Source organism: Stegostoma tigrinum, chromosome 10 (assembly GCF_030684315.1).
Source record: "Stegostoma tigrinum isolate sSteTig4 chromosome 10, sSteTig4.hap1, whole genome shotgun sequence".
Taxonomy (NCBI): Eukaryota; Metazoa; Chordata; class Chondrichthyes; order Orectolobiformes; family Stegostomatidae; genus Stegostoma; species Stegostoma tigrinum.
The window spans coordinates 60,976,173-61,085,815 of NC_081363.1; the positions used below are offsets into that span (position 1 = coordinate 60,976,173).

The 109,643-nt window shown below is 41.4% G+C and overlaps 1 protein-coding gene across 6 annotated transcripts; it reads left to right on the plus strand.

Annotated features, from left to right (window-relative positions):
* The first annotated feature begins 8,772 nt into the window (after nt 1-8,772).
* On the plus strand, nt 8,773-99,929 carry hectd1 (HECT domain containing 1). Of its 6 annotated transcripts, none has more exons than XM_048537448.2 (42): nt 8,775-9,066; nt 9,685-9,949; nt 37,594-37,828; nt 38,455-38,682; nt 40,792-41,076; nt 41,724-41,994; nt 42,085-42,161; nt 42,371-42,469; nt 44,457-44,571; nt 48,904-49,078; nt 51,860-51,998; nt 53,521-53,691; nt 55,907-56,129; nt 57,386-57,649; nt 59,295-59,371; nt 60,404-60,538; nt 62,044-62,190; nt 62,275-62,369; nt 62,449-62,554; nt 63,061-63,195; nt 63,917-64,056; nt 64,778-65,101; nt 67,794-67,960; nt 70,147-70,323; nt 80,440-81,282; nt 82,546-82,767; nt 87,052-87,185; nt 87,391-87,547; nt 87,852-88,074; nt 90,105-90,162; nt 90,394-90,576; nt 90,844-91,057; nt 91,169-91,254; nt 91,504-91,631; nt 91,898-92,099; nt 94,324-94,461; nt 94,629-95,236; nt 96,872-96,950; nt 97,298-97,391; nt 97,840-97,990; nt 98,620-98,764; nt 98,945-99,929. In XM_048537448.2, the coding sequence occupies exons 2-42, from the start codon at nt 9,810-9,812 to the stop codon at nt 99,080-99,082; spliced, it is 7,728 nt and encodes a 2,575-aa protein (XP_048393405.1). In that variant the 5' UTR covers nt 8,775-9,066; nt 9,685-9,809; the 3' UTR covers nt 99,083-99,929. The 6 variants fall into 6 exon arrangements, with proteins under 6 accessions (XP_048393408.1, XP_048393405.1, XP_048393402.1 ...); XM_048537445.2 differs by having other exon boundaries at nt 8,775-9,056; XM_048537450.2 differs by having other exon boundaries at nt 8,775-9,056; nt 80,581-81,282.
* The last annotated feature ends 9,714 nt before the right edge of the window (nt 99,930-109,643 follow it).

Sequence of the window (109,643 nt, forward strand, 5' to 3'; positions counted from 1 at the left end):
GCTCTGGAAATGATTCTGAGTTTTTTTTTATAGATCTTCAAAATGTAACTAACACCCATCTGCCACTAGATTGAAACCCAAACTATAAATAAATTATATGAATGTGAATCACACACCTTTCATCATACCTCAAACAAATACACTTACTTTCTTTTGTTCAAAGTATTATTCCAGCCAGCTGTGACATTTCCCCTAATTCCCTCCAATTTTGTCAGGATTCCTTGATGCCGCACCAACTCAAAGGCAATCACTCTCACTTCACCTCTGAAATTCGGTTCCCCTGACCATGTTCAGACCAAAGCTGTATCGTAAGAATCTGAGTAGCCCTGATGAAATTTGATTTGATTTGATTGTCGTGTATATTCAAGTGCATAAGTACAGGAGTACAGTGAAAAGTGTATAATGTTGTCCCACACAGTGCCATCTCAGATACAGAATCTTAAGAGCAAAGTTAGGAGTTAAACCATGCAGTAATTATAGTAAAGCAGAAAACATACAAAATAAGGTTACAAGTTACAAATTGCATACCTTTCTGATGAAGGGTCTAGGCCCAGAACGTCAGCCTTCCTGCACTTATGATGCGACTTGGTTGCTGTGTTCATCCAGCTCTACACATTGTTATCTTAAATTGCAGACCTTCTTAGTGTGAGGTAGAAAATACATAAATAAAGACAGACGTTTGAAACATTACAGTCTTCATTAAAGGCTTAGCTTCGGTGGGACCACGCTTCAAGGGATCACGTCGAGACCGGAAGTCCACCATGAGGCCACGTCAGACTAAAACACTGTCATGTTCACCTGAAAGACTGCCATGCTTGGCCGAGAGTCTGCTACACCAAGCTGAGAGTCCTCTGCACTGGGCCGAAAATTCACCTTGCTGGGCTGGGGGGGGCGGGGCACGAGACCAAGCCAGGAGGCCGCCACGCCAGGCTATGAGGTCACCTGCTGGTTACGTGCTGAGTCCAAGCCTAAAAGTCAGAGGCTAGAAGTTTGTGCCTGGGAGAAGAAGAGAGAGGAAGGAAAAAAAAATTACACGAAAGAATAGGAAGTTGATGAGCTCCATCTAGAGCACCCCACTCCCACCATCAAAACTGAGCATCAGTGAGCAGGTTATTGCTGAGGAAATGCTACTTCTGAACACTGTTGATGACTCCTTCCATTACTTTTCTGATGATTAGTAATTGGCCTAATCAGATTTATCTTGCTTGTTGCAAACAAGATATAACTGGGCCATTTTGCCCATGTTCTGGAATGTGCAAATTTATAATTGCACGTTAACAGCTCAGTGAAGTGTACAATGAGGTCTGGAGCACAAGTTTTCAGAATTATTACTGGAATGTTAGATCATAAGACATTTGAGTAGAAGTAGGTTATTTGACCCATTAAGATCCATTCAGCCCACGTTGTCAGAGCCCATGTTGTCAGAGCTGTTGCAGAATCCAGTGCCCTCCACCATTTCATGATATCACATGGTATGAAATGAATTGCCTCAAATTATTATTTTATGAATACGCTTCCTTAGTGAAGTCTTTATGATGAGATTGAATTTTTTTTAGTGTGCATGACTAGATCTATGATAGCCTGTTCCCTAACTGATTCCGTAATGTTCATGATAAATTAGTGAGTTTACGTGATGAGGGAATAGTTTATGTTGAGCAGATTTGTTAAAAGGAGACTCCAAACTGCTTCATGTTTCCAGGCAATGACTAAACATCAACTCACAACTAGCAGCTGTGTCTGTGTGTTTAAACATCACACTGCCAACATACATCAACCACCATCCCCCCAACCCACTCCCAAGTGATGATTAGTAATCTTTGGATTTTGGGAATTTGGAAGTAATGAAAATGTCTCAATTTCAAAACATTCAGTATGCCAGCCAGGATCATGGCGAAGTCAAAGATAATGTTTCAGATTTTTTCAATGTATGCAATTGCAATTGCAGGGCAATGATACTTGAAGCAATCAACAACCTCCAATGTCACGTTGACCATGCTAAGAGAAATTGAGAAAATTCCAAACTATGAAATGTGCCTTCCTAATGCTGGCAGTCAAATCAAACTCTTTACTGGCACTAGAGAGTGCAATAACTCAGAAACCCCAATTGGAAAGGAACAGCATTGTTGAACACCAAAATAGAGCCACTACTTGTGGCATACATAGGCTACTCCCAACCTGAGACAGACAGTTCTACAGACCTGTCTCCATGTATGTTTTTTCTTTTTTTCTATCTGGGAGAGATATCATACATAAGCAAACAGCTTTCGCCCCACCCAAATCACCAAGGTTGTTTTTGTTTTAAACTATCAACCACAATCAAGGATCACCTGTGTAGTCAACTGGATATTGACATAGTTTGCGTTGTCATAATGAGCTAACAATCAATAGTGAGGATGGGGGTGTGGGTCTGTTTTATATTTTTACTTCTTTTTAAATCCAGAAGTATTATCAAACACAACTGAACAGCTTTTCCACCACCAAATCACTGATTTTTTGGTGTTTAAACATTAACCACCATCAGCAATCACTCATTCAGCCAATTAGAGGTTTACATGAAAATCCCACAATGAGCAATGCAAACCTTAAAAAATGGGTGGATGGGTGTTGGTAAGGTATGGTTCTGCTTTTTTCAACTTCGGTTTTTTTTGTATTATTTGCATATTTTGAAATATCGTATTTAATCCCGTGTCTAAATATTTCTACTCAATTTGTTCAAAGATGTTATTACACACCTCTGGAATGGGTGGGTCTTGAATCTTAGCCTCCTGGGTCAAATGTAGGGATACTACCTCTGTACCTCACGAGCCCACCAAAGAAGGGCATGAACAATGGGTCCTCGAATTCCAGAGCTGAGGTTCTACAAACTGAGCTACCATTTTTTACCTACTTTTCTAACCGAAGTGTTCAGAAATGTTATTACACACCTCTGGAACAGATGGGACTTGCTGAAAGGTAGGAATACTACCATGACACCATAAAAACCCTTGCATGGGTTGGCTGTTTTTATTTTTTCTACACAGGACAGTTATATGCAACTGAGTGACTTTCCCTTCAGAAAAATCACAATGACTTTTTTCCTTTTTTTAAAAACTAATAACAACCACCAGTAAAAACACCTTTAGCCAACTGAGTACTTACATGCAAATCCCATTATGGGCAATGCAAACCATCAATGGTGAGGGGGGCTGAGGAGAGCAGTAAGGGACTAAATCAAAATGACACTTGGGTTGGTGGAGTTGTGGACAGTGTGGAGGGCTGTTGCAGATTGCGACGGGACATTGACAGGATGCAGAGCTGGGCAAAGAAGTGGCAGATGGAATTCAAGACAGAAAAATGTGAAGTGATTCATTTTGGAAAGTTGAATTTGAATGCAGAATACAAGGTTAATGGCAGTGTAGAGGAACAGGGAAATCTTAGGGTCCACGTCCATAGATCCCTCAAAGCTGCCACCCCAGTTGACAGAGTATTAAGAAGGTGTATGGTGTGTTGGCTTTCATTGGCAGGGGTATTGAGAATAAGACGTTAGGTGAGGTTTTGCGCAGCTTTATAAAACCCTGGTTAGATCACACTTGGAATATTGTGTTCACTTTTGATTAGAGAGGGTGCAGTGGAGATTTACCAGGATGCAGGAGGGTAGGTGTTATGAAGAAAGGTTGAGGGAGCTAGGACTTTTCTCATTAGACCAATGAAGGATGAGAGGTGACTTGATATAGATGTACAAGATGATGAGAGACATAGATAGAGTGGATAGCTAGACACTTCTTCCCAGAGTGGAAATTACTATTACAAGGGGCATAATTTTAAGGTGATTGGAGGAAGGTATAGGGGAGATATCAGAGGTGGGTTATTTTCACTGTGAATGGTGGGTGTGTGGAATGTACTGCTGGCAGATACATTAGGGACATTTAACTGACCTTGGATAGGCATTTGGCTGATTGTAAAATATAGGGTATGCAGGGTAGTTTGATCTTAGAGTAGGTCGGCACAACACATGAGCCAAAAAGCCTGTACTGTGCTGTACTGTTCTATGTTCTAAAATGAAATTGGAGGATGAGATAAATCACTTTATTGCCCTTGGTGCCCATGTCTCTCTAAAGGCATCAAGAGCTTTGATGGACACCACATACTCCTTCTCCAATGATATTCAGACATGAATGTAACTGTGGAAGAGGGGCCTGCTTTTTTTTTCTTTTTTCACTCAACAACAGCCCCTCCTCCGTTGGTAAGGTGTTTATTTATTTAAAATTGATGATGGAGAAGCTGATTTAGTGAAGAAACTGTCAACAAGTTCTCTTTCAATGCATGCTTTTGAATTTCAGGATTGTCTCAATCACTGCAGATATGTCTGTCATCTTTAAAAGCTTGAAGTTTTTTTATTATAATCGTTTGGAGTTCAACACAGCTAGATATTTTTCTGAATATTCAGCAGTGAGTTCTGTTAACAAATTTGTGGGCAAAAAGACATATTTCCAGTAAATTAAAGGAAAAATATGACTGTCAGGCAAGGCTGGGATTCTTTTCAGTGTCTCCTTTGAGTGATGGGGTTGAAATATTGGTTGCAAAAATGTCTGGCTGTTGGTGAACAGAGAAGAGCGTGTGGCCTGCCCTTCCAGGGTCTGCTTTATTAATTTTTAAAATTTAACCTATTTTTCTAATCATCCTGTTCAGAGATGTCATTACATGCCTCTGGAGCAGGTGGGAGTTCAACCTGAGCCTCCTGGCTGAAAGGTAGTGATACTACCATTACAAAACAGCTCTCTGCAAACTGTCGCAGCATAACCTGAACCTGCAATCTTCTGCCAATACCCTGGTTAATACTGAAGTCAGACATCTTATTCACTAGACTGAGCAACTACCTTAAATAAATGCTGAAATGGGAGAATGCAAGAATGAGACAGACCGATAGACTTACTGAAACAGTGAGGTTCAGGCAATGACTTTCAGCTGGGTCAGTCGTTGCCTGTTACCGAGGGAACTTGTACTCAACAAGCTCCGATAGGAGATTAATTACTGATTCCCCACCGACCTTTTGGGAATTATCATAAAGATTTTGAGTATTTGCTGCTGCAGATATTCCTCAATATGGAAAGATAGTAACACTGTTGGTGCAGAGTAACTGTCTGATGATGGCTTGGTGCATCTTTGTCTTGGAACTCAGACGAACAAGGCTGTAAAGAGACAGTTTCTGTGAATATCCTGAAGGCATACTCCAGGAGCAAAGTGAGGAATGAATATGCCAAGGACTGTCGGTGCCAGAACACCAACTGCACTATGTATTGATGTTGTTCTGTTATGTAGTTGATCTTACCCATTGTATTGTCATGGTTGAGATCACATTGAACAATTTTGGATGGCAGCTTGAATGGACTGTCTCTGTCCACGTGGCTGAATGCATTTATAAGATCAATGAAGGCAATGCACAATGGTCTCCTTTGTTATTGTGTTGCTATTGCAGTTGCTGGACTGAGAAGTTCATGACAACTGTCGAAATTCCAGTTCTGAAAAATACTAGGATTTGAGGTAAATGGATTCAGCAGGAACTACTGTCTGTCAAGGGCAACAATAGCCAAATACTTTGCTCAAGATGTTGAACAAGAAGCTGCCATGCAAATTTTTGCAATTCTGCTGTTGCCCCATTTCTGCAGCAGAGGCAAGAGAAGTTATCACAGTTGCTGCAAGAGTACCAGTTTCTCATATTTTATGAGTTCATATGGTACACTATCAGTACTTGCAACTTTGCCCATGGCAAATGAATTAATGTTCAGTATATTATGGAAAAAATTATACATTGAATATTAACTCCACTTTCCCTAAGGGCCACCAGTGAACTGGATGGGGTTTTCCTGACAACCAGCAATGAATTCATGGTCATCACTGGACTCTTAATTTCAGTTCTGTTCTTAATTGAACTCAAATTCTATCATCTGTCATGGTGGGATTCAAATGCAGATCCCTGGAACATTACCTGGGTCTCTGAATTAACAGTTCAGTGATAATACCACTAGGGCATTACATCCCCTAATTGGGCTCCAACAAGCATGACCATCTTCCTGTGTGCTACGTATGATCCCAACCAGTGCAGAATATTTCTCCTGATTCCCATTGACTTTAAATTTGATGTCACACTCAAGCAAACACTGCCTTGATTTTATCCCCTCCTTAGTTCAGTTCTTTTGCCCATGTTTGGACCAAGGCTGCAATGAAGGCAGCAGCTGAGGAGTCCTGGTGAACCACAAAATAATAATGTGAGCAGGTTACTGCAGTGTAAATGCTGCTTGATAACACTGTTGCAAACCTTTCCATTATTTTGGTGATAATTGAAAGATGGTTGATGGCGTGGCAACTGGCCAGATTGGATTTGTACGGCTTTTTGTGGACAGGTCATATTTGGACAGTTTTCCACATTGTCAGCTAGATGCCAGTGTACAGCTACACTGAACGGCTAAACTACAGATGTGGTTAGTTCTGGAGGTTAAGTCTCCAGTTCCAATGCTGGAATATTGACAGGGCAGTTAGATGTCAGACTTCTATCAGTTAGCACTTTCCTAGTGTTGCTTTCCATATTTTGAGAGTGCATATCGTTGATGGAATGTTTCATTTTATTTTGGTGTTCATTGTGGAAATGCTGGTGAATGCGTGTTGTGTTGAGGAACTGTTGGTTTTTACATGGTGGGCAAAATGTTTGATCTTGATACAAAGGCAACATTTCTGCTTTGAAGAAAAGCTTCAAGGGTTCCATCCACTGGGTCACACCAGAATGTCTCCAGGACGCTGTACCCTGGATGTCTCCTGGCAACATTATGGTATGGCTTGTTCTGAAAGGTGTTGAAAAGCTTGTGACAGTGGTGAAGCTTAATTTGTTTCTGTCTGTTTTCATATACCTTTCAGAGACAGCAGGGCCATGTCTTATGGTCTGCATCCCCTCTTGCACTGAAATCCCCAGTGGATGAAGATATCCTGACTTGGGGATTCTTCTGACAGTGTCTCGCTCCTCACAGAACTTGTCTTTCACCTCTGTCATGGAGCACAGATGCCCATGAAGTTAACAGACCCTGCTTGAGTTCAGAAGCGGATGCGGAGAATATATTTTGAACTAACTGGAGTGAGTTCCATCACCAAAATTAATAATTACCTAACAACAAAACCTACACCAGACGCATAAACCTGCTCTGAACTCTTCCCTATCAGATGAATATGTTTTTCTTTCAGTGATCCACTCTTTGTGAATATGGTGTCTTGGAGGGAAGCTGTGTTGATATTCTGTCCAAGTTCCACATGAATCACTGTTGTCTTCTGCATTTTATCATCAGCTGCAAGTTGTCTGTTGGCACTTGGTTCTGACATTCAAGCCTACTAACAGAATAGTTTGTGTCTTTTTTCTTTTCATGTTTTTCACTTGTTTGCCTGGTATGATAGATTCCACTTGCTTGTTGAGCAAGAGCTATTAGACGTAAGCCCCCTTTGAAGCAGATGGACCTGTGGCAAGTCAGCAGCTCATTATTTGGGAACTGCCCAACTTGAAGTGAACGGTGCTTTTCTTAGCAGCATAGAATGCACCTTCTGACCTCAGCTGACAGCTAGAGCTTTCTATGGCAATGAAATTGGCCTTATCACTTGTAACTGGTGTTTCCAATGTTATGTTAATATTCCACGGAGCACTGGAGACATCCTCTTCTGCACAAAACGTACGAAGACCCAGAGCAGCCCAAAGATCCGGGTTCAACTCCTTAGTTGATTCTAAAGGAATACAGAGCGTATTGTTTGATACTCGTTTGGTTGCGGGAGTAACTGGAAAATGACCAACGTAGTATCACTCTGTCTTTGGCTGTACTAGATTTTAAATAATGTTTTGCTCCCTTTGCCTTAACCTCTCCTGTGGTATTTAAAAGGTTGCAGGGTTATTCACCCATTGCTGGAATTTGATTCACAAATACCAATACCAAATACCACTGGGTTAATGCTCAACTTTTTCTCAACGTTTTCTCAAGATAACTGTTTACGAATAACCAACAGTATGATTTAGGAAATGGGTGGAGGGGTGAATGTTGGCTGGGCATTCCTACACCACTTTGAAAAAGTGCCCTTGTACGTATTTTATTCAGCTAAATAGCATCTGAAAAGCTCATGAAAAACAGTACATGTTTTAGAGTCGTATATAAGCCATGTCTTTCTAAGGCTGAGTCAAAAGAGATACCTTGAAAGGAACAAGTCATCGCAAGATAACAAAGTGTGAAGCTGGATGAACACAGCAGGCCCAGCAGCTTCTCAGGAGCACAAAAGCTGACGTTTCGGGCCTGGACCCTTCATCAGAGAAAATGCTTGGCCTCACCTGAGACATTTCTCAAGTATTGTCACGCCTGCACTGTAGGAAGTATGGCAGCTAATTTGCACACAGCAAATCTGCACAAAAACAGCAATGACAACGGTCAGATGATATGATTTTGTGGTGTTCGTTGTGAGATAAACGCCTCTCTCGATCTACCTCGAAATGATGAGAAGCGATCCGTTCATTTGTGCGTCCGTCGTCGAAACTCACCTTAACGGCAGATGAAACTGTCCTTCTGCCAACAGGCCCGCAGAGAAACCCTCCGAGAACACCACACCACTCCACAGCCTCAAATGAAAAACATGTTTTGTTTTTCACGGCTCCAGCGACGAAATTAATTCAACGGTCACAAGGTGTTTTTTTTTAAAAAAGACTCACCCATCATGTATTTCGAAAGGAGGTGAAATGTGGTTGTTTGTTTTATATCTAATTTCTCCAAGATTAAACATAACCACACGGAGAGACGTACAAGGTTTGACGTTTGTGAGAGGCCGCGGCGTTTCAGTGTCGCTCCCTAGGTAAAGGGGAGGAACGGACACTCCTACTCCTCCTCCTCCTCCCTCTGCATTCGGTGCCTGGAGCTCCGGTTTCGGTCCCACGACCAGGAGGTGCTCTCGGCCCCTTGTTCTTGAACACTTCGGCCAGCCTGGCGGCGGCGGCGGGGGAGAGGAGAGTGAGGGGAAAGGATATGATGCCGCGGTGTCTCTCGAGCCGCCGATAGCCAGAGCCGGTGAGTGGAGGTACATTGCCGCCGTCGTCGAGAACGGGACGAGGAGTCGCTTTCGGGGCCAGCCGGCTTTGATGACGCTAGGCCTTACGGTCAGAATCCAGGCGCTAGCCCAGGGGAAGTCGGCCGCAACGGACTGCTCTGTCTTACCCTGTTCCTTTCCCCCGCCCCCCCCCAATCATCATCATCATCATCATCATCATCTCCGGGTCAGGCCGAGTCTCTTTGTGTGTCCGCCCGGGCGGTAGGCTGAAGCGAGGCCCAGGCCTCTCCGGTTTAAGTGGGCCTCGTCGGCCACGGTCACTACCTTCGAGCGCCCCGCCCCGGGGTTGACCGGACCGGGCAGCCTGGGGCCTGCGTCTCTGTCCCCGTGAGGCGGCTGTTGAGTCTCATCGGCCTGGGCCTGGACAATACTGATCCGCCAGCTTTAGGCCGAATATGTTTAAATGGCGGCTCCTGAGCGGGCAAGTGCGTTAGTTTCGGGTGGAAATCGCTTGCCCAAACTTTCTCAGGTTATTTATTTCATGGAAGGTCGAGGGGATGGTTTAGAGTGGGGGAATTGATGATGAACTGAAATAACATGCACAAAAAAGAATCCGTTAACGTGTACTTTCTTTTATTTTTTGGCTAGATTCTTTCGGACCAGTTGTGGAAAACACGGTGATCTCTCTTCCCAGGGACTTTCCCACCAGCCTCCCAGTTTTAGGAGGACATTAGTGGGGATAACTGTCAGGGATTTAAGAGGTCTATCTCATCATGGCCGATGTGGATCCCGATACCTTGTTGGAATGGCTACAAATGGGCCAGGGAGACGAGAGGGACATGCAGCTTATAGCCTTGGAGCAGCTGTGCATGTTACTTCTCATGTCCGATAATGTGGATCGTTGTTTTGAAACGTAAGTTTTCTTTTAATTTTGTCGTCGGTCGTTTTCTGTTGACTTGACTTTTGCCGGATCCCAACTTCGATTGGGGCTGTTTTTTTTAATATTTGCTCTTAATTTCAAGAATTGTGCGTTGGTAGTTATTTTAATCGTATCTCTAAGTGACGCATTAGAAGGGAGAACAAGGTTATGAAGTACCCAGGGATTTCACAATGTTTCAGATCTGCGTTCCGATGGCTTCAACAAAGTTTATATTTTACGAACACAACCGCAGAGATATTGTGCGTGCTCTGCAGAGCAAGTGGCTGCCCAAGGGAAATGGATGTGATTACACGCCGAATTGCTTTTAGGTTGGGAACAGCAATGAGTTATGTGACATACTTAATACCTTGGAAGACAGGAGTTCTTGTGGTATTAAACATTGTTAGAAACATGGGCTGTGTTTTTAAGGGTCACTTCTGATATTGATTCAATCAGAAAGTTTGGAAATATGGATTTCCTGACAGTTGATATGCATAACCTCTTCTGGCTAGATTCAGATCCATCGCTGTTAAAATGGCAACGATATTCATTCACCTTAATAGTCGTAGTCATACAACACAGAATCAGACCCTTTGGTCCAACTGCTCCACGCCAACCAGATATCCCAATCTGACCTAGTCTCATTGGCCAGCATTTGGCCCATATCCCTCTAAATCCTTTGTACTCAAACACCCATCCAGCTATTTAAATGTTGCAATTGTACCCATCTCCTCCACTTCCTTTGGCTACCCTATGCATGAGAAAGTTGCCCCTTGGGAGCTTTTAAAATCTTTTCTGCCCTCACCTTGAATGTGTTCCCTCTCATTTTGGACTCTCATAGGAAAAAGATTTTGGCTGTTCGCCCTATACGTGCTCCTCATGACGTCATAAACCTCGATAAGGTCAACCCTCAGGCTCTGACTTGAAGGAATTGCTGAGGATCACAAAGGCTTGGAGGGCACTCTTGGTCCTGAATCTCTGATTGCATTTTGTTGAAAGAAGAAATAAAAAAACATAGTTGACTTTGTTCCATCAATCTACCTGTCACAGATGAACCTGTCCATGACAGGCTTAGTATGAGTGGCCATCACACAATCCTCTGGGAGATCAATTTCCATCTTAATACTGAGGAAACTCCCCATATGCTGTATGACACGAGTACCAAGCTAAATGGGGTAGAGTCTTTAGAGGTTTGGTGCCTGAAAATAAAATAGTAAGCAAACACTCTCGGCCATTGATAGCAACAGAACTATCTACCGGAAACTATAAAACTGAAAAGTCATAAGAAATAAGAACAGAAGTTGGATGGTTTGGCTCCTCAAGCCTGCTCTGCCATTCAGCAGGATGATAGCTGATTCGGCATTTCTCATATCCACTTTCCTGCCCTTTCCTCATAACTCTCAATTCCTCTACTGATTTATCTCCGCATTAAGTACATGCACAATGACTTTGCGCCCACAGCTGCCTGTAGCAAGCAGTTCCAAAGGCTGTCAACCCTCTGAAAGAAGAAATTCCTCCATCTCTGAATTTTAAATGGACACCCCTTTATTCAGAGACAATGCCGTCGGGTTCCAGATTGTCCCATGTGGGAAACATCCTTTCATTATTTACTCTGTCAACCCCCTTTAGAATCCTCAGAGATAGTAACAACTGCCAGTGCTGGAGTTAGAGATAACCGTGTGGAGCTGGAGGAACACAGCAAGCCAAGCAGCGTCGGAAGAGGAGGAAAAGAAGGGTCCTGACCAGAAACATCAACTATGCCTACTTCTCTGCTGCCTGGCCTCCTGTGTTCTTCCAGCTCCACAGTGTTATCCCTTCAGAATCCAATATGTTTCATTGAGATCCCACTCTCATTCTTTTAAACTCTAGTGAGTAGAAACATAGCCTATTTAACCTTTGCCCATGAGACTTAACCTTTTGTAAGGTATGATGACAGATATCTTCTGGAAGTCCAAATACAACACATGTACTGGTTTCCCTCTATCCTCTCGAGTTGAGATTTTCTCAAACGTCTAATAAAATTAGTTAGATATGATTTCCCTTTTGAAGTGATGCTGACCCTGCCTGGTTAAACTCTGATTTTCCAGTGTGCTGCTGTTATTTTGAAAAATTAATACTGATACACCAACGGTCTCTGTAGCTGCTACTTTTAGGATCCTAGGATGCAAACCATCAAGGCCAGGGTACTCATCTGCCTTTAGCATTGTTAGCTTTTCCATTACTACTACTCTGGTGATGGCGATGATAGTGAATTCCTCCCCTGTATTCTTTTGCATTAATGGGTTGTCTGTGGTATTTTCCACTGTGAAGAGTGATGTAGAATATCAGTTTAACTCTTCTGTCATTTCCTTATTCCTCAACTATTTCACCAGCTTCATTTCCTAAGGGGTCCTTGACCTGACTCTCTGTCTCCTTTTTACATATTTAAATAAGTTCATGTCAACTTTTGGATGTTTGCTAGTTTGCCCACCCGTTTTGTTTTCTCTATTATGTTTTTAGCTTTTTTTTTTGGTGTTTAGCATATCCCTCACAAAGCATTGCTATTAAGTTACTTAATAGGAACAGAAGATGGAAAGTTTAAGTTTTTTTTTCAAAAAGGCTAACCTGGTGGAGCAACAACTCAAGATTACAAGCATGCTAAACAGCAGAAGCTATTTACAGAGCCAAGTGATCCCAAACAATCCCACTGCTGTATCCACTTGCAATTGGTGGGCAACAGTTAGAGATTAACCATTGAAGCCTCCACTTACCTCTTCCAATAGCAAAGCTTAGCACATTGGTATGAAAAACAAAGCTGAAGTATTTGCAATGATCACCATGAAGACAAAAAACAAAAACAGAACTAATAAGTGTGAAGTTTCTCTGTAAACTAAACAGCTATGGAGAGAGATCACGAGAAAGGAAAATGGAGGCATGTGAAGCAAAAACAAATTTGCTGGGCCGTTGCTTAGATAATGATACCCACTGTGGGACAGAAAGAGGAGTGTACAAGTACTTAAGTGAATAGGTTCAAAGGGCAGAAATAAATGGTAAGAAGACTAAATTTAATGGCTCTTAAATGCATGTCGTCATTGGAAGAAAATAAATTAACAGGACAAATAGAGGCTAATGAGTAACACTTCAGTCATTACAGAGAGGCGGTTACACAAGGATCAAAGCTGGGAACCAAATATTCAGGTGTATGTCAATGTTCAAAGGCAAGGCTGGTGTGATAGTTTTTAATGAGATAGGATAAGTTTGATAGCAAGAAATTATCTTGGATGAAATGATGAAGAATCCATTTGAGTTGAGATAAGAAACAACCAGGGAGAAAGGCAATGGTGGGAGTAATCCACAGGCCCCGTATACTCTGTAGGACAGAGAAGACTCGGGAGATAAGGGCATGTAGAAAAGGCCTTTATGGGTGCTTTTAATCTTCTCAACTGGACGAATCAAACTGACATAAATACCTATAAGGAAGAATTCATACAGTTTATTCAGGATAGTTTCTGGAAAAAAAAGTTCTGGATTCTTCCAAAAATCAGGTTGCTTTGTATTTGGCAATGTGCAGTGAGGCTGTTTTAATAAATGATCTGAGTTAAAGATCCTCGAGAGAACAGTGACCAAAACAGTGCATTATTTGCCATTCTGTTTGAGAGTGAGAAACTTAGGTCAAGAAACAATTGCACTAAATTTAAATGAGGTAATTAAATATGGATGAGGGCAGAATTAGCAGTAGTGGACTGGGAAATGAGTTCTGTAAAAGGCCCAGAAGAAGATTACAAATGTAAAGCCCTTATTCACAAAGGGAGGGAGACAAGCAAACAAGAAACTTTCGGCCAGTTAGCTTCACATCTGTCATTGAGAAATTGTTAAAGTCTGTTAGAGTAGGTTAATAGGCAGTTGCTTCGGAATCCCTGTGGCACAATTACTTGCAATATGCATTAATAACTTGGATGTGGGAAGCGAATGTGCTATCATCAAGCTTGTGGATGACAAAAATGAGTGGGAAGGCAAGCAGTGAGGATAACTGAGTCTGCAAGGGGATATAGACACAACTTAAGTAAGCAAGCAGGAACTTGGCTGCTGGAATATGGAAATGTGTGAGATTATGCACTTTGGCAAGAAGAGTAGAAGAGCTGCATATTCAAATGGAGAGACAGCAGAATACAGCAAAAAAAATTTGAGGATTCTTGTGCATGAATCGCAAAATGCTAGGCTCTAAGCTCAGGGAACAGGGAAGATAAATGGGTTGTTGGCCTTTATTTCAAAGGGAATCAAATCTAAAAATAAAGGCCTTGCAAAAACTATACGTACTGTCATCAGACCACAGCTGGCAAACTGATTTTGGACCACTGCATCGAAGATCTCGAAGAGTCACTGGATCTGAAACCTTAATTCTCCACAGATGCTGCCAGACCTGCTGAGTTTTTCCAGTAATTTCTGATTTTAAGCATCCGCAGTTGTTAGGTTTTTTTGGACCTGGGATCGAGTTGCCTTCTGTTTTTTTTTTGCCGCTGCAAGATTTCAAATGAGGTGTTTTTATTCCAAGTGCAATTATTGGGGTATACTTTTAGCTGAAGTAAGCACCAATTATATCTCATGACTGTTCCTCTTGCTTTTTTTTTTGCTTATTTGAATCTAGACTTTTCCTTCCTCAGTTAAAAATCAGTGCCTTCCTTTGCTGTTCTTTCAGATGTTTTGTGGCTATAACATATATTTGGTCGGGACGCACAATTGCGCGACCCAATCCCTAAAAACTGCACCGGGGTGCTATTGTCGCCGAGGAACGTGAAATCAGGCGATTAGTTCATCATAAATGTTATCTGCGAAATAGAGGGGCACAGATCGATTCGGGGCTTTTATTTGACATCATTTCAACCACATGCACCGCGCATATACATATCATAACATTTGAGACTTCCCGCCATTGTTATTGTGATCAGGTCACCCATCGATATTCTGGAGATGCCTAACCTCTGGAGGATATTGGCACTTTTATCATAGATGAGACCACGGCATGATATTATCACCGGAGTTTGCTTTATCGTCGAGATACTGTGGCCAGTCGCTGTCAAATACCTGAGTGTTGCAGCTACCACTTCGTCACTACCATACTTCTCAATCTTCATCTTCCATGTTTCGTCCAATCGTGATTCCAGTGGCACCGCGACATCACAGATATAGGCAGTCTCACCCTCAATCATGATGATATCTGGTTTGCAGAACGAGACTCTCAATGGTATTCGCGGCTCAACCATCACCTCAACCTCCTTTAACTGTCGCATCTGTCGCACTAGTTGTTTCACTACACGATTATGTCGTGCACAGCGCGCATCATGTGTGATCTCACAGCTCTGCAATATATGATGGAGAGTTTCCGGACTGCCACAGTTCCCCCGACATTTACAGTCACCCAGACCACGAGCTCCTCGAGATCCTTGGACTTTCGTCGAAAGCGACCCTGTTCTCAATTGGGTAGCTCTTATAAAGAGTCTCGGGAACATTCTCTCATTATTCAGTAGCCATCTGTGCGACACCTGATCTACCCTCATGCCCTGTAGTATCTTACAATCCGCGTGGGACACCAGACGTCTCTTCCATTCTTCCTTAACTTCTTCCACTGTAGAAACCTCCACTCCTCCAACCCTACCAGATTTAGTCATTTCTCTACATACTGATTGGAAAGATCCCAGTGTCACCAACGCCCGGATCCAGGGTATATCCTTGGCCAAGAGACGTTCCAGTCGCCTCCCCTTCTCAATCGGGATTATAGCTGAGAAAGAAGGAATCCCGAGCCCACCATCTCTTAAGGTAGAATGTATAAATCCAATGGGGGCATCTTTCGGGAGACGAAGCCAGGTCCTGATTGACTGTCTGATCTGTTGATCTAAAGCCTTCAAGGTATTTCGATGGGCCTCACCCAATGTTAGGGTATATTTCATCTTCGGTATTAAATAAGAACGGACAATTTCCACCCGTTGTTGTGGTTTCAAGGGGGCCCGAGTAACCTCCTGAAGCATATCACTAAGGATCTTCTTATGCGGTATTGGTGCTCGTCCCTTCCAGTTTAACTGGATTCCAAGATATTTGATCTGGTCAGTTGGACCCATCGCTGGAATCTCCATGCCCTGTACCCTGATATTCATCCCTCTAACGGCTACCTTCTTGTTGTTCTTAGAACCAACGATTGAGAGAATTCTCGATTTTTCCGGATTAATCATCATTCCGGCCATATCCAAAGATGTCGATAGCTTGGATAGTTTCTCCCGCAAACGCTGTTCATTCTCAGCCATCACCATCAGGTCATCCGCATAGGCAACCACATCCACTTTTTCTCCCGCAAATTGATAACCTATACTGCGGTCGGCTAATTCAATCACCTCATCCATTGCCATAATAAATAGCAACGGAGATAACGGATGCCCTTGCCTCACCCCTCTACCAGCTCGAATCATAGAGCTACCTAATAGGGCTTCTGCACCCTCCTAGCCACTCTTCAATAAAGTCACCAGTGGGGGAGGTGCCCCGAATCCCGCCGCCGATCTGAAAATCGTATCATGGGCGACCAGATCAAATGCTTTCGAAAGATCGACGAAAGCACAAGATAAGTTGTCAAATCTTGCCCGAGCCTCACGTAATACAGCCGTTACCAATTGTGTAGCTTCAAATGTTCCGTCCGTTCTTAATAAGCCGAATTGAAACGATGGCAAATTCAGACAGTTCATCCATCTCTCAGCCAGGATCTTATGAAGCACCCGGAGCACCACCGACGTCACATTTATCGGTCTCAAATTTGAGGGGTGATTGATTTTTCCCTCTGACTTCAGGACCAATGTTATTCGGGATGCACGGAGCCTCTTCGGGACATATTCCAGAGCCATAATGATGTTAAAATATGCAGCCCACACATTCACGTCTGCTGCTGCCATCTGCTCGGCTGATATCCTATCAACACCTGGTGCTGTACCCTTAGAAGCCGTTATGGCTTTCCTCACATCCTCTCCTTCACATGGAGCGACTAAATCCTATTGTTCTTCCAGGATTTTCCGAATCGGTCTGTCATCCTTTTTCGGCTCGCGTGACAAGAGACCCTCCCAATATTGTAATGTATCTTCGGGCCAACCCTTATCGGCAGCGACCATGTCCCGCCACTCCCCACGGAGGATGGTCTTAACAATATCTCCCCTCCGTTTTGTCCAGTGAGCTTGGACATGAGCATACTCCTTCCGTCGTCGCTGCTTAGCATTAAGTCGTTGCTTACTTCCTGCTGTTACCCGAACTTTAGATGATACCCATTTCGCCTGCATGTTCTCATCGGCATGTTCATCCAATATTTTCCTTGCCTCTGTCAGCGAGCACTCGCCTCGGATGATCCGCTCAACCAATCGCCGTGGTACAAGGCATCCAAACGTCTCCACGTGAACATCTCGTAGCTGTTGGCTAGCCGCTTCAAATAAACAATTACGCCAACCCTCACACGTTACCAAAGGATGTTCTTCTTGAGATTCCGTGCGGGCCTCTCGAGTCTCACCTCTTTCCGGGGTTATACCAGGTGTCGTCACCGTTAGATGTTGCTCTCGTTTCGTTGTATCCCGTTCTCGAACGGTGGGCTCCGGGTCCTGTGTCAACATGGTGGTTACTCTATGATCCTGGGGTTCTGTTACCTTCGATTTCTCACCCGATATTGTTACGGGGGTCTGTCCTCCCTCTGTTGTGTGCGAAGACACTTCCAATATCGGGCTTCGTTCTTCCAATTCCAGCCAACCAATGGATCTCAATCTAGCGCGCACCGCCTCTGACGACCGTCCTAATTGCTCAGCCAAAGCTTGATAGACCACCTTTTTATCCATACCAGGCCTCCAATGGGTGGCAGTATAATCTCTTATCCGCTCATCCTCATATGCCTCCCATCTCCTCTTAACCACTTTCATAGCCTCCAACTTCTTTTGGTTGTCTACTTCTGCATGTTGTCGTCGCTGATGCTGGGATAGTCCGATCTTTGTGCCAAAAGCAGCTTGACATATTTCACACTTCCAGATTGGCACGGCTCTAGACTCACCCTCTGCAAAATGTATTCTCCTATGTCCATTGAGTCCAGATCTCGATCTGTACTCCTTTCCGCAATGTTCACAGATAAACATCGCAGTTCCTCTTTGACTGCTGTGTGCCGAAGCAGTGGCCTCGGGCTTATCTATGTCTTGATGTGACGTAGCACAGCAGTAGAACGTCTTGGGGGGCTATCCCCCCCAGACGTGGTCGGTCGGCACTTGGTCAGGCAGAGCCTGCTTCCAGGGGAACCACGAGGAGGTGGCCGACCTGTAACTAGATGTTATAGTTACTCCCGCCGGGAATTCCCAACATCCTAAGCTTATTATCTATTATTTTCCTTGTGCCCCAAGGTGCCTTGTGACATTTCTTTCACATTAGAACATGGTACAGTACAGCATAGGAACAGACCCTTTGGCCCATGTCTGTGCTATTCATGATAACATTTTAAACTAATTCTACCTATCTGCAAATGATCTATATACCGTGTTCCCCGCCTGTAATTAAGTTCACTGTTTCATTTAAAGTGTTGATTTGGCAGTTTTCAAAGTTTTAACCTGTGTTGTTTCACTGTTCTAGAGCTTTGTGAAAATCATGGGGGGCATGGATATGGTTACTGGACAAGGTCTTTTCCCCAGAATAAGGGAGTCTAAAACCAGAGGGCATGGGTTTAAGTTGAGGGAGAAGGTTTAAACGGGACCTGAGGGGTAATTTTTTCACGCAGAGGATGGTGCACATGTGGAATGAGGTGCCGCAGGAAGTAGTTGAGGCTGGTACAGTTACAACATTTAAAAGACATGTGAGATACAGGCTGCTAGACTAGGTGGGATTGAGGTTCACAAGGAAGAGGTATTACAAATCCTTCAGAGAGTGAAGATAGATATGTCCCCTGGGCCAGATGGGATTTATCCTAGGATCCTCTGGGAAGCCAGGGAGGAGATTGCTGAGCCTTTGGCATTGATCTTTAACTCGTCATTGTCTACAGAAATAGTGTCAGACGACTGGAGGATAGTGCATGTGGTTCCCCTGTTCAAGGAGGGGAGTAGAGACAACCCTGGTAATTATAGACCAGTGAGCCTTACCTCAGTTGTTGGTAAAGTGTTGGAAAAGGTTATACGGGATAGGATTTATAATCATCTAGAAAAGAATACATTGATTAGGGATAGTCAGCATGGTTTTGTGAAGGGAAGTTCGTGCCTCACAAACCTTATTGAGTTCTTTGAGAAGGTGACCAAACAGGTAGATGAATGTAAACCGGTCGATGTGGTGTCTATGGATTTCAGCAAGGCGTTCGATAAGGTTCCCCACAATAGGCTATTGTACAAAATGCGGAGGAATGGAATTGTGGGAGATATAGCAGTTTGGATCGGAAATTGGCTTGCTGAAAGAAGCCAGAGGGTGGTAGTTGATGGGAAATGTTCATCCTGGAGACCAGTTACTAGTGGTGTACCGCAAGGGTCGGTGTTGGGTCCACTGTTGTTTGTCATTTTTATAAATGACCTGGATGAGGGCGTAGAAGGATGGGTTAGTAAATTTGCAGACGACACTAAGGTCGGTGGAGTTGTGGATAGTGATGAAGGATGCTGTAGGTTGCAGGGAGACAGATAAGCTGCAGAGCTGGGCTGAGAGGTGGCAAATGGAGTTTAATGCAGACAAGTGAGAGGTGATGCACTTTGGTAGGAGTAACCAGAAGGCAAAGTACAGGGCTAATGGTAAGATTCTTAGTAGCGTAGATGAGCAGAGAGATCTCGGTGTCCATGTACACAGATCCTTGAAAGTTGCCACCCAGGTTGACAGGGCTGTTAAGAAGACGTACAGTGTTTTAGCTTTTATTAGAGGGATCGAGTTCCAGAACCAAGAGTTTATGGTGATGCTGTACAAATCTCTGGTGCAGCCGCACTTGGAGTATTGTGTACAGTTCTGGTCACCGCACCATAAGAAGGATGTGGAAGCTTTGGAAAGGGTGCAGAGGAGATTTACTAGGATGTTGCCTGGTATGGAGGGAAGGCCTTACGAGGAAAGGTTGAGGGACTTGAGGCTGTTTTCATTAGAGAGAAGAAGGTTGAGAGGTGACTTAATTGAAACATATAAAATAATCAGAGGGTTAGATAGGGTGGATTGGGAGAGCCTTTTTCCTAGGATGGTGACGGCAAGCATGAGGGGGCATAGCTTTAGATTGAGGGGTGAAAGATATGGGACAGATGTCAGAGGTAGTTTCTTTACACAGAGTAGTAAGGGAATGGAACGCTTTGCCTGCAATGGGAGTAGATTCGCTAACTTTGGGTCCATTTAAGTCATCATTGGATAAGCATATGGACGTACATAGAATAGTGTAGGTTAGATGGGCTTGAGATCGGTGTGACAGGTCGGCACAACATCAAGGGCCGCAGGGCCTGTACTGTGCTGTTATGTTCTATGTTCTTAATCTCCGTTTTGGGGACCTGGATTCAAATCCTGTCACAGCAGGTAGTGGAATTTGAATTCAATAAAAAATTTGGAATTAACAGTCAGAAAATGACTATGAAACTGTATTGTCAGAAAAAAAAACGTGGTTCACTAATATTCTTTAGTGAAGGAAACTGCCATTCTTACCTGGTGTTGGCTATGTGTGACTCTGGGCCTACTGCAAAGTGGTTGACTCTTAACAGCCTTCTGAATGGGCAATAAATGCTGGCCTGACCATGATTGAATTTTTAAAAAATTAGTGTTAAAACTTCCATAAATTCCCCCATTCAAAACCCCTCCTCCTTTTTTGGTCACAAAGTACCCAATCTTAACAGGATTGAGAATTCACTGCAGTGCTGTCAGGATGAGTCAACAGTAAATTTTAATGATGCGTTGACCAGTTTTGAATTGTTTAGGTCTTGTTTTGCTAACAGTAAAAGAACAATGAAAACCAGATGGGTGACATTACTGTGGCCTAACTTGTTTTCTGAAGCTGTGATATGTTTGCCTTGCGTATTTGTCTCTTTGTTTAGCCTCACCTCAAAACAGATGGATGATTTCATCGCAAGGCTGCCAGAATTTTACCAGAGCTGACTGCAGTGAATTTTCTTTTTTGAGTTGTAGAGTTGTACAGCACGGAAATAGAACTTGTCTGGCCCCATCAGGATTTTGTTTCTGTGAGATCCACACCGCCTCCCCCCCACCCCCGCCGCCAAATTATTCTAAATTCCAGCGAATACATGCCCAGTTGATCCCACCTTTCTTTATATGTCACTCCTTCAACCCTGGAAATTAGTCTGATGAATCTTTGCTAGACCTCCTCAATAGCAAATATGTCATTCCTCAAATGTGGAGACCAAAGCTGCACGCAGTACTCAAGGTGTGGCCTCACCCAGGCCTCGCAGCAAGACGTCCTTACTCTGATACTCAAATCCTCCTACTGTGAAGGCCAGCATGCCATTAGCTTTCCTCACCACCTAGTGCACCTGTATGTCAACCGTTAGTGACTGTTCCACCATGACACTCGGGTCTCATTGCACCTTACCTTTTTCTAAACTGCCACCATTAAGATAACAATCTGCCCTCCTGTTTTTGCGACCAAACTGGGTAACTTCACATTTATCCATATTATATTCCCAAGTATTCGCCCACACAGCCAGTCTGCCCAAGTCACCTTGCAGCTTCTTAGCTTCCTCCTTACACCACATACACTGCCACCCAACTGTGTCATCTGCAGATTTGGAATATTGCTTTCTGTTCTTTTGTCCAAATCATTAATGTATACTGTGAACAGCTGAGGTCCCAGGATTGAGTACTGCAGTACCCCACTTGTCACTGCCTGCCAATCTGACAAGAGCCTGTTTATTTGAACTATCTGTTTCCTGTCTGCCAAGTAGTTCTCTGTCCATGTTCACATGTGTTGCCATACAGAATCAGAGTTCACAGGTCAACTGACTTTTTCACTATAAGTTGTTCCTCCCTCTTGAAAGCTGATAGTCTTCCATCTGTCCTGATGAACGTGAGATAAAAAGACTTGGATAGTATGTTTGTTTATTTTTCCAGCAATGTTTAGTCGTGTACTACCAGAATATTATTTGTGAATTTCTAATCCTTTGGGACCACTGGAATTTAGGAAGGCATTACCACTGCATCCACTGTCTTTGAAGCTATCTTCTTTTAGAATCCAAGGAAAGGGGCCATGATGTGCAGGGGATTGGTTGGATTTTTAGTGCCTTCGGTTTCTCCAGTAGATTTTTTATGATATTAACTTGACTTGTGTTCCTCAGCTTTTTGACCATGGTTGCCTTCTATATCTGGTAAGTAATTTGTGTCTTTTACTGTAAAGTGGCAGAAAATATTTCTTCAGTATCTGTGCCATCCCCCTAGATTTTGCCTGTTTCTGCCTCCATGATCGTTTCTTTTAAATATAATCGTAAAAGCGTTTGTGACTTATTTTTAATATTTCTGTCAAGTGGGATACTGCATGAAGCTTTGATGGCTGATTTGCCTCTTGGGCATAGATCATTGTAATTGGGTCTTTTCCTTTTGTTGCCTGGTTTTTTTTCACACACATTTTCCAGCAGAGGTTAGCAGGTTGTAATTGAGGCTGAAACCTTGATGTTTTTCTTCTCTTCTTTCCTCATGGATAATGATCGGGTTAATAATGATACTCATTGAAATTACTGAGCGGAGCACAAATCAGAACTACCTGTTTTATTTAAACTGCAATCTACTGTATTTTTGTTTCTATTCATTTGTGAGATGTGGGCATTGCTGGCTGGCAAACATTTCATGCCCACCCCTTGTTGCCCTTGAGAAGGTGGTGGTGAGCTGCTGCCTTGAACCGCTGCACTCCCCCTGCTGTGCGTTGACCCACAATGCTATTAGGGAGGAAATTCCAGGATTTTCACCCAGTGATAGTGAAGGAACGGCGATATATTTCCAAGCCAGGATGGTGAGTGACTTGGAGGGGAACTTGAAGGTGATTGTGTTTCCATGTGTCTGCTGCCCTTGTCCTTCTAGGTGGAAGTGGTCTTGGGTTTGGAAGGTGCTGTCTGAGGATTTTGGAATTTCTGCAGTGCATCTTGTAGATAGTACACACTGCTGCTACATGCGTTGGTAGTGGAGGGAGTGCTTATAGATGCAGCGCCAATCAAGTGGGTTGCTTTTTCCTGGGTGGTGTCAAGCTTCTTGAGTGTTGTTGGGGCTGCACTCATCCAGACAAGTGGGGAGAATTCTATCGTGCTCTTGACTTGTGCCTTGTGGACGGTGGACAGGCTTTGGGTGTCAGGATGGATGTTAGTCATGACAGTATTCCTTGCTTTTGGCTTGCTTTTTTAGCCACTCTATTGTGATGAGTGTAGTTGAGTTTTTGTTCAATGATAAACCCCAGGATGTTAATAGTGGGCGATTTGCTGATGGTAGCACCGTTGAATTTCTAGGGGTGGAGGTTAGATTGTCTCTGATTGAGCATGGTCATAGCCTGGCATTTGTGTGCCGTGAATGTTACTTGCCACTTGTCAGCCCTAGCCCGGATATTGTCCAGATCTTATTTCATGTGAACATGGACTGCTTCAGTATCTGAGGAGTCATGAATGGTGCTGAACATAGTGCAATCATCAGCAAACATCCCCACTTCTGAACTTATGATGGAGGGAAGGTCATTGAAGGAGTTGAAGATGGTTGGGCCTAGGAAACTACCCTGAGGAACTCCTGCAGCGATGTCTTGGAGCTGAAATGATCATCTTGCTATGTGTCAAGTATGACTTCAATCAGCAGAGTGTTTTCCCCCTGATATCCATTGACTCCAATTTTGTTGGCGTTCCTTGATACCATAGTCAGTCGCCTGCAGCCTTGATGTCAAAGGCTGTCATTCTCACCTCTGGAATTCAGCTGTTTTGTCCATGTTTGAACCAAATTTGTAACAAGGTCAGGAGCTGAGTGGCCCTGGCGGAACCTGATCTGGGTGTCACTGAGCTGGTGCTGCTTGACAGCACTGTTGAATCCTTCGATCACTTGACTGATGATTGAGAGTAGACTGATGGGGCAGTAATTGACCAGGTTGGATTTGCTGTGCTTTTTGTATACAGGACATATTTGGGCAAATTTTCACATTGTCGCATAGCTACCAGTGTGGTTACTGTACTGGAACAGCCTGGCTAGGGGATTGGCAAGTTCTGGAGCACAAGTCTTTAGTACTATTGCTGGAATCCTGTCAGGGCCGGTAGCCTTTGCAGTATCCAGTGTCTCTGACCGTTTCTTGTTATAACATTGAGTGATTCGAATTGGCTGAAGCCTGGTATCTGTAATGCTGGGGACCACTGGAGGGGGCTGAGATGGATCATCCACTCAGCACTTGTGGCTGAAGATTGCTGCGAAGGCTTCAGCCTTATCTTTTGCACTGATGTGCTGGGTGCTTCCATCATTGAGGATAGGGATACTTGTGGAGCCTCCTCCTCCAGTGAATATTTTAATTTTTCACCACCATTCATGACTGGATGTGGCAGGACTGCAGAACTTAGATCTGCTCCATTGGTTGTGGGATTGCTTAGTTCTCTGTATCACTTGCTGCTTTTGCTGTTTGGCATGCAAGTAGTCCTGTTTAGCTTCACCAGGTTGATACCTCTTCTTCATGTATGCCTGGTGCTGCTCCTGGCATACTGTCCTGCACTCTTCATTGAACCAGGGTTGATCCCCGGGCTTGATAGTAATGGTTGAGTTGGGGATATGCCAGGCCTTGAGGTTACAGATTGTGCTGGAGTACAATTCTGCTGTTGATGGCCTGCAGCACCTCATGGGCGCCCAGTCTTGAGTTACTGGATCTATTATTGTCATGTTAATAACTCCAATTTTGTGTATATGTTGCTGTGTCCAGACTGTGCTACTTCCACAGTATCAGCAAATATAGTTTTAATTTCACATCAACCTATTCATTTAAGATGCTGGTCCTACATTGTTTTTCATGAAGCTCTGTCGGCCATCAGCGAATCAAAGTATCATATGAACAATATAGTGCAGTAGTTTGTTTTCAGTGTAAATGTATTAGATTTGGAAATATGCTTTCTTTATGTGTTACGTTTTAAAACTTAATTTCAGCTGCATTGTATAAATTTGCTCTGCAGTGTAATATTAACATAAACAGCAATAAGATGTTAGCTTTATAGGCTTGCACCATGTTGTCAAGTCACTTGGTCAAAGGTCCTGTGGAATAGACTTTAAGACAAGCTCCTTCTGGCTGCTTGTCTGGAAAGATTTTGCATCTCTCTGTTTTGAGTAGAAACCTCCCTGACCCAATGTGATATATATGAATGTCCGAAGAAGAACCAGTTTGCTATGGATCCCTTTTAATTGTGTTACCGTAAATATTTCTTACATTTGTATGTTCAGTGAAGTTGTTATTGCCTGCCTTTGCAATAACGTCATAAACCAACCAAATAACCTGTATTTGTATCATGTATTTCACATCCTCATGATATCTCATTATTTCACAATTATCTATTACTGAATACTGTTATGGAGGGAATTGAAGCAGCCATTTTTCATGCACCAGTTTCATGGACAACAAATGACAAGCTAATTAATTTTGGAGGTGCTGGCTGAGGAGTTGAAATAGCCCTAGAAATTGGAAGAGTGCCTACCTAACTGTTCAAGTTAATGAACTCGTTTACATCTCCTTGAACATATGGATAGAGCCCAAGTTTGTTGTTTCATGGGGAATACAATATCTTCAACAGTATAGTGTTGCATTTATGGGTCAACATAAATTATTTTTGCTTGAAATTATGAATTGGAGCCTTAACCCAGGATCTTCTCGCTCTGAGGTGTTTTTGAGCCAATCTGAGATGTCAGTGCAATAAATCTAACAAAGTACAAAGCATCAAATCTGCTTAGTTGTCATAGTCAAGGAAATTGACAAGTGTGTGTTTCTATGCTTCTTCCGAGTTTAAATGGTGATTAATCTCCAGTTGAATTGTGATCAACCATAAATTGAAAACTGTTCCCAGCTAATTGGAGTGGCTGAGCAGTGACTCTGCTGCCCACCCATAATGTGTGCTATAATTGGAGAGTCCTAAACCAGCTATTTGTTATCCCACAGCTTTCATTGCATTCTGAATCTGTTGAGTGAGTTTTGGCTTTTAGGATAATTTAGTTACTGTAACTTGAGCTCCTTCTGTTAAATTGATTCTTTCTAGTTAGGTTTGTCTGATGAATGCACAATTGATAGATTTGAAACAGTAAATTTGCACCTTTCCCAGAAAACTAACTTGCAAATTCTTTAGCCATTCTTCTATTTAAAGTTAGTATTCGAATTTCTATCAAACAACACTTGACTTGCAACACTTGACTGGATTCTAGAACATTATTTGAGGGCATCTTTGTGACTTTTGCTTATGCAGGCTCTTTGCTTTGGCAATATAATTCTCTCTAGTTGCCAGTTGTAATCCCGTTGTTGGAGATGGGTAATGAGGATTGTAGGAATAAAAGATCACATACTTCAACAAATTGCACATGCTGTCCAAAGACAAAATCAGAAAAGTTTGCTTCCAGTTCTCCAGTTGGATTGAATTTTAATATTTTTTTGCCCACTCCCAAATCCCTTCCTTCCCTGCATCTTTCCCCAGCTCTAAAATTCTTGAAGAGCATTTAAAATATATTTGGACAGGTACATCAATTGAAAAGCTTTAGAGGGATATAGGTCAAATGCAAGCAAGTCAGACTAGTGAAACTTTGTCAGCATGGACGAGTTGAACCAAAAGGTCTGTTTCCATGCTCTGTGACTGTGATTGTTATTGAAGAATTGAAATTTTATGATATGGTATGGTGCCATTCGTTAAAATAGAAGAGGAGAACGTTCAGGCCTTTCAGCCTCCTCAGCCATTTAATATAATTGTGGATGATCTGATTTTTAACCTCCCCTGCGTACCTACCTACTCCTGATAACCTTTCATTTCACTGACAAAAATCTATACGCCTCTACCTTTTAAGTAAAGGTTAAAACTCTCTGTTTCCACAGCCTTTTTTTTTTAGGAAGACAGTTCCAAAGATTCATGATGCTCTGAGAATGAAAAAGTGAAGGCCTTATCTCTGTTTTAAATAGGCAACTCCTTATTTCTAAACGATGACTCATATTTCTAGTTTTCTCAAAGGACACATCCACTCCCGTCTACTCTGCCAAGCACACTCGGGATCTACTGTACGCTGGAGGAGATACAAGCCCAATCTGTTCTTTTCTTCAAAGGCAGCCTGCTCATTCCAGATATTAGTTTGGTCAGTCTTCTATGATCTGTGTGACTTTGACTTGACTCTAACTGCTTCCAACACACACACACATCCTTAAATATGGTGACCAATTTTGTACGCTATATTACAGGCGCAGTCTCATAAGTGCCCCGTTATGCTGAAGCATAATCTTGCTGCTTTTGTGATCAGTTCCTCACGCAACAAATTATAACATTCTATTTACTTTGCTAATTAGACACACAGCACGGAAACAGACCCTTTGGTCCAACCAGTCCACGCCGACCGTGATCCTAAATTAAACTATTCCCATTGCTTGTGCTTGATCCATATCCCTCCAAACATTTCTTCTTCATGTATTTATGTAAATGTCTTTTAAATGTTGTAACTGTACCCCACATTTATCACTTACTGTGGAAGTTCATTACACACGCACACGCAATTTTAAAAAATTGCTCCCGTGTCTTTCTAAGATCTGTATTCGTACCTTAAAAATATGCCCTTTAGTCTTGAAGTCTCCACCCCAGGGAAAAGACACCTGGCATTCACCTTATCCATACCCTCCATGATTTTATAAACCTGTGTAACGCCACCTCCTCAACCTCCTACACTCCGGTGAAGAAAGTCCCAACCTATCTAGCGCCTCCTTTATAACTGAAACCCATCATTCCTGGCAACATTGTGATAAATCTTTTCTGAATCCTCTCCAGCTTCATGATATCCTTCCTATAACAACAACCAGAAGTGGACACAGTACTCCAGAAGATCTTGTTCAGCGATAATGGGAACTGCAGATGCTGGAGAATCCAAGATAATAAAATGTGAGGCTGGATGAACACAGCAGGCCAAGCAGCATCTCAGGAGCACAAAAGCTGACGTTTCGGGCCTAGACCCTTCATCAGAGAGGGGGATGGGGCGAGGGTTCTGGAATAAATAGGGAGAGAGGGGGAGGCGGACCGAAGATGGAGAGTAAAGAAGATAGGTGGAGAGAGTATAGGTGGGGAGGTAGGGAGGGGATAGGTCAGTCCAGGGAAGACGGACAGGTCAAGGAGGTGGGATGAGGTTAGTAGGTAGGAGATGGGGGTGCGGCTTGGGGTGGCAGGAAGGGATGGGTGAGAGGAAGAACAGGTTAGGGAGGCAGAGACAGGTTGGACTGGTTTTGGGATGCAGTGGGTGGAGGGGAAGAGCTGGGCTGGTTGTGTGGTGCAGTGGGGGGAGGGGACGAACTGGGCTGGTTTAGGGATGCGGTGGGGGAAGGGGAGATTTTGAAACTGGTGAAGTCAACATTGATACCATTAGGCTGCAGGGTTCCCAGGCGGAACATGAGTTGCTGTACCTGCAACCTTCGGGTGGCATCATTGTGGCACTGCAGGAGGCCCATGATGGACATGTCATCAAGAGAATGGGAGGGGGAGTGGAAATGGTTTGCGACTGGGAGGTGCAGTTGTTTGTTGCGAACTGAGCGGAGGTGTTCTGCAAAGCGGTCCCCAAGCCTCCGCTTGGTTTCCCCAATGTAGAGGAAGCCACACCGGGTGCAGTGGATGCAGTATACCACATTGGCAGATGTGCAGGTTAACCTCTGCTTAATGTGGAATGTCATCTTGGGGCCTCGGATAGGGGTGAGGGAGGAGGTGTGGGGGCAAGTGGGGGCAAGGCCCCCACACCTCCTCCCTCACCCCTATCCCAGGCCCCAAGATGACATTCCACATTAAGCAGAGGTTAACCTGCACATCTGCCAATGTGGTATACTGCATCCACTGCACCCGGTGTGGCTTCCTCTACATTGGGGAAACCAAGCGGAGGCTTGGGGACCGCTTTGCAGAACACCTCCGCTCAGTTCGCAACAAACAACTGCACCTCCCAGTCGCAAACCATTTCCACTCCCCCTCCCATTCTCTTGATGACATGTCCATCATGGGCCTCCTGCAGTGCCACAATGATGCCACCCGAAGGTTGCAGGTACAGCAACTCATGTTCCGCCTGGGAACCCTGCAGCGTAATGGTATCAATGTTGACTTCACCAGTTTCAAAATCTCCCCTTCCCCCACCGCATCCCTAAACCAGCCCAGTTCGTCCCCTCCCCCCACTGCACCACACAACCAGCCCAGCTCTTCCCCTCCACCCACTGCATCCCAAAACCAGTCCAACCTGTCTCTGCCTCCCTAACCTGTTCTTCCTCTCACCCATCCCTTCCTGCCACCCCAAGCCGCACCCCCATCTCCTACCTACTAACCTCATCCCACCTCCTTGACCTGTCCGTCTTCCCTGGACTGACCTATCCCCTCCCTACCTCCCCACCTATACTCTCTCCACCTATCTTCTTTACTCTCCATCTTCGGTCCGCCTCCCCCTCTCTCCCTATTTATTCCAGAACCCTCGCCCCATCCCCCTCTCTGATGAAGGGTCTAGGCCCGAAACGTCAGCTTTTGTGCTCCTGAGATGCTGCTTGGCCTGCTGTGTTCATTCAGCCTCACATTTTAAGATCTTGTTCAGCGTCTTCGACAGCCTCAATACAATGTCCCAACTTCAACTACAAAGGTGTGAGCAACGAACGCAAGCACACTAATTGCCTTAACCACTCTATCTATATGGGAAACAGGCTTCAAAGAATTATGCACCTGAACCCCGAGGCCTTTGTTTTGCGATGCTACTGAAGGCCCTGCCACTAATTCTATGAGTTCTGCCTTCGTTTGTCTTATTTTAATGCAATGCCTCGCATTTATCCAAACTAAACTCCTATGTGCTGCTTTTCAGTCCATTGACCCAATTAATTGAAATCTGTGTAATCTTAGTGACCTTAACTCTGCATTGTACACCAATGTTCATTTCAGCCTCAAACTTATTAACCATGCGTTTTATATTCTCATATAAATCATTTGTATAAATGACAAACAGAAGTGGACCCAGCACTGATCCCTGTGGAACACTACTGGTAACAGGCCTGCAGTCCAAACAACAACCTTCTATCATCATTCCCCATCTCCTGCTGTCAGGCCAGTTTCATATCCAGTTGGCAAGCTTGCCCTGAAGCCCTCGTGAACTCACTGTACTAATTAGTCTCCAATGTGGAACCTTGTTAAAGGCTTTACTAAAGTCTAAGTAAACAATGTCTACCACTCTTCCCTCATCAGTCTTGATTGTTACTACCTAAAAATTCAAGTCACGTTTGTGAGACAGTTTCCTGTGTACAAAATCATGCCATCCCTAATCATTCCTTGCCTCTTCAAATGCATGTAAATCCTAAATTTCAGATCTACCCACCATCGAAGTCACTCTCAGATCTATAGTTCCCAGGCTTCTCCTTGCGTCCCTTTTTAGAGGTGCAACATTAGCCACTCTCCACTTATCTAGCACATCACATCGTTATCGATGACATAAATACTTCTGCAAGAGGCCCTGAAATTTCCCCTCTGACTTCCCACAACATCCCAGGATACACTAGATCAGGCCCTACAGATTTATCCACTTTTATATTTTCTCAGATCTCTAGCACTACTGTTTCTATAATGTGAACTGTTTTCACAACATCATTATTTATTTCCCTGAGTTCTTTAGCCTCCACTTCTTTTTCAACAGTAAAATCTGATGCACAGTATCCATTTAATAGCTCTCTCCACCCCTGAGGTTCAACACAAAGGTGACCTCTTTGGTCTTTGAGGGTCTCTGCTCTCTCACTAGTTGCAGTCTTGCTCTTAATATATTTTTAGAAACTCTTTGGGTTATCCTTAACATTAACTGCCAAGACTGTTGTTTTGTCCTTTTTTTTTTGCCTTACTGACCTCCTCTTAAGAATGTCCCTATACTCTTTATGCTGTTCAGGAGATTCATTTGAACCCGGTTGTTTGTATCTATTAGGTACTTTTTTTTGCTCTTGACTAGAACCTTTCTCTTTAGTTATCCATTGTTCTGTAATCCTACCAGCCTTACCTTTCACTCTGACAGGAACATAATGACTTGTTATACCTGCAGACTAATGTTTTATGATTCATCTGCTAGGACATCTGGATTCTCCCTGTCTCTGAGCTGTGCAATTTCTCCCTATTTAGATAATGCTCTCCTTTATTCTTCCTGTCAAAATGGACAATTTCACGTTTTGTACATCATACTCCATTTGTCACATTCTTGTCTGCACAATTGACCTATTTATATATTCCATGTGTCTGCTTAATACCTTATTTCCAACCATCCTGGTGTCATCAGCAAATTTTGTAATCATGCCTTTTGTCGCTTCGTCCAAGGCATTTATGTAAAATCTATACAGCTGAGGTCTCAGCCCTTATCTGTGTGGCAGTGCATCACTAGTTATATCTTTTCAACCTGAAAAAGATCAGTTTGGCTCCTGTCTCCTTCCTCTTAGCCAGCCAATTTTGTTTTATCAATGTGCTGCACCCTAAACCACAAATTTTCACTTTCCACAATAACCTTTTGGTACAAGATTTTTATCAAATGTCTTCTGGAAATCTTAAGTATACCAGAAACAGGTGAGTGGATTCTTCCTGTTCATTTGATTTAGGTTCTTCAATTTTGTACCTCAACTAAATTTCCCTTCAGTTTCCTCTGTTCAAAACAAAATAACCCGAGCCTTTTCAATCTTTTGTCATAGCTAAAAATTTCCATTTATACAACAATTCCTCCATCTACCCCCTCGGGCAATCACATCCGTCCTTTAATATGTCTGGGCATTGTAAGCAGTACTCCAGCTGCATCTTAACTTGATTTGTTACAAATCCAGCACAACCTCTTTGCTTGTGTCTTGGCTAATTAAGTAAATATCCCACATGCTTTCTTCAAGTACTCTTTATCTAGATCTCTGCTGCTATCTTCAGGGATCTTTCTACATGCACTTCAAAGTTCCTTTGTCAGAATGTATAGAGGAACATGCTACCACTTGTTTATACTCTCTTGTTCTTCCCCAAATGCACTACCATCACAATTCATGATTTGAACTCTATTTGACACTATATTTTTATCATCCTTTATGAGTTCATGAAAACTCCCCAGCGTCTTCACCTTGATAATGCTGTTAATTATGCAGCCATCTTTGAAAGGAAGTCAACGTCACCATTTCTGATGAAGGGTCTAGGCCCGAAACATCAACTTTTGTGCTCCTGAGATGCTGCTTGGCCTGCTGTGTTCATCAAGCTCCACAATTCGTTATCTCTATCATCCTAGATGATGACTGGTGGTGAGTTTAACTTGAAGGTTACAATGTTTTGGGTGAGAGGTGAAGTTGATGAGGCAGAGCCTTCGTGGTGACTTCATTTGGTACAAGAATTGAACCTCCGCTGTTTATTTGTTAGCGTGTAAAGGCCATACTTCTTGCATTCAACTCTGAATCGTTGATATATACCATGAGGCGAAAGCGTCCCTGTGTTCCTCTGGAAATGCCTCCCAAAAACTCGCATTGATCGTTGTCCGTTTGTTTCCTGCTACTGAGCCTACTTTTGCATTCAACTTGGTGCATTTGCTTTGATATTGTGGGTCTTGTCTGCCAGAACCTTTTCAATATCTGTGCTAAAAATCTATGTTTATTCATCAAATGCACTACCCCAATCACCGTCTCTCTTTGTCATTTCACCACCTCAAAGAACACATGCTTGAAAAAAAGTTTTTGAATTCTGGCCTATGTACCCCCAAGTCTTTTGCCGCACCTTTGTACTAACGGATATGTCTAACCTGTATGTGACCTAGTTGAAAACATACTGATTTGATTAAACTTTTAGTCATTGCTTTTGAATCTGTCACTTCTTTTGGTTTGATTATGTCACTGTGAAGTGCATGGGCATATTTCTGTCTTGAAGTGGAGAGAGGGCTCTCCTGTAAACATTAACTCTGTTGTTCTCTCTCTCTCTCGCGCAGTCTCCTCCTCCTCCCACCCCCCCCCCCGCCCCCCATGTACACTGTTAGACCTGCTGATACCAGCTGCTTTTATTGACTTTGTGTCCATGCTCCTGCTTTTCGATTACTGTATAAAATTGTATATTGTGGTCCAGATGTAGACTCGCATCATTCTACCTAAACTATTTAGAGTGGAGTAAAAACAAATTGATCAAAAAAAACTTCTCCGCTCTGAAAGCACCTGTTTGTGGAGTGGGGGGTGTGAGAGAGAGAAGTGTTTAAAGTTTTTTTGTATTGAGTATGTCCCTTTCAAAAGGTTGACTCAGATGCTGCCAGAGCTGTTGAATATTGACAGCAATGCTATTCTTATGCCAGATTTCCAGCATTTGTAATATTTTGCCATTATTTTTGTTGTGGTCTCATAGGCATGACGAAGTGTAGCATTCCATGCTTTACCACATGTGCTGTGTTTGGTTGATCAAATGAAGTTCTGTGTCCTAGGTATGATGTCACTTTGCATATTTGAAGTATATTGTCATCAGCATGATCTGGGCCTGTAAAGAGGACTTTGTGCATTTCCTCTGGGCATTAATGTTCACAAAAATGAGTCAGTTGTAAGAGCATGTGTATTTTGTTGGTGTGATTGTTGTGGGGAGGGCGAGGGAAATTTTAAACTTTTTTTGGGAACATAAGATTTATCTCTTTCCAAGACTGGTTGAGAACTTTAAAGGCCTGTTCACTGTTCTCAAAGCAGAAATGTTAAGTTCTTGTTAGGATGTGCCGATTTTTTTTTTTCAGTTATTGATTATACTTGGCTCAGATTGCAGACTAAAGGCAATTAAATGATGTCGATTATACCATGCCTTTAAGGCATGTTGGATCCCTCTTCTTTTTGAAGAGAGTGAATAGCAATTAAAACAAAACTGATTTCTACAACTTGTTTCATTATTCTGATGTCACTAAGTCACTTGCTATAAAAATACTTGCATTTTTTGATATCTTCCAAATGCACATTAGTGTTCTTGTTCACTAATGTGGAAAGTTACAATACTTTGTCTTAGTTGATAGGATAGAGAAATGTAATCTCTTTTTGATTTTATTTTTCATGATTTGTTTTAATCAAATCAGAAATGAAACAAAGGAGGAATTTCTTTCCACCTATTTCCCCTCCAGCCACGTTTTGTACAAAGGGGAAATGTCACTGTCACTTTCCATGCCTGTAGTTATTTTAGAAACCTGTTGTATGGTGCCAACTAGCAAGAGTTGCCGTTCTCCAAAGTAGGCACAGGGTTCTGATTGTGACATACTGTTGACCCTGCATATGATCTTTAAGTTGAGTATTTGTGGCTGAGGAAGGGTCACTGGACCAGAAATGTTAACTCTGATTTTATTTTTTCTTCATAGACGCTGTCAGACCTTCTGAGCATTTCCAGCAACTTCTGTTTTTGTCCCTCAATTCTTTCTGAAGTGTCAAACTATAAAATTATTCTGGGAAAGAGTGGGCTATGATCTCAGTCTGCACTATGATTTCTTCCTGCTTTCCGCTTCGGTGTTTTCCCGTCTCTCTTTTTTCTTGACGACATTGCTGTATTCTAGCTGTGACCTGGTTCCACAAGTATTGTTTCATTGGTGCTTTGTCAGATTTCTGTTTTTCATGGGTTAGATGAGACAGTAACTGCAGGATGTTTAATGAACCTTGAAGATGAAAATCCCATTTGTAGTTAATGACTAGGACTTGTCATTTAACTTTTGGAGTTTTTGTTTTTCAGCCATGCAACCAAATGGTTCCTAAACATGTTAGAGTTCCACAGCTGAGATCAATTAACAGCATCACTGTGACCCTCCTAATTTTCATTGCCAGTATTTAACCACTAGTTTACACTCTTTTTTTTTTGATATTGTCTGTATCCCTCTGACCTCAAAATAGTGAACTGAGGGGAAGCTGGTGGTGTAAGACAATGTCCCTCGGCTTGTGATCCAGAACCCAAGGCAAATGTTCTAATTAGGGGCTGAGATAACACAGTAGTCATGTACTGCTGCGCCAAAAGGCCTGGGTTCAAGACCCACCTGCTCTGGACATGTCATGACAACATTATGGATATTTTAAAATCAATCTATTCAGAAATGATGTCTGATCAAGTATCATATGTTGCAAAGACAACTTTTGAGGTTTATTTGTCCTGTGGTCTAAATTTGAGGTTCAGTTTCTGCTTCACAGGTTTGTAGAGTTTTCAGTTTGTATGGTACTCTATTTGTATAGAGAAGTGATTCACTGAAGACCTTAGGTAAATTTGTTGAAGTTAAAATTTAGACTCACAAGCCTGAATACTTTAAGGCCTCATTTAACAACATTTCACCTTCAGTGTCAGTGAGAGAAATGAAATGAAACCAACTTGTGCAGAGACAAACAAATTGTATGACCTAATCAGTGCCATTTTGGAATGGCCACACCTGCTCTCCCTTCGGTATCTCCATCTCTTGAACCAGCTCTTATACCTTCATTTGTTGTTCCACTCTCCATTTGAGTTCCCTCTTGCCACCATTCTCTCATGCCACTGTTTGAGCAAGGCAGCAAATGGTAAATAATTGTTTAGAATTATTTATTTTAAAAAGTGAGTGTTACTTCACGTAAGAAGAATATCGGAAATTTGGGAGTGTACAGTTGCAATTTACAGGGTATGATGGTTTTTTGAAGTGCTGCAGTGCCGAACTACAGTTTTTGCATTAGTTGTAATGGAAAAATCTGAATTACATGAAGTTATACTTTTCAGAAATGCATCTCTACTGTTAGAGTTACTGTAGCAATACTGGAGTTTAACAGTTCTAAGAATATATTGTATGAGTAAATCTCCTGGTGCTTTTTCAAGAGAAACAGCTGTTGATTTGCCTTTGATTATTCTGCCACTTCAAGTTGGCTGGTCAATTGTTTGATAATGGCTAGACAGGCAAACCTGTCTGATTTAGGCTTTGGATTACCAAATTTATCACAGTCCGTTTGACTTGGTTCTGATTTTTTTCTTCATTTGAACTTTGTTTGTTTCAACTTTCTTTGTTGTATGTTGTCTCAATTTATAGTTTGCAGGCCTGCCTTTAAATCTGAGGAAATGTGAAAGTTAACCTTAGTGCCTTCCCAACTTCCACCTTTGCTTCCCTCAGTGTCCTTACATACGTCTCCACCAGTCCTCGTGCACTTGCATGTTTTCACTGGAGCGGAGGAGATTAAGGGGTGACCTTAGATGCTTAGAAAATCATGAGGGGCATGGATAAGGTGAATAGCCAAGATCTTTTCCCCAGGGTAGGGGAATTCAAAATCAAAGGGCAGAGTGTTAAGGTGAGAGGAGAAATATTTTTAAAAGTATCTGATGGACATTTTTAACACAAAGGATAGTTAATATGTGGAATGAATGCCAGAGGAAGTGGCAGATACAGGAACAGTTGCAAAATTTTAAAAATGTTTGGACAGTTACATGAATAGGAAACTTCAAGAGGGATCTGGGCCAAATGCTGGCAGGTGTGGCTAGTTTAGTTTTGGAAAACTGGTTGGCATAGATGGGTTGGACCGAAGGGTCTGTTTCTATGCTGTGTCACTCTGACTAATTTTAACTTGGTCAGGTGTCTCGACTATCGTCTATTTCACCGTGACTTGTATAACAAGTGTTGCTTCTTAATAAAGAAGTGGGCAAAGTCCTCATTTAGTACCTCAGCTGTGTTCCTTGCATCTGGCTGTAAATACACTTTTTTTTTCAGGTCCATAATTGTAGGAACATAGCAGGAGTGGGCCATTTGGCCCAGTGTGTGCTTGATTATTCAATAAGATCGTAGTTAGCCTGGTTGTGATCTTAGCTTCACTTTCCCGTCTGCACTCCATAATCCTTGACTCTCTTGTCAATCAAAAATCTATCTAACTCAACCTTGAATTAACTTCAAACCTAGCCTCCTCATTTCTCTATTTAAACAAATAATAACTTGGAACAAGGTAATTGAACTGAAACAAGAACTCCTGTTTTTCCCACAAATACTATCTAATCTGCTGGATATTTCTAACATTTGTTTTTGTTTCAGATTTTCAGCATCCACATGATTTTGCTTTTGTATTAGAGCTTTTGATACTTTATTCCACATACTATGGATGAAGGAGAGTTCAACTATTACATTTATTCCCATTAAACACGCACACTGCAGAAACTTGTTTTTTTTGTGTATGTAGCTTCCCCTATTTTTTTTCCCAGAAAAGTTCAGTAATTTGAAAAAAAACACCAATGAAAATTGCTTTAGTTAACATTTGGTTCATAGGTTGAGAGTTAACATGGATTATCATTCTCACTGACTTAAAAATGTCTGCTAAAGCCTTGCTGGATATAGGAAATGTGAGACTTCTGGTAACCTCCTGATACCTTCTTTATTTGAAGAGCAAGAAATGTTCAAAGCCACATAACCTAAAGTGACGCAGTATGTAGTTGCCGATTAGTGACTTGTGCTGAGGTTGAATTTGAATTCTCCCATTAATAGGACAGAACAAAATTAAATTAGCATATTTGATCTTACTTATTCTTGAGGGACATTTTATAATTTTACTTTTACTTTTGCAGATGTCCCCCTCGTACATTTCTACCAGCTCTATGCAAAATCTTTCTGGATGAAAGTGCTCCTGACAATGTGTTAGAAGTGACAGCCCGTGCCATAACGTATTACCTGGATGTATCTGCTGAGTGTACACGAAGGATTGTTGGAGTTGATGGAGCCATAAAAGCACTTTGTAACCGGTTGGTTGTGGTTGAGCTCAATAATAGGACCAGCAGAGACCTGGCTGAGCAGTGTGTAAAGGTAATGAACATCATGCTATAATTGATTCAGTTTAAAAATAAAACTTCCAACTACTTGATCTTTATTGAACACGCAATTTTTTTTTAAAAATGCTGCAATCTCACTTAACATTTCTGATACCTGGAGTCAGATCCAGCACAAGCAGATGGGTGCAAGTCTCCCTTGCTGAATGACTAATGAGGTCAAATTGAAGAATCTGAACCTCATGTAATAATTCAATTTCATGTTATTTCTGCACAAAATAAATCCCAGACCATAATTCTGGTTTATACTGTTTTGTTTTTGGTTTTAGTGAAGTGAAACAAAAGCATGTGATGCTACAGATTTGATTTTAACAATAAAACAGTTTATTTTGAAAATAATGAATAATGGAATTGTTTTATTCTATAACGCAATCAAGTATTTCAAAATAAAGGGATGTACAAACACATTGTTGGGTCTCTGTTTAAAGCTACACACCTCTTAACTTTAATTACAAGGTTATTAAATTCAAGGTTTGTGGTTTGTCTTACATCTGAAGCACCCCTAATATATTGGAAGAAGTTTGTTTTAACTTCTAACATTTTTCATTTAATCAACTTACCTGATTCATACTGTTGATATTTGAATATAATCTGTTCTTGTAGGTACTTGAGCTCATCTGTACGCGAGAATCAGGAGCAGTATTTGAAGCTGGAGGGTTAAACTGTGTGCTAACCTTCATTCGGGATAGCGGTCATCTTGTACATAAAGACACTTTACATTCTGCAATGGCTGTAGTTTCCAGGCTTTGTGGAAAAATGGAACCTCAAGATTCATCACTTGAAATTTGTGTGGAGTCTTTGTCTAGTTTATTGAAACATGAAGATCCCCAAGTAAGTAGGGCAAGGAAACAAAATACAATGTTTGTCTTTTAAAATATAGATACCTTTTAATAGCACTTAGTTTCCACTACATGTTCTTTTCCTTCCATGACCCCAAAGTTCCCTCATCTTTTCTTCAAAAATTGTTTACCCTGGGCTACAGTGAAAGTTGGATAACTTGGCTGTTTCTCAGTAATTACTGTTGACTTGTCATTTGACTGTCGGGCATCATCAACTGCTTTTGATTTTATTTCAAAGTTACCTATGTGCAATCTCCAACAGGAAATTATGGGGCCATAATCTCTAGCAGATAGCCTTCTCATTAACCTAGAGATAGGGAGCCCCATTGCAGTATTGCACTGACGTTCCTGAGGTGAGAAAGACTAGTGTGCATGTCTCATGATCAGCACTGATGGATCATTGAAGAAATTTCTGTTGTCCTAATTACATTCATCTGTACTTGCATTTTGGAACTCACCTTATTCTGGAGCAGCACAATTTTTTTTTTTCTTCACTGTCTTTACTACATGCAATAGTGGATGGTCTGTCACAACAGTCTGATCCACCTAGGAGTTGGCTGAAGAGTGCTATTAAGACCTACTTTCTGTGAAAATGAAATAAAGTAAAATTTTAAACTTGAGCTATTTCCTGCCTAGTGATAGCTGAGACAGAGAAAGCATGTTCTTATCCCTGGCTCAATGCCTAGTTAGTCCTGGAACATGTTGCCACCTGTTGGCAATGACTAAGCTTGAGAGACTCCACTCCATTTCAAACAACACTGACCAGGAGCTTCTGCAGCTCTTAGTGCCTGCCAAAGGTATATTGGAAGTGTTTGCAGTTTGATTGAGTTGTACTATGAACGTGCTTTCTGTGGCCATTAAATTGAACATTGATTTTCTGACTCAGAGGCCAGGACACTACCCACTATGGCCAAGATAGGGTGGAAAATAATTTTGTTATATGTTTCCTTGTCAGTTTGAGCTTTTCAGGGCAAAAGATATTTGGAAAGGCAGTCAGCTTTCTTTTGCATTAATTTGAAATTAATAACATAATCTGCCAGTGCCTTAAAGAATTAATAGACACCAGTTAACCTAATATATTAGGAAGATTATCAACAGTATTTCTGCTGTCTGGTGAAGGGAGTCTTTTTAAAAAGCAAGAGATTGAAATAAATCAATTTCAAAGTTGAATGATTAGTTTGGAATTTTTTGATGTTTTGATCACTTTTGGTGCTGGTATTACATGTTGCTTTTATCTTGTCCAGTCCAACTATTTTACTTCTGACTGACTGATTTTCCTGTTGTGTTCTACTTCAGTTGGAGAGCCAGTGCTGCTTCTCTTACACTCAAATCATTGATCCAATTGAGTGCCTGAGTCAGAGCAATTAAGAGGCAGGGTTCCTGTAAATTGATGGCCACGCTGTCAGTCTTAGTATTTTGGTTGTATTCATTTTGTTATTTTACATCATCACAAAGTTTGATCAACTCCATCTAATAGCAGGCTCTTGCCTTGTAGGTGAAGGAACAGTGCTGAATCTTGGCACTGAGACACAACTGGGTATGTCAAATAATACAGCAGATGCAGAGATGTTGGGCTGCACTCAATGGGAGGTAGGCAGTGAAGGGATCTGCTCTTCCTTGCTGCTTTTCTTCCAGATGTCTTGTCCCAAAATACTAGTGTATCAATCATGCTTGACCTCAGTTTGACATTCCCAGATGGGAAATTAAGAAGTGATGCTTAACATTATTGAGGATTGGCTTGCTGTATTTGCCATCCGAAGAATGGCTTGTCATGTCTGCCAGCTGAGCAGGTCTCTTCCAAGGTAGAAACAATGTGCCACATCTGTAAGAGGCTGCTTTCTTAACAGGAAAGTTGAAATGTCTATTGAGGCAGAAGTTGAAATTTAAATGTTTTAATTTTCTATTGTTAGAAGCAAAGGTGTTAAATTAACACTTTTGCCCTCTCCAAAATATGTTCACCTTTAAGCTTTTGTTATTTATATTAAAAAAAATTGATGCTAAGAGAAACTTAGTTGTATACCTCTTTTGGTTATTAATCTTACTTTTTATTTACAGTGACATATTACAAACCAAGTAGTACATTGGTCTTTTTTCTTTTCAGGTATCAGATGGAGCTTTGCGTTGTTTCGCTTCTTTGGCAGACAGATTCACTCGGCGTGGAGTTGATCCAGCTCCTTTAGCAAAGCATGGGTTGACGGAAGAGTTGCTTTCTCGCATGGCAGCAGCAGGAGGTTTAGTAGCAGGAGGGTCTTCATCTGCGTGCAAACCAGGCCGTACGTCTACAGGAGCAACTCCCAATGCAGCTGATTCTAAACTTAGTAACCAAGTATCAACGATTGTTAGTCTGCTTTCCACACTCTGCAGAGGATCCCCTGTTGTGACACATGTAAGGATTCAACTCTCTTAACTGCCTTTTCATGCGTGATTTTGCAGTGACATAAAAAAATTGTGGAAGTATGCTCGAAAAAAAGTCATGAATTGTATTTTGGTTGTACATTTTGATGGACGATACTTCGTCTTGCTTAAAAAAAACTTATTGTTGAGAAAATAAACAGGGCTTAAGCCCTATCAGAATTTCATATTTCCCGTTAATTCAAAGATTTACTGCAGTATGTGATCATTTCATCCAAGGATCTTAGATCTCGGCACCAAGTAGACTTTTCTCAACAAGTAATTAATATTCAGTTTTATGATCAGTTTGATTTGTATCTTCCCGAAAGTATGAATTCAAACGTGGGATATGGATGCTCAATTAAAATCTGTTATCAACAATTTATCAAAATACAAACACAAAATGCTGGAACTTGTCAGGTGCCATCAGCCAATGGAGACAGATAACATTAAAGATCAATGATTTTACAGTAAATCTGATCAAATCATGGCTTTAAAATCAAATCTCTTTTAATGCTCAAAATGAATTGCTTACCAGTATTTATGTACCACATTAGGAAGCCAAGATTGAGTTTGTAATTCCTTACTACTTGTCCTAAGATTTGTTTATCATCAAAGGGTTAATAAATGTTTTCCCTCCAGGACTTATTAAGATCAGCATTACCTGACTCAATAGAAAGTGCACTACAAGGTGATGAAAGGTGTGTACTTGACACTATGCGATTGGTGGATCTCCTTTTGGTATTACTTTTTGAAGGACGTAAAGCTTTGCCAAAGTCCAGTGCTGGCTCCACAGGCAGAATCCCTGGCCTAAGGCGGCTGGATAGTTCTGGGGAACGTTCTCATCGGCAGCTTATCGACTGCATCCGTAGTAAAGACACTGATGCGTTGATAGATGCTATTGATACCGGAGGTAGGTTAATGTTTGGGACAAAAGCTATGTTTACTAATTTTAAATGTTTTTCTTCCCCACACTAATTCCTGTTAATAACTTTTTACACAGCATTTGAAGTAAATTTTATGGATGATGTTGGTCAAACTCTTTTGAATTGGGCTTCTGCTTTTGGAACTCAGGAAATGGTAAGAAAATATAACAACTTTAGAACATGTGTTTTAAAGTCTCCATTCATCATAATTACTGATGAGTACTGTAAAGTTCAACACAGTCAAGAAAATATTATCGAGGTACTAAATTAAGTATTTGTTCAGAAAATAAGATTTTTGTGTTAAAAATAGAGTAGGAGCACAAATGATCACGTGACATTAGGAGTATTGAATTCTCTTTTCAGGTGGAATTTCTTTGTGAGAGGGGTGCTGATGTTAACAGGGGACAAAGATCCTCATCTTTGCACTATGCAGCTTGTTTTGGAAGGCCACAGGTTGCAAAGGTATGATATTTGTTTCTTTTCTGCAACAGTTAGCTGCAGAGACTTACTTCACTGGATGAAGGGATTTCTTAACTTGCGAAGCAGTCTTACAGTATGGTATTGTGTCCAGCCTGAGAGATGTGGTTTCCTTTGTTGGGTGAGCTATCCTTGTGTGATGGCAGTTGGTTGAGCGACAACATTTTAGCTAACTGCTATTCATTGACTTGCTGAGAAAACACTACATTATGTTAAGATGCCATGATTAATGTCATGAATGACCTCTTAACTGGTGGCTGGTACCTTCTCCTAATCACAAGAAAAATCCTCTTTAGTCTCCTGCTGAAGGTCTACTGGACAATCTCCAAGATGATGTCTTCCCACAGTCAAGTGTGGTTTTAGAACTAGCAATGGGAAAGTCAATACTGTGTTTGTAAGCAGCCACGTCAGAACCCATGTATGTTCTTCATGAAACTAACTGAAGCTATTGATAGTGAAAGTTGACCTGGTCTATGTTACTTGATCTTGACATCTGGAAGAATTTGGAAAGGGTGGTTTGCTTTAAAGAGGGCACAATGTAAAATACAGTGGATGTCCAATGAGATTTAGGTTCAGGTGCATAGCTTTTTAAAATGCCACAGACAAGTGCAGTAAATAGTCAAGATGGCTAATATGCAGGCCTTTATATCTAAAGGGCTGGAGAATAGGGATGCTAGTGTTATGTTGCAGTTATACAAAACCCAAGTTAGACCCCATTAGAGTACTGTGAGCAGATCTGCGCACCACATTTTATGAAGGACATTCCTGCCCTGGAGGCAGTTTGATGCAGGTTTACCAGGATAATACCTGGATTCAGGGGTTAATTAATGAGAAGAGATGAGACAAATTAGTTTTTTATTCTCTCTAGAATTTTGAAGATGAGGTGATCTATTTAATGTCTTCAGGGAAACAAAGGGTAGATAAATATAAACCATTTCCACTGGTTGAAAATTCTGGAACACGGGAGCATAGTCTAAGAATTAGCACCAGGTATTCAGGAGAGATGTTACAATACACTTATACACACAGTGGCAGATTGGAATTCTCGACCTCGATGTTGTTGATGCTAATTCAATTGTTAAATTTAAATTTGAGGCAAGGGTATCAAGGGATGTAGGTCCAAGGCAGGCATATGCAGTGAGATCACAGGTCAGCTGTGGTCTTATTGAATGGCAGGCCAGGCTCAAAGGACTGAATGGCTGACTGTTCCTGTCTTACTGTGCACTTTTTTGTAATTGTATTTAGAGTTGCATGAAAACATTGTTTGATCAACAGCCTCGTTGATCAAAGTTTTGCAGAGCTTTTTGGCATCAGTTATGCGTACAGTATATGAACAAGCGTAGAATACATGCTGGAAAGTTGTGTATTGGACTAAGAACTAGGATAAATGGTTACTATTTGATACAGTGTGCCCGTAGACCAGTGCAGGTTCTATTTTTGTTTTGCATATGATTTTGGTCTGGCAAATGGGGGAGCAAAGCGTGAGAAACATGATCTGCAGATGTTACGATCACATAAAAATAAGTGGTTTGGAAAATGGTGAGACGGCTGTAAAACACAACTAAAAATCTTAGGCAGTGAATTTGTAAACAAGTTTGAAGATGCACTTCAATGTTGACAGGTGTGAGGCAATATATTTTCGAGAGAAAAACCAGCAATGTGAATAGCTGGTGGAAAAAACTGAGAAGAGTTAATGAATTGAGAGATCTAAGGATTTAACTATCACCTTGTGTTACAAAAATACTTAGAGTTCATTGGCCACCACAAGCCTTGAAATATCTGACATGAGAGACACTATATATAAAAATGTCTGTTTATGATGAAAATGCAAATATAAAATATCAAATACTGTATTAATGAATATTTCTGTATTTAATGAACAAAGAGATTTGCAAATGATGTGGAGTAAGCTTTCAAAAGAAAACTTGTGTTAGTTTTGGTGATTGAAAATCCTTACATTTGTTTTTACTAGACTCTGTTGAGGCATGGAGCAAACCCAGACCTGCGTGACGAAGATGGTAAAACACCTCTGGATAAGGCCCGTGAAAGAGGTCACAGTGAGGTTGTGGCTATATTGCAATCTCCAGGTTAGAAAGCATGTTTAACATCTGTAAGTCAAAATGCCTAGTGATGGCTGCAAGTTGTTAACTAACATAATGTCAAGAGTCCTGACCTGAAATGTCAACTTTCCTGCTCCTCTGATGCTGCCTAGCCTGCTGTGTTCCCCTAGCTCCACAGTATGTTATCTATAATGACTTAATATGTTAGATTGGGGCGGCACGGTGGCTCAGTGATTAGCACTGCAACCTCACAGCACCGGGGACCCGGGTTCGATTCCAGCATCGGGCTGTGTGGAGTTTGCACGTTCTCCCCATGTCTGTGTGGGTTTCCTCCAGGTGCTCCGGTTTCCTCCCACAGTCCAAACGTGTGCAGGCTAGGTGGATCGGTCATGCTAAATTGCCCGTAGTGTTCAGGGATGTGTGGGTTATGGGGGGATGTGGACGGGTCTGGTTGGGATGCTTCAAAGGGACATATGGACTTGTTGGGTTGAAGGACCTGTTTCCACACTGTAGGGAATCTAATCTAATCTATACCTTCAATTGATTAAATGGTTGAGGTGGAATCTTAAAGTACAACAGATGGTTGTAGTGGGCACAATATTGAACAATACTCTGTTTAATATTACAGCAAATGTTGTTTTAATTGGCATCTTATGCAACAGCACTCTCAATACACCAGTGAAAATTATGTGGCTGAAATAATGGAAATTTACTGTGCTGTTGTGATTTTCCAAGTCGTCAGCTGAGAGTCTGAGTACAAAGACTTTCTGCTGTTAAAAGTTTTATTTAAGGCAAAGTTATATTATTATCCAAGTGATTTATGCTGTAAACAAAGTGCAACAGTGAAGTGTATATATATCCCCTGCATTATGTTTCTATTACTTAGTGTGTGTTTTTATATTGATTTATGTGGGCCTCATTATCAACCAGCACCTTAAATCAATGGGCACACTCCTGATCCCATAGGTGCCAGTTAGAAAAAGTTTGCTGTATTGTTGAGAGAATTATTATCATAGGGTATTATAACTAGCTGGCCCAGTGCTTGAGGGGTTCCCATCAGTCCCTTTTTTTTCCTGTGATGTTTAAAATTTTATCTTGAATCGAAGTTCAAAATGGTTCTTAAGAACATTAAGAAATGTCAACAGAGTTAAGCTAAAAATGTTCAAACCTCCTTCACTCTTCAATTAAGTCACTAAATTAATCCTACTTTGTTATCTAACTGCACATCTCTTGATATCTGTGGTTTCAAAACAATCTTTTAGTCTCTAACAATAACTATCCACACCCTTTGGGCCGAGGGTGTTGGGGAGACGCTACTGATCGCCATCCAATAGCTTCATTAGCTTTGAAATGCCTCAGGAATGCCAAAGTTTTGTCCTAAGTAATTGGTTTCCTATTTGATCTTAACTGCAGCAAATCATCTTTCCTATGGATTTTCAGTGTTACTAATATCAGTAGTAATAGTAAGATACATAGCTATTTGCCATTTCAAATCGGAATAAAATCCATGTCGCAAGTGTTGAGGTTTCAAGCCTGCTCCACCATCCAATAAAATCATGGCTGTGAATGGTAAGTTCTACTTACCCACCCTTTCACCAATTCCTTTACTATTCAAAAAATGATCTATCTTAGCTTTAAAAACATTTAATGAGAAAGCTTCAGCTACTTCACTGGATAGGGATTTCCACAGATTCACAGCACTTTGGATAAAGAAGTTCCTCCTCGATTCAGTCCTAAATCTGGTCTCCCTAATTTTGAGGCTATGCCCTCTTGTTCTAGTTTTTCTTGTCAGTGGAAACTACCTCCCTGCTTCTATCTCCTCATAAACCAATCCCCTTAACTATGGAACAACCTAGTGAATCTCCTCTGCACCCTCTGCAGTGCCAGTACATCCTTGCTCAAGTAAGGAGACCAAAACTGCGCACACTGCTCCAGGGTGTGTCCTCATCAGCACGTATATAGCTACAACATAACCTCCCTAATTTTAACCCAATCCCTCTAGTCATGAAGAACAAAATTCCATTTCTCTGTTACACCTGCAAACCAACCTTCTGTGATTCATGCACAAGGACACCCAGGTCCCCATGCATTACAGCATGCTGCAATTTTTTACCGTTCAATTAATAATCCCTTTTACTGCTATTCCTACCAAAATGGACAACTTCACATTTATCAACATTGAGTTTCATCTGCCAGACCTTTGCCCACTCAAACTATCTATATCACTCAGCAAACTTCCTGAGTCTCTCCACACTTAGCTCTACCACTCACCTTAGTTTCATCTGCAGACTTTGATCCACTGCACGTGATCTCCAACTCCAAATCATCTATGTAAATTATAAACAATTGTAATCCCAGTATTGATTCCTGAGGCCACTTGTCACTGATCACCAATCAGCAAAGCACTCATTTATTCCCAATCTTTGCTCCCTGTTAGTTAGCCAGTCCTCAATCCCTGCCAATACATTGCCTATAACATCGTGCACTTTTATCTTATGCAGCAGCCTTTTGTGCGGCACTTTCTCAAATGCCTTACATCTACTGAGTCCCCATTATCCTCTGTGCCCACTTCGTAGAATTCCAGTAAATTAATTGAGTATGACCTGCCTTTCATGACCCAAGCTGCGTCTGCCCAACAGGACAATTTCTATTGTGGTGTCTTGCTAGTTCTTCCTTGATGATGGATTCAAGCATTTTCCCCACTACGTAAGTTAAGCTAAGTTGTGTATGATTCCCTATCTTTTGTCCACCGCCTTTTTTGAACAGAGGCATCACGTTTGCTGTTTGCTTATCTACTGGAATTGCCTCAGAGCCCAGTGAATTTTGAAAAAAATACCACTGGCGCTTTTGCTATTTCTCCTGCCATCTCTTTAGTACTTTAGAATGCATTCCATCAGAGCCTAGAGATTTGTCTACCTTTTAGCCCCATTAGCCTCTTCAGTGATAATGATTGTGTCTAGGTCCTCGCCTTTAGACTCCTTGTCATCAATTACTGGAAAGTTATTTGTGTCCTCTGCTGTGAAGACTGACACAAAATACCTGTTCAATGCTTTAGCCATTTACTCACTTCACGTTATGAAATCCGCCTTCTCATCCCCTAAACGACCAATGTTTACCTTAGCCACTCTTTTTAGTTTTATATGTTTATAGAAACTTTTGCCATCTGCCATTCTGAGCTAGTTTAGCCTCAAACTATCTTACTTTTTTTTTAAATATAGCCTTTTTTGTGGCTTTCTGTTTACTTTTAAAGTTGTCCCAATCTTTGAGTTTCCCATCGATCTTTGCTGCTTTGTGTGCCTTTATCTTTCAATTTGATAGGCTCCCTTATTCCTGAGACATCCATGGCCGATTACCTCTTTTCCTACAGTCCTTCCTTTTCACTGGTATGTACTTTTGCTGAGCACTTTGAAAAATTGCTGTTCCTCAACTATCCCTCCATAAGTCTTCACTTCCAGTTTACTTGAACCGACTCCTCCCTCATCCTATTGTAGTCTCCTCTGTTTAAGCACAGAACCCCAGTATTGGATTTTACCTTCACTTTCCATCTGTGTTCTAAATACAACCATACTGTGATCACTGCTTCCAAGAGCATCCCGTGCTACGAGATAATTAAATATCCCTCTTTCAATACCAGATCTAGGATAGCTTCCTCCCTTGTCACTTCCATTACATACTTTTCAAGAAACTATTGCAAATGCATTCAACTAACTCCTCAAGGCTGCCATGACTGACCTTGTTTGATCAATCAGCACTTCGAATAAAATCTCCCATGATAATTGTCATATGACTTTTACAAACATTAGTTATTTCTTTGTTTATTACCCGCCCCAATGTGATGGTAATATTTGGTGGCCTATAGATTACGCCTATCAGTGACTTTTTCTTCTTTGAATTTCTAACTTGCACCCAAATGGATTCAGCCTTGTTCTCCGTGGAACCAAAATCATCTCTCTCTGCCGCTCTAATGTCATCCTTAAATATCAGGGCAACACGACCTCCTCCTCCTCCTCCTCCTCCTCCCCCCCCCCCCCCCCCCCTTACCTTCCTGTCTGTCCTTAGGAATAGCCTGATACCCCTGGATATTTAATTCCTCGCTGTGACCATCCTGCAACCACGTCTGTGTAATGGCTAATAAATCATACTCATCAATGATAATTTGTGCTGTTAACTCCTCTACCTTGTCTCAGTATCAAAATCTGGTTGTACTGTTTTTGGTCAAGGAGTGCTTGTATTGATTTGGGTGCGAAAGGTGAGGATCAAGTTCTATTCATTTTTAAAGCACTATTCCTTCCATTGTCAACAATATTTCCCCAACAGAGAAACATTTCCAAAAAGTGTACTTTAACTATTTGTCTTTAGGAGATTGGATGTGTCCTGTGAATAAAGGTGAAGATAAGAAAAAGAAAGATGCCAACAGGGAGGATGAAGATGGAAATGAACCAAAAGGGGATCCTGAAATGGCTCCATTATATTTGAAGAGATTGCTGCCAGTATTTGCACAGACATTTCAACAAACTATGTTGCCATCCATCAGGTGTGTTTTTCAAATTGGTTATGAGATTTCTTGTTTTATGTCATGTGCATTTGGTTTGCAGCTTTTAAAGAAAAATGTAATTGAATTGTAATTTGATTTATGTTCTAAACCTTAATGATCTTTGCATGTCATTGGAAAGTGGTTTCCCAAAGAGACTGCGTCACTACACTTTAGATACTACCTTTTGCTGAACTTTATTTCCCAGGTTCTGGAGGATAATGTTTAGACAAAGAATGGTGTTTTGTCTTGCTAGAAGCAAATTCCACTGGTTGCATTGTCTCTAATGCACTATTGATTCTTAAATGGTGAACTGCAAAGAGAAATTTTGTAAGCTACTTGTGAACGGCAATGTGAATACAGATAGCAGTCAATTTTGTAATAACAGTCTAAACAGCAAGACATTTAACTGTTTAATTTCCACTGTCTAACCTTTGCATGAATAAAACAGTCAATCAAATTATTTTTTCAATTCTAATGTGTTATTTAAAAATAAGTATTTTAACTCAATTTTGCATTTGAATTATTTGACAAATTACGTTGTGATTGGAACCATAGTACAGAATAGGTTTTATCATGCTAGGTTTAAAAAAAAACGTTTATGCAGAAGTCTATCCACAGCCTATATCAATTAAACAATGCACTTGGGGATGTACAGTGGTACTGCTGCTTCAGTGCCAGGGTCCTGGGTTCGATTCTGCTCTCGAAGCAACTGTCTATGTGGAGAGGGCACATTCTCCCAGTGTCTGGATGGATTTCCTCCCACAGTCCAAAGATATGTCAGTTGTGTAGATTGGCCATGCCTGTAGTCTCGGGGGTTGTGCCTCCTAGTTGGATTAGCTATAGGAAATGAAGAGGGCTGCTCTTTTTTTTCCCCCAAAGAGAGTTGTGCATATGCCTGTTCATCACAAATTTTATCTTTTTATTCTTTAGTTGGATGAGAGTATCACTGGCAAGACTAGTGTTTATTGCTTATCCCTCAGTTGCCTTTGAGAATGGTGAGCTGCACACTGCCTGAAGTAGGTTTGATCAGATGAAGACAATAGATTTCCTTCCTTAAAGGGCGCTGATGAACCACATGGGTTTTTGTAACTACCTATGCAGCTCAGTCGTGGTGACCAAAATCTTTTGATTTGAAATGCATGATTTCATCCAAACTGCATCCTGATTGCTGTGTGGTGGAGTTTGTACCCATGTCCCCTTCTCATTACTGGTCCAGTTATGTTACCATTATGGCACAATCCTCCTGATAGGTTATTGATCTCATCAATTACACTGTGCAGTGAGTCAGTGTTGAAGGATTGCTTGCGGTGCTAATCTAATTAGATCATATTTAATCAACTTATCACAGAATTTGCTCCTCATTATAGTCCGATAGAAGTATTTTGGCCTTTTATCCAAGTCTTAGTCCATACTGTAGGCTGCAGTAGTTGAGCTGAATAATCTTTGAGTTTATAGCTTTCTTGTGCCATTGTTCGAATCCTACTCACCAGAAAACATTCTGATTAACCCGTTTCACTGTAATGTTTTAAATATTGGATGATCCATTCCGAAAAGGGTACTGGCAGCATGAAAATTGCTTGGTGAATGAAGTTATGTACAAATGTCTGTTAAAGCAAAAATAAAATCCGAGCGTTTGTATTTCTACGTGTGTTCCAAAAGCCTCATTATGCATGTGGGGCAGTGATTCTTCCATAGCAAGATTATCCAACATATGGCCTGTGGGTCCTCATCTGCCATTTATTTGTATGTTGTTGGCTTAAAACGAGCACAGGCTCATGTCCCAGAGGAGTTTACATACAAATTTCAAGCTGCCGTTATCTCAATGGATAAGAAATGGAAAGCACCACCCTGCCTCATTTTGAATTTATCTTCAGATTTGTTGTTTTGTTTTTAGCTGTAACCTGCCAGTTTATCCTGACATCTGTTTAAAAGAGAGTGGGAGTCCAGGGACCCAGCTTGAGCTGCTGAGATTGGGTTGGAACAGTCAGGAATTGGGGTGGAACAGTCTAGAAAATGGTAACAACCACTGCAAAGAGATGAAGAAAGGGAGGAAGGGAGAAAAGAGAGGGAGAAAGGGAAGGTGAGGCAGAAAGACAAGACAAGACAAGAAGAGACCCGCTGGTCCATACCATCCTCCTCTTCCCACCAACCGCCACTATCCCACTCCCGATAGTCTTGCCTCCATCTCCTGCCCACTCAACTTCTTATCAAGGCATTACTGTCTTGTGATTGTGTTATGTTCCCAAGAAAAATTTGATTTTCTTTCCCGCCGTCCATTTGAAGCTGAGACCAAAAATTCACTGAGGATTTTCAGTCAGGTTAAAGGAAAGCAAATGCAAAGATATTTTTGTGAAATCTATTTGTGCTTCTGTCTTCAGATGTTCCTGAATTTTTGCTGATATTAATTACTTAGTTTCTGATCACAATGTAATTTATTCAAATTACCAGCATTCTGAAATGCAGTTCATAAATTGTGTAAATTAAGTCAAATTTAAACTCAATACTAACACGTTATGAAGCCTTCGCTTGATCATCATGCATAATATTCAACTCGGTTCTTTAAAATTCACTTCTAGTATGTCCATTTTTGGTGTATCTATAGTGAAAAGAATAACTTGCACCAAAATACATTTAAAATAGTCCAATGAAATGTAAGAATTATATTTTGTTGATGTTATCTGTCCCCAAATTGAACTTGATAAATTTCCCTGGACTTGTTATTCGGCTCACTATCCCTATTATGCAATCATCAATGTTTATTTTCCCATTTTTAATTTCTAGGAAGGCTAGTCTGGCTCTTGTTCGAAAGATGGTACACTATTGTTCTGAAGCACTTTTGAAGGAAGTATGTGATTCGGATACTGGCCACAACCTGCCTACAGTGCTGGTAGAAATTACAGCTACAGTCCTAGATCAAGAGGTTAGGCTTCATAGTAAAAATAAAACAAAAATAAATAAATTAAAGCAGCATTTCAGTGCTGCAGGTTCTGTGTTTCATGTTGGGCATTTAGTTGTACCTTAGTAGCCTTTTCAAAATGCGAACTGATAAGTACAATTGATCAGCACTGAAACTGGCCATTTGAGGCAGTCAATCTAAACTAAAACCTTTTGTCTGTTCTAGGTGTTTTTATACAGTGGGATAGTTTTTGAAGTTTGGCTAACATATAGTTGTGAAAGTTCACATATGGTAGGAAATTGAAATGCTAGATACTCTGCTACACCAACATATTTTAAAGACACTAGTTTTAATTTTGAGAATAGCCCAGTTAATATGCTTAACAGCTTTGTTACAAAAATTAATGGTATCTTTCATTACACTGTTTCACAGTTGTACTTTTTTCTTAAGTATCCACTATAGTATGAGCCTTTTAAAATGCAACATCAAGCACAATGTTGCTTGTGGGACTTGTAAAATATTGATGCTTCAGAAGACAGCAGTGAAATAACTGCTAATTCAATGTGATGTCTAGCAAAGTGCAGTAACACTGTTAAAATTTAGAGATAGTTTGATTTTTGCCTGCTGATTATCTCTTGGCTGTTTTCTATGCGTCCATTTTATCACAGCAAACTGTTAAATTAAGATGTGACTATTGCAGATCCCTCTAGTGATTGGACTAGGTTTTAGCTAGTCTGATCAATTACCTCAGCTGTATCCAGGGAAACCTGGTAGATCATGTGACTGCATGGTAGTGACCAAGTTACATGCCCCAAAATTTGTCTAGCTCTCTTTAAAATTTCTCCTTCTGTTTGCTGTAACGAAAGGATAAGTGATATTGGGGTTTATGCAGACCTTTGTTGCACATGAACCTTGACTGTGTTTGTTGCAAGGTGTCCTACTAAGAAGGACCAGAACAGAGGCTAATTGTTTCCTTGATCATCCTGTGTATATTTCCAGTTATCCCTGCACGTTAACAATCGAGTGATAACTGCAAGTTTTTTTTTCTTTGCCCAGGATTGAAGCTAAGACCAATCAGTGTTATTTCTGGCACCACAGCTGACAACAGTATGACTTGGCTTTCCAGGCTGGCGGCTTTGGAGTTAACTCTCCAAACCTCTACCTCTCTTTAAAGCACATCTCCTGGATTAAACGTTAGGCCATCTGTCCTGGTATCCCATGTGGCTTTTGTCAAATTTTATTTCAAAGAAGTTATTCAATAAATACATGTTAGTTTTGATAATTTGAGTAGCAAAGTCATTTTGTGCCTTTTGAAAAGACTGAACCAGGAGAGAGAGACTATTTTGCAGTGGTTTTTATGATCATGTATGTGGTTGAAACAGGGCATTCAGTTCCAGTGTGCCTTTAATTTGCTGGTCACTGAGTAAATTGCTTGTTCTGTGTTCTGTACGGTAGGAGATAAGAAAAATCTATTTGAAAATTTAACAATAATTTAGATTTAAACTTAAATTATAATGCTGCAAGCTGATATTTCCTTTTTATGTAGGATGATGATGATGGCCACTTACTAGCTTTGCAGATCATACGGGATCTGGTAGACAAAGGAGGTGACCTATTTCTGGACCAACTTGCAAGGCTTGGTGTAATCAACAAAGTGTCCACCCTGGCAGGACCATCTTCAGATGATGAAAATGAAGAAGATTGCAAGCCTGATAAGGTGTGCAAGATCTTTATTAATGAACAGATTTCCATAGCAAATTGATTTTTATTCAAAATTTACTGTTGCAATGTCATTCTTGCTAAATGACAACCACTATGCATACAAGTACTGCTCAACTGAAACAGTTCATGCTGTTTCTCTTGATAGTAATGCTGTCAGTTTATTTTCTGGTAACTTCCAAATTCTGTACTTCAAGACTGTGAGCAGAATTCAAGTGACAACAGCTCAGTTCCACAAAATTTACATGTAATAACTGACATCTCTGCGAAGGTGAGATGTAACTCTCGCCATTATACCTTCGAACAACATTTTAAATTATGAATAATCTTTTTATAATTTAACCCATCACCTGACACATCTGTTGATTTATACTACAGATTATATTGAACTTTTCTTTTTGTTCTATAGCATTCTAACTTTCCCTACATACTGAGATTTTGAGTTTCCATTTTCATGTGGTGAGGATTATGAAGCTCTTTTATATTCCAGAACAGATCTTTTACTTCCTTGACTCAGAGCAGTGGTTAAAATGTGGTTTGTGATTCTCAAGATGAGGATTTTAGAGTCACAAAATCCAAGGCACCTTTTTTTATGACAACCACCAATGTTAACCATCAGACTCATGTTTTATTTTAATTCCAAATGTTTATTAACTGATCTGCAATGGTGAGATTTGACTCCATATCACCAGCACATTAGCCTGACTCACTGGATTACCAGTCCAGTACAATAACACTACCACCACCTCCCCCAGGAAAAGCTGATGAATATTTTTAACAACCTGCTGAAGCTCATGTATTAGATGGGGAGGGCTTGAACCCAGCTTTCTGGCCGAAAAGTAGGGGCACTGCCACTGCACAGTAAGTGTCTTTGGAATAGCTGCTGTTGAGCATGGACTGATTACACGCAGATGAGTATACACTTACATCCACAAAAAAAAAGTAAAGAGGATTTAAATTGACTTCTGAGGCAGGATTGGTGCTGCAAAGGAAGTATCTTGTGAAAGGGAAATCATTTTCTTTAGAAATGCTGCCTTTTCATCAGCTTCCCCAATTCATTGGTCAATTTCAAACCAATATAAAGTCATATCCTGGGTTTTGAGATAGCATTATAGCAGATGTCTCTTCTGTCTTTGCAATAGCCAAAGCTTGTGCAAATCAGTTTAAACATAAGATGTGTATATAGTATTATAAAACGCTTAGCAAATGTATTGAGCCAGAAGTATTTGTAGGGAAGGAAAAGCTTTTAAGACGATATGACACTGATTTTCTGTTGTACGTAACTAAACGGCTATTATGGAAACTGTCATAAAACCATTTGGTTCTATATACTTGGTAGTCATGCATTTCGCACATCTTGTATTAGCAGAGGTGGAACTTCAGAAAATTATATAGCTAAGAATGATCAAGTTAATTGTGTGCGAATCCAGTTTACAATGTAGCTTTCATAAAGCATTAAATTTAAGAGGTTACTGCAAGAATGTAGCTGCTTGAAATATCTTTTGCGTGATGGTGACTAGGCAAGCTGCTTGGAGTCTCACTGCAACTGCCCTATGATCAACTGACGTGTGCGCACATAGTCCAACCACCTGTCAACATGCACAATCACATGCAAAAATCTAAGGCATCAAATTTGGATCACAATAGGGACAAAAGTTGATTAAGATTGAAACCATTTCTTTTGCAAAACAGTATCAAAAAAGGCATATCATTTATATTTAGATTTCTTCTTACATAGATGCCTCTATTCCAAAGTGAAGAGTACTCTGAACTAGCATAACACTAAAAAAACAAAATATTGAAGAAGCTGAAATCCTGTGTGAATGCTTTGGGCAACCAACATGTTGAGAAGCTAAACCTAGAAGTGTTGCTGTACATCATAGTTAATGGCACTAGAGATAAACTGTTTTTAAATGAACAGCAGTGTTGAAACTTTCTTTGAGCATTTACCATATACTAAGTGTTAATTCTTGTTTGTAAATACTATTCTGGTTACAATGAAGTATAATACAGCAGAATTCAATAATTTTGTTTTTTTCTGTATTTTAACTGGCTGAAACAGTGTATGCAAATTGTGAATTTGTTAAAGCAAATGTTGCTGTAGTTCTATCGATAATTGGTCAGTATTGTTCTTACTGGTATCTGAGGATTTAAGATTTCAGGTCTTGTTGCAAGTAAGTGTGGGTTCACGGTTGTAACTAACTTCTTTTCAGGATGATGAGCCTCAAGAAGATGCCAAAGAAATTCAGCAAGGCAAGCCATATCATTGGAGAGATTGGTCTATCATCAGAGGAAGAGATTGTTTATACATCTGGAGTGATGCAGCTGCCTTAGAGTTGTCAAATGGTAGTAACGGATGGTTTCGATTCATCTTGGATGGGAAATTAGCCACCATGTATTCGAGTGGAAGTCCAGAAGGTGGCTCTGACAGCTCAGGTAAAGTGTGTGTATCCAAAACACAAGCCAGTGTGGAGGTTCTCAGGTGCCTCAGTGAGCTCGTGTTCTGATTTTTGAACAGAGCTGTACAGGTAAACAATATCCCATATTTGACTCATTGAAAAAAAATTACAAGCCCTTTTTTGATTTGGTTTGCAGATGGGAGGAGCCTGCGAAATGTGTCACGTTGGCTGCTTGTCTGCTTTGTCAGACATTCTGTAGGGATGGTCAAGGCCAAGGGTAGCCCACTCTCTCTTGTCTCAATTGAAGTCCTTGAAAGTGTGCATTTATCTGTCTTTTGGTTAACTTATAGCTATTCTCGACAACAGACAATTTTATCCTACATTTTTGCTAAAATTATGTTTTTCAGTGAGGCAGTATATTCCCATTGATGTCTTTGCCGCTGGGAAGAAAATCCTATACTTAAACTCCTCTTTGTCAGCATAGGTAGAATAGGCTGCTACGTTAAACTTAGTTTATTGCAGGACAAGGAAGGAAAAATGTAAACTAGAGCTTTATCTTCCGCTTACTTGTTGGGCCATGCTGAACAAACAAATATGGCCACGGATTGGTCTTGCACATGGCCCCTGTGAATAGCAAAGCAATATTCTGAGGTTTAAAAGTGAAGAATGACAAACCAGTGTTTGTACTTTGTCATGTATTGCTTTTTTTGTGTGCGCACGCGTGTGTTCATGTTTCCTTTTTATTAGCCATAGGTCGTCTGGCCTTTGCATTGTAGTCAACTGGCAGATTTATCCCATGTTTCTCCAAGCTAATATTTTCACTTGACTCCAGGAAACAATAACATTTTGATGAAGGGTCTAGGCCCGAAACGTCAGCTTTTGTGCTCCTAAGATGCTGCTTGGCCTACTGTGTTCATCCAGCTCCACACTTTGTTATCTTACATTTTGTGAAAATGGTGGGTTTTTTGTTTCCTTTTTGTTGGAACGTTCCTGAGTTCTGCTTAATACTACCCTTCATATTACATTGCAGCTAAAATAAGGCAACTTAAATAAACAAGTCAATGTTTAACTATTTTGTGGGCCAATGTGTTGTGTAAACATTAATGTGTAACCTGGATTCAAGCTGGAACACTGCTACAAAGTAACAAGTATTTTAATATCCTGTTTGGCGTTTATACTGCAAAGGACTAAGGTCTTTGTTTATCCATTATTAATAGCATTGAATTGCTATTTGCAACAGTGATACATTTCTGACTGCTGTGTGAAATAATTTTGACTATCTACATGTGACAGAAAGCAGAAGTGAATTCTTGGAAAAGTTGCAAAGAGCTCGAAGTCAAGTCAAACCAGCAACTACTAGCCAACCCATTCTGACTGCAACTGGACCAACAAAGCTTACTGTAGGTAACTGGTCCCTTACCTGCTTAAAAGAAGGAGAAATTGCAATACACAATTCTGATGGTCAACAGGCCACGATATTGAAGGAGGATTTGCCTGGATTTGTGTTTGAGTCCAATCGGGGGACCAAGCATTCGTTTACTGCAGAAACATCACTTGGTAAGGATACAGATAAAATTGTAGAACATGATATAAAAATATTTTTAGCTTTCCTACGTGCAAACAGAGCTTGCAGTCCTTTTGGCTGGTCTTGTGATTGTAAAATGCATAAATGCAAGCCATCACAGGAGTCAGAGCTGTACAGCATGGAAATACCTTTCAGTTAAAATTGCCCATCTACTCCCATTTTGCCAGCATTTGGCCTTTGTATTTGTGTACCAACCTAGGTGCCTTTTGAATGTTGTAACAGTATCAGCGTCCACCACTTCCCGTGGCAATTCATTCCATACATGCACCACTCTGTAAAGGTTGCCCCGTAGGTCCCTTTTAAATCTTTCCCCCTCACCCTAAATGTATGCCCTTGTGTTTTGGACTCTGCTACCCTGGGGAAAAGATAAAGGCTGTTTTCCCTGTCTGTGTCCTTCATGATTTTATGAACTTCTGTAAGGTCAATCCTGACCTGATGATGCTCTAGGTAAAATAGATCCAGCCTGTTCAGCCACCCAGAGTCATACAGCATGGAAACAGACCCTCCGGTCCAACCCACCCGTGCTGAATATAATCCCAAACCAAACTGGTCCCACATGCCTGCTCCTGGCCCCCATATCCTTCCCAACCTTTCCTATTCATGTACTTATCAAAGTGCCTTTTAAATGTTGTTCCCACATCCACCACTTCTTCAGGAAGTTCATTCCACGTGCTAACCACCCACCGTGTAAAAACTTTGCCTCATGTCTTTTTTTTTTAAAATCTCTCTCCTCTCATCCTAAAACTGTGCTCCTAGTCTTGAAATTCCCCATCAGCTGCCATCAACTCTATATCTATACCTCTCATGATTTTATAAACTTCTCTCTGACCACCTCCTCAATTTCCTACACTCCAATGAAAAAGGTCCCAACATATCCAGCCTTTCTTTATAATTCGAACCTTCCATACCCGGCAATGTCCTGATAAATCTCTTCTGAACCTACTCCAGCTTGGTAATATCCTTCCTGTAACTGGGCGACCAGTATTGAACACTTCGAGAAGAGGCTTCACCAATGTCCTGTACAATCTCAACATAATGTCCCAACTCCTCTATTTGATGTGCTGACTAGTGACAGCAAGCATACCAACTGCCTTCACTATCCTGTCTCCCTACAGCTTGACTTTTAAGGGACTGTGAACCTTCACTCTTTGTTCAGCAACACTCCACAGGACCTTACCATTGCCTTTCCAAAATGCAACACCTTGATCTAAATTAAACTCTGCCTGTCCAATCTGATCAAGGTCCCATTGTACTCCTGAGGCCACCTTCTTGGCTGTCCACGAGACCACCAATTTTGGTGTTATCTGCAAACTTGACAACGATATCTCCTGTATTCACATCCAAATCATTTATAAAAATGACCAAAAGCAGCGGACCCAGCACTAATTTTTGTGGCACAACGTTGGTCACAGGCCTCCTGTATGAAAAGCAACACCCCTCTTCCACCTTTTATTTGCTGCCTTCGAGCCAGTTCTGTTTCCAAATGGCTAGTTTTCTTTGGATTCCATGTGATTTAACCTTGCTAACCAGTCTACCATGTGGAACCTGTCAAATGCCTTACTGAAGCCCATGAGAAAGAAGAATAAGTTGATTTAAAGCTTATCTTTTGTTTTCAAGGATCAGAATTTGTAGCTGGCTGGACTGGTAAAAGGGGTAGAAAGCTGAAATCAAAACTGGAGAAAACTAAACAGAAGGTAAGCTTGCACTCAGTTTCAAATATGATTGAAATTATTTATTAACATGAAAGGCACTGACCACTTATGATTAACAAACTTTTTATTAATCCATACTTCCATGAAGCCAATAAAATTAGGGATGCTCAAGAGGTCAGAATTATTGGGAGCGTGGATATCTTGGAGCATTGTGAAATTGGTTACAGAGGGTCTAGGTAGTGGAATGATGTGAAAACAAAGATAATTCAAAATGAGACCTTGCTGGGGGCGAGTGTAGTTCCTGAAATAATAAGATGACAGGTGAACGTGCCTTGGTTCAAGTTAAGATTTGGGCAGCACTACTGAATTTCAGTCACAGCAGTGCGTACCATCCATGTTGTAGAAGTTCACCAAGGCTCCTTCCATACCCATGGCGCCTGCCATCTAGAAGGGCAAGGGCAGCAGATGCATGGGAACACCATCATCTGCGTGTTCCCATCTGTGACACTGCCCATCCTGACTTGGAATTATATTGTGGTTCTTTCAGTGATGCTGGGTCAAAATCCCAAAACTCCCTCCCTAACAGCATTGTTGTTGTACCTACACCAGCTGGGTTGCAGTGGTTCAAGAAAGGTTCAGATTCTCAAGGACAGGTAGGATGGGAAATAAAATCTGATCCAAACAGCGATGCCCATATTTGATGACTCATTTTTTTTCAAAAGTGTGTTACCAGCTGCACAGGCTTGAGTTCTGGGTCTCAGTTTTCAACAGCACCTTGAATTACCTGAGGTATATCTCTGGGGCTGAACCCGTGTGGATAGCACATTCAGTGAGGCGGTCACACTGCAAGTTAGGGGCAAGCTGGTAGAGAATGGGTAACCACCGTACCCACCCTGACTAGTTAGTTTGCCAGTATGACAGTGACTTACTTGCCTCATTGTTTCCTGTTGGCAAATCGTCTTTCCATGCCATTACTCACAATACCCTGGTGCTTTTACCCGATGTCATAACTTATCTAATTAACTAGAAATATATTTGATTTTGAAAGAATTTTTTGCCAATTTTTCTTTGCAGGTGAGAACCATGGCCAGAGATTTATATGATGATCATTTTAAGGCTGTAGAAAGTATGCCTCGAGGTGTGGTGGTCACATTGCGTAACATAGCTACACAACTTGAGAGTGCATGGGAGCTTCATGCTAATAGACAAGTAAGTAAAATTCAGATGTTGGAACACATGGAATGGATATGAACAGACTTGTCTCTGTTGTATATAATATTGGCTGGTAAATATTGCCGTTGCTTTTCAGAGAATTTTAATTGAAATTGAAACATAATTCAGGTATTTGCTGTTGGGCGTTTTTGTCATTGGCAGTTCAGTGCCAGTCTGTCGAAATGCATGCTGTGCTGTGAAAACATCTGTAGGATATTGATAATAGGATGTTTATTTCAGGGTGGGGCTTGTGAGACCAGTTCCTTCAAGCTTTGCGGTTAATTGATTAAAATCTCCTGACCCGTGGTCAGTAATGTGAATGCCGTTCATTGTCAGCACCCTGTATGTTATGCTCTGAGGCTCACTTTAAGTTCACCTGATTCCCCTAGATTGCTACCTCTAACTTATTGTAGTTAGAAGGATGATATGAATAAATTATGGTGAGTATTCCGAAGAGCTGTCGAGACTCAATTATGATGAATTGTCAGTTCTTGTTCTTTTGTGTCATCCTTAGGAACATTTAGAGGAAGAAGAGAGATTGAAATAGTGGATGAGGAATTGAATTTGCGTGTCTCAATAGGAAGAGACATTGTTGATTCTTTCTGGATCCTCTACTTCCCCTTTTGTCCCATAAGCTTCCCCAAAAGAGAGTCACCAAGGTTCTTCTACAGATAATTGCACTCTGTTGGGCTGTGTGCTCCTTGCGTAATAATTAGTGATGCAGTTCCATCAGACTTTTAGTATAATGTGTGAAGACGGGTAAGAAAAGCAGCTGTGTAAAATGAGACTTTGAGTAGGATGAAAGCATGTAAAGATATCTATGAAGGACTACCTGAAAGTCAAGACTGGGTGGGAGCATTGAAAATAACTCTGCCTCAGATTGTTACAAAAGCCCTGTAATAACGACTGCTGAAGTAATGTAACAGTGAATCACAGGCAGGTTAAGTTTGGTGCATATTTGAAAACTTCAAGTAGATCATTTTGCCATAGCCAAAAACGTCATGTTTTCAGTTGGCAATAATTACTTTGACCGTTGTTCACCTGTAGTGAGACAGTGCATAACCCATGTAATGCTTCCCTCATTCAGAAGTACTATCACATCCTCATTGATGAACATGTATTTTTCCTGAGTTCTACAGAACAATGCAGATGACATTCTTGTAGCTACGTTTTGCAATTGCTGCAAACTTATTTTTTGGTGTGCTACTTCTTCTAAGTTGCTGCAGACTTCTAAATCCTGTAGAAGCATGGAGGTTACTGCTGTACACATTACGTTAAAGATCAGTGTTTGATGATTAGTTCTTGTCATATTTGTCCAGCCTTGCAAACTCTAGCCTGTCAGTGTGTTTCTTTAGCGAAAATCATGCTTCTCTTTTACACCTGGGAGCTTGTTCAACCAAAAACTTGAAACTAAGATACTACCAAGCAATAAATGTGAGGGTGGACATTTGCAGAATGGTGAACATTTTGAGATGAATAAGATGATGCATTTTGTTTTTCAGGGTGTGGATGGAGAGGCTACATGGAGAGATCTAATGAAAACTGCCCTGGAGAACTTGATTGTATTATTAAAGGATGAAAACACAATATCACCATATGAAATGTGCAGCAGTGGGCTGGTGCAAGCACTTCTTACGGTCCTCAACAATGTTAGTATGAGTTTGTGAAAGAGCCGTTGTTTATTGTGGATCTGCATTGTAAGTTGCGCCATTAACTTTTGTTTTGCTCTGTAGAATGTGGACTTAGATGTGAAGCAAGATTGCAGCCAACTAATGGAGCGAATAAATGTCTTCAAAACTGCATTCAGTGAAAATGAAGATGAGGAAAGGTAGGTGGAGATTTTCTTAAGAGATATTTATTTCGTAAACAATTCATTTCAACTTTGTAACAGAGCATTTTCTTTTCAGTCAGCCCGCTGTTGCCCTTGTTCGAAAGCTAATAGCAGTGTTAGAATCTATTGAGAGGCTGCCTCTTCACCTGTATGATACCCCAGGCTCTTCATATAACTTGCAGGTATGAGAGAGAATATTTAATGCTGAACTCTATTCTTTTGTTTTCTTACAGCCCCAGATGTATTAATCTGTGCATGTAGTATTTTGCAGTTACTCCTTGTTATTTATCAAGTTCCACATTTTCTGTGAATAGCATTTTTTCTCGCATACCCAAGAAATAATATTTGTTCTCTGCAGTCAATTTTTTTTAAGGAAAAACCTGTAACCTTTTTTGTCATAGCGTGTGACCTTAAGTGCAAAACATTTTTGAAAAACTGTTAATCTAGTCACTGTGTAGGATCCAGAAATGACTGGGACTATTTGACATTGCAGATTTTCTGCAGTTGTATTCCAAAACACTGGATTCCCTTCTGCTTCAGGCTCCTACCTGACATTAGTTATTACTTTGTAAGCGGAGTTCATAGTTTAATTCAAATTTAAAAGTAGTCATGTAACACTTACTGCATTTAAGTTGAAGTTGAGGTGCAATTCTACCAGTCTGTTTAGCCTGTTTTTCATTCCTTCAAGATCCTGACAAGAAGACTGAGGTTTAGATTGGAACGTGCTCCTGGGGAAACATCATTAATAGACAGAACTGGAAGAATGCTTAAAATGGAACCATTGGCCACTGTTGAATCCTTGGAACAGTATCTTCTTAAAATGGTAAGTAACCTGATGTAATGACCCAAAAGTCAACATAACAAATCAGAGTTCTCCAGGCAGAAACAGTCCAACTTCTCCATGCTGACCAATTATCCCAAGTTAATCCAGTCCCATTTGCCAGCATTTGACCAATATCCCTCTAAACCATTCCTACATATGTTCCGTTCCAGGTGTCTTTTAAATGTTTTAATTGTACCAGCATCCACCCTTTCCTCTGGCAGCTCATTCCATACATGCACCACCTACTGTGTAGGAAACATTGCCCCTCAAGTTCCCTTCTAAATTGTTCCCCTCTCACCTTAAATCTGTCTCTTCTAATTTTGGACCCCCCTACCCTGGGAAAAGACCTTGGCAATTCATCCTATCTATGTCCCTCATGATTTTGTAAATCTCTATAAAGTCACCCCTTGGCCTCCGCTGCTTGTGGGACGATGACCTCAGCCTATGGAGCCTTTCCCCACAGCTCAAACCCTCCAACCCTGGTAGCACCCTTATAAATCTTTTCTGCAGCCTTTCGAGTTGAAGGATATCCTCCCTACAGCAGGGAGGCTAGAACTGAGCACAGTATTCCAAAAGTGGCCTAACCAATGTCCTATACAACTGCAACATGACCTCTCAACTCCTGTTCTTGGTGTACTGACCCATAATGTCTCTAAAGAATGTTGAAGAATAAGTGAATATGTAACATATTCTGGTTATAACTTCAATTTTTTTTGTTCAGGTGGCAAAACAGTGGTATGATTTTGACAGATCGACATTTGTATTTGTCCGTAAACTACGAGAAGGACAAACATTTACTTTCCGGCACCAGCATAATTTTGATGAAAATGGAATAATATATTGGATTGGGACAAATGCCAAGTAAGATACCAAGTTAAGATTTTTCGAATATGACGTATGTATTTTGTACAAAAAGCTTTTAAATATTTTGTAAATATGTATGTGGGAAGTCTCAGTTCTTGAATTAAGCACTTGGCACACCAGTTGTTTACTTGGGGGAGGTTTGCTCACTGTGTATTTTTGGACAAAGTGCCTCAAATGTTTTGTGCATTTGACTATTTTCCAAGAATAGAAGGTTATTTGTAAGGCTGTTTTGATTTTGAGACACTGTCAGTCTGCATGATTTCTTGTGCTCATTGCAAATAAATCTGACCTGAGGCTAATCTTGGAAGTTCCTTGTAATAATCACACTTATTTCGGTTTTGCAACAGCAAGTGAGTGTTAGTCATGCACTGCACTGTTTGGAAACCTCCATCCAAGTTGTGACTTGCAGCTGATGAAAATTTTATCCATCATTTGAATACTGTCTTACCGTATACTGTATAATTTGTAGCAGCTGCTCTGTCTTGTGAGTAGTATATTTGCTTTCGAGTGAGGCTGTGTACTTTGGAAAACCTGATTTGAAGAGGCAATTGATTTGAAGTGTATTAGTTAAATTATAGTAGAATAATTTTCAGAGTCATGGTGGTATGACTTAAGTAATATTGGTAACAGGAATAATGATCTGTAAATAAAACAACCACAGTTTAGGATATTTGTTGAATTTCTTTTTTTATTTAAGAATCTTAATGTTGAATTGCAGAACTGCATATGAGTGGGTGAATCCTGCAGCTTATGGCTTGGTGGTTGTAACATCTTCGGAAGGGAGGAATTTGCCATATGGACGGTTAGAAGATATTTTGAGTCGTGACAGTTCAGCCCTTAATTGCCACACGAATGATGATAAGAATGCTTGGTTTGCAATTGATCTTGGCCTTTGGGTGATCCCATCAGCTTATACTTTACGACATGCTCGTGGTTATGGTCGGTCTGCTCTGCGGAACTGGGTTTTTCAAGTTTCTAAAGATGGACAAAACTGGACAACTCTCTACACTCATGTCGATGATTGCAGCTTGAATGAGCCAGGGTGAGTCAGCAGGATTAGGATAAATTACAATCGAACACTGATTTAATAATATAAAGAATATGTAAATTACAACTGTCACGTTTTAATGAATTACGTAGATATATAATGCAAAGCAGGTACATTGGCACAACTCTGTACTTGTGTTTACCTCTATGCCTGACAGTATCCTGATACCACATGCCTGTACTGGTCAATAATTAGAAGCATAACAGATCACCTCGCTCTTCAAGCTCATTTCACCATTCGATCTGAATTTCACCTCAAATCTGCATCCCTGCTTAAAAGATTCCCTAACTCTTAGTTAAAATGGCCTTTTTTGTTAAGCAGGGACCCCTAAAAGAGAAATCCTTTCCACAAACGCTTTGTCAAGCTCCCTGAGAATCTTGCATGTTTCAATCAAGTTGTCATTTACTCTTTTGAGCTCCAATGGATACAATTATGACCAGTCTAGCTTTTCCTCATAAGATGGCCTGCACACCCAAGGTGGGAATCAAACTTTCTCAAAGCTCCCTCCAATGCATTTACATCTTTAAATACACAGTTCTTCGATATGTTACCCTCAATTTTTTTAAAAAAAGCATTCTTTGTTTTTCCTAATAACTTGCTGTGCTTTCAGCTTCCTTTTTGCTATTCATACATGAGAACATACATGTCCCTCTGCATCTCCAAGCACTGCAATGTCTCACCTTTCACACAAAAAAACTTCTTGCCAAAATTTACAAGTTCTCATTTGTCCTACGCTTAACTCAATTTGCAGATCTTTGGCATTACCTATGTGCTTTTGTAGCTGCCTTATGCCATCTTCACAATTTAATCTTCTACTTATGATGGTGGAAAGTTGCATCGGTATGTCCTGCTAATAAAAAGGTGGACACATCCAACTTGGTCAATTACAGTCGCATTAACTGGTTAGAGTTATGCCTACCATAATGAAAGAAGGTTCTCGTTGGAAACCAGTGAGCCCCAGGACATTGCAGGAATTGCTCTGTGAAGAGATCCAGACCCAACCCTTTTGTGTTTTTTTTTTTGCTGAAGTCCCCACAATCACTAATAGTATTATTGGGTCTGAAGCCCAGAATTCAGTTGTGCATAACACATCTGACTCTCTCAAGCCTGTCAACTATTTCCAAGGCACAAGTCTACCACCTCACTCTAAATCATGTGCCATTTTGTAACTATAATCACTGTTTCTTCATTTGAATTAAAATTCTTAAACTCTTTCCCCCTCTGCCAGTTGGAGCTTATGGCGCATGGATTGCAGCAGTTCAAGATGGTGGTCATGTGCTGTTAAGGCTGGGCAGTAGATGCTAGCAATAGCAGTGACGCATACATCACAAGTGAACGCAATGTGTCCCATTTAATGTGGAGCGTACAATTATTGGAAGCAGGTTGTCACCATTATCTCTTGTCCGAGTTTCCATAATTTCAACAGCTGTATCAAATTGCCCCTTAATTTGCTTCTTTACCCACCACTGACGAGATTTTTAGTCATGTAAGCTTGTCTGGCATATTGCTTTAGTGATACATGTATGTCACTTTTTATTAATTTTTAAAAAATATCAGTGGACTAGTGAATTTGTGTTTTTTACTTCTGTTTTCCTAGTTTCTTTCCTGTAGTTTGTAGCCCAAAGCATCTCCCAGCGCTTGTGGACTTCTGTATGGAAGTTCATCTTGATTTTCATACTCTATGCTCAATATTCCATTTTCTTTGAATAGTTTAAATACTTGAGAAATTACTCTCAATGTCTTGTCTTGTCTGGTGAACTTAAAACCTCAAATCTCTCTCTTCTTCCACTTTATCTGGTATTCGCTCATTCAGCAAAGGTTTTTCTAATACAAAAATGTGCAACCACGTGTACTGTGATTTGAATTCAGCTGTTTAATTAACTTGCTTCTGGCACCTTACTTGACCCTGATCAGAATTTCCCAAACTTCATGATATCCATTGTGATGGCTACCCATTTCACCTCTAATGATCAGTTATTCCCGTACTGGATGGATGTGGGAATTGGTTCCCTCGTTGTTGAAGAATCTAAAATCTGAAGCAAGGGTGATTGTGAATCCTACAAAATTACAATGTCATTGAAATGATAAGCCATAGATACGGTAACATAGAAAGGATAAAGATTGTTTAAAACTAGTGGATTATGATTCATGTAGTGAAAGGTGAAAATACAGATTAAGTGTTAGCCTAAATTGAACAGAGCTAGATCCGTATGATCATGTTCTGGTATCTGTACGTTCCTTGAAACTTTTTAAAGTTATTTTTCTGGTATTTTTGTTTTTCACTTGGTTCATAAATGAGCTTCAGCCCTGTGCCTCTGTACCAGGTCTCTTAAACGAGAACTCTTCTGAAAGTAAACATTTACAAACAACTTTCTGTAGACTTGATTCTTAATTCACTATTATAAAATGAAATGAAACTCTTAAATGCTTCATATTTCTAGCACTGTTTTAATGATATTGCAGCCACCTTTGTGAATACTAGTAAAATCTTTCAACGAGTGTGAAGAGCTAGTGTGGATCCTAAAACTTGTTTTTTCACACTTGGTAAAATTTAGGTATATCTGAGCAATCAGTTTGCTCATTAGCACTGATCAAAAGATTTGACATTTGTGGACAGGTATCATTCTGAATTGAACTGGATAAATGTCTTGATAATTCTTGACACAATTTAAAATAAATTTTCCAGATCTACGGCAACATGGCCTCTGGATCCTCCAAAGGATGAGAAACAGGGATGGAGACATATTCGAATTAAACAAATGGGTAAAAATGCCAGCGGGCAGACTCATTATCTCTCCCTGTCTGGATTTGAATTGTATGGGACAGTCTCTGGTGTGTGTGAAGACCAACTAGGTGAGACAGTTGCTTTAAAGCATTAACATTTCAATTATTTTAAAAGCATTAATTTTGTAAAACTGTAATCTAGATGTACTGCTTTATTCACTTCACCTTCAACTTAACATTGAACTGTACAGGACAATGATGTTTGTAACGTGCCTTGAGCAAAACCTCTTGTTGCCGCAGGAGAGAAGTTGCAGCAATCAATTGAATTGGGATGGCAGATTTTACACATTTTTTTCTCCCACAGTATTTCACAGAAAAAGCCAACTACTGTTTGAGATGCAGAAACAAAACCGCTACTGCAACCAGTTTCTGATCAAATGAAAGAAAGTATTTTATGAAAGCTATTTTAAACCCTGACTGATTTTAATTTATTTGATAGTGTAATTCTTCACATTGCAAATTTTCATACATAGGAACCTATACCCTCCCAAAAAAAACACAATGTAGCCAAGCATTTCACCTTTCAGCATTAAATGGAAGCACAGAGAGCAAAATCTCCCTCAATTCTCTGGCAGTCCCTTCACCGGAGGCCCTTTTGCCAACCAATCAGCATTCTTTATCAAGCACTTTAAGCTTTTGCTGACTATGAAATTTGGCATATTTGCATCAGTTTTGATGAGTTAGGATAAAAATAAACACAAAAATTGCCATAATTTCTCAATTTTGTGATTTATAAACCAGTTATAGGTCAGTTTCTTGACAAAATTTGTACTTCTAAGCCTACGTTACACATACAAAGCTTTTTAACTTTCTCCAGAGTGATGAATTTTGGATTTTATTCATGTATTTGCGAGAACAACAGCATTGTTGGGTATCTTGTTGCTGATTGTGAGTTTATCTCTCTGTAGCCTAGCAGCCAGGTCTTGAGGACCAGCTGCATCAGCAACGCTTCAATGCAGCCATCTACAAGGACTATGGTGAGGAGGAACTAAGGCCCTTTTTGCAATGTCCAAATGCTGCATTCGGGTTGGGGGTTCCTGCCATGGGAGAATTGGAGGTTGTGCACCAGATGTTGAGGAGTGTCGGTGTGTTTTGGGATCTGCCCTTAATCGTTCGGTTACACCAGAAAGTGAACAATGTAGGGGTAGATATGAACAAATATTGCACAGCTAGTCCAGATCTCCCACTCTGAGATCGTTGTCAGTGACATTATTGGTGTCCCAGGTATCCCTGTCAGAAGTTTAAACTTCCTTGGCAATTGCAGTACATGTGTGAGATTCAGGATTTCCCATTATTTCTAAACCCCAACAGTGGCGACATCTTGGCATTCACCAGTGTTGCATTAGTAGATCTGGCCCCTGTGTTTAAAGATATAAAATCATGACCAGCATAGCTAAGGTGATATCAAGAAACAGCTTGAGGTATTGAACGCTGCAGAGGTCCTGGGCCCAAAGAGTGTTTCAGCAATAGTACTGAATACTTGTTTCTAAAATAGATAAGACGAAGAGCAGAGATCTTTTCCCCAGGGTAGGGACTTTCAGAACCCGAGGGCTTATCTTTAATGTGACAGGAGAACGATTTACAAGGATTCTGAGGGGCAACTTTTTCCACATAGAGGGTGGTTTGTATGTGCAGTGAATTGTCAGAGGAAGTGGTTATGGTAGGTATGGTTAACAACATTTAAAAGATGTTTGGACAGTTGAAAAGAAAGGGTTTAGTGGTTTATGGGCCAAATGCAGGAAATTAGGACTAGTTTAGTTCAGAAACTTGGTCAGCATGGATGAGTTGGACTGAAGGATTTGTTTCTGTGCTGTGTGACAAAGTAATAAAAATACCAAGATAATAAAATGTGAGGCTGGATGAACACAGCAGGCCAAGCAGCATCTCAGGAGCACAAAAGCTGACGTTTCGGGCCTAGACCCTTCATCAGAGAGCTCTCTGATGAAGGGTCTAGGCCCGAAACGTCAGCTTTTGTGCTCCTGAGATGCTGCTTGGCCTGCTGTGTTCATCCAGCCTCACATTTTATTATCTTGGAATCTCCAGCATCTGCAGTTCCCATTATCTCTAATAAAAATACCAGTTTGATCGTATTTGTTTTGAGTGTCTTTAGTAGTTAATTAACACATTTGATGCAAATCGACAGTCTTAAAAACAAATTTATTTTTCAATCATAATCTATACCGTTAGTTGAAGCATCCTCCGTTCCTTTTCTATCAGAGGAGGTATCATGATCTCTTTTTAATGTTCCTTAATAGGCAAAGCAGCTAAGGAAGCAGAAGCCAACTTAAGGAGACAAAGACGCCTTGTGCGTTCTCAGGTTTTGAAGTACATGGTGCCAGGTGCACGTGTAGTTAGGGGCATCGATTGGAAATGGAGAGATCAAGATGGCAATCCACCAGGTGAAGGCACCATCACAGGAGAACTGCATAATGGTAAACCAGTAAGATTTTGTTTTTACTGCATTTAGTGTTGTAAAGATTACATGTGATACTGGTATGCAGCAGCCTTGCAGAGAAAACCTGGGGTGTTTGTTTTCAAATTCAGTCATGGTTAAAACGAGTCCAGGTTTTTGTGAAATATAAGTTCAGGTACGTAATTGTGAAATACATCTACACTTGTAATGCTTCTTGTGGTGTTGCCAATGAGTTACACTTTTGTAGTCCTTCCTATTTCGCATGCATTTCATGACAATAACTTTCATTCTAGCTTGAATTAACACCCAATAGTAGAATGCATAATACTGTAAAATGAAATAAATTGTAACCAAAAGCAACATGAAATACATCAGCGTTTTTGACTGACCATTTGCTTTTGCTGAAGAACAAACTTAATTTCGGATGCAACTTGGTTGAATTTACTTGGAATTTAGAAGTAGGCAATGTCGTAGTGGTATTAATCCGTTAACCCAGGTAACGTCCTGGGGACCTGGGTTCACATCCCACCATGGCACATGGTAGAATTTGAATTAAGTAATAATCAGGAAAAAGAGTTAATCACTGTAGAGCCATTACTGATTTTTCAGCAAAATCCCATCTAGTTCACAAATGTTCTTTTAGGGAAGGAAATCTGTTATCCTTACTTGGTGTGGTCTACATGTGACTCCTGTACTTGATTTTAACTGCCCAATGGGTATTAAATGCTAGCCTAGCCATTGATGCCCACATTATAAGACCATAAAACATCAGAGCAGAAATCAGGCCGTTCAGCCCATCGAGTCTGCTCCGCCATTCATTCGTGGCTGATAAGTTTCTCGACTGCATTCTCCCCATAACCTTTGATCCCCTTAACAATCAAGAACCTATGTATCTCAGTCTTAAATGTACTCAATGACCTGGCGTCCACAGCCTTCTGTGGCAGGGAATCCCACAGATTCACCGTTGTCTGGCTAAAAAAGTTTCTCCTTATCTCTGTTCCAAAAGGTCTTCGCTTTACACTGATGCTGTGCCCTCAGCTCCTAGTCTGTCCTATCAATGGAAGCATCCTCACAACATCCACTCTGTCGAGGCCATTCAGTATTCTGTCATTCATTCTATTCATTCTTGTGAATAAATTAAGAAAAAACATCACCGTGCAAGCTAGCTGAAAACACGTGAGGATAGGAGCTGAGAGAATCACTCGTATAAAGATGCTTTTCTTTATATCATTCATCTTCATGTTCACCTTCTTGAGTCGTTAAAAACAAGTTAATAACTAAAAGCAGTTATTAACATATTCAGAGACAGTGGGAACTGCAGATGCTGGAGAATCCAAGATAACAAAGTGTGAAGCTGGATGAACACAGCAGGCTAAGCAGCATCTCAGGAGCACAAAAGCTGACGTTTCGGGCCTAGACCCTTCTTCAGAGAGGGGGATGGGGAGGGGGTTCTGAAATAAATAGGGAGAGAGGGGGAGGCGGACCGAAGATGGAGACAAAAGAAGATAGGTGGAGAGGAGGGGATAGGTCAGTCCGGGGAGGACGGGCAGTTCAAGGAGGCGGGATGAGGTTGGTAGGTGGGAAATGGAGGTGCGGCTTGAGGTGAGAGGAGGGGATAGGTGAGAGGAAGAACAGGTTAGGGAGGTGGGGACGAGCTGGGCTGGTTTTGTGATGCAGTGGGGGGAGGGGATGAGCTGGGCTGGTTTTGGAATGCAGTGGGGTAGGGGGAGATTAGACAAAGGGGGTGGTTATGGGTATCCGCATGGGCCCAAGCTATGCATGCCTCTTCCGCACCTACACTGACCCCAAACCCCACCTCTTCCTCCGTTAGATTGATGACTGTATCTGTGCCGCCTCTTGCTCCCAAGAGGAGTTCGAACAGTTCATCCATTTTACCAACATCTTCCATCCCAACCTCAAGTTCACCTGGGCCATCTCCAACACATCCCTCACCTTCCTGGACCTCTCTGTCTCCATCTCAGGCAACCAGCTTGTAACTGATGTCCATTTCAATCCCACCGACTCCCGACTCCCACAGCTACCTAGAATACACATCCTCCCACCCACTCCCCTGTAAAAATTCCATGCCCATTCCCAATTCCTTCGCCTCCGCCGCATCTGCTCCCAGGATGAGGCATTCCACTCCCGCACATCCCAGATGTCCGCATTCTTCAAGGACCGCAAATTCCCCCCTGCAGTGGTCGAGCACAACCTTGACTGTCTCTCCTGCATTTCCCGCAACACATCCCTCACACCCCGCCCCCGCAATAAGCACCCTAAGAGAATGCCCCTCATCCTCACATACCACCCCACCAACCTCCGGATACAACGCATCATCTTCTGACATTTCCACTGTCTACAATCCGACCCCACCACCCAAGACATTTTTCCATCCCTACCCTTGTCGACCTTCTGGAGAGACCACTCTCTCTGTGACTCCCTTGCCTGCTCCACACTCCCTTCCAACCCCACCACACCTGGCACGTTCCCCTGCAACCGCAGGAAGTGCTACACTTGCCCCCATACCACCTCCCTCACCCCCATCCCAGGCCCCAAGATGACTTTCCATATTAAGCAGATGTTCACCTGCACATCTGCCAATGTAGTGTATCCACTGTACCTGGTGTAGCTACCTCTACATTGGGGAAACCAAGCAGAGGCTTGGGGACCGCTTTGCAGAACACCTCCGCTCGGTTCGCAATAAACAATTGCACCTCCCATCCTGAACCATTTTAACTCCCCCCTCCCATTCCTCAGACAACATGTCCATCCTGGGCCTCCTGCAGTGCCACAATGATTCCACCCGAAGGTTGCAGGAACAGCAAATCATATTCCGCTTGGGAACCCTGAAGCCCAATGGTGTCAATGTGGACTTCACAAGCTTCAAAATCTCCCCCTCCCCCACTGCATCCGAAAACCAGCCCAGCTTCACCCCCCCCCCCCCCGCACTGCATCACACAACCAGCCCAGCTGGTCCCTGCCTCCCTACTCTGTTCTTCCTCTCACCTATCCCCTCCTCCCACCTCAGGCCACACCTCCATTTCCCACCTACCAACCTCATCCCGCCTCCTTGACCTGCCCGTCCTTCCTGGACTGACCTATTCCCACCTCCCCACCTATACTCTCCTCTCCACCTGTCTTCTCCTCTATCCATCTTCGGTCTGCCTCCCTCTCTCCCTATTTATTTCAGAATTCTCTCTCCATCCCCCTCTCTGATGAAGTGTCTAGGCCCGAAACGTCAGCTTTTGTGCTCCTGAGATGCTTCTTGGCCTGCTGTGTTCATCCAGCTTCACACTTTGTTATATTAAAATATTCAGCTTGGTAACTAAATTATCAGGACCAACATTGCTGTTCTTTTGTCCAACTTCGTTAGAGAAGAAAGTATTGCTTTGACTTTGAGATTGTGAAATCTGTGCTGGAGAGTGAGTAAATGTGAAAGTAATTAATTGCCTCAGTTTTCACCAAGGTGACAAGATTGTAGGCATACCCAAGCAGTATCTGGATGAATCACAACTGGAGAGAAATATTCAGAAGCAAGGAGTTCCAAAAACATTTCATAGAATTCTAAACAGTCAGAGCAGTAATCCTAACTTTTGAAGTTGGTGGATTAGGTGGTGGTAAATAGTCTTGTATTCAAGAAAGGGTTATGTTGGAAAATTATAGGTAGTAGACAATGGGAGTTCATATTACAGGATGAAATGAATTCTTTAATAGCTTTAAACACACCAATACACCACTTAATCAGGATGAAGTTTTGAGGCAGGTTGTGGTTGGTTGATGTCAAAGTGCAGAAGGAAACCGTTCGATACCTCATGGCTATGCAAGCTGTCAAAAGGAGAAATTACTTTCCCCAGCCTTCTCCCTGTCAGACAATTATCTGACTTTGATTCAATTTTCTTCCACCATACACTGGCTGTGCATTGTAGGTTCTCTAGTGAGAGGGAAGATTCGGAGGAAATCATTAGTAGGAAAATGCTGTTAGGGAGATTGAGTGATTAAAATTAAAGGCTAATGAGAGAGATCCCCAGAGCCTGATAACCTATATTCCAGAGAATTTAAGGAAGTGGTCCTTGAGCATTATGGATTGGAGGGTAGCTTACGTCACCCCACTAATAAAGGAGATTATTGACCCAGTTGACATCGGTCATGAAAAAAATGCTAGATTCACTTATTAAAGATTGGGTTGCAGAGCACATGAAAATATTGATGGGGTCAAACAGTCAGCATGGATTAATGAAAGATTTATCGTGCTTGACAAATCCACTGGAATTTTTGCATATCTATCTAGTAGAATTGGTTAGGGGGAGCCAGTCAACAAAGAATAGTATAGGTCCTCCAAGTCATCAACCCTGTGCCCACACATGACACCTTTCTAAACTAAAAACCACGTGCCCCTACGCAGTCCATATCCCTCTATATCACTATTTACTTGGACTTTTAGAAGGCTTTCTATGAGATCCTGTGTCAATGATTATGTACTGCCACGGATGGAGAATTGGCTGGCAGACAGGAAAACAGTATGAATAAACAGGCCACTTTCCAAGTGGCAGACAGTGACTAATGAGTAATGCAGGCCTCAGTGCCTGGACCACAGCTATTCGCATATATAGTAATGATTTAGATGAGGGATATGTCTCCAAGTTTGCAGACCATATAAACCTAAGTGGGAGGATGCACTGTGACAAGGATGCAAAGATGCTTCCATGTGATTTAGATGTGTTGAGTGGGCTACTGCGTAGCAGATGAAGCATAAAGTTAAAAGTAATCCACTTGGGTAACAAAAATAAGCAAGTAGATTATCTCAATGATAGTAAATTGGGAAAAGGAATGTGCATTCAGACTTGGGTGTCCTTGTACACCAGTCACCGAAACTAAGCATGATGGTGCAGGAAGTGATAAAGAATGTAAATAGTATGTTGGCTTTCATAGTGTGGGGGTTTGAGTACAAGCGTAGAGATGTCTTGCTGCAGTTGCACAGTGCCTTGGCATATTGGCCTCTGTGAGGAAGAATGTTCTAGCTATGGATGGAGTGCAACAAAGTTTTCTGCCAGATTGCTTCTTGGAATGGCGGGAATGACGTTTGAAGAGACTAGATTGGTTAGGATATACTCACTGAAGTTTAGAAGAGTGAGTGAGGATTCTCAAACCTATGAAATTCTAACAGGACTCAACTTTGTAAATGTATGAAGGATGTGGCTGATGACTGGGGGGGGGGGGGGGGGGGGGGCGGGGGGTGGGGTGGGTGTCTAGAGCTAGAGGTCACAGTCTAAGGGTAGGGAGTAGGCCATTTAGATTGAGACGAAGAGAAATGTCTTCACTCAGAGTGGTGCACCTCTGTCACAGAGTGTGGTTGAGGCCAAAACATTGCTTTCAAGAGAGATAGATACAGTTCTTAAGGCTAAAAGGATTAAATGGCATTGGGCAAGGGCAAAAGCAGGAGTAGGGTACTGAGTTGTGTGATCAGCCATGATCATGTTGAATGGCGGAGCAGGCTTGAGGGACTGAATGGCCTCCACCTTTTTCCCATTTTTTTTTTTGTATTTCTCTGGATAAACCTGGATCATTTAAGTGTGCAGGAGGACATACAGACATACCTGAAAATGAGTTGTAAAACTTGTGAATACAGCACTACAAGCATGCTGAAAGTTGAAAACAATGGACATTAAATAGACAGAAGCAATCTCGCAACCAAAGAGTCAGATCTAAGCTCAGCAGAGCTGCCGCGTTCAGCTATACAATTAAACTGTTTACTGGAAAGCGAAGATGATCCATCTGTGTATTTCTTCCTGAGGCCCCAAGCATCCTAGACATCAGACCTCCACTAATTCTGTATGCTCCCAGTCAGAGCAAGAAATAGCTTAAGGTGTTGAATACTACAAAGGCTATGATCCCTGATAGTATTCTGGCAATTGTGTTAAAGACTTGTTTATGATTTTTTTTCTTTATTCATTGAATGGATCGGTGCGTCACTAGCCAGGCCAGCATTTATTGCCCATCCCTAATTGTCCAGAAGCCATTATGAGTCAACCACATTGCTGTGGGTCTGGAGTAACACGTAGGCCAGACCGGGTAAGGATGGCAGTTTCCTTCTCTCAGGGATAATAGTGAGCTAGATGAGTTCTTCCGACAATCGACAATGGATTCACTGTCATCGTTAGACTCTTATTTCTAGATATTTATTGAATTCAAATTCCACCATCTGCTGTGACAAGATTCGAACTCAGATTCCCTGAACAGCACCTGGGTCTCTGGATTAACTGTCCAGCAATAATACCACGAGGCCATTGCCCCCCTCTTGAGGGGCATAGGTAATGTGAATAGCAAAGATCTTTCCCCAGGGTAGGGGAGTTCAGAATTGGAGGGCATACTTTTAAGATGACAGGTGAAATATTTAAAAGAGACTTGAGGGACAACTTTTTCACAGGGCGGTTTGTATTTGGAATAAACTGGTAGAGGAAGTGGTTGCTGCAGGTGCAGTTACAGCATCGGAGATGACATCGGAATAGTACACGAATAGGCGAGGTTCAGAGGGATATTGGTTAAATCGGGCAAATGGGACTAGTTGAGTTTGGGAACCTTGGTCAGCATGGATGAGTCACAATGAAGTGTCTGTTTGTGTTGTATGACACTGACTCTGCCCCAAACCAAACTTTACAGTGTCGCAGCTGTGCTGGAATCCTGATTGACAGTTTGGACATTTTGCCTGGGTGTATTCTGCATGCATACAGGATAAATTCATCCCAGCCCGCTACTGCCCCTACAGTCTCCTATCTGTTATTGTAAAAATGATAAGAGCTTGTTAACAGTAATATCAAGTGACATTTGATCTACAATAACCTGGTCACTGTTCAGTTTAGGTTTAGCCAGGGCCATGTAATTCCTGCCTTCATGAAAACTGAAAGGAGTGGAGGGACTGGGAGGGGATAAGATAACATGGTATGAAGCTGGATGAACACAGCAGGCAGTAGGGAGACAGGGGGAGGCGGATAGAACTTGGATAAAGGAGAAGATAGGGTGGGAGGAGACAGACGGGTCAAAGAGGTGGGGTTAAAGCCAGTGAAGGTGAATGTAGCTGGGGAGGTAGGGAGGGAATAGGTTGGTCCAGGGGAGTGGGATGAGGTTAGTGGGTAGGGGATGGGGGTGGGAGGAATGGTTAGGTAGACGGGAACTAGCTGGGCTGGTTTTAGCATGTGGTCGGGGGAAGGGAGATTTTGAACCTTGTGAAGTCTACATTGATACCCTTGGGCTGCAGGGTTCTGAAGCAAAATATGAGATGCTGTTCCTGCATCTTTTGGGTGACATCACTGTGGCAATGCAGGAGGCCCAGGATGGGTATGTTGTCCGAGGCGTGGGGGGCAGTGGTGAAATGGTTCGTGACTGGGAGATGTAGTTGTTTGTTGTGAACTGAGCGTAGGTGTTCTGCAAAGCAGTCCCCAAGCCTCTGGTTCCCCTGATGTAGAGGAGGCCACAACGGGCACAGCAGATACAGTATATTCACATTAACAGATATATGCAGGTGAACGTCTGTTTGATGTGAAAAGTTTTCTTAGGGCCTGAGATGGGGGTGAGGGGGAGAGATATAGAGGCAGGTGTAGCACTTGCTTCGGTTGCAGGGATAAGTGGTGGGGCTGGATGGGAGTGTGGAGCTGACAAGGGAGTCGCGGAGAGAGTGGTCCCTCTGGAAAGCAGATAAGGGTTGGGAGTGGAAAATGTCTTTGGTAGTGGGGCCAGATTGCAGATGTGGAAATGTTGGAGGATAGTATGTTGGATTTGGAGGTTGGTGGGGTGGCATGGCAGAACAAGGGGGATTCTGTTTTGGTTATTATTGCAGATAGGGGATGTGAGGGATGAGTTGCGGGAAATGCGGAAGACACGGTCGAGGGCATTTTCGATTACTGTGGAGGGGAAGTTGCGGTTTTTGAAAAAGGAGGACATCTGGGATGTTTGGGAGTGGGATGCCTCATCTTGGGAGCTGATGCGGCAGAGGCAAAGGAATTGGGAATAGGGGATGGCCTTTTCACAGTAAACTGGGTGAGAGGAGGAATATTCTAGGTAGCTGTGGGAGTCAGTAGGCTTAAAACGGGAGTTCTGTCCCACTGGTTGAAGCCACACCTCACTCAAAGAAAGATCGGTATGATTTTTAAAGGTCAGCCTCTATCGCAGGACATTTCTTGCAGGAGTTCCTTGGGGTAATATCTAGGCTCAGATCATGTTCAACTCTGACATCACTGACCTTCCCTCCATCTTGAGATCAGAACTGGCATATCAATTGATAATTATGCAATGTTTATTAACAGTCAGAACTCCTCATACTGAAGCAGTCAGTGTCCACATGTAGCAAGAACGGAACAACAGAAGTTTGGGCTGATGGGCCACTAATGACAGTCTTCACAGGAGGAAATCTAACAGTCTCCCCTTAATTGTTTTAATTACATTACCATTGCTAAATGCACCACTGTTGACATCCTGGGGGTTGCCATTGACCTGAGTCTGAACTGGACTGTGTCTACACAGCAGGTCATTTTCAGAACAATAACTCATCACCCAACTTCAGAAAACCTTGCCACTGTCTACTGTGTACGAGCCAAGATTGTGTTGGAGTACTCTCCACATGCCTGTGTAAGTGTAGCTCCAGCAAATGAAAGGAAGGTCAATATCATCTGGAACAAAGCAGTCCACTTTTTTTAGCACTCCACCCACCACCTTAAGCATTCATCCCCTCATCATTGCAGACAGTTGCAGCAGTGTGGACCATCTTCAGATTGCGTTGCAGCAACTTACTGAGGTGTTTTCAGCAGCATCTTCATAAACCTATGATTTCTACCACCTGGAAGGAGAATGGCAGCAGATATATGGGAATGCTGTTCCCTACAAGTTCAACTCAACCTAACTTAGAACTATATCACTGTGTAACAGTGAAGAAACAGAATCCTGGAGCTCCCTTCCTGACAGAACTGTAGGTGTATCTGTATTGCAAAGACTGCTGTGTTTGAGAACAGGTGGTAGTCTGTCACATTTTTCAAGGCACGTAAGGATTGGTAACAAACACTGGCCTTGACTGCAATGCCCACATCTTGAGGTCTTTTTTTTAAAATATAATGTTTTCAAAAGGAATTGCTTAGAAAATCAAGACTACGGTATTAAAAGGTTGGTATTTAGGTAGTACTGTAGGGAAAACTTAATGTAACTAAATGGATGAACATTTTTCACCCTGCTTACATTTTCTGCTTGTCAAGGTGAAAGGTGTCAGTGTATCAGCACCAAGCACACCCACATCGGGTGCAGTACAATGTGATATAGAATAAAGCTTTCTACAGTATGGTTCTGCCCTAACTTTAGAAAGAAGTTTATACATTATAAAATCTTGTTTGCATTTGTCATGCCAGTCTTCCTTTCTGATGAGATTGCTATTGAACTAGGGAAAGTTTTGTGCTGTAGTCTGTTAGTACATAGGAACAGGCTGAGTGCTGGTTGCTGCTTGTGCATATATCACTATCAGGAGGGAAAAGATTTTTAATGGGCTGTTTCAGAATTACAAATCTCTATTCTGTGCTAGTTTTTCAATTGGTGTTTTTTTCGTTCAGTGATGCATTGCATTATTTTGGTCTCATACAGCATATTATCGATCTATCTAACTGAAATTAAGAGGTAGTTCTGTACAATCGGTGGTCTATATTCATAATGTTGCCAAGTATTGCTCTTTTCTGTGTAACTTTCAGCTTGGCATTTGCAATACAAGTCTTTATCTCCCCTGTTACTCAATTTTTCCTTCTTGCAGTATTTCACTGGGACCAGACTATACTTTTATGATCAATCTCAAAAAGAATGTTAAATAGCAAAAGTAGATCTATTAAGCTATTCATTAGTAACACTTGCAGTGAGTGCACAAACTATTTTGAATTCCTTTGTGCTGATTGTGGCTCCCGCATTCTGATTATCTTCCTTAATATATTGTCTTCAGACAACGAATACTTAGCTAAATATACAACTATTTTCTGCTTGTTAATGGTGCTGATTATTTTGTTAATTGACTGCTTGCAGTAAACGAACAGTCTGGTCTCATTGGGTGAAACTGCTGTCCATATATCTGCTGTCTGCTTTCTGCTGGGTCTGATAAACTCCTGTCCCTTTCCAGGCTGGATTGATGTCACCTGGGATGCTGGTGGCTCTAACTCTTACCGTATGGGCGCAGAAGGAAAATTTGACCTCAAGCTTGCACCAGGGTACGACCCTGATTCAGCGCCATCACCCAAACCTGTTTCATCCACTGTTTCAGGCACAGCGCAGGCATGGAGCAGCTTGGTGAAAAACAACTGCCCAGACAAGATGGCGGCCACCGGACCGGGCTCCTCCAGTCGAAAAGGAAGCAGCAGTTCTGTGTGTAGTGTGGCTAGTAGCAGCGATATAAGCTTGAGTTCATCTAAAGTGGATCGCAGATCTGAAAGTGCATTGGAACAGACGGCTGCTTCTGGTACAGACAGTCATGAACCCATTGTTGTCCTTTCTGCCACTGATATTTTGCCCCAGGGAGGAACAGAATCAACATCTAGTGCTAGTACCAGCACCTTGACTGCAGACACAGCAAGTGAAAATGTGGATAGGAAGTCTGGTCCTGATGCCTCAATACGTAATTCTGGAGAATCTGGTGCAATATCAATGGGTATTGTTAGTGTGAGCTCTCCTGACGTGAGTTCAGTAGCTGAATCATCAAACAAAGAGGCAGCATCACAACGCCCACTTAGTTCTTCTGCAAGTAACAGACTTTCAGTAAGTTCACTGTTGGCTGCTGGAGCACCCATGAGCTCAAGTGCTAGTGTACCTAATCTATCTTCAAGGGAAGCATCCAGTCTTATGGAATCATTTGTGCGTCGAGTTGCTAATATAGCACGCACCAATGCCACCAATAACATGAATTTAAGTCGCAGTAGCAGCGATAACAACACTAATACTCTGGGACGGAATGTAATGAGTACTGCAAGTAAGTGATTCATTTTATTTTGTATATTTGCATTGGTGTAGAAAGTCAGTGATCCTGTGGTGTAAGTTATTAGAACTTGCTTGGAAACATTTTTAGAGAAGGTTGACAAGATGACTACCATAACTAGGTGGATTGCCTTAGGAGGAAAGGCTGCAAAGCACAGGCCTGTATCCCCTGCAGCATGGTAGCTTCAAAAATGACTTGATTGAAACATCATAAATTGACAGAGTTCTTGACAGGGTGAACACGGAGAAGATGTTTCCTTGTATATGTGAATCTGGAACTAGGAGTTGCTGCTTAAAAATAAGGGGTTGCCTATTTAAAACAGATGAGGCATTCTTTCTGTTCAAGGTCTTTGAGCTCTCTGCTTTCAGTGCCTTTTTGAGGAAGAAATATTTTAATGGCAGCAGTATACAGGTTCTCGGGAAGAGGGTGAACGTTTATTTGTGTAGGTGAGAAAACAGAATTAGGGTTATAATAAACTGATTTTAGTGAATGGCAGTTAAGGCTTGAGGGGCCAAGTGGCTTCCTCTTGCTTCTAACTAGTATATTTGATTGTAACTAATTCCTTGAGAAACTTTTAACCAATGTTGTACCATGTTTTCTACCATGAAAAACTTTGTCAATTGAAATATTTTGTATTTTATCAAAATCTTTCACCGATCCAAATTTTTATTGCCTCTCAATCACCTTGAACCTTCTTTGAACACCGCTGTTTGGGCCTCCTATTTTTGTTGATTTCCCTCACGAGTTTCTCTTACCAATTTCCTCCCTGAAGCCTGCTGTCAACATAATTTTTTTTTAAGTCATTAGTTTATTTTCATGCACATTATATGGTGGCTAACAATTAAAGCATATGCTTCCTTCGGGGTTACGTACTCCTGCGGTTTTGTGAGTTTGCCACTTAGTACGTGACAGCAGTATTAAGAGTACTTGGTTCATTTGGTCAATGGAAATATTAATTCAGAAAGTTCTGATTCTTGTTTTTTTTAGTTCTTAGAAGGTTTTCCTCCTGCTCAAAATATATCGGCACAGCCTTCAATTTCTACAAAATAGAGAATTTAAGCCTTTTAGTTTGGACCACTTTGTTAAAAATTAGAGTTTCAAACAATGTAAATTTATTAGGTTCTGAAACAGTTGTTAACTTATTGTGGTGAAAAATAAAGCATTCATTTTGAGAAGATGCTGAAATTCACAATAAAAAAACTTGCTCTTTTTAAATTTAGTGACAGTAATTTAACTTCTGTTTCCTGAAACTCGTAGCTTCTCCTCTCATGGGTGCCCAGAGTTTCCCAAACCTCACAACAACTGGTACTACATCAACTGTCACCATGTCAACTTCCAGCGTCACCAGCAGCAACAATGTAGCCACAGCGACCACAGGTTTGTCAGTCGGTCAGTCACTCAGTAATACTCTGACAACAAGTCTGACATCTACTTCCAGTGAGAGTGACACAGGTCAAGAAGCAGAATTCTCTTTATATGGTAGGTTATTCCCAAGAGCTATGACAACGGGAACAAATGTTTTCATATTATCTGCATTGAATTTTGTGTGAAGGTCTCTTTTTATTTAGTCATCAAGGCAGTGCCTGCACTTATTTAAAAAAATGTCTCTTGAGTAAATTTGTTTCACTGGATGTGATCAAGTTCCATAAGCGCTAATTTAAGTGTCTTCCGATCTCCAGTTTGTCAGAGACCAAATCTCTCACGTTGTGGCCCACAAAAATCCCAACACGCTGACTTCTCTGGGAATCATGCTGTGGAAGTGTTGGTGTTGAACTGGGGTGGACAAAGTCACAAGCTTTCAAGACTGTTGCTCTGTCGTCAGTGAAGGAGCATTTGACAGAGCAGCAGCACTCTGAAAGCTTATGATTTCAAATAAACTATTAGACCATAACCTGGAATCGTGCAACTTCTGACTTTCTCTGGGAATTGCCTGGTATGTTTTGAATTTTTGCCAGGCAGTTTCCCTACTACATGAATATCTGTCAGAGTTAGAACCGAAGACCTTAGAAGTTCAGATGCAATTATCTAAGAAAAATTGGGCGACAAAAATTGGAACTCCTAAGTAAGTAGGCAACTAGTCCCTGTTTTACCTGGCTTGCCTTTACCAAATCACTCACTCATTCTCCTCTCTCTCACCCATCCATAGCATTCAGCCATGCTCCAGGGTTCACAGGCCATTGCCATTGCTCTTGCTGGACATTTAAATTTAGCTTAAGGCAGCTTGTGCTGTGAATGCTGAGCATGGTTGGTCTCTTCCCTACCAATCTGCAACATTCTGACAGAGCTCTTACGTTTCTGATGTAGCTGGTCTCAGAAGACTGGGTAAACTGTGGAGCACCTTTTGAGACAGACTGAAGTAGGAGCAAAATGACAATTTGTCTGATCGGCGCTCTATAGACGATGATGATTTTGTCAAAATATACGTGAGTGGACAGTGACAATATGGCTTTATGATTTCAAAATGATTTGTGTATAATTGGAAATGAAGGTATAGGTTCATACTACTGCTGCATAGAATCAGTTCAATTGCTGATCCTTTTAAGGGACCAAGTAAATCCCATACATCATGAGTCATGGCTTAGAGTCATAGAGACACACAGCATGGAAACAGACCCTTCGGTCCAACATGGCCATGCAGACCAGATATCCTAAGTAAGTCTAGTCCCATTTGCCACTATTTGGCCCTTAGTTCTCGAAATCCTCCATCTTCATATACCCAACCAGATGCCTTTTAAATGTTAACTGCACCAGCCTCTGACAGTTTCTCCGGCAGCTCATTCCATATACGCGCCACACTCTGCATGAAATAAAGGGAATCTGAGGATTTATATCGTTCTTTCTGTCACCTTATATCTATGCCCTGTGGTTTTGGACTCCCTTCTCTATTCCTGCCCCCACAGTGGGTAAAAGATCTTGCCTGTTTGTCCTGTCCATGCCCTTCATGATTTTATAAACTTCTGTAGGTTCACATCTCTGCCTCTGACCCTCCAGGGAAAATAGCCCCAACCTATTCAGCCTCTCCCTCTAAGCTCAGACTCTCCAACCCTGCAACATCCTTGTAAATCTTTTCTACACCCTTTATAGTTTCACAACATCCTCCCTATAGAAGGGAGACCAGAATTGCAAGTAGTATTCCAAAATTGGCCTAACCAATGTCCTGTACAACCACAACATGACCTCCCAACTCCTATTCTCAATGCATTGACCAATAAAGGCAAACACACCAAATGCTTTCTTCACTGTCCTATCTACCTGCAACTCCACTTTCAAGAAACTATGAAGTTTTTACGTTATTTTGCACTTGGCTGCATAATAACTAGAAATTAATAATAACTGATTATTAATTTGTTATGCATCAAGTATCCTTGAGGTTTGAGTACTTCTATTTTGAGTGGAACTCAATTTTTTTTAAGAGCAATCCATAATACTTTGTCTTATTAGGTTAACTGTGACTATTTCCATGTAGTATTACTAATTACATTCCTGAAAAAAATGACTAAAATCTTCTCATCTAGCTGTCATCATGACAGATCAGCAAAAGTACCAGATTTCAAAAGGAAGCAACAACTTATGCTGCATGAGAAGAGTGTGCAGATTGGTTGGCATGGACTTTGGTCGAAACGTTGTCAGGGCACATGTAGCAGGAATCAGTTAACTGACATAACAAGGTGTGGAGCTGGATGAACACAGCAGGCCAGGCAGCATCAGAGGAGTAGGAAAGTCTGGGCCCTTGTTGAGAAATGGGGGAGGGGAAGAGAGTTCTGAAATAAATAGAGACGGGGAGGCAATGATGGAAGGTAGATAGAGGAGCAGATACGTGGCGAGAAGACAGACCGGTCAATGGGGCGGGCATGAATCCAGTACAAGTGAGTGTGGATAGGGAGTTGGGATGTTGGTTGGTCAGTGGGGAGAGAAGACAGACTGGTCAAGGAGGCGTGGACAAGCTAGGCTGGTCTTGGGATGAAGTCGGGGGGTGGGGAGATTTTGAAGCTTGTGAAGTCCACATTGAGACCATTGGGCTGCAGGGTTCCTAAGCGGAAAATGAGTTGCTGTTCCTGCAACCTTCCGGTGGTATCGTTGTGGCACTGGAGGAGGCCCAGGATGGACATGTCGTGCAAGGAGTGAGAGGGGGAGTTGAAGTGGCTCGTGATTGGGAGGTGTCGTCATTTGTCACGAACCGAGCATAGGTGCTCCACAAAGCAGTCTCCAAGCCTCCGCTTGGTTTCCCTGATGTAGAGGAGGCCACATCGGGAACAGCAGCTACAATGTACCACACTAGTGAATGTGCAGGTGAACATCTGTTTAATGTAGAAGGTTTCCTTGGGGCTTCGGACAGAGGTGTAGGGGCAGGTGTGGCACTTCCTGCGGTTGCAGGGAAAAGTGCCAGTGGTGGAGGGGCTAGTGGGGAGTGTGTAGTGGACAAAGGAGTCATGAGAGAGTGGTCCCTCTGGAAAGCAGATAAGGGTGGGGAGGGAAAAATGTCCTTGGTAGTAAGGTTGTATTGCATGTGGCGGATGTGGCAGAGGCCAGTTTTCTGACTAACTTCATCACAGTTGAAATGTTGTATTAATCTGTTTTGAAAGAATTTGCTCTCCCTCTTTATCAAATGAACTTCTTACACTTTGGATGTTTGTGTAATCTCTGGTAATGGAATCTCTGGTTCAACTGAAGTGGATCCAACTGGGATTTCTCTGTTAATTTGGTCTTTGATATCTGTGGCTTGTGTTAACGGTATCTGCTCCTCTAAGGATGTGCAAGAGAAGGAGTTGATCCGTACAGTTTTTCCTGAAAATGCCTAATGTCAGCTATTTTTCATTTCTAAATGAGTTTTTATTTCATAAATATGTTGTGTATATCTTTCAACTAATTTTCTTAAATGGCAAGATTGCATGTATCCATCATGTGTGTTCGCACAGTAACCTATCTTCCAAGTACAATTACTCATAGGTTTGATTGCACCAGTGTCTGCTCTTGATACAGCCGTGTTTACTTAATTGATCAGCTGACCCCATTGATATTTCAGTTCGGATAAGTGCACAAGTTTTTGTTGAACAGCCTCAAAGATATTGACGAGTAAGGGAGTTAAAAAAGCTAATTATAGCCTAACAAGTCAGTGTGGCTTCAGAAGCACAATTTCTCTTACCTAGAATTATAAAGGTACCAGGTGTATGGGAAAGCCACCACTTTCAGATTTCCTTTTTGAAGGTTCATGCCATACTGGTTTCAATGTATATCACTGTTCCTCAAGTTTCACTGGGTCAAAATCTTGGAACTCCCTATATGGGAATACTTTTATTTCAGACAGTAATGATTTAACAAAATGTCTCGTCAGCACCTTTGAAGGCAATGTGGGTTGGGCATGAAATGTTGGTTTTGCCAATGATGCCAAAAATACAACAAAAAAATCTTATGCCCAAACCAGTGGATTCACGTAAACACGAAGGCAAACATTGATGTGCATCTGCTGTTGTTGCTGTTGGCATTTTGATGGTGTATTTTCTTGATCCCACTATTTTTCTCTGTAGATGCAGAGTTCCTAAGTTCACTATCTTTAATATGCCTCTTTCACCACCATCTCTTGGAACTAAATGTATTTGGTAAAGTGCAAAGACTCAGGACAGATGTATGTAATCGTGCCATATATAACAAACACACGGTTTTACTTTGCAGCTAAACATGATTTACCTTAATATTAAAGATCATTTTGAATTGACTCTGAAATAAGTTTTTCCAATTAAATGATATTTACTTTATATTCTGTAGATTTTCTAGATAGTTGTCGTGCTAGTACTTTATTGGCAGAACTTGAAGATGATGAAGATTTGCCTGAACCAGATGAGGAAGATGATGAAAATGAAGATGACAATCAAGAAGATCAGGAGTATGAAGAAGTTATGGTATGCTATTCTCATGCAGTTCCATATGAGTGTTTTATTTAGAAGTATTGTTGAGATGACTTAATTCAATAAACAACAGTATAACTTGTGATATTTGTGCAAGTTTTATTTGAGTTATGCAAGTCTGATGTTCTGTTCAGTTTGTAGTAACACTTATAACACTTGAAAATGTATAATGTCACCTTGATTAAACCTTGGAACACAGGAAGAAGAGGAATATGAAACAAAAGGAGGACGTCGTAGAACATGGGATGATGATTTTGTCCTAAAACGGCAATTCTCTGCTTTAGTACCTGCTTTTGATCCTCGACCTGGTCGCACAAATGTGCAGCAAACAACTGATTTAGAAATCCCTCCACCAGGTAATTTCTTGATCAAAGAGAATTTTCAAGGTCTTTTGCATTTCTTTTTTGTTGTGAGGCACGACTGTATAAATCAAACTGGCTGTTTCTTTTTATGCTCTACCTTACAAGATTATGTCATTCCTTTGGTAAACTATTGTTTTAGTAATTGAAGTCTTGCTTTAAGAGCAATGTGCCCTAACTTGGTTGCTCAGTGATATCATCTGCAAGCAGACTTTAAGTTGATTTGGTGTACATTTTTGTACTGTCTTATATTTAAAAACATAGCGTGGGCTTTAATCTTTGAAAATCTTTTTTTTTGTAGGCACACCTCGATCAGAGCTGTTGGAGGAAGTAGAGTGTGCTCCATCACCACGCTTAGCACTGACTCTTAAGGTAGCAGGTTTGGGAACATCTCGTGAAGTAGAGTTGCCCCTCTCAAACTACAGAACCACCATTTTCTGTTATGTACAGAAACTGCTGCAGCTTTCTTGTAATGGAAATATTAAATCTGATAAGTTTAGGCGCATATGGGAGCCAACTTACACGTAAGTAAACATACCAGCAAACTTTTGCTTGTTTGGGTTTATTTGATTAGAAGTTATTTCCAAAGTTATTGTTTGCTCTTGAATTTCCTTTCAGAAATCCTTGGATCCCATTTTTGAAGTGCTTTCAGTTATGTAATAAGCCCTGTTTCAATGACTTGTTGATTAAATTCAACATGTGAACCATTCAGACCAAAAAAATTCCTATTTCTGATCTTTGCCAAGTATCCTGTAAAAATATTGGCAGAATTATTGCTAGAATTACACCTTGATGGCATGAATAGTTTGATTTCTCAATGGAGAGATGTATGGGATGTGTACCTGGAATTTTTAAACCGAATTAGGTTTATTGTAGTCTGCAGTAAGATTTCAATAAGAGGTATACCCAAAATTCATCATGCTGGGCACCGCCATTATTAACTGTTATCATGAGGTCATAATGAGGGTTAAGCGTTGTAAAAGGCCTTTGGTAAATAAACCACGTGTACACTTTGATTTTTTTTTCCTCCATATTATTATAATGTACATATATCGCTGCAGCAACCTTTCAGTGAACAGCGTTGCTAAAAGTGTAAGGAAAGCATTTGACGGGCAACCTTGACGTGCAGAAAGTTAAACGCCTCTATGGCATGATAATGTTTAACTAATATAGCATTTTAGTTTTGTATCAGTGAGTGAAATGGGTTAATGTGGTTCCTATAATAGAAGGCAGAGCGTTGGTATCTGTTGTGTGTTCAGATTTCTTAACATGTCTCTAACTTTCTCTAACTCTGTAAGTTTATGATCCCAGTTGATATTGACCAATCCCAGATCGAAACCCTGTTTCATAGATCAAATTTTGTTTTTATTGGTTTTAATCAGGTGGTCTTTCACTGAGACACAGGCTCACACGTAGTGCTCACGCATAGATCTGGTTTTGATAACACACAAGTTTTGATATGAAAATGAAATTAAGAATAAAATAGAATGAAAACTATCTACATGTCTCTCAAGTTCAAAGATTTTGAAACACATAATAAAATTGCAATCTCATTAATTCCTATTGTGGACCTTTATATTCCTCTTACCAGAGAGAATTCTCTCCTCTCTGAAATGTATAGAACACTTAATTTAGCTGTGGCTTAAACTCCTAGTGTTGAGAATCTGACAGCCTCGTCTCTGAATTTTCTTATAACTAAACTTTAGACCTCCCAACTACACCTACAGGATTTGAACCAACCACTTCTGATCTGGAACTTGCACACTAACTCCTTACACTGAGGAATAACTTTTCACTAAGCTGTACAACTTCACACTTGCACAGCTGCTCTGATGTTTCGCACATGGTGATCGGTGTTGGCACACCAATTGTGGCAACAATTTTTGGTTCTGGTGGTCGCAGTCAGAAAGAAATTTTAGATATAAAGTTATTGAGAAAGCTATCTTTGTTTTGAACAGATGTAAACTATCTCCTTGGGAGCAAATGTCTTGCATGTCCAGCGCCAGCCTGAAGAATGCTTTTTTTTCCAAAGGTCTTGCCCTTTAAGACCAAACAAAAATTACCCATATGCTCCCAATGTAAACAAAGCCTCATTACTCTCCAGGAAGTATGTGCCTTATACTGTTCTAAAAGAAATCAGCACGACTGCAGTAATACTTGAATTAATTAGTTAAACCCATTTACATGTGCAGACCAAATCAACTACTTCAAAATCCAAATATTATCTTATCACACATTTATGTAGTGTTGTATTTCACTGAAAGTACTAAAATTCAATAACATTTTAATTCCTTCGATACCCAAATGATCACAATTTTATTTTTAGTTAAGCTAATCTTAAGGTGTTGGTGAACTTTGAACTTTAATCTGCCTCCTTTTATTTGCTATATTATCCTCTTCGAGCATTCGATGCTGATTGAGAATTACAGTAGAGAAGTATTGAAGTAATCTACCCATCAGTGCTAAATTTCTCTGCTATATGCATAGAAAGATCCAGACCAGAAATTTATAATCGTAACCCGAAAAGCTGAGAAATGTTTATGATTTGTTACAGAATTATGTACAGAGAGATGAAAGACTCTGATAAAGAAAAGGGGGATAATGGAAAGATGGTAAGTGGTGTTTTTGTCACCGCTCTAAAATTGTTAGTTTTGTTTTTGCTGCTAGTAATAACAGTCAAAACTATTACTGTGATTATCTTGACGTACTAACAATTCTGTCATATGGACCTTCTTGGAATCTTAAGAGCATGAGTAATAGAAAAGTGTAAATGTTTTCAAGCATGTACAACCCGTAAGACTTTACAATCAGGAAAGACCAACCTTTGGTTCTTCCTGTTGTAGGGCTGCTGGTCTGTAGAGCATGTGGAACAATACCTTGGCACTGATGAATTACCAAAGAATGACTTGATAACCTACCTGCAGAAGAATGCAGATTCAGCTTTCCTGCGGCACTGGAAATTAACCGGCACTAATAAAAGTATTAGGAAAAACAGAAATTGTTCTCAGCTGATAGCTGCATACAAGGTATATTATTGTACAAAATATTTTTTGTGGATAATGTGTTTGCATCCGTAAAAGTAAATATAATGCTTATGTTGCCAAGTTACTCCTATAAATGAGCTAAATGTTATGGTTGTAGCTTTGCATTTTTTGTTTTTTTAACTTATGGAAAAGCTAGCTTGTTAATTTATGCTATGCATTGGCTTTGTCCAGTAGTGCATGCAATTGACTATTTTTTCAATGATTTTAAGTGGTGTTGAATTTTTTCTTGAAAATAAATGATTTCTGCAGGAGTTTTGTGAACATGGAACAAAATCATCTGGACTAAGCCATGGATCCATTTCATCTTTGCACAGTTGTGAAATTCTTAGCGGAACACGGGAGCAGCCACAAGCCAAAGCTGGGAGTGGGCAAAATGCTTGTGGCGTGGAGGATGTCTTGCAATTACTTCGTATTCTTTATATTATTGCTAGTGATCCATACACCACGTGGAGGGGTCAAGAAGGTTAGGCTAAATATTTTATTATGGAAATACAAGTACATTTAATCCATGAATTAAAATGTTGTACATAATAATAATTAGTAAATTCAATGTGGTGTTTACTATCATTTGCAGAAGGTGATGGTCAGCTTGAATTCAACGTTTCCCCAGAAGAATTCACAAGCAAAAAAGTCACTACAAAAATCTTACAGCAGATTGAGGTAACAGTTTAAAATTGATCCAAACTACAAATTATGTATCACATTAGTTAGCAATTCCACTTGGAAGACTGATCTATTCATAATATAGAGGAACTAATTGTGCAGTCATTGAGATACTTACCTGAATCACTTCATAACTGTAAAAAGGTTTTTTGGTTATTATATCAATTCAACTGCAATGTAATTATTTTTTCTGAGATTGGCTCACTTCTTGACGTGCTTAGTTCTTTTTAATGGTGTTTATCACAGGAACCGTTGGCTTTGGCTAGTAGTGCATTACCAGACTGGTGTGAGCAGCTGACCAGCAAGTGTCCATTCTTGATTCCTTTTGAAACTAGACAATTATACTTCACCTGTACAGCATTTGGAGCATCAAGGTAAGCAATAGAATTATGTAAATTAGCATGCATATTTTTTTCTTAGCACAATATACGATCATAGTCTTTTGTTTATTTTCTATCATTTTAACTTCTAACTGTTCAGTAGAAAACTTGGCATGGTAGAACCTGATTCCTTCATTTTGACTTCTTCTGATTCTCCACTACCTACCTTGCTGAGGATGTTCATTCAGAACTTTAGTTCTTACTATCTATATTTAAAATTACTGTATTCTTCATATCACTGTTTATTGCTGCCTTTTTAGAGCAATAGTTTGGCTACAGAATAGACGCGAGGCCACTATGGAACGTACCCGAACAACAACAGCAGTGAGGCGCGATGATCCAGGAGAATTTCGAGTTGGAAGATTAAAACATGAGCGGGTCAAGGTCCCTCGTGGTGATACATTAATGGAGTGGGCAGAGAATGTCATGCAAATTCATGCTGATAGGAAATCTGTCCTTGAGGTAAATAGTACAAAAAGCTTTCAAAATCCAATTGCAATAATATTACATGACCTTGGTAGGTGACTGTGTATTTGGGTAAGATATTTAAAATGAGCAACCTCATATTTCTCTCCGAATCCTCTAAGGGGAACAAATTCAATCATTCCATTTTGTTACTAAGACAGTTAAGAGAGAAAATAATGGAGCCACCTCGGCACTACAGCTACCAGGGATTATCAATGATTGCTGAGTTTGTTTATCTCAGCCTGGCTTGTTGCAGTTTGTATGTGCACAATTTTTGGGTTGAATTGATCAAGGTCCTCTTCTGTTAATTGTTAGGTGGTACATGAATTTAAAAGAAAACCTTCGTGTGCAGGAGAGAGTTTGCAAAAACTGTCGCATGTTTTTGAAGCAATGGCATTGAATTTTTGTGTTGCTTATGACCCACTTGCTGTCCTTCCTGCAGCCCATCTGCACCAACAGCTAAGGAGGGAGAGTTGACAAGCAGGAAGTCAGCATAGAAGCTAGTTATTGAATTAATGATTTGCGTACTCCATTTTAACAGGGTGATATACTGCTGGGTCCTCTCACTGAGAGAAGTGTGAGGCCAAACTGGAAAGGTCTACCTCAGAAAGATGACAACATGCTGGGGCCGTATAAAGGCAGAGTAAGACTTCCATCCCGTAATGGACTAAAGTCATAAAGTAATACATCACGGACACAGGCCCTTTGGCCCGTACTGGTCCATGCTGACCATGGTGCCTATTCAGCTAGTTCCAGTTGTCCGCACTTGGTCCATATCCCTCTTAAACCCTCTCACCCATGTACCATCCAAATGTTTTTAAATGTTGCTATTGTACCTGCTTCAACCACTTCCTCTGGTAGCCCATTTCATATACACACCACACTCTGCATGATGAAGTTGCCCCTCAAGTCCTCCTTAAATCTATCCCCTCTCACCTTAAACCTATGCCCGTCTAGTTTTCAATTCCCTATCCCTGGGGAAAAAGACAAAATATGCATTTATCCTGTCTATGGTCCTCATGATGTTGTACACCTCAATAAGGTCAACACTCATTCTCCTACATTGCTGGGAATAAAGTCCTATCCTGACCAACCTCACTCTGTAACTCAGGCCTACTAGTCCTGGCAGCATCCACATAAGTTGTCTTTGCATACTTTCCAGTTTAACGATGTCCCTATAACAGGGTGACTGAAACTGTACACAATTCTCCAAGGGCAGCCTCGCCAACAACTTACACAATTGTAACATAATGTCCCAACTCCTGTATTCAGTGCCTTGACTGATGAAGGCCAGCATGCTAAATGCCTTCTTCAAGAGGTCTGGCCCTCAAGCAGCCAGCAAATCTCTGATTGACCAGCAGCTCCAACTGTCTCAGTACAGCAGCAAAACTCAAAAGTAGGCACTGCCAGGGCTGCAGACCACGCCACAAAGCAGAGCACTGGAAACCAGAATGATCCAAATGCTGGGCATTTTAGGGACTGAAGGGGCCAAGCACACAATGGAGGCTGTCAAGGAGGGTCAGGTGGGTCTTGGCAGTTGAAAGAGAGAGAAACAAATAAACAAAGGTTTGAGAGGGTCGTTGTTCCCACATAAATGTCCCATGGCACATCAAGACCAATCAGAGTTGACTTCCCTATTTGAATTTAAACAAACTTTTAGGGGTAATCTCTCGTAGTGCCTCGAGTCATGAGAGTATATACTTGATTTTTCTAATGCAGAATGAATTGTTGTTCCTTTTTGCAATTTGTTTGATTGTGTATTGTCCTAGAGAGCACAGACAAGAACGTTCCACAGTGTGTCGTTTTTCTTTAATTCGACAGTACTCTAATCCTTCCTTACCAAGAAACCAGTTAGTAACTGGACTCTTGACATACTCTGCACAGTTTATATCGTTTATCTTCCCGAATCATTTTCTGTATTTTGCATGCCATAATGCTGCTTTGAAGAAATAAACCGTAATGAACTTACAAATAGTGTTTGTTTTTAAAATTAACATGCGATGTTATTAAAATTTTCCAACATCTCAATTGGCCCCCCTCTGTTTTTTGTAGTGAATGGCATCTGTTTTAAGGAGAGCAGCAAAATGCACATCAATGGATGGACGACTTCAGACTTGATCATTGACAAAAATTTCATTTCTTGTTATTTTTAGTAATAATGTGACAGATGGTTGTTGTCCAGTAGAAGTTTTCAATCTGCCTGTTCCTGATATGTTTTCAGGTTGAGTTTTTAGGTGAAGAAGGAACTGGTCTTGGTCCAACTTTAGAGTTCTATGCACTCGTAGCAGCAGAGTTTCAAAAGAAAGAACTTGGGATTTGGCTGTGTGATGATGATTTTCCTGACGATGAATCCCGACAGGTATTAAAATTAAAAGAAAGCTTATTTTTTGTTTTGATGCACTAAAATTAAACATTATTTATCAATTGAAACAAAGTCAAATATGATGACGCAGTATTTTGTTGATAACATTAAAAACTAACTTGACGACACTTTGGCTTAATTGGTAATTTATCTGCTTTAAACAGGTTGACTTGGGAGGTGGTCTTAAGCCACCAGGTTATTATGTGCAACGATCGTGTGGACTTTTTTCAGCGGCTTTCCCACAAGATAGTGAAGAAATGGACAGAATAACCAAACTTTTCCATTTTCTGGGAATTTTCTTAGCCAAATGCGTTCAGGACAACAGACTGGTGGATATCCCAATATCTAAACCATTCTTCAAACTCATGTGTATGGGCGACATAAAAAGCAATATGAGTAAACTATTAAATGAATATGGAACCCGGTTAGATGGTGACTTGCATTATACTGAAAGCCAGTCTGAAGCATCCACGGAGGAAGGACATGATTCATTATCTATTGGTAGCTTTGATGAAGACTCAAAATCAGAGTTTATTCTTGATCCTCCTAAACCCAAGCCCCCTGGTTGGTTCCATGGAATTTTGACTTGGGAGGATTTTGAATTAGTAAACCCACATAGAGCTAGGTTCCTGAAGGAAATTAAGGAACTTTCTGTGAAAAGGCGGCAAATAGTAAGTAATAGAGCTCTTTCGGAAGATGAGAAAAACACACAACTTCAGGAGCTCACTCTGAAGAATCGATCAGGACCACCACTTGGCATAGAGGATTTAGGGTATGGATTTTCTTATTGGCTTATGGTGTCGTTGTTCAGTTATCTGCACTTTTTTTTCCCCATTAGCATTTTGGCATTAGATAACCATATTCATTCTGTGGTTAGATTGTAAACATCTAGACTTAAAGATTAAATCTGCATTAGAAAGATTTTTTTTAAGTCAAAGTAATTTCTGTTGTGCCTTTGAAAATGATCATGCCTGTTCAGGTAGATGCACTTATTTCTGTGTCAGAATATGTAGCAAATTCATATCCATATTAAACACCATTTGGAAATCTCACGACCAAAAAGAAGAGCACTCTATGTATTACAGCCTGACACAGTATTGCATATTACCCCTGCCTTTAACTTGGCTTTTCTGTCATTCCTTCTGTTTCAAATAATTACACTGCTCTTCCAGATTTGAGTTTTTAATTTTGTGAATATGACCACATAATGCTCTGCAGTACCAGCCTGTTAAGAGGTCGGTGTATTGGATCTGTGTATTCTTCCCATTGCTGTATGTATTTATAATGCTAAACTGCTTGTTGGGCAATCTAACATTTTGTTCGTTTTTTTGGGGGTAAATCATCATGCATTTGTGACCAGGTTACAAATTATAATAGTTAGTATCCAAAGTACAGGTTACAACCAATGTTTTTAATTTATTGGATTTTTTTAATGACGTACATCTCTCATACTTTGAAGCTATTTTATACTTTCAGTTGCATGCTGGAGGAGTGCATTGATATTGATTTCTTGTCACAGCTTCTTAAACTGAGAGCAAGGAGACTTGAAGTAGGTCACTTCATTTGGAGGATTGTTCATGGATCGGAGGAGATTGCACTTACTGCAATTGGTTGTGTTTGTAGTGATTCAGCTGTCCTTTATTGTGAATTATAGTGTATTTCTTGTTACAATATTTCCACTTTTGTAAAAAGTCAGCTGTAAGAAAGGTACTTTTCCTGTTAGTTTGAAACCTTTACAAGGATGTTACCAAGACTGGAGAGTTAGAGTATAAGGAGAGACTGGACAGGGACTCTTTTTTTTTCCCCTGGAATATGAGAGGTTGAAGGGTGACCTTTTATAGAGGTTTATCAAATCATGAAGGGCATGGATATGGTGAATAGGCATGGTCTTTTCCCTAGGGTAGGGGAGTCCAAAACTATGTGGCATAGGTTTAAGATGAGAGAGGAAAGATTTAAAAGGGACCTGAGGAGCAACAACTTCATGCACAGGATGTTACATGTATGGGATAAGCTGTCAGAGAAAGTGGTGGAGGTGAGTACAGTGGCAACATTTTAAAAGACAGTTCGAGAGGTTTGTGGATAGGGAACGTTTATAGGAATGTGGGCCAAATGCAGGCAAGTGGGACAAGATCAGTTTGGGATATCTGGTTGGGATGAATGAGTTGGAGTGATGTATCTGTTCCCATGCTGAATGATTAACTCCAGTCATACAGGAAATTGGTATGTATGTTTCCCCTGCACGAGCCAACTGATCTGGTTGTCCTGTAAAATGTGCACAAAGGTATGATGAAAATTACAAACTAGTATATATTTTTGGTTGTATGTAAAATGCTTCTACTTGAAATCATCTGAAACCAACTATTAAACATTAGATTTTGTTATTTTGTTCCTTTCCTAAATCTTTCAGGCTGAATTTTCAATTTTGTCCTTCATCCAAAGTACATGGATTTACAGCTGTTGATTTGAAGCCAAATGGCGATGACGAGGTTGGTGATGAACATTTCAGATTTTACTGGGGAAAAGAGCATTATTGTTTTGTTTTTAACCTTGTCTCCACTCTTGTTCTTGCTCTTTTTTAATCTCCTTCCTCCTCACTCTCTCTGGCACACTCTGTCTCCCTTGCCCCTCTCTGTCTTTGCTCCCTCGGCACACACTGCTGCCCTTGGTATTTTTCTCCCTTGCCGCACTCTGCCTATTTGTCTTGTGTTTTGTTCTAAATTAGCTTATCTGTGCTTTATAAGAGAGGAACGTGTGCTGCCTAAAGTAATTGGAATGAAATCTCATTGCCCTTTTTTGGTCCATTTTGGATTAATCTAACGTTCCTTTATTTTAGATGGTAACGATAGACAATGCAGAAGAGTATGTAGAACTGATGTTTGACTTCTGTATGCACACTGGAATACAAAAACAGATGGATGCTTTCAGAGGTATGTTCTTTTTGATTCTGAATATGCTAATATTAAGGACCAGATCACATCATTGAAAGCTGCTTTAGCTCTTTATTATCACAACTTTCTGTGGCAGGTTCAATGGACAGTTAATGTCCAAATCCAGTAAGTTACACAGTTTCAGGACAAGATCGGGTTTGGTCAGAGCAAATAATGTAGCAGTGTCAATAAGAAGAATTGCCTGGATATTACATGAATAATAGCTAGTTTTCTTAAATCACTAAAAACTGACATCTGAAGATAAAGATGTTGAGAAATTAAACAAAAATATGATTACCTGTTGATACATTAGATCAAATGATTTACTGCCCTGCCATTGAATGAATTCTTTTCCCTTAAGCTAGTAAGGGCAAATATAAATGGAATGATTCAACTATTTAAAAATAAAGTCAACTTATGTGTGTTTATCGTTGTTCCCAATTTCCAGATGGATTCAACCGTGTCTTTCCTATGGAAAAGCTGAGCTCTTTTAGCCATGAAGAGGTTCAAATGATCCTTTGTGGAAACCAATCACCATCTTGGACTGCAGAAGATATCATTAATTATACAGAACCCAAATTAGGCTACACTCGAGATAGGTATTTAACAGAGAGGCCTTGTAAATTCTGCTGTAGTGATTCAGTTTGCAAACTTTAGAACTGTTGACCGAAATGCCATTGCTCTTTCTCTTTGCCCCCTATTGTGTTTACGTTGTTTTCTTGAAGAAGTTGACCAGTAATGTTTTGTGGATATATATTTCACTTCAAATAGTAGTACTGCATGTGGATGATAGCTGAACTGGATTGTATTTGACAAGAAGGTCTGAGTAAGAATCTTAGGACGTTTCTTACACAGAAAGACGCCATTTGGCTCATCCTTTGTCTGCATTAGTTAAGATTTTGCTACAAGTCTCAACTTGCCAAACGGTGGAAGGAGAAACCAAAGAATCAGTCTTCTGGGGATGGAAAAATGTTTCAACACAAGCAAAATACTGCAGGCATTGGAAAGCTAAAATAATGAGTGTTGGAAGCATTCATGATGAACATGTGACCAAGAGCATTTTGTCAGTTGTTTTCCTTTTTTAAGGTTACAGCTTTCTAATGCTCAGTTTCTACATTAATGTTAATTTCTGCATGCCTTAGTGCAATTTATATTCCTTACTTTGCATGGGATAAAGAAATCGCTTTCAACATTTTTGTATTGAATTTTTTTTTTTCATTGTGCTCAGCCCAGGGTTCATTCGATTTATTAAGGTTCTTTGTGGAATGTCATCAGATGAAAGGAAGGCATTTCTACAGTTCACAACAGGATGTTCCACTCTTCCACCAGGTGGTCTGGCCAATCTTCATCCACGGCTCACAATTGTTCGGAAGGTATGTAACCTAAATTATTTTGAAAGATTTGTTCATGTTGAAAACTGCAAAACTTGTCATGAATAGCATCCAGTTAAAAAAGATGGAGATCTGTATATTAAGTACCACAAAGTTGGCAGTACTAAATATGATGCATTAAATGACCCATGGGATGTACTCTACCATGTTTCTTTTGATTAGGTTGATGCAACAGATGCAAGTTATCCATCAGTAAACACGTGTGTGCACTACCTTAAATTACCTGAATATTCCTCTGAGGAAATTATGAGAGAACGTTTGCTAGCTGCTACAATGGAGAAAGGTTTTCATCTTAATTGAATGAATGAACATTGGATACTGAACAGAACACTGAATCGGAAATTAGAAAAGCCTCTCGTATTTGTGTGGAGAAAATGTTGATATCCAGCTGTAATCAGATGCAGCGTGCCTACATCTTGAGGCTTTAAAGAAAAACATAACAAATAACTGTTAGCTGCTAATATTTTAGCAGGAATAAACTCCTCCTGTTAATAATTACAAGGCCAGCAAATATTATGACACAGAGCACTGTGTGCTGCTTTCAAGGGCTTATGAGACTGGAAGCTGGGAGGGTCCTGTAAATGTTCCTAAGAGCAGTTTATGTTATATTTTCAGTGTTTAATTTCTGACAATGCATCGTGTTCTCTTCAGTTTATTAAGCACAGCAATTGGTACCTGGGTTCACTACGGATGCCACTTTTTTGACCTCCTTTGCTGGCCTGTTGCTCTTGGTCAAGAACCTGCTTGTGTAGAATTGTAATGTAGAGAGTGAATGGGCATTTCTTCCAAAGCATTTCCTGTTTACTAGTGCCTGCACTGTTTATTTGAGTATTAAAATTTTACTTGCTATCCTTTTTAGTATACAATCATGAATAAGCTTTTTTCTTTTTTGTTTGTTCAGTGTGTGTATGTTTTCAGTCTTTCATGATCTGCTCTGAAGATCAAATCCTTGAATGCATTTGTGCAATTTTACAGTAAAGCTAGAAACACTGGTTCTAGGTGCAAGGCACATGTTAAAGCAAGCTAAGCTTTCCCCTGTATTTCTTTGTATATTATAAACATTTATTTAACTCGAGTTGCAGTTTCAAGTCACAAACTATTTTCAAATGTGTATGCTTAAAATAATCATTAAAATATTTGCAAAGTATTTGAGTGATCTGCCTTTTTTTAGAAACGTTGGTTTAACCTTTTGTAATTTAACGATTTTTTGATTGGGTTGAGTGCAGAAATGCCACTTTTTCATCAACTGTAATAACAAAGCTAAAACAAATTTTATGTATTTCCTTACACTTTTTTGGGACGTCCCAAGCTGTTCCATGATCAAAGTCAGGAATCTCACGACATCAGATTATAGTCCAACAGGTTCTTTTGAAATCTCAAGCCTTCGGGGCAAAGCTCCTTCGTCAGATGAAGTGAGAGAAGCACACAGAGCACACAATCTATGATGTGGAGGTTCCAGTGTTGGACTGAGATGGACAAGGTCGGAAATCATCTCCAACACATCCCTTACCTTCCTGGACCTCTCAGTCTCCATCTCAGGTAGCCAGCTAGAAACTGATGTCCATTTCAAGCCCACCGACTCCCACAGCTACCTAGAATACACCTCCTCCCACCTACCCTCCTGCAAAAATTCCATCCCCTATTCCCAATTCCTCCGCCTCTGCCGCATCTGCTCCCAGGATGAGGCATTCCACTCCCGCACATCCCAGATGTCCACGTTCTTCCAGGACCGCAACTTGCCACCCCGCAGTGGTCGAGAATGCCCTTGACCGCATCTCCCGCATTTCCTGCAACACATCCCTCACACCCCGCCCCCACCACAACCGCCCCAAGAGGATCCCCCTCGTTCTCGCATACCACCCCACCAACCTCCGAATACAACGCATCATCCTCCGACACTTCCGCCATCTACAATCCGACCCCCCCCCCCCCCCCCCCCCCCCAAAAGCTATTTTTCCATCCCCGCCCTTGTCTGCCTTCTGGAGAGACCACTCTCTCCGCGACTCCCTTGTCCCTCCACACTCCCCTCCAACCCCACCACACCTGGCACCTTCCCCTGCAATCGCAGGAAGTGTTATACTTGCCCCCACACCTCCTCCCTCACCCCTATCCCAGGCCCCAAGATGACCTTCCATATCAAGCAGACGTTCACCTGCACATCTGCCAATGTGGTATATTGTATCCACTGAACCTGGTGTAGCTACCTCTACATTGGGGAAACCAAGCAGAGGCTTGGGGACCACTTTGCAGAACACTTCCGCTCAGTTCGCAATAAACAACTGCACCTCCCAGTCGAGAACCATTTCAACTGCCCCTCCCATTCCTCAGATGACATGTCCATCATGGGCCTCCTGCAGTGCCACAATGATGCCACCCGAAGGTTGCAGGAACAGCAACTCATATTCCGCTTGGGAACCCTGCAGCCCAATGGTATTAATGTGGACTTCACAAGCTTCAAAATCTCCCCTTCCCCCACTGCATCCCAATACCAGCCCAGTTCGTCCCCCTCCCCCCACTGCATCACAAAACCAGCCCAGCCTGTCTCTGCTTCCCTCACCTGTTCTTCCTCTCACCCATCCCTTCCTCCCACCTCAAGCCGCACCTCCATTTCCTACCCACCACCTCATCCCGCCTCGACCTGTCCATCTTCCCTGGACTGACCCATCCCCTCCCTACATCCTCATCTATACTCTCCTCTCTACCTACCTTCTTTTTCTCTCCATCTTCGGTCCACCTCCCCCTCTCTCCCTATTTATTCCAGTCCCCTCTCCCCATCCCCCTCTCTGATGAAGGGTCTAGGCCCGAAACATCAGCTTTTGCGCTCCCGAGATACTGCTTGGCCTGCTGTGTTTATCCAGCTCCACACTTTATCAGGTTATAGCCCAACAGGTTTATTTGAAAACACAGGCTTTCACAGCCTCACTCCTCCTCCCAAGTATTAGTGAGAGAGGTGGTATCAGACACATAATTTATAAGTAAAAGGTCAAATGGTCACACCGCTGATGAGGATGTACTAAACAAACCAAAGATACTGTGAAATCTTTAATCAGTTAAAAGGCTTTAATTGATGAATATGTGCATGTAAATCCCTGAATTCCTTCGAAGTCATTGCCCTGAGAGAACTCAAGGTTTTAATCAGTGTAGAGAAGAGGTGACATTTTAGGTCAGACAATGCATGTTAGGTGAGAGACCTTGTTTAGAATCAATTTGTGTTTTAGTTTGGAGTCAGACTGGTTTTATTTCTAAAGTGGAAATTTATAACATGCCACATTGTCTATCAATTGTGTGCTTTTTGAACAAAATAGAATGTATTTGCAAATACAAATTCACCATATAAATTTACATGTGTACGAGCAAGCATGTGTGCTTAGGGGATAGAGTGGGGTTTACAGGGCAGGGGAGAGAATGCTGTTTTATTAATTCCTACTTTAGAAATAAACTCAGTCTGATTCTTAAACCAAAACGTGCACAGGTTCTAAACAAAGCCTCACACCTAACATGCATTATCTGACCTAAAATGTCTTTACACTAATAAAATGTGTGGTTCTCTCAGGGCAATTTGGAGGTTGACGTATACATATTAATTAAATCCTTCTAACTAGTTAAAGATTTAACAGCACCTTAGATTTGTTTAATACATCCTCATTAATGGTATGACCCTTTGACCTTTTATTTACAAATTCTGTCTGACACCATGTCTCTCACTAACACCTGAAGAAGGAGCAAGGCTTTGAATGCTTGTGTTTTCAAATAAACCTGTTGGATTATAACCTGCTGTTGTGATTTAAGAGCAGAGAAATCAAAAGAACGGTGAGTGGAGAGTTGAACAAGTGTCAACAGCTGAATAGCAAGTCAAGGGACAAGCTATAAATCCGATTAAATGATGCAGAGAGATAATTACAAAACAAAAGCTGGTGGTTGAGGCAAACCAAATGACTGGAGTAACATTTAAGTATAAAAATCGCATGCTGAAGCTCTAACTAAAGTAACAAGTAATGCAAATCTGTACTTCCCCCAACCCCCTACTTAGTAGGTTTCTGCAGATGATCAAAAGTACTACAATTTGACACGCCACTTGCACTATTTGTATGATCTTTTTGATCTCTGCCCATGAATTCTGTGTTCTGTATGCTTCTCTGTTACTTCACCGGACGAAGGGGCTGCGTTCCAAAAGCTTGTGATTCCAAATAAACCTATTGGGACTATAACCTGGTGTTTGTGTGACTTCTGACTTGGTCCACAGCAGTCCGACAGTGCACCTCCACATCATAGCTACCATCAACAACGTAAACTGCCAGCTCAAAGTGGAGAGGATCTGCATGTCAACACACATCAAATTTCTGCAGAAATGCAAGAAATCAGAAAATCCCAAAAGGACTACAGATCACAAACCCACTCAAATTGACCTACAACACAGACTATGCTGAGACACACAGTCATGGCACCTCTCACACGCTCCTCAACCATATTGTCTACCAACTCTACAGCAGATACTGCGACCTTAAAATTGAGATACGAGTCCATATTCTCAGCTTGCACTCAATGTGCAGCAGACCAGCTAAGAGACACCACCAAGCAAACACTATTGCCTACACAATGCACCAAGAACAAGGAGAAACCTGACATCACCAGAAGTAACCAAGCCTCCCCTGGTACCACAGTTGAAGCTGGTACCACTGCAGGGAAATCCATCATCAACTTGCCTGATCATATCCTTCAACCAGACAAAATTGAATTTCTTAGCTGAGAGCTCAATTTCTGCCCCACTATCAAAATGGGGCCCCTTCGGTCTGGTGGAATTGATCAGGTGAACAAGGCTCCAGGAATTCTTCCACACACTCCAAGATGTCAGCAGTGAGCCCAATGAGATGACCAACAAACCAGAATAGTCAACAGAGAGATCTGTGGTGAAACAATCAAAGAAAAAATGCATTGAATTGGACCCCTCCAGAAGCCTGCTGCTCTAGGCTTGACATATACACTCAAGCTGTCAGATGTGTTAATGCCAGATTCGTCAACCGCACTAAGGTAGCACAGAACATCACTCAGGCACAACCTAACACAATCTATGTTGTAAAGAGAAATTGTAACATTGCCACCAAACCAGCAGACAATGAAGGAGCCTTGTCATACAAGGAAGCATACTGACAACTGAACAACCAGGAACACTACAGAAAACTACCTGTTATTCCAACCAGTGAACACGCTAACAACTGAACAAGATTGATCATGACCTTTTGATCCAGACCTTCAGATTAAGCTATGCATTCTCATCTGTGTACTTCTTCGCATAGGAGACTTCTGCTGCCTTCTGAAGATGCACAAAGCCAACACACCTGGACTTCTCATTGTGGATTAGGCAATGGGACCCTGTGTGAGAACCTCTCTGGCTATGTCGAGGGCATCTTGAAGCCCACTGTACAAGGAACCCCCAACTTCTGTTGTGACACTGAGGATTTCTTATAAAAACTCAGCACCCACAGGCCAGTCGAATCACGAACATCCCTCATCACAATAGATGTTTTGGCACTACTCCAGCATCCTCTGCCATGACAGCATTGCTGTTAACAGCCTTAGTACTCAATACCAACAACTGCCAATTTCCAATCACCATCCTTCAACTCATCCACTTCATCCTCAACCACAATGTCTTCACCTTCGACAACCAGTTCTTTATCCAGACACACAGAACAGCCATGGGAACAAATTTGCTCCCCAATCTGCCAACATTTTCATGCACAAGCTCAAGCAAGACTTCTTTGCTGCGCATGATGTCCAACCAATGCTATACACCAGATACAATGATATTTCCTTCCTTTAAGACTCATGGTGAGGTATCACTGAAACAACTACATTGAGATATCAACAAGTTTCATCCCACCATCAGACTTACAATGGACCATCTTTAGAATCAGTCTCATTCTTGGACTTGCGCATCTCCATCAAGGACAGATACCTCAGTACCTCACTCTACCACAAGCCCACGGATAGCCTCAAGACGCTGCACTTCTCTAGCTTCCACCCTAAACGTGTTAAAGAAGCCATTGAGAGATGCCCGAATAAGAAGGGAATATGATGCTCAACTCATCGATCACCAGTTCTGACATGTCAAGGCGAAAAACCACAAGACCACCTCAGAAGACAGACACGGGATACGACCAATAGAGTACACTTTGTTGTCCAGTACTTCACTGGACCAGACAGACTATGCCATATTCTTTGCAGCCTTCAACATGTCATCTGACAATGGACATCTTGCCAAGATCATCCTTATGCCTCCACTTCTCTCTTTGAGCAATGCCAAACCTTAAACAGACCATCATTCACAGCAAGCTACCCAGCCTTCAGGACATCATTGACCATGACACCCTACAAGCCTGTCATGATAACCTCTGCAAGACATGTCAGATTGTTGACATGGATAGGACTATCACATGGGAAGACCACCCATAGCAGATATTAATGTGACTTTGTCAATGTTGTCTATCTCGTATGCTGCAGGTAAGGATGTCCTGAGGCTTGGTATATTGGCAAGGCCGTGCAGACGCTATAACAATGGATGAATGGACACTGTATGCAACAATTACTAGACAGGAATGTTCTCTCCCACTCAGGGAACACTTCAGCGGTCAAGGATATTCAGCCTCTGATTTTTGGGTAAGCATCCTCCAAGGCGGCCTTCAAGATACACAACAACACTGAATCATCGAGCAGAAACTGATAACTGAGCCAACTTTCATACCAATGAAGATAGATTCAACCATGATCTTGAGTTTACGTTGCGCTACATGTAACCACACCAAATTGTTCTGTACCTGAAAAATCTTCCTTACATCTTGTTTTGACACCATGTTGATAAATTCTTATGATCTCTCAACCTTAAGTATTCGAAAGCTGTACGAACTTAATTATTACTTTAGTTAGACCCTCAGCATGCGGTTCTTATACCTATCATATTATTTCTAGTCCCTTGGTTTGTCTCCAGCCCCACCTTATTTTTAATTTTTTTTATATTTATCTCTCTGCCTCACTTAATCATATAGTTATTCAGCTGTTGACACTTTACTCATACCATCTGACACCTCTGATCACCTGCAGAGTCTGATTTTTTGACTCTCCAGTCACACCAGATCGGTAAGGCAGGTCGGCACAACATTGAGGGCCGAAGGGCCTGTACTGTGCTGGAATGTTCTATCTTCTATGTACCATTTGTATGATCTTTCTACCAACAAATTCTCTCTCACTTCACCTGACAAAGGGGCTCTGCTCCAAAAGTTTATGATTTCAATTAAACTTGTTGGACTAGAACCTGATGTTGTGTGACTTCTGATTTTTGTCCACCTCAGTCCCCCAGTGGCACCTCCACATCATGGTTTCATGGTCAACAAATTACAAAGGGATGACCCTAGCTATTGGTACTACTCGACAAGCCAGATTTGAGAATTAAGAGATAAAGGCGCAGTGGTAGTATGGCGCACTGACCTCTACATCGCCGAGGCCAAACGCCAACTCTCTGACACCACCACCTACCCCCGACTTGATCATGACCCCACCCCCACCTAACCATCATCTCCAATACCATACATGACCTCATCACCTCAGGGGACCTCCCACCCACAGCCTCCAACCTTATTGTTCCCCAACCCCGCATGGCCCGTTTCTATCTCCTTCCCAAAATCCACAAACCTGCCTGCCCTGGTTGACCCATTGTCTCAGCCTGTTCCTGCCCCACCGAACTCATTTCCACCTATCTGGACTCCATTTTCTCCCCTTTGGTCCAGTAAGTCCCTACCTACATCCGTGACACCACCCACGCCCTCCACCTCCTCCAGAACTTCCAATTCCCTGGCCCCCAACACCTCATTTTCACCATGGACGCCCAGTCCCAATACACCTGTATTCCTCATGCTGATGGCCTCAAGGCCCTCCGCTTCTTCCTGTCCAGCAGGCCCAACCAGTTCCCCTCCAATGACACCCTCATCCACCGAACCGAACTCATCCTCACCCTCAACTTCTCTTTCGATTCCTCCCACTTCCTACAAAGGGGGTGGCCATGGGTACCCGCATGGACCCAAGCTACGCCTGCCTCTTTGTAGGTTATGTGGAACAGTCCCTTTTCCGAACCTACACAGGCCCCAAACCCCACCTCTTCCTCCGTTACACTGATGACTGTATCGGCACTGCCTCTTACTCCCCAGAGGAGCTCGAACAATTCATCCACTTCACCAAGACCTTCCACCCCAACCTCAAGTTCACCTGGGCCATCTCCAACACATCCCTCACCTTCCTGGACCTCTCAGTCTCCATCTCAGGTAACCAGCTAGAAACTGATGTCCATTTCAAGCCCACCGACTCCCACAGCTATCTAGAATACACCTCCTCCCACCCACCCTCCTGCAAAAGTTCCATTCCCTATTCCCAATTCCTCCGCCTCCGCCACATCTGCTCCCAGGATGAGGCATTCCACTCCCGCACATCCCAGATGTCCAAGTTCTTCAAGGACCGCAACTTTCCCCCCACAGTGGTCGAGAACGCCCTTGACCGCATCTCCTGCATTTCCTGCAACATATCCCTCACACCCCGCCTTCACCACAACTGCCCCAAGAGGATCCCCCTTGTTCTCACATACCACCCCACCAACCTCTGGATACAACGCATCATCCTCCGACACTTCCGCCATCTACAATCCGACCCCACCACCCAAGCTATTTTTCCATCCCCACCCTTGTCTGCTTTCTGGAGAGACCACTCTCTCCGAGGGTCCCTTGTCCGCTCCACACTGCCCTCCAACCCCACCACACCCGGCACCTTCCCCTGCAATCGCAGGAAGTGCTACACTTGTCCCCTCACCACCTCCCTCACCCCCATCCCAGGCCCCAAGATAACTTTCCATATTAAGCAGAGGTTCACCTGCACATCTGCCAATGTAGTATACTGTATCCACTGAACCTGGTGTAGCTTCCTCTACATTGGGGAAACCAAGCGGAGGCTTGGGGACCACTTTGCAGAACACTTCCGCTCAGTTCGCAATAAACAACTGCACCTCCCAGTCGTGAACCATTTTAACTCCCCCTCCCATTCCTCAGACGACTTGTCAATCCTGGGCCTCCTGCAGTGCCACAATGATGCCACCCGAAGGTTGCAGGAACAGCAACTCATATTCCACTTGGGAACCCTGCAGTCCAATGGTATCAATGTGGACTTCACTAGCTTCAAAATCTCCCCTTCCCCCACCGCATCCCAAAACCAGCCCAGCTCGTCCCCTCCCCCAGCTGCATCACTAAACCAGCGCAGCTCGTCCCCGCCTCCCTAACCTGTTGTTCCTCTCACCTATCCCCTCCTCCCACCTCAAGCCGCACCTCCATTTCCTACCTACTAACCTCATCCCACCTCCTTGACCTGTCTGTCTTCCACGGACTGACCTATCCCCTCCCTACTTTCCCACCTATACTCTCCTCTCCACCTATCTTCTTTTCTCTCCATCTTCGGTCCGCCTCGCCCTCTGTCCCTGTTTATTCCAGTTCCCTCTCCCCATCCCCCTCTCTGATGAAGGGTCTAGGCCCGAAACGTCAGCTTTTGTGCTTCTGAGATGCTGCTGGGCCTGCTGTGTTCATCCAGCTCCACACTTTATTATCTTAGATTTGAGAATTAAACTTGGTTTGTTCAGTTGTTTTTTCAGTTGATTTGTAAGGATAGTCAGACCGTGAAACATAGTCACACAAGGTGAAAGTTATTTTTAAACAAAATAAGTATTTATTCTACAAAAAATTTCAATACAAATAATATAAGTTGAAAAACATTTTCATGAACTGCAAACTTTCAAGCGCTTTCCTGTTTATAGATATTTTATTGCCGACAAATACACTCTTAGCTCTTCAACTTCTTCATTAAATGACTCCTCTCAGTTCATTTTCCTCTGCCTGGCCAGTCAGATTTACAATTCCTTTGAGTCTGGTGACCTTTTCACAATTCTGATGCCCTGAACTGTTTTGATTCTAACAATGTGGAGTCTTCTTCACAAGCTGTTCCAGCCTTAAAGCTCCAGAAGCTAAAAACACTTCGACTAGGGCAACTGGCTGTCTTAAACTGAACTGAGTATTTTACTAAAAGACCAAAAAGACTGCAAATACTGTACATCAGAAACAAAAACAGAAGTTGCTGGAAAAGCCCAGCATGTCTGGCAGCATCTGTGAAGGAAAAAAGATCAGGGATAATGTTTCCGGTCCGGTGACCCTTCTTTGAAGAGAAAGGAAATTCTGAGGTGGGAGGGCCCCATGTCGATTTGCAATTTCAGCTTTGTGGTTACCATCACTGGGCTTCTGTAAATACAGGCCCAGGCCTGCCTTTCTGCCAAAGTCTTAGAAATTACTGGGCTAAGTAAATATAATAGTGGCCCAGTGTAATATTTATGACTTTTTCTTTCTATAGAAGCTTAGAATCAAGTATTTCCTGTATATAATGAGGAGGAGTAAGTTACTTTGTTTAGGATCTGTCCTGATTCAGCTTTAAATGTTTTCCCCTGCCAGCATTCGGCTGTAATGAGCTTTTCCACGAAGAAATGCATAAACATTACACTTCACTTTTCAATCTCCTCTCTGAATAAAGTTCTCTCTTAAACTGCTGGAGCTCCCTGGAATTTAACTTGAGGCATGTCTGGTCTCTTGATCCTTCGGCAACCAGGTATAATTTTCTTTGTAGCCAATGGAAAGATGTTTTTTGACCTGTTGATTGCCTCTTCAAGGATAGTAAGAAAGAGGCAAATTTATGGTGTCTTGAACTATCATAAAAACAAATCTGTTTATTTTGTATTATATTTATTCATTTCAAACAGACTTCATTGTTTTCGCCTGTGCTTTTGATC

What these genes read in the sequence shown, in the direction of transcription:
- hectd1 (XM_048537448.2), top strand. Translation starts at nt 9,810, where the DNA reads ATGGCCGATGTGGATCCCGATACCTTGTTGGAATGGCTACAAATGGGC. An exon ending in TACTGCAGAAACATCACTTG is followed by an intron (nt 57,650 to 59,294) that starts GTAAGGATACAG and finishes TTTGTTTTCAAG; the next exon opens with GATCAGAATTTGTAGCTGGC. An exon ending in TGGAGAAAACTAAACAGAAG is followed by an intron (nt 59,372 to 60,403) that starts GTAAGCTTGCAC and finishes TTTTCTTTGCAG; the next exon opens with GTGAGAACCATGGCCAGAGA.